This window comes from Onychomys torridus, chromosome 7, assembly GCF_903995425.1.
Source record: "Onychomys torridus chromosome 7, mOncTor1.1, whole genome shotgun sequence".
Classification (NCBI taxonomy): Eukaryota; Metazoa; Chordata; class Mammalia; order Rodentia; family Cricetidae; genus Onychomys; species Onychomys torridus.
In genome coordinates, this window is record NC_050449.1 from 46051163 (window position 1) to 46176974 (window position 125812).

At 40.7% G+C, this 125812-nt stretch overlaps 1 long non-coding RNA gene across 1 annotated transcript; it reads right to left on the reverse strand.

The window, feature by feature from the left end:
• Positions 1 to 41340: 41340 nt before the first annotated feature.
• On the reverse strand, positions 41341 to 117345 carry LOC118587842. The gene is made up of 3 exons (XR_004945477.1): positions 116688 to 117345; positions 115278 to 115380; positions 41341 to 41661 (listed from the first exon to the last, which is right to left on the reverse strand). It is a non-coding gene; the product is annotated as an uncharacterized LOC118587842 (long non-coding RNA).
• Positions 117346 to 125812: the final 8467 nt, after the last annotated feature.

Genomic DNA, 125812 nt, shown 5'->3' on the forward strand with positions numbered 1-125812 from the left:
TTACTTGAAGGAATGAAGTCTTAACAATATACCTAGGACACTGTAAATATTCAGCACAACAAAAACTCAACCCCGTATCTCAACCTTGGCAATGCATCAGTTGCTAGAACTCATCTAAATCTTGAATTGTTTACATTGGGCCACCAGACTCTCAAAGATTTGTGTCACAAGATGGCACAGAGATCTTTTGTGAGGGTCCTCCAACACTCAGCCCCTCTCCAAGATTACAAGAATGCTTAAGTTCCCTCTGATGGCAGTTCATTGATCTTCTGTAGAGAGGGCAGGGCAGTCCATAGAACTTGTGCATATGAAAAGAGAGACATGCTCCCATCATGCCTCTCTTCCAGCTTGGACAGCACTCCAGGCTGAGGACTCCTAACTCCATCTGAATTCCCATTTCTGAGATCTGCCTCCACCACTCCCATTTTAGGGTTACCATGGTACCCTCCCTGTGTGTTGACCTGACATGACTGCCTCATGGATGCAGTAGCTGATTAAGACTTGGGCACCTGACCCTGTCTGTGGACAGCACAGTGTTGGTGATGATATAAGGTTGGCGACATTTCCACTAAACTGACCCATGGCTGCTTTTCCTACTAATTTCAAACTGGAGCTGCCAAAAATGAGATATCCTCTCTCTGGTTGACAAGACTGTAAAATATAAACTCGGTATCCCTTACTTGGGATCCTCAATTACATATTTAACTTACATAGTTATGAACTCAGTAAGAGAGACAAGGAACAGAAACATTAAAGGTTGGTCCAGACTGCCATGGCAACTCCCTTGATCTTTCTGTGGGCTTAGTTCTATGTTGTTACATGAAGCAGGAAAAGAGAATCCTACTCAGTCTCACAAAGCAAGGGATCCTTCCTGAGACTCATCTAAACTTCTGCTTAAATTTTCTTGACTCCTTTCAAGATCTTTAAGATAAATGGCTGAGCCTCTTTTTCTGGTTTTGACCATGGTTGACAACCTGGAGTGAGGCTGGATAATAACCACTCTGCTTCTGGGATCTTCCTCTGTCCATAACAGGAAAGTCACAATGGTCTCAAGAGGAGAGCCACTTTCCAATCCCTTTGTCACATCTGTCAGCACCCTCCCCTGCTCTAGTGATTTATGAGCACTCACTGTGTGTTGAGCATAATGAGTCACATCTGGAAAACATCATCTCGTCATTTCCTTTAATCCTTGCAAATGCCCTCTAAGATGAAATGGCAGAAGACTCATTCCATTCCTGAGAAAAACTAATTTGCTGTAGATGACACGAACGCAGATGAGTAAGACATGACTAAGCTTGGACTTGGCAGTAGGGCAGCGCCACAGCAGGCTCTGGCTGTTCTCTCTCCTCACTCGGTATGGGTATGCAGGAGTACTGAGCATCTCACGGACTCAATTTTCAATTTTCCCAGGATGCCAAGGGACGTTGCAACAACAGTAGTTGGTTTCCATCCATGAATGACCCCTTTCTTCCCCCCTGTTGTGCTGCAGTGGAGAGGAACATGTGACTTTATCTCCTTGAGATGCTGTTCTTCTGATTGGGCTCATCATTTGCCAAACAGGTCTCCTGGGGTCAAGCTGCTCTTCACAGGCATGAATAGCCTCTTGGGATAGTGGTGAAGCCAACTCCAATCCATTCATATCTAACTGTGTTGAACAGCATCTCCCTTTGGCTCCTCACTAGCTTAACTCTGTGCTGCTTTCTACAAGAGAGAGAAAACAACCTGACTCACTAAGATAGAGTTGTTGAGCCAAATATCCACTTTGAATGGGTTTTCACTGAAGTTGAAAACATCCCCATTTAAAAACATAGAAGTAGTTTGATTTTCTGAGTCCAAAGCAACAAATTACTTCAATGCTGTGGCTTCCAGGCACAGGGTTGCTAGCTAGATCCAAAGCTCACATGGCTGATGGAGTCAGAGAGAAACAGCAATCAGTTCACAAAAGGGTGGGATGCAGCTCCACGGCCTGGGCCTTTTTTTCTGGCTCAGTGATTCTACCTATAAGCCTATCTGGAATCACTTGTCTCTGCTGCTGGATGTCTTTCCAGCCCTACAGAATGAGCCCTGGTATCCACTAGCCCTTCACGAAGGCTGGATCTTCTTGACTTTGCTTCATCTATCTGGAGCCTTTCCTTCTCCAAATTACCCAAGGTACCAATTTACCTTCAACTTCCTGGGATCATCCTGATGCATCTAATCAGCCAAATGTTTTGTTCAAATGTCAGTGCCACGCAGGAAAATATTACTAACAGCAACTCCTATAAACTCTTAAACTGTGTCCCACACCCCACATCTGCATTTTGGCATGAAATCCCACAAACATGGTGCAGGCAGTGCCAAATGACACAGGAGATGGGAATCCAGACCTCAATTTCTCGTTGCTTTTACTCCACATCATCTTTTCTACCTGTCTTCAGAGCAATCTGGCTGTTTCATCAATTCTGCTACCTGGTGGAGAATAGAATATAAACTATGAGTCTATCAGTTTCATTGCTACTGAGGCGACTCTGAGAAAAGGTTCAGGCAAAAGATCAAATTATTAAACCAAAGAGCCAAGATTCCAGTTATTGTCCCTGTCCTTATTCCTGTCCTCATGTTTTCATGAAGACTGGCACAGCATGTTCTATTTCATTCTGCCTTACTCCCAATATTGAGCTTTCAGAAATCTGGTTTGCTTATGTCACTTTAGACTTGGGAAATGTTACATGAAAAGGGCAGAGCTGATTATTAAACATGGCCTGCAGAGGTCATCTTCAGGTCTACGGTGAATTGTGAAGTGGACTGATGCCTCTCAGGGTGTGAGCACGCTTCCTGGCTGCTCTAATTAGCTTTCTATTGCTGTGATGAAATATTCTGATCATGGGAAACTTGGGGAAGAAAGAGATTATTTGGCTTACACTTCCATGTTATAGTCCTTCTTTGTGGGAAGTCAGGACAGAAACTAAAGCAGAGACTTTGGAAGAATGCTGTTACTGATTTCCCTGGCTTGCTTGGTTTGCTTTCTTATACAACCCAAGACCACCTGGCCAGGGATGAGACTGCCCACAGTGGGCTAGGTCCTCCCACATCGATCATTAATTAGAAAATGCCCTCACAGACGTGCCCTGAGGCCAATATGATGGAGGCAATTCCTCATATCAGGTCCCCTCCTCCCAGTGACTCTAGTTTGTGTGAAGTTGACAAAAACTAATCAGGACACTAGCATTGGAGTCCTTCAATGGGACTCTTTCGATGGAGAGTTCTCCAAATGAGGAATGGGAGTCACCTGAGGTTCCCCCACACCCCCCAAAAGAGAGAAGGCCAGAATGAAGGAACAAATAAGGAGCTGATTTTGACCAAATTCTCACCTAGTGCTTGAACAGACCGAGACAAGGAGATGTTCTGTGTCTGAGGGCCCTTGCCTCTCATCAGACTTAAGCTTCTACTCTGAGGTTAGAGAGCCCCCCAATTTGGGAGTGAGGTGAGGTCAGAGAACAGGGGTACAATTTAGCTTCAAGTTTTCCTGGCCAAACAGAACAGCTTGAAGAAATATGCTTCTATTTGAAATTTAGACAAGTATGGTTTCTATATTTTTTAATCTTTAAGAAATTATTCATACGTGTTTTACAGGTAGATTGAAAGAATGTGAAACAGGAAAGATGTATCTTATCATATATTTACATATATGGTAATATATATAATATGTATATATATATATATATATATATATGTATGTATGACATGTCCTTCCCTTTGAAGGACATTCAGTTTTTACATATTATATACATTAAAAATAAAGTATTTAAAACCAAGGGAACAGAGAGTGAATTATACAAAAGTATTAGATATTAAAGAATGAAATAACTTGTTCAGCTATATTTTTATATTTTTATTGCTCTAGATACCATTAAAAGGGTCCCATTTCAGGAAGATTCCAGGAACTCAGACAGTTTTTAGTAAAATGTCTTTTCTGTGTCCAGCCTGAAAGCATGGCTTCCACTGGTGATTAAGCGTTTTATCTGGCTCAGAATTGTACTTGTCAACAGTTAAACAAGCACAAAACACACCAAACACAAAAAAACAAAACACAACTCTCCCTTCAAAGAGAATAGAAGATAATTTATTCTGGATCAAGAGATGAGTGACCATGGCCTTGGAATCACAGACTCAGTTTATCCCCAATTCTATGTTCCAGTGTAGTAACAGTTTCATGAAGGTTTTAGTAATGGAGCAGAGAAAGTCATAAATCAAGACATTTTTTTTAATGAATAGGTGCAAATTCCAAGTAAGTAGGGTGTGGAAAAGGCAGGAAATGTCAGCTGTAGGACTCAGGCAGCACCTACCAGCATGTTTGCCTTTTTCCTGAGTGGAGACCAGGCATCTTTTTGCACTTTCCGAAGCATTTAGCTTGTAGTCACAGAGATTCGAGGTCACATACAGGGATGCTGTACTGGTTTGCTTATTAAGTTGCTATAATAAAACACTGGCCAAAAGTAACTTGTGGAGCAAAGGTTCTCTTTGGCTTACAGGTTAAAATCCATCATTGACAGAAACCAAATCAGGAACCTGCATGCAGGAACCAAAACTGGAACCATGGTGGAATTACACCTACTGGCATGCAGCTTATACTTCTTATACTGCCCAGTCTCACCTTACTAAAGATGCTACCATCCAGTGTCCTGGACCTTCCCACATTAATCAAAAATCAAGACTATGTCCCACAGCCATGCCCACAAGCCAATGTGATGGAGATAACTCCTCAATGAATGCTCCCTACCCCTAGCAAGGTCAAGCTGACAAGTAAGATTAGCCATCACAGATGGGCAATAAATGGCTATCAAAATGGTCCAAGATAATTTGGTTCTGGACTTGCAACATTCCAGCCTCTCCATCAGCAATGAAGCTCTAACCAGTAATCAGCCTTGTAGTCACAGCTTCTTTCTAGGAACTCTTCGATGTACTTTAAAAAAATCAGTTAGGATTATTATGGTCTAGCAATATCCATAAGTCTACTTATATTATGATTCTGGTCTCACAAAAACCCCAGCCAGGACCAGGAACCAGAACCCTTTGAAGTGGTTTGTCAAGGTAGTCCAAGTGATCCATAAGACAAAAATATTAAAAACAAAACAAAACAAAAACTCTATCAATTCAAATCTGGTTCTTCTGATACTTTAAGTATAATTTTTAAACTTTTCATGAATATTTTGCCAAGATTTGCACTTCAATTTAAAATGGAAACATAGGCATACATTTTAAAACCCCATACCTCTAATCTGTTTTCTTGGAATGACATCTACATTGGCCATAAAGGACTGACTTGTTCTGAGTAGCCATAGCCCTGGCCTAGCCCTTTAGTCCTCCGGTTCCCATGGTGCAGACACAGCCTGTGCTGAGTCAATGTTCCTCGCTCTAGACTTGTACGTGGAGACATTGCTATCAGCACTTTCTTCAAGGATAAGAGCCAACATTGTTTAATGAAAGCAAAGTGTGTAAAAATTTAAAGGGGTAATTTCTTATCTTCTGCTGTTTAAATGGAGCTATTGGATGTAATGGAAAGAGCTCAGGGCTGGTGATTAAAGACCTGAGTTTTTGTGTTGACGCTGGGCAGGTGGTTTCCCATCTGAATGTCAGTTTGCTTATCATGAAAACTGGAATTAATAATCATGATCTGTTGATAGCCAAAAGGAATGGAAATGTTAAAGTTATAGGAAAACAGACGCCACAGGGAAAGGAAGAGACAAAGTGAGTGTGGGGAGTCAGGTGGAAGGTGGTGCTGGGGGCCTGGACACTTGTATGAAATCCATCACTATGCACAATGAATACACATCAATATTTTTAAATAATAGCCAGAAAAAAGCTTCACTTTGAAAAGTCCATGGTTTGCCTTGCTTCCTGAAGGACTTTTCCACAGGAAGCTGCTGTACATGGGTACCAGTTGATGTGGACCTGGATCCACTGGCACACTGCCTTCACTAGCCACTAGTTCAAGACTTTGGCTGCTTAATTATCATTGCTTTCCACACAGTAGAAAGGGTACATTTACCTTAGCATTATTTCACAAACGTCGTCTGACTTTGTAGATCAGTGAAAGAGTTCCATGGAGTCCGTCTCAGAGATCACTGGCTTCAGTAACTGCCTTAAGATGGGTGAGGGATTGCCAAGCAGGTAAAAGGGGAAATCTAGAAGCCAGGAGCTTTGTAGGTTGTATTGTTAATTGTTGCATTTTGTCTTTTATATTTGTTTTAAAGAGGTCTGGATGGGCAGGCTGTGGTGGCTCATGCCTTAATCCCTGTACTCGGGAGGCAGAGACAGATGAATTTCTGTGAGTTTGAGGCTTGCCTGGTCTATAGAGTGAGTTCCAGAATAGCCAAGGCTACACAAAGAAACCCTGTCTCAAAAAAGGAAAGGAAGGAAGGAAGGAAGGAAGGAAGGAAGGAAGGAAGGAAGGAAGGAAGGAAGAAAGAAAGAAAGAAGGAAGAAAGGAAGAAGGGGGAAAAGGAAGAAAGGAAGGGAAGAGGAGGAGGAGGATGGGTTTGGACATATGACCCAGGCTAGCCTTGACCTTTCAATCCTCTTGTCTCTGCCTCCTGAGTTCTGAAATTATAGGAGTAAAATTATTACCTGGGCATTTGTTAGTCTGAGATTTGGTTTAATTGCTCCAAGAGTCATCGTCATAGAGCTAATCATGATAGCACCTGTTTTATAAACCCAGGTACTGAAGAGGCTGGTGCAGTAGGATCCTGAGTTTGAGGATATCTTAGGCAACTTTAGAAAAACTCCGTCTCAAAATGAAATTTTAAAAAGAGGGACCTGGGGATACAGTTTATTTAGTGGTAAGAGGGTTTGTCTGCCGCCAGTGAGGTCTTGGGTTTTAGGCCTAACACTGAAAAAAAATGTACTTAAAAAATGAAAAGGAGATGAAAGATGGCTAATCTTTCTGGAAGAGAACTTCTGTTGTTTTGATTAGTTATACATTCCAGCTAGAGAAATAAAGAAATAACTGTAGGTAATAATTACAGTGATAAAGGCTGGAATGAAAGTGTCTAGGGTGAACTACCTAGCCTTAATCATGTTATTATTGTCCCATTTTCCAGCAGAGAAAAGTGAAGCATATGGAACATAAAGGAACTTGGTCATGGTTATGCATTGAGTAGAGACAGACCTAAGATTCAAACCAGGGTTTCCTTAGCCCCTCGGGCAGCCTGAACTGTCATGGCATTTACAGTACATACGTGGTGATGACTTAAATTTTTATTGAAGGTATAGAGAGTGATTACTAGTAACTGAGTAAAGATTCTTAAGCTCTAGACAAATAGCAAATTCATGAAAGAGATTAGAGAGAAACATGCACAGTGCTGGACAAACACTGAAGTGCCTTATTGCAGTTTAGGTATTTTCTTTCTTGTATAACATTAAGGTTCTCAGAGCAGATGGGGAGCACTGTGCAAATATACCAGTGTTTGGACCTAAGGCCAAACCTTGAACTGAAACAGCATCAACTTAGATTCCAATTTGCTTTGAAACTCCCAGTAAAGAAATTGGTCGTAATCATGGTGTATTTGTAAAGATTTCTAATTTATCACAGTTGTGTGGCAATTGAATAACCCCTGAGTCATCAGTATTTGGACACCAGATATCAGACCACTTCAGTTTGACAAGTGAAAGACAGGGGATGTGAACTTATACTGTAGCCTATTACAGTTGCTCATATACTCAATGGGTTTCAGACTGGATAATCCTTACCAACTTTTCCTAATTTAGCACCCTTTACATTTTCAGCCTTAAAGGAGATTCTAGTTGTTAGTATAACTAATTTTGACAATTTTCCACATTATTTCCAGGTACTTTACATATCAAGTTGATTCTTGACACACCCTAGGGACTTTAAGAATATTTGTTAAATGAATAACTGAAAGTTAAAACACATTAACCATTAAACTATAGGCAATTTAGTACATGCTAAATACCACCATTTCTTTTTTAATTGAATCCTCTTACATCTCTTAAGGATGGCTGTCTTAGATAGTAGAGCTCTTTGAGATGAATCAGTGCCAACTTTAAACGGTGAAATCATGAGTCAATGTGTGTGTAGAGATAGGTGTTCAATTCTGGACAACCCCTTACTGTGTAAATCTAACTGACTGGAATACGGTGTGGATTCACTGAGCAAGAACAGCACTTTGAGAATAGAACTATCATCCATCATTAGCCTCTTCTCCTTGTGCAGCCATAGTTAAGCTTTTGGACTTAAGCCATTTTTTAAGGCTTAGGAAAAAGTTGATTTTTTGTTGAACTGATAAAGTACATGAGGAAAAGAGAAAACAAAACAAAAATAAAACAATAACAAAAACCACCATCCCAGCAAAACAAAGAAGGAGAGAGTTGACAAATGGTTGGCAATGAGGAGTGTCTGTGAGCAAAGGAAAACACAGAATGTTTAGGAACCAGAGACAAAAGACTCCTTGGGGGTTAGTTTAGATTAGATTAAGATTAAAGTAAAATGATTAAAGCAACAAGACCCAAGATCCATTCTTTTCTACCTCTAGCAGGCCATACATCTGGAAACTTGCTGCTTCCCACCCTACAAGTCTAGAGTTATTCTCTTAGAAAATTTAGTACAGTAAGTCTCTTAATTGGAACTTACTCCAGCTAGAGATGGAAAACGTGCAAATATGGTGATATCTACTGAAATGCTTATTTTGTTTAACCAATTCAATTGCCAAAGTGTGTGAAGGCTATTCTTGGTTGTCAACTTGACTATATCAGTAATTAGCTAAAACCCCCAAATGGAGGGATGTTTGCTTAATTTGAAATAGGATGACCTACTTCTAATCAGGATCTTTGAGGTAGGAAGATATACCTTTAATACAAATCTTTAGATCTGGGAAGAAACTTACCTTTAATCCGGATCTTGATGTGGGAAGACATACCTTTAATCTAGATCATTTGAGCTGGGAAAACCCACCTTTTATCTGGACATGTTGCTGGAAGCCTGTTTAAGGACAGGGAAGAAGAAAACTTTTGCTCTCTGCTTTCTCTTTCCTTGCTAGCAAGTCCATTCCTCCACTGGCCTTAGAGCCTACTGCTTTGGGATTTCAGTATGTACTGAAGACCAGTGGAGACATTCAGCTTCATGGACTGAGCAACTACTGGATTCTTGGACTTTCCATTCATAGGCAGCCATTGTTAGATTAGCTAATAAATTCTATATCTCTATAAGATCTAATCTATAAAATCATTATATAAGATCTATTACTCTAGAGAACCCTGACAAATACAGAAAATAACAGTCACTAGGTAGGATTTGGGGAGCAGCCTACTGTTAATTCAATAAAATTTATATCCAAAATGTATAGTAAAAGAAATCATGCAAATTGGAGTGAGACGAAATAAGCAAATAAGCAATTTAAGAAAATTTTAGAACCGTACATTTTTTAACTTATGTGTTTATTTGTATGAATGTGTGGGGTGGTGGTGGAGCTTGCACTAGTACATACATGTGCACCTCTGCATATGTTCAGGTGCCTATGAAGGCCAGAAAAGGACACTAAGTCCCAAGGTGCTATAGTTACAGGGAATCATGAGCCACCAAATATGAGTACTGGGATTCAGTCTCAGGTCCTCTGCAAGAGTGGCAAATCATTCTTAACTATGAGTCATCTTTCCAGCCCCAGGGCCTTATATTTTCAGATTAGAGGATACTGCTGATTATTCAGCACAAAGGATGAAAATAGACCTACATTTCAAAGAGTTATTGTGAATCTAGGAACTTTGGCAATGAGGAGAGATATTAAAGACAGCTCAGTACTCCAGGATGCTTTGCACTTCTCAATAGCTGGTATTCAAACTGATCCATGTCTTTGTACTTAGGAAGAAGAAGGAATTTTTAATATAGAATTTTATATATGAAGTACTAATTTAAGGTTGAGGAAAGTTACACAAATGAAATAGAAAATCCCATGTATGTACATTCTCACAAAACAGTAATTAGTGATATGGAGATAAGTAGGAAAATTAATAATCAGACCAATCTGAAATTATTGCTTCTGAGAAGTATGAAATGAGCAAAGGCTTGGGCACAGAATGACTATTATGTTTAATTTTATTTTAAATAATAATTCCTATGGCTATTTTCCTCTTGAAATGATATGCATATACACCATTGATAAAAATAGAAAAGCTGAAAGTACTAGAAAAAAATAAGGATTAATCCACAATAAAACTCCAGCAAATTATAATACAGTAGACTACATTTTAGAGCAGCTAACCCATTCAAGGATGGTTTCATAGGCTGTTCCCCAATTCTAGGAGTGCAGGGTAATTACTGCAAGCGTTCTCAATCCCATGAGATGCTAACCCTTAAAACTATAATAGATAGGGCAGACTTGGTCCTGCTTTATCAGGAGTGGAGTCATTCTCTACGCATCATGCCTAGCGTACTTCTGTCTGCTGTTTTTCAGTCCTTTCTCCCTTCTTCCGTCCCTCACATCTGAAGCCGGTGAAGAACATGGTCTGTGGTCATGACCTCGACTATTAACAGGAGCATAAGTAGGGGGCTCTCCCCTTGCCAAAATTTGGATTCTTTCCTGCACTCTATAGTAGAGTCATTAGCCATCTGAATCAGATGAAGTCTAAGATATTGTCAAGTTTGTGTAACATATCTGAGAAAACAGTTAGCATTCTACACTATATGTAGTGAGGAGTCTAATTCCGTGAGCATTTTAGCTAAGAGATGAGAAGGGGTATGGCCAACATTGGCCAGTTTAAGGTGATTTTGGTCATTTATTGGCTTTCTACAGAAAAAGCAAAATGTGACCTTGACCTAGCTAGATTGGGAGGTTCACTGAATGGGACAGCATGTGTTCTGTGATGTCTAAATATTTTTTCTTGAATTCTTATTGGTGAGAACCTATGTACTTAAAATGCCTCTGAGGAATTTCAGGGGTGTATGTATGGGAATAGTGGTAGTGATGTAACAGAGATTCAGAATCTAAGAAACTGAGAACTTAAATTTATTTTCAGTGAAATGTTGCAAATTATGATTCACTCAGGTTAGTCATTTCAAGCATAGTTAAGATTGTCTGATACTGAAATTTCTATGACTAAGTAGTTATTGGTTGGAGTTTGAAGGTAAGTTTGGAATAGAGCAAAGAGAGATATACTTATGTTAATTGTAATAGGCCTAACCTGTAATATTTTAAGTGTTAGTAATCCTCTTTAAACCATGAATAACTAGGTGAATGGATACTAGATCAGAAAACAGATAATATGTCTTTGAAAAAGGGCTCATTCTTTGGTGCCAGCTTCCAGTTTGGGGGCATATATGATTTCAAATAATATCTTAATGTTGGCCATTATGTTAAAACTGTGCACACAGTGGCATTGAATAGGAGTTTTTTTCCCTAGCAGCTAACCCTTCTCAGCATTTTTATTTTTCTCACATTTTGAAAGTAATACACAAACTCGCAGAGGGAATGAGCTGATGTTTTATTCATTGAAATTTGTTATTAACTTCATATTGGATGTCTTTCAATGTACATTACAGATACTTGTGATACAACTATTTTTTCTAAAATTACAGATCAAAAGTAAGTTCAATCTGCCTTTGTTCTTTTCCCACATCATGATGCTAATTCACTGAAGAGGCACGAGATGGGACAAGGAAGAAATTTTCATTGTTAGCAGCAAACGGAGTGGCTTTACTGGGGAGGGGAAAAGGAAGGGGAAATAGTTCGGGAAGTATTCTGCTAAGAAAGACTATCCACGCAGGTAGGTGGCTGTGTAGAAAGGTGCAGATTGTCTTCCAGGGAAACCCAAGTGGAGTTCTGAGAATCCTCCCAGCTTTCCCCTAGAAGTTTGACACAGGCTGTGTGAATCATATTAATCATTCCAACCATTCAGCTTCCTCGGTCCACAAGGCTAGTTTGGCCATCCGAAGCCAGAAGTATAGCAAATGGAAGGAGAAAGCAAGTGAGGACAACAGGTTAGAATTGGTAAGAATGCTATCAGAATTCGTCTATCTGAATTGGTAGGAGTTCTATTAGAATTCATCTGATTCTAAGGATTGATTCTCTGATAACAAGAAAAGCATTTGACTCTAGGCTCTCAGAGTCAGAGGGCAACATGAGCCCTTCAGTTCTTCTCTTCCTCCCTCCTTGCATCCCCTGATGCAGTCTCTTTCACATCACAGCAGACCGAGTTCACTGGGATACTTGGAAGGTCCAAGGTATTTCTAAGCATTTGCATTTGGTTCAGTATTATTCAGAATGGAACAAAAGAATATTTTAACATATTTTTTATTGATTCTTTGGGAATTTCATACCATACAACCCAGTCCCACTCATTTCCCAGTCCCTCTGTATCTGCCCTTCACCATTATAACACCCCCAAAAACAAAATTTAAAAAGAAATAAAAATAAAAAAGTAAAAATAGTAATAGTAATTAAAAACAAGCAAACACACACACACACACACACACACACACACACTCACTCACTCACACAGCAAAGCTGGAGCTTCCTCACAATTTTAACTTTAGAGAAAATAAGGGGAAAGATTAAGAAATGTGGTTAGTGCCTATGTTTGTTTTGTGTGCCTCTCACTCATTCGTGGTGGAGGATAACCTGTTCTCATTCCCACACAGAGCTATTGATCAGGAAGGTTTCCCTTACCACAGTGATAGGCATCTGACTTATGCTGGTCAGTCAGAATGTCTTATCCATGATAGGATAGAATGGTTCGAGGATGGGTACATAATCTAGAACCAGCCTGCATACTTTAAATCAGAGATTCTCAGCCTTCCTAATGCTGTGACCCTTTCATACCATTCCTCAAGTTGAGGTGACCCCAATCATAAAATTATTTTGTTGCTATTTCATAACTGTAATTTATTACTGTGACAAATCTTCTCTTTTTTTGTTTTTTTGTTTTTTTATTTTTCTATATGCATGAATGTTTTGCTTGCATGTATGTCTGTACACCATGTGTGTGCCTGATGCCCTCAGAGGTTAGAAGGTGGCTCTGATCTCCTGGAACTGTAGTTACAGATGGATGTGAGCCATCATGTGGTCATATGGATGCTGGGAATAGAACCAGGGTCCTCTGGAAGAGCAGCCAGTGCTCTTCACTGCTGAGTCATCCCTCCAGCCCCATGTGATGGATCTTAATGTAAATATCTCATATACAGGATATTTGATGTGACCCTCAAAAGGGGTTACAACCCATAGGTTAACACTGCTTTAAACAAATTGTGTCCTACCATGTGCATGCAGTGACTGAAGAGGCCTCAAGGTGTCGTACAATCCCCTAGAACTGGAGTTAAATAAGTTGTGAGCTGGCCAATGTGTGTTGTGGGAATCGAATTGGAGTCTTCTGCAAGAACAGCAAATACTTCTAGCAACTAAGCCATCCCTTCAGTACCTTGTATTTTTTTTTCCGGAGTAGATGCAAATACTGGAAACCAGTGGGGCTCTTGAGGAAGTCTACAGTAGTCAATGTACACCTTTGCTCATGGGTAGTCTGTCAGAGAAGGAAACTGATCAGAGAGAGAAAGAGCCAAGGGAAGGAAGGGAATCCCATGTGAACTGTGGGTTAGACTGTTCTTTCATTAAATATGCCAGTAAGTATAATTCTTTATGAATTCACTATAAGTTCCTTCTCTGGGGAAATGGACTGCCATGTCCAATTGCCTTATAACTCTCTGTATGAAACACCTATCTGGAAAGAATAACAAGAGCCTACAGCACTTGGAACAAATATTATGTGAAAACAGCTGGGGAGGCCTATTATACTTCTAAGTGGGGTTTCAAAGAAAACTATCAGACAGACTAATTCTTACAACTCTTCAAAACTGGACCAGACAGATCACTAAAAAGAAAAGCTACAGGGAACCCTCACCAGCAGGGGGGTCATGGGGTTTAGTGAACCAATCTTTTCAATCTCTGCTTCTGATAATTCCATAATAATTGTCTGAAGCTGTTGGTAATTAGACTCAATTATGGGATTAGTTTGAGTCATATTATGAAGCATTGATTTACAGAACATAACTACTAAAGGTCAAGGTGCTGAACACTGTAAATGGACCACAATCCCGAGTAACAAAATTGCAGTAAGAAACAGAATGGGAAATATTGATCTATTTATAACGAATTTATGTCCAAACTACTTCTTATTCCCAGTTAATAAATGCAATGCAGGTTAGAGCAGAATGCACTGGGAAGTGCTGATCCATTTGTCAAGGAGGGCGCAAGACATGATTGTTTCTTTGACTTCAAGGAGCGATCAGTTTCAGATTTCTAAAAAGGCAGACAGACTAAAGTGGGAATGGCTAGAGAAGATGTAATGCTTTCCATTTCCTCCACTAAGTTGGTATAAAAAGTCCCTATAATCCTGCTTTGAGGAGCTTCTCAAATTGACATACATGATGATGTGCCAGGAGGCATAATAAATTCAGCATAATTAGGAAGGCTAATCAGATTCATTCCAAAGCCATGGTTAGTTCCCAGGGTGTGTCTGTAATAGTCCACATTTGAAGAGCTGAGGGACATTGCTTGCACTTTACCCTTAACCAGGAAGAGATGATGGTTATGTGGTTACTGTGTGCTCAAAAATATGATTATTAACCAACCACATTTTGTAGATGTGAAGACTGACAAAATAAATGTGGCCCATCTGGGCCTTCCATTTGTACTTATTTCATTATAAAGGAAAATGTTCATTAATTTGTCTGCCATTTAAAACAGTTTTACATTTGTGGAGAATTGCATTAAAAGTTCTAATTCCTTATCATTTTTTACAGCTCTCTTTGGCAGTAACTTTGCAATTAGCCTCACTATAAATGTACAGTCCATGCCCTTGCCCTTGACTCTGCATTTGACCATGTGGCTTACTGTAGGCAATGAAGTGTTAGTAGACACAATATGACAAGGCTTGAGAACTAGTCCCATGCCGGCTCCCTGTCTTCCATCCCAGTTGCTGATGCACCTCCTCAATTGTGTCTAGGAGAAGGACAAGAGTCGTATTGACCCCAGCTGAGTCCTTTTGGGAAAAACCAGGTCATATTAGGCAACCTCTATCTACTCTGGGTGTGAGGGAACCCTGCTACATCATCAGAGCCTCCCGCTTGATCCCACTTGATAACAGATAGATGAGTGAATTTATTTATTTATTTTGCAGCATAAAGCAGATTTTTGTGTTGTATGTACAGCACTAGCCGAATAAAGCAGTATTTGTGTGTGCTCTTATGTGCATATATTGTGCGTGCATATAGACCCACCTTTTCTGAAACACTATCTTTCATTGGCCTGGAGCTTAGTAATCAGGGTAGGTCAACTAGCTAACAATCCTTAAACAGCCTTCTGGTCCTACCTCTCCAGTGCTGGAATCATATAACCAGCTTTTTAAAAATAAAAAAGTGGGTTCAAGCTCAAACTCGGGTTATTCCTGTACTGACTAATCTATCATCTCACACCCTAAATGAAGTAATACTTAAACAGAAACTTTGTTTGAATTAAATGCAAGTTATGCTTAACCTTCACTATCAAGTCATTGGAAGTAAAGAGATTTTCTGTTTTGGGTGCGTGATTGCCACCACATGGGAAGATGTATGTCTTCCCAGACCATTTAGGGTTGTTTGGTAGAAAAAATAAGAGGAAGATTAAAGAAAGATTTGAGTGAAGGAAGAAATAATGAATAATTCTAAGGTTTCTGAGTAGTGAAATTGCAGGAAGAAACAAAAGTGGAATATTGATCTATTGACAAAAGAGTTTCAATAGAAATAAAGAATATATAAGATAACTGAGTTTAATGGCGCACGCCTTTAATCCCAGCACATGGGAGGTTGGGACTGGCAAAATTCTGTGATTTCAAGACCAACTTGGTCTAAATAGCAAGTTTTAGGCCAGCCAGGGGTACATAATAAGACCCTGTAGACCCTGTAACAGCAACAACATCAATACACACACAAAAGAATATATAAGACATTAATGGAATATGTCTATTAAATTCCTAAGTGAGGTACCTGGATATATATTATTATTTATTTGTTCTTTTCTCATTTGAGACTGTATCCCATGCTATCCTGGTGCTCCCATTGTAACCTAGGCTGTCTTTGAACTTGCACTGTAATCCTCCCGAACATTAGGGATCAGAGGTGTGAGGCTAGCCAAATATATTTCAAATATAAATTATAATGCTATTAAAAATGATAATGAAATGAAGTACTATACACAGAAACAGTCAGAAATGTAAACCAGAATGTCATAGTAATGTCTGATATAGATGCATTCTATAATTAAAACCTATAAATTATGGGTATGATCCAAAACATAACAAGACACAGAAAGTCCCTCCATAATCTGCCTGCTGCCAACTCCCATGGCCTCATCTCTGCTCTTCTTTTAAATAGACTGTAGTAAGCACAAACACAGTGGTGAGTTTTCCCAAAACTCCAGCTGTCTCTCATTCTCTGAAATACCTTCTCACCCTTTTACCAATTCTCTTACTTGCTGTCTCCCCTGTTCCTCCAAGACTGAGATCAATGGCCATTTCCTCTAGTTCCCTGTTATGAATTATTCCTGCTTTTCCAGACTGACTTAAAGGTCCTCCTGGGTGCGTCTTCTCACATCTCCATCAATGGATTTTCTCTTTTTCATAAATTTTGTCCTAAAACCATGTCTTCTTTATCTGGTCCCAAATTTCTTGAGGGCACAGAATGAAACATGATGTCTTGTGTATGTTTGATTGCTCAGCATTTTTATTTTTGAGTAAATAAATAGTGAATAGAAGGCAGTCATCACAGTGTTGTAGGATTCAAAGTCAGGTACACACTGCACTGTAACTGAAGCTGTTTGTAATACCTAAGGATGCAGCAGATGGTGTGTGTTCAAATACATATGAAAACAACACTTAAAGGAAGAATGGAAGAGGAGGAGCAACAGGGAACACTGAGCAGGGAAGGAGACTATGGATAAAGAGAAGAGGGTTCTGAGGGAGCAGGAGAGAGAGGCAGGGGTTGGGAAACAGTCAAGATGAAAGGCTCCGCCTGGACTAGACAAGGAAGTGGTCAAAGCCACTCCAGAGAGCAGTTTCAGGGGTTTGATAGAGCTTAAAAGTGAAAGTTAGGTGGACTAGGGGAAAAAAACTCAGACATATTCGGTGGGAAATCGGGACACAATAACGAGTAAAATTAGGCCAGACTGAAGATCAGATCTGAAGGAGCAGCTGACACAATGGAAATAGTGGGTTTGTAGAGTGGCGTGTTCTGCCATAGAAGTGGAGGGTGCTGGAAAAGAACAGAATGGAACCGAGGGTTCCTATTGGCCAGTTCATGGGTGTCTCGAGGGTTCTTTATTATTATTATTAATTTTTATTCCAGAGTAAGGAAAAGAGACACAGGGAAACACCATGATGTGAAAGTGAGACCGTTACCTGCGGCAGTGGGTGTTTGGTGACAAAGGCTGAGCTTGGAGACGGCATTTCAACCACAGAGCAAGATGAAGAACAGGTTCAAGTACAAAGCTTGATGTCAGGTATGTGTGAATTCAACTCTTGGCTCCAGGACTTTCTGCATGTCCAACAGTTTAACGAGTGCAGAAGTCAATAGCCATGTGAACCCTCCATCGACTGTTCACGCCTGCTCTTCTGTTTAGCTCACATCCTAAGCTAAACATGATGATGGATTTCCTAGAATGTATGCTCAAACACAATCCACTCCTATGCTTTTTTTCTCCCAAGCTTAGTATATGTTGGTCACTACATGGTCATTCTTTATAACTGTATCCACAGAGAGGGAGAAATTAGAAGAACACTAGCCAGGGGTATTATTTTTCTAGCAAGGAAGCCAGAAGGGAGCAATTGCCTCTGACTTTTGAAACCTGTGTCTCCATTAAACGCTTCCTTTGAATGATAAACTAAACCAGTTAGTCTTACACACACACACACACACACACACACACACACACACACACACACACACACCTGTTGAATATAAAGAAACATGGTTTCTTCCTAAAACTTGCCTCAGCAGCAAAGACACAGAGACATTATTAAAGTCACAAGAAAGCAAATCTTGGGAGGGAACGCTTTCCCTCGGAAGAATAATCATTTTGAAACCAGAAAATATTCTCTAGCTGGAAACAAGAACCACTGGTCCAAGGTTCATCTTCCACATATGGAGAAGCTGGGTCAACACAAGTACCACCAATAACAACTGTTAATTACTGGAAGAGAAATCGGAGATTTGAATGACTGTAGGACAGCCACTGTTCCCAAAATCATGTTTGTACAGGGCAAATACTGATTTGCAGCAACAAGCTGTATTTGCATAATTCAACAGAAACAAGTTATTCTTGACAAGGAAAAGGAACAGATCTCAGACAGTGAGCACCGGTGGCATGTTACAACTTTTCTCTCTTTTGCTCATTTGTAAGCTGCCACTCTTTATAACAATTTACCAAACAGTGCAGGCATTTCGCTTTCTGGAAAGTTGGGTGTCATATGTCATGACTAACATCCATCAAAGATGGATTAAATTGGGAGGTTGGGCTGGTGGAGGCAAGTCTGTTCTCAGCCTAATGATTTGTTTATTTTACTGTTCTTGTTAGAGACAGCCCATCATAAAGGAGATGTTGGTTTTAAAAAATTGATCTTGAGAAGAAAAGAGTAAATACAAAAACAGTTTCTCAGTCATCTCAATTCAGCTCTCCATCAACACTATGTTGTAATACTAACCATAATGAAGACAACAGTCCCTAATTAAATCAACAGGATGCACACTCAGAAAAAGATGAGCTTAATAGACTCAATCTATTAATTTTCTGACTGTTAGATTTAGGAGGACAGCAATAAAATCAGCCTTCTTGTCTTCCATTAGACATCTTTCCATTACACAGGGCTAGACTTAGGAAGTAGCCAGGCAAGTGGTCAATACTTGATATTTATACTTCCTGAATATCAGCTATCTTGAAAACATATCAAGAAACCCCAAATATATTCATAGAATGATTAGCTGCTAATCTTTATAAGATCTTTAGAAGTAAGGGAGCATCCAGGAATTAATATTCCTTTTTGGTTTTCTGTAACACCTTGTTTAAAATGGTCTTACCCAGCGAGGATCAGCTTCTTGGCCCATCCATATTTAAAGGCTCCTGGCCCTAGCCTCACATTCTTCCATTTGGCCATGCACAAGCCATGCAGGCTCACTTTCATCTGTGTCCTAACTCGGTGTCTGTGCTTGGGTTAGGGTGTATCCTGACCCTTTCCACATCAGCTGGTCCCTCAGTTAGAAGACTGCAGAAGAATGAGTGTAAGTAGTCATGGCCTTTTTACAGACACAAGCCACAGTAGATGTTCCAATGATCATGGAGAATTCCATTCCCACAGGTCTGTTAGGCATCAGAGCTTTGATTTTCAAAATGATTGAGGTTAAAAATGGTGAGATAACTTGCGTCAATCTTAATGGGAAAATTGGTAGGGCTAAGAATAGTATCAAAGGCTTTTTCAAAAAGATTTAAGATTTATATTTTTAATTATGTGTATGTGTATATATCTCAGTGTACAATTATGTACCCGAATGAAGATGCCCCTGGAGGTCAGAGATGTGAGGTCTCTTTGGAACTGGAGTTACAGGGTGTTGGGAGTTGCTTGAATGGGTCATGAGAACCAAACTTGGGTTCTCAGAAAGAGCAGTGTGCACTCTTTTCTGCCGAGCTCTCTCTGAAGCCCTGGGAAACAAACTGTTTATATTGTGAAAGCTTAACTTCGTTTCGTTAAAGCCTCTTCAGAGTCTTAAGCCATTTTCAACTCACCATGTGCTTAAGAAATGTATTATTATCTTTGTTGGTTGATTTAAAAGAATATTGAGAGGAAATTATAAAGATTATTTAATTGTTGCAGAAATTAAGATATCAAGATTACACAGCTCCCTTGATAATTTAGCTCTGAGACCCATATGTTGCTATCTCTTCCATGGTACTTCTCTACAGCGTAGAATTACAAACAAATACTAAACAAATATTCCCTTTAAAAAGACTGAGAAGGCAAGTTTGTTTTCTCTCTAAGGTCTGTGTGTGTCATATTAGATTAATATAGTTTCTACTCACAGTGTACCAGACTTTAATTGGTTTACCCTTATTCCATGGGCCACTCAGCCTTGTTCCTGTCATGCTATTTGTTCACGACTATCCAACCCATGAGCTGGTTTCTCAACATCTCACGGGTGCTCCATCAGAACTACGAGGTGTCCGTAGAAATACAGAAATTCATGTTGGTTTTGTGACTATCTGTATGACTGTAACCACTGGCAGCTCATCAGCTTTTGTTTGTACAGCACCTCCTCCTTGCATGGAGGAGCTGGCAATTTTCCTTCTTTTTCTTTTTAATTTATGCTGATAAGGTCTGTGAAATTTAACATTGGGGCAATAAAAGTAACAATTACAATACCTGCCAGCCTCATTAAAAAATGAAAGAAGTAGTTGAGATGGGAGCGTGCCTCTCTCCCCTCATCACAGAGGCTTCTTCTCTTTGCAGCAGTTGGTGACATATATCTACAATGGATCAAGAATAGCTGACCCTTAGGTCCCCAAACCCAACGGATACAACTACAGTGTAACCCCTACACCTAAGGCTCAGGTAAAGTCACATAAGAGCTGGTGGAAAGATTTGAAGAGTCAGTGGACTAGGACACCTACTGAAGGACAGTGTCTTCTAGACACGATAAGGAATCTACACCCATGAAATCTCAACAAGACCTGCTGAATAACAACACCAGTTACATGCCCATGTGGGTAGGTGAAATTTCACAAGATTTTACCCCTAGATGAAGATATTACAATTACATGTAATTGACAGCTACTCAAGAAGGGAGAATCCATTTCTCCAGGGACAAGCCTTCTGGTAGGCCAATCAGTTCCAGTGGTCAGCCATAAATACATGTATATCCACACAATATTAAACTGACTCAAAAAGTTGTATGTGTGTATTTATATAATAGTAATAATTAAAGAAAGTCATGAAGTTGGGAAGGGAAAAATTGGAGGAGTTCAAGGTGGAGATAGAGGGGTGAAAATGGTATAAATACAATACTCATGTATGAAATTCTCAAAAAACAAAACTTTACAAGAAAAATAACTTCAAAGGACATTTACAAATTGAAGTGGACTTTACAAAATCTCTTATTTTGAACCATGGTGGAATGCCTCCCTGGGTTAATTGTAAGACAGAACTGGGCTGTGAGAACCATTCTCTTCACCTACTGCCTCAAGAAGAATACAGCAAAAGAAGCTATAAAGCCATCTTTCTTCTTCCTTCTCCCTCTCACATTTCAACAGCATTGTTAATATGTATGGAGAGAGCTGTCCAAAGAAGTTACTTCAGGAAGGCAGAGAGAGACACAAAAAGCCAGTGCGATCCGCATGGTGACTCATTGTCACTCAAAGAATCAGCTGTTCAATTATAGGAAATGGCAAATTGAGATAAACATGTAGTCACGAAATTTTCCCCAGAAGATATCTATCTGACAGTGTCTCAGAAATCTGTGTCGGTTCCAAAGGCTGTCAATTCTTAGCGTGGGGGAAAATGGAGGATGGAAATCAACATCTGAATCTCCTGGAGAGTCACTGAAATCAAACCCAGTGGGCAAGAAACTGCTTGCATCTGAATCATAACACCAGCCTTTGGAAGGGGGTGTCCTCATTACAGCCAGAGCCCTATGTTTCAGGGTGGCTTATTTATTTATTTTTTGCTAATACATGGCCATATATGGAGTAAATCCCCTCAACATTACTGCTAATGCATTCTCTTTCTTCCCCTGTGTTCAGAAACTATCTGAAGAAAGCCTTCATGTCCCTCAGAGGCACAAAAGGCCCTGGGTGTAGTGATACATAATGCACAGACAGAGAGCTTTGGAGTTGGGGGAAGTAGAAAGATCCCAAATTAGCTGGGCAATGGTGGCACATGCCTTTAATCCCAGCACACGGGAGGCAGAGCCAGGAGGATCTTTGTGAGTTCGAGGCCAGCCTGGGCTACCAAGCAAGATCCAGGAAAGGCGCAAAGCTACACGGAGAAACCCTGTCTCGAAAAAAAAAAAAATTAACTGAATTTATTTGTCCTAGACAATTATTCTCTGTAAGAATGGCCAGGCCTTTTATGGAGCCGAGGACAAAGCATCAATCTAGCCACTGAAAACTCCAATATCCAGTGAGTAGAAAGTTCTGAGGTAGAAGGTCAACTTGCTTTACATAATTTAGCGGTGACTAACCAGGAGGCTTGAAATATTGATTTCTGGGGAGTTTTTTTTTTTTTTTTATAGCATGTATAATAAAGTTCTGTTACAGCCCAGTTATATTTGTTTATTTGCACGTATGTATGTATGTATGCAGGTGCTATTTAGGTAAGAGATTTATTAAAAGTATTATTAACACTACAGATGGGACAGACATCTAGTAGCATGGTGGGGACTTTGAGGAAGGATCAGGCCCATGTGACTGAGTGAGGGTCCCTTCTTAGACATTTTAGAGGAAGGGGTTTCTCTATCAAGTGGTTGATGGGCAGTACATGCTTGTAGTTGGCTATCTGTGATTCCTGGCTGGCAGAGGGGAGGGACAGAGTCTGATAGTCTGGGACCTTAAAGATAGGCAGGGCAAGAATCCAGAATGAGAAGTTCATGGAAGAGATTTGCAAAATGGTGTCATCCTGGCTAACATTATCGACTTTGTTTCTATTTCTTCTTTGTTTGATTGAGACAGGGTGTCACTATGTAGCTCTGGTTATCCTGAAACTCACTATGTAGATCAAGCTAGCTTTGAACTCACAGTGTCTAACTGCCTCTGCCTCCCAAGTGCTGGGATTAAAGGCATGTGCTGGTCATGCCTGGTGACTTTGTTTCTATAAAATAGGTGAAAGGGGCTGTGTGTTGTCATCCTAGGAACTCTTCTGTGGGATATGTGGCTTTTTCATCCATGGGGTTTTGATATCTCTGGCATCAGAAATTTTGAGAAGGAGGACACTGTTATGGAGGGTTCCTTCCTCAGTGGCCTCTAAGCCTGCTAACATCTAACTACCTAATATTCTCTTCTCAAGTTATGTTAATATGGAAATCAATAAGCTTCAGACTAACAGCCTCTGATTTGAGATATAACAAATCTAGTGGCTGGGGTATTGTAATGGATTTATCAGCAACCATACTCATTGTTTGTTTTCTTTGTTAAAGGCATTAGCCTAAAGAGCCTTGACTCCAAGGGGTACAGAATGGATCCCTTTAAAAATTGACATGCTACTCCAGGCAATTGGGATGTGGGTACAAATACTTTGCCACAAGGGGGAAAATGATACCTTCTCTATCAGCTCAGAAGAGCAAGAAATCCTTTCTAGTTACAAGAATGAGGGTGAATTCCACCTCAAAGATAGAATCATCATCCCAGAGGGGAAATGTCACGTGCACTGGAGTCTGTGTGGATTGCATGGCTGTGAATCCTCTCCTTGGAAGACTGCTTCTGATCCAAATAGGGAAGAGATCAGGCAGAATGAAGACCCTGAGCCTTCTGACAAATCTAGATTTTCTGATTTCATGTTCACACCGCTGTCACCTTGTGCTGTCCTGATTTAAAAAAAAAAAAGTGCAATCATACCTTCAAATATTATTAGAAATAAGGTACTACCCAACACTGACAAAGGCTTTTAATCTTTGATCATAAATCTTCACCTCTTAAAACAGAGTATGAATTTAAGAATCCATCATACTATGGCACATTAGATATCAGATATACTAGTTCACCTCTGGTGCCCACAGTCTAACACTGTGGTTTGAAAGTCTGACATTTCTAAATGTGGCTAATATTTTCCACACATGCTCCTTAAAAAATTAAATAGTACTACCATTTTTGTGCATTTAAATGCATTTGCATTTCATTCAAGAGAAACGAGGTTTCTGTTTTAATTTCATCTCAGTCCCGTTTAATTAAAGTCTAGCTCATTTGTCTTTGAACACTTGAAGTGCTAGAGTTTGGCTAAATCACTCAAAATGAGTTTGAAATTTGGACAAGAATTTTTAAGCTATGAATAAATTTACATCTGATGATTCCTAAATTCCTGTATTCCCTCCTCCACCCTCCAGTTAATAGAATGCTTTGTGCTTCTGAAGTGTTCTTTCATACATTATTTCACAAGCTTTTTGGAACAGTCCCAACAGAAGGATAAATCAAGTCCCATTATCTTCATTTTACAAACAGAAACCTGAGTTTCAGAGTGATAGAATGACTTAGCCAAGGTCACACAAGCCCTGAGTCACTGCATTAGAATTAGAACTAGATGCCCTAACTCAAGGAATTGTCAATGCATTGACATGCTTTCTAAGCATGCTTTCTTCACATCCATTTTCTCCCAAGGGAAACTTAATTCTTTTCAAGTCTTCCTAAAGAGAGAGAGAGAGAGAGAGAGAGAGAGAGAGAGAGAGAGAAAGAGAGTAAATTAATGCTGAGTTCTGAAGGTGTGTGTTTCTTGTGGCATAGGCTCTAGGGAATATGTTTACCAACTGCCTCTTTTTGTAGTGCTGAGGCTTGAACCCAGGATCTCTTGCATGCTAAGCGAGTACTCTAACACTGAGCCATACTCCAATCATGCCTACATTATGTTTGATCTTCACAACAACACTTGATGCTTTATGGAAGAGAAGATGAGGCTAACCTGAGGTGAAAAAACTTGCTGAAGTCACGTGTGTTTGAGTTTCTGCTCTCCTCGGCTCTCCCTCAGGCTATATCTGCACTGCTGAGCCCATGTTAATCTAGAATCCACTGAAATACATAGACAAGTCCTATCTTTTTGATATGGGCTCCAAGAACACTGCCATTGCCGTTACTCTCAAGATAATTATGTAATATTTATATGCACATACAACAAGGCTAAAAAGCAAACAAACAAAAAAACCAACCAACCAAATGGAAAAACCCCACGTGTTTTGAGTGCAATGTTTGCCCATCAGAGGTTTACCTCTCTAACGGGATATGCTGGTACATAACAGCACAGAAGTCAAGTAGAAAAACAACAGAAGGTTGCTCTCCCCAGGCACGAAATGGATGCTTCAGATTTTATCCTGTAAATACCACCAGATTCCAAGCAACAGGGAACGCAATGCTCACTAAGAGAATAGACTCTCTCAGAAAGGAGCTAGTGCATAGAATTCATGTAAGTGGAGACAAATGAGAGAAGATTCTGGATTGAAGCAATTCTAACAAGAGCTGCCAGAGGCCATCCTGTCTTCTTATTTCTGATGACTTGTTATGAAACTTGAAATATCCTATGCTCGCTGGATCCCAAGATCAGTCATTCATTTGATTCATGAGCTAAAATTTAACTGCAGGTACTAGAAGTTGAAATTTATAGTGACTCAAGCAAAGGTTTGCTTTTCTTACATACACTGTCCCCAACTTATAGTGGTTGACATAAACAATTTTCTAGTTTTGATGATGGGAAAGTACTGTGCATTCAGTAGAAAATGTACTTTAAATGATCAATTTTAATCTTTTCCTAGGCAGCAATATGCAATATGGTATTTTCTCCCAGTACTGAGCCATGGAATAGTGCTTCTTCCCAAAGCCAGACATATAACTGGCTACAAAGAGTAGGGATCCCACTGTTCTCTGTTGCCGGGTAGTCAATAGCCACATGAACTGTTTAGCAGTTCATTATATAAACAGGCTTTGTGTCAGATAATTTAACCCAACCACAAGATAACACATGTGACATGTTTAATGTAGGCTGGGTTCAACCATAGCATTCCATGAGTCTTAGATACATTAAACACACACTCAGTTTATGATAGTTTTGACCTATTATGTGTATTCATTGGAATATAATCCTGTCTTAATTGAGAAGCAGCTGTATAACAATGCATAAAACCATTATAAAGTGAATGCTGGTGCCGTTTCAGCTGCCTAATGATCCCATGAAGCAGTAAGGCAGCTATTATTTTGGATTTGTTTCATCGTGTTTGCATGATGGCAACTACCATTCATATCAGCTTTTATCTGTGGAAAGAGAATTCTCATTGATAGCAGATCTCTATTTTTTCTCTGTGAAAAGCAAATCTTTCCAAGGAACTATGCCCAGAAAAGCTCCAATGTAGGTCTCATTGTTGAGAATCAGGTCATTCTGCACTCTAGTTCTAAGACAGGCTGTGAAAATGAAAGCAGGTTGCTGCCCTTGGTTCAGAACATAGAGTTATAATACAGCTCCCATAAAACCGGAGTTTTATAGAAAATAAACGGGGAAATGCTGAGGAGGTAAATAGTGGTGGTAGCCCTCCAAGTCTCCTCTGCTGCAGCAATAGGGGTGCTTGTTAGTTGCCTTGGTGCCGGGGTTTATTGCACTAAATGGTGGAGAAGCAGGAAACTTGAGTAGTGCTTTCAACAGTACCTCAACTGATTTCCTAAAGGAGTCCAGCTGAAGAGAGGGAGGAGGGATTATGTGAGCAAAGGGGTCAAGATCATGATGGGGAAACCCACAGAGACAGCTTGACCCAAACTAGTTGGAGCTCACTGACTCTGGACTGACAGCTGGGGAACCTGCATGGCACCAAACTAGACTCTCTGAATGTGGGTGACTGTTGTGGCTTGAGAAGCTTGTAGGGCCACTGGTGGTGGGACCAGGATTTATCCCTAGTGCATGAGCTGGTTTTTTGAAGCCCATTCCTTATGAAGGGATAGCTTGCTCAGCCTAGATACAGCAGGGAGGGGCTTGTCCTGCCTCACCTTGATCTGCCAGACTTCATTGACTCCCCATGGGAGGCCTTACCTTCTCTGAGGAGTGGATGAGGGATGGGGTAGGGAGAAGGTGAGGGGTAAGTGGGATGAGGGGAGGGCGGGGAAACTGTGGTTGATATGTAAAATGGAAAACAAAAACCTTTTAAATTAAAAAAAAAAAAAAAAAAGGAACCAGGATGCTGGGGCTGGAAGGTGGCTCAGTGGTTAAGAGACTTTGTTGCTCTTGTGAGGACCTGGATGATTCCCAGCCCCCACATGGGGCAGTTCACAGCTCCTTTAAACCTCCCTCCAGGATATCCAACTCTCTTTTCTGTGTGGGCACCTGCACTCACATGCACACCCCTTACACACAGAGAGACACAGGCATGCATGCATTTTTAAAGAACTGTGATGCTATTATGGATGCTGTAACATCCTGTAGGCATAGCATTGGCTCTAATGTTTGGGCTGTGTTTATTCTTCTCTAGAAATGGTAGAACATTGTTTCCTATTCTTGAGCTACTTTCTCTTTACCTCTGTGTATCTTTGATTACTTATTTTTCCCTCTTTCTTGCCATATTTTTTATTGAGCTCTGATGTGAATGCAGTCACACACACATACACACACACACACACACACACACACACACACACACACAAAAAAAAAAAAAAAACAGTTGCCCTAGCTAAATTTGAATTTCAGATAAATTGAAAACACATTTTGTATTTTAATGATCCATGTGATATTTGTAAGATACCTATGCTAGAGGATGATTTGTTATTTATGTGAAATTCAAATTCAACTAAGGATGTCTATAGTTTTGTGAAAACTGACAGTCCTAAAAGCCTAAAGTCAGGCTAATCATGAGTAAAGAATCTCGGCTTATAGATACCTTTCTACCTAGTAGACCACTGGCCCACCTGTAGATTGCATCCTTTGACCTAGAAACCTGCCATTCACCCAGAGAGCTGAGATTCCATGTAGTGAGTCACATAGGTCAAATGTAGAAATATATGCTCAAGGAACTAACTGTTGGTACCCTGGCTCATCCTGTGGGGTTTTGAAGAAAGACATTTGCAGAATACTTGGATAGATTCAACATAAAATATTGCCATTCTGTGCCTTTCTTGGTAGAGAGCACACTCAGATTAACTTCTACCTTTTTATCATGTCTGTCTCCCCACCAGTGATTCCATAGCATCTTATTTAGACACAAAATCCACAGACTTGTGGTGGTTGTTGTTTTCAAGACAGGGCCTTTCTGTGTTACCCTGACTAGCCTCATGGCAGCACAGGCTTGCTTTAGATTTACAGTGATGCTCCTGCTTCAACCTCCCAAATGCTGAAGGTAGAGGCAAGTGCCACCAAGCCTAGCTCCACAGGTGTTTTGACTTTCACATGGGTAGCGGGTATGTGCACAGAATAAAAGGTACTATTTTCTAGAATGTGGCCAATTCCTTCTCAGTTTTTCCCCACTTATCATAATCCTGTCCTTTGTGGAAGTTTTGACTCCTTTTGAGAGAGACAACAAATACGTACTATTTTCCACACATAGAGAAGAGCTGGCAGGTGCTATAGGCACAAAGCTAAATAGATCCTAGAATCCTCTGTGCTTCCTGACTTGTCGTCCTATAGCCTTGCCTACTGTCTGTCACCCCTTCTGATTCATTTCTCTTGTCTTTGACCCAAGAACAACGAAATAACACCAATATACTCACTACCTGTAGCTCAGGTAGAGATGTGTAATCAGAGAGTAATGACGAGGTGAATAGGTGTTACTTCATCTAATCCTTTACCCAGTACAGAAGTTCTCTGTCTAGTCTCTCAGAGGATCAGTACATCTCTTCGTCAATACCATAGGATACAGAATACCCTACATTAGAAATATAATATAATACAAGAAACCGTTTCCATCAGTGGCCTAACATTTGTCTCAGCGGTGAGAGTATAGAACACAGGCAATGCTCCTTCCTTATGTCACTTATTACACAGATGCTCCTCACATGCCCCAGTACAACCTCCTCCCCTTTGCTTCCCCATACGTTATAGTGTTCTGATTCTGCCTGCTCCTGGCTACCCTATTTCATAGTGGCAACCTATCCATCCCCTCCTAGCATGGGAGGCTTCAAATACTCCTCTATAGGAATGTCGCCGACCATCTCTTATGGTTCTTATAATGAGGAAGTAAATGAGTTGTTTGTTTTCCCTAACAGAGAACATAAGAGGAAGAAAGAGGTTCTGGGACTAGTTGAATTTGGACTTGTGTACAGATCCTTCTATTGTCCTTTTTATAGATGTCAATACAAGATCTTGTGTAGCTCAGGCTAGCTACAAACTTGTTATATAGCTAGGATGATCCTGGACTCTGTTGCCCCTGCCTCTCAGACATTAGGAATTCAGGTGTGGGCCATCTGACCCAGCTTCTGCTTCTTCTCTTGAATTGATTCCATGCACAAGTGTCCTCATCACTCAGGAGTTCACCTTTTCTTCCTCTGTCAAATGTAAATTACACTCCATGGCTGAGGGAAACGAAGAAGGGTGTGTAAAATGTTTCAAAACCCAAAACGGGTTACTCTGGTATGCATAATTCTTTTCTCTCATTTTCCATCAGTTAGAGAACATGGAATAAAATGAAACATTCACATTTCAAGAGAAAAAACTTTGACCTTTCCTGATCTACATGGAAAAACTGATACCTAATGCTGTTTCCTGCATCCAGCTGATCTTCAGAGCCTTCTGTGGCAAGTATACACATCTAACTAATCTGTTACCCCATGTTCTACTTTGGGGTCAAGAATGCCAAGTGTTCTATTTGATTTCATGTGCAGATGCCCTCCAGAGAGGAGGAATTTCTATTCTATGGCTCAGGGCTCAACCTTTACCAGAGAAGGATTAGTCTCAATAGGAATCAGATACAAGGACAAAAGATGCTTGTCACTTCTCCTGTCACTCAAATAAACAATGTAGAATACTGCTTGAGAAGTGATCATTACAGGTAACAGCACACCAGTAACTAATGATGGGAAGAGCTTCCTGGCTTCGTCAACGATGGTAGGCGCTCATCCACATTACTTTCTTAAAGATGACAGGCTGTAAATATTGCAGGCTTTCCATGCCTATGCTGAACCCAATCTGGTGTAACACTCAGTCCATTTCCTGTTACATTTTTAATGGCTCAAACTCTCATTTTTCCAAGAAATAACATAGCTTTAACAAGTGTGCATTATGCAAAAGCAAACGCTATTCTGTGTATGTCCTACTCATTATGGAGCATGGAAAAAATAACCTCTGAAACTGTGTAAAATAAGCAATATCAAAAATGTTCCCCAAGTCCCCAGTGAGGAAATTTGCAAGCTGAATTTTGATATTAGTGAGATGTATTCACTTGCACTCTGCCACCACATCCTCTAGGGTACAGAACAGAATCTGCCTTCACTGTGCCAGAAAGGAAAGAATGTAGGGCCGTGGTAGCCACATGGTCACTCCAAGGTTTGTGCCAAGGCCTTACCTGGCATTGGGGTTGTGGCAGAACTTTGTCCACTTGGGATTCAGGAAAGAAGAGCGTGGGGATTCATTGACCTTCAGGCTGCCTGTGAGTGACATCAGAACAGTCGGCCAGTCAACCCACCCTACTGCTTGTTTGGCAACAGGTCATTCAAAGTCTGTCATACTGGAACCAAGCTGGGAAGACACTCAAAACCTGCATATGAAGTACTAGACACAGGAGGCAATTTCCTGGCTGAATACACTGAGCAGCAAGAGTGCCACCATTTTGATCAATTTCAATTTATTAAGCACTGCATGTTTATTTCCTCTTGGTCATGGCTTCCTCTGGTCACTAGGCAGCATGAGTTACTGAGAGATTTTTTTTCTTCTGAATCCAAACTCTAATTTGTTATTCACTAGTTAAGAAAGTGTATGCAATGTCTTTAATCTGCCGTAGCATCGTTTCTAATCTGTAACACAGACATATTGATACTCTACTGTAGGTTTGGATGTGTATAGGTTTCCCATGGATATTCATAAATGAACCTATGAGATAATTTTAGTGAGCTCATGGCAGATATGCAGTTGATTTGAGCAAAGTGAGCCATACTGGACATTTGTTTTGTTTTGTTTTGTTTTTGGAGTTTGTTTTGTTTTACCATCTTGATACAAACCAGAATTATCTGGGAAGCAGGATCTCAGGTAGAAAATGCCTCCATCAGATTGCCTGTGGCCAAGTTTGTGGGGTGTTTTCTTGATTAATGACTGACGTAGGAGGGCTCCCACCACTAAGGGTTGTGTTTGTTTTGTTATTATTTAGAGAGAAATAAACAAAAGGAGATGTGCATTTATCTAAGTTGTTATTAAAGTGGCCTTCATTTCTATACATTTATATTTCAGGGTGACATTCCCTCCCTCCCACCCATGGGACTTCACTATTCATTTCTTGTGGCTCATGTCTGTCAGCAATGAGTTATTTCTACTTTTTAAAATCTGAATAGAGCCTCATCTTGCAAGAAGTATTTTATTGGTTACAGAGTTTTTTGCAGCTTCTCATACTGTGCAGGGCTGGCACACGCCTTTGATCCCAGCACTCGGGAGGCAGAGGCAGGAGGATCTCTAGGAGTTCCAGGCCAGCCGGGGCTACAGAGTGAGTTCCAGGACAGCCAAGAATACACAGAGAAACGCTGTCTTGAAAAACAAACAAACAAAACAAAAACAAACACCAAAAATAAGAATTATTTGTATCTCCTCGTTTTTTTTTCAGTTGATTTTTCGTTTTCTTCTCAGCCCTGCTGAAATTCAACTTTGCTGTCTTCTTGTTTGTGTTGTTTCCCAGAAAGAAGTGTGTTGTTATCTGAATCTTTGTTCTTTAGCACAAACCAGGTTTTGTTTTGTTTTTTCCTTCTGCCTTGCTCTAGAGTTTGTGTTTTTCTTATCATTAGCTTTTAGTTTTGATTGCCCTATTTTGAAGGATTTTTCATGTTTCTTATGCTTGGAATTTACTAAGCATTTTATATCTGTGAATTCATAACTTTCTAGAGTTTAGAAAATGTTTGGACTCTCGTTACCCATGTATTAGGCTACCCATGCCTTTCATATGATGTGCTTTGGGGTTTATTTTTTTAAGTATTTTTAAGTATTTTTAAATGTTTACATCTCATTGTATTAATATTAGTCTAACACAAATCCAGAGGATTAGTCTGTTTTCCTCTGCTGTTGCCAAACACACAAGACAGCATTCTTTATAAGAAAAAGGAATTTGTTTAGCTTGCATGTGGGAAGTCCGAAGGTCCAGGTTCAGGCCACACCTTCAGTTTGGCCTTGTGGAAAGGGATGGTTCTGCATCCTTGGCTCTCCATCGTGAAGGATGGCATGCTGGAGGGAACATGTATGAGAAGATGATATGAGCAGACAGTAAACCAGACAGCAAGGAAGGAGTAGTCTGGGTCTTTGTAACAAGCTTCTACGGAAGAACAGTGAGGGTTCAGTGAGACCCACACTAATTCTGAGGCCTCCTTTCAGCCTTCCTCTCCCTCCCCACATCAGCAACTTAAGGACCACGCTTCCAGCACAGGGGGCTTTGGAGGACAAATTATACCCAAGTCCTTCTGGTAGTTTCTATTGCTGTATATTCAGGCCCCTGACTTTCCCTCTGTGTCTACATTTTAATTAATCCTCCCCAGGGCTAAGATGTATAGATGAAAAGTTGATTTGGTCTTAGAATAATCTTCCTTTTTAGCTACTTAATTTATCGAAAAGGTGACATGGTTATGCCATGTTTCTGTGTCTTTGCATGTTAATTCTAGCATGTCAGCATTGAGTCAATTTCCTAGCGACTGTTCTCCTCAGTAAAAGTCTAATTTTAATGCTTCTTTTTGTATTATGGAGACTTCTTATAAGGAATGCCAAGTATTGTGAATTTTTATCACTGAATGTTGAATGATTTTGGATTTTATAGATATTCTTTCTTTGGAGACTTATTAGGCCGGACCGGAGCAGTATCCAAACCAGTGCTAACTGTGCAGAATTGAGAGGGTGTAGTTCACACCATGCCCCAGGAACTCCAAGGCTTTCAAGGCTGGATGTGGTAGTGGACCCTATCACATGGCCAGTCTGAGTAAGCAACGGATGCAGTTATCTTTGTTTCTCTTGGGTAGTTATTTCCTCATTTACAAGCAGGTTCTTTATGTGCGTGCACAAATAATGACTTCAGAAAACACTGGAAGAAGGTCCCTTGCAGATTTCTGGGATTTTCTTTGGGTGCCTACCTAACCTCCACTATATTGTCTGACTAATTCTAATGACCTTTGTCTTCCAGAATTTTCAGCTTTCTCTTCTCACTCAAAAAGTCTTCTGGGTTCTCCTGGGTTTTCCTTTCATGATACTACCTGGAAATTCTCTCAAGGAATTATTTATCTTAGGCAGTTGTAGGTCTCAATGTGTTTCCCCGAATCTCAGGGGTCATTATTTGTCATCATCAAATGTCTAGTATCTTGGACTGGGGAGATGAGGAAGAATAGAGAGAACTCTGGGAAATGGGAAACAAATTGAGACCTGAGTTTGTAATCCATAGCACCCAAATAAAAAAGCCAAGCTTGGTTTCATGGGCCTTGGCAACCCAGCATATAAGGACAGAGACAGGCCATTCTCTAGAGCTCACTGGGCAGCCAGTCTAGCAGAAATAGCAAGCTTCCTGTTTAGTAGGAGACCATGTCTCACAGCAGCAACACACAGGGAGATAGAGGAAGACACTGCACCTCCTGCTCTGGACTCCACATGTGTACACACACACAGGTATGCCCACCAATATACTCATATGAACCATACACGCCCACATAAAACCACAAATGTCCAGGATCTTGAAACCATTATTCCATTTGTATTATCAATGTTTGGAGCTTATTTAATAGGTTGTCCATGCTTCCACCATCTTGGCTGGAAATGGAAGGCTTCCCTTCCAAATTAGATTTCCTGTTCCCACAGTGCCAAATGCACTGTCTAGTAAATGAAAGACTTTATCTTGAAAGTATCATCTGCAGTTCTGATACAGTTAGAAGATGTCTTATTAAGCAAGGACTATTGTAGCACCCATTAGCACTCATTTGCAGAATAAAACCTAAGACCTAAGATCTGCTTCTACCAGTGGGCACAATCTTCCAATCTCATTAGCCAAGAGAACACCACAGAAGCTTGTAAAGAATATTTTTGCATGCTGGATGAAGAGAATGCCTTTGTCTCCTCGGAGGAAAGTTTTTATGAGAAAATGAGGTACATTAGTCTTGCTTTTCCTCTCTGCTTCATGCTCATAGTAGTTATACATCTGGAACAAAAAGGAAACAGAACTGAATGAATTTTCCTAGGATCTTGCACCTGAAAAAATATCAGACACTGCAGAAGGGGAGTTAGGCTTCGTTCCATTTGCATACAACATCCTTCAGGGATAGAAGCACCAGCCTATTAACAGACACTAGCTCTCTTAGTTTCTCACTTCTTTCCAAGTGTGCAAGTAGAATCACATCTAACATGTTAAAATATAAGAGGCATGTGAGAGTCTGTGCAAGCCAGATTACCTGAATTAAAACTATAGTTTAATATAATTTCTGGTCATCATAATCTTAGGCTAGCAAATGTATTTATTTTGACTAAACACAACTTTACATTTCAATAATAATAGATATGCTGTTTATTTAGCTACACTCTGTGGGAGTTTGGGCCTCACGTTGCTAGAGAAATTACTAATGGGAGTGTTGGCAATACAGATTCTGAGCTTTACTTTTCTTTTTGACTGGCTGTGTCTGGCTTCACTCTTCCAGGAAGATATTTTATTGCAAGCCTTTGGTGGTGAATATCTAATGAACGAGAGCACTGAGGATGTGATGGGAGGAGGGGCCTGTCCACAGTGAGGAGGGACACTTGCTACCTCTATTTTTAGGTTACAATTCTGCATGCCACATCAATTCAAAAGCCTTGGGGTTTTACCTCCCTGGGAGGCTTATAGTACCACAGCATGACTGTCCCAGGGAAGTAGTCAGTCCAGCTGTAACTCTCTTAAATTGTCAGTTCCTTTTCTGAGTTAGCTATTATAGACTCAGCTGGAAGCAACTGGCTAGTCTGACTGGAACATCCAGCTTCCAGGGGTTCTTTGGTTATACCTTCCACAGTCATTGTGGACATTGTGAACAGTTGTGTTCAGAATAATTACTGGTAAAATAAAACTATCATTTTAACTCTGGGTCTAATAAGGAAGCATATGCTCATATTCACACACTACATATGCACACTCACACACATATGCACACACTCACATGCTCACTGCACACCGGAAGTGGTAATAACAATGTTAAATAATGAAAAGAGATCACCTCACTATCCTCTGAGTTCGCTTCTTTTCTGGGATTCCAGCAGCCACCATGAAGTCTTCCCCATTCACTAACCATGTAAATAACTGCTGGGTGTCTTTTATGCACAGCAGACACTTGGTGATGGTGACACCAGCACCTGTATATGCCCAACCCCTGCCTTCATCAAGGTGGCTGTCAGATAGAAGTAAGAGGTTTACAAAAAAGGAAAGGAAAGAAAAACTAATTCCTAGCTGCAACATATGTTGTAAAGTTCAAATACAGGTGCTCTGACATAGGAAAAGGAGAATCACACAATCTGGAGAGTAGAGTGGAGAGTAGTCTCATTCTCCTTGAGAAAGTGTTACTTTGGTTGATATTGGGGAAGGAGGAAGAGATGGGGAACACAGAGTCTCACTCTGTGGCCCTGGCTGACTTCTGAAGGCCTGGGGTTACCAGAGTGTGCCACCCACCACACTGAGCCTTGGTGGGGTTTTACATATGAGGTATCAGCTTGGTTAAAATGTGAGGTCTTTCTTTCCCATCTCAGCGGCATGAATATGCACTGCTCTTAGAAAAGGTCACACAACACCAGCAAGGAAATTTTGTGCACGGGAATAGAACAGTCACTGGCTAGCTGATAGCAACTGACCAACTCCATTGGGTGAGTACAAGACAAGGACTGGGCACCATATAAAGTGAAGGAAGAAGGAAACAGGATACATGAATGAGTTGAATGCTTGCTCTCTGGCCAGGGCTAAGGTTGAGTTCAATGTTTTCTCAATAATGACAAGATTGTGAACCAGATAAGAATATATATATTACATATCATATAAGAATATAGGGGGTTGAGGATTTAGCTAAGTGGTAGAGCACTTGCCTAGCAAGTGCAAGGCCCTGGGTTTGGTCCTCAGCTCTGGTAAAGGAAAAAAAAAGATTAAAAAAAAGAATATAGTATATATAATATATATGTAATATTATATATGTGTTCATTCTTTGAATAAAGTAAATAAAACAGAGTATTTGCACCATATCCACAGGTCCTGGGACTTACGGGATTGAAATCTCATGCTGCCTTCCCAAACCACAAGGAAGCAGGATATCACATTAGGTCCTAGGTTGCCCAGTATAATTAAACTACCTAATAGAGAATGATATTCAAGCATATGCTAGATCATTTGGTTTCTCTTGCTAGACTGAGGGTCCTATCAGAGCAGGGAATACATCTGCAATTTTTTCTGCTCTATACCTTGTGCATAGCGCACTGGATGCAGGAAATAGACACCCCATCAATACTTTCCTTGTAACTGGATCTAAGACAAACACAACAGTTTGGAAGTTGAGAAGCACTTGACAACAACTCACAATAACATAAGGAAGACATTTCTGATACTGATGAGAGAAATTCATCTGTATTACTAGGATGACATAAGGTGGCATCTCTCTTAACAGAAGAATCAGTAAATTATACATGGATGAGTCTCAAAATTGAGTAAATTTTAGGTGAGCACATGTAAGACCCAGGGAGTACACAATGTATCAAGAGCACTGGAAAGCACATGGAGACTAAAAATATATGGTCATGCCTAAGAGTAGCAAGGGACTTATATAGACTTAAATGAAGTATGATATGAAAAGACATTCAGAAAATTTAGATTGGAAAAATTCCAAACTGAGGTATTCAGAGTCCAGTTAGAGAGAAAAATAAATGTACCCATGAGTTAAGACAAGAGATAATAGGTGTTTTTCTGGCTGTCTACTGTATTATAATAAGCCTTTAACAAACCACCCCAAATGAGTCAGTTAAATCTAGATGCAATCATCTGCTTAGCTCACAAAGGCACAATTTGGATGGGGCTCAATAAGGGCAGTCTGTTTCACAGGCCATAACTTCCTGGTGCAAAGACGTGAGGAAGGCTCACTCATGCCCAGAGGTTGATGCAAGCTCGCAGTTAGGATCTCAGCTCCTCAACAGGGGCCAATGGAAATACTTCCTGTGGCTTCTCCAGGTGGCTTAGGCTCCCTGGCTAGAGTTCAGTTGAAAGCATCTAAAATAGGAGCAAGTAGAAGCTGTGTTGCCATTTTAGAACTTAGTTTTACAAATCATGTAGTGGCACTTTGATTTTAGTTACAGACTCCCTCAGATTGAAGAGAAGAGAACAAGAACATGTCTCCCAATGTGTCAACATCACACACCGCAAGCAGAGCACGTGGGATAGGATATGTATAGTCACGTTTAGCAAATATAACCTAAAGCTGCATTGTATTTCAAATCTGCTGGATAGCATGAGGTAAACAGAGCTACAAAAGGAATCTGACCTCATCCCAGCTTCTGGTATAATCTATTGGTGCTAAGGAATAGAGCAGGTCCCTATGTTGGGAGTAAATGGAAAGAAAGCCTCAACAGTAATAATTCATAAATTCTAAGTGTGTGTTCAGGATACTGACTGGAGAAAGAATCCATTCTTGCTTATTTGTTGGCTTGCACAAACAAGCTTGAATACTTAAGATGCTCAATTCAAGATTTGGTGAACAATGAAATCTCTTATTGAAACAACACAAAACAGCTTAAATGTGGATCAGTCACATTCTAAAAAATATCTGGGCAATTACTACTTGCTGTTTAGTAGACCAGATCTAATTCAATCGTTTGGTGCGATGTGAAACCCAAGCTCCCAAGCCCACAAGGACTTCTCCACAGCTGTGCAAAGGATGACATGCAGCCCTTCCACTGGGCTCTTCAATATCTGAGCACAGGTACATCTGTCATCTTTCCTGGAACTTCGATGCTGCACCGTTGATGTGGGATTGTTTTCTGCGATAGGGAGTCCAGCTCACAATTTTCCAAAAGTTCTTTCTCTCTTTGAAGTCCTTTCTCACTCCTTCTAGTGTAAGCTGGGCTGACAGCCAGAGAAATCAGAAGAATCCTCACAGGTCTGGTCAGAACCAAACCAACAAAAGAAAGAAATGACAGGGTAAGCATGCATGCCAGCTGTGGACAGAACTGGGGCAGAGGAGCTATGGAGGGGAAAAAGACCAAAGGGAATGGTCTGTCAGGAGAGAGCCATGGGGAAGAGGCTGTGCTTGACAGGAGTGTCCAGACCCCTGGCACCCTGGGTCTTTGTGCACTGTGGCAGACCTGATAACCAGCGCATAAAAATAATCCTGATCCCAAGTTGAAGATGGCTTGGCTCTCTGTAGAGCTTGGGGGTTCCTTTCTGCTCAGGTCTTTTTCTTGATATGCTCCCCAAATATCACCCCATAGCTACAATCTAATACCAGCTGCAAACTACATTGTCTGTCCTTGCTGTGTGGCTATATTCTGTTAGCTACACCAATGGCGCTTTCAGGAGTTCATCTTGTGCCGTGCCTGCATTGAAAGACTCCCTGTGTCTCTCCCCTGAATACAGACTACCCAGTAACTTCTTTCTTCCCCTCACACAGCGTTCCTTCTTTACCATATACCTGGACCTCTGCATTCCGACCACAATGTCTGTCTTAGTAACTTTTCTATTGCTGTGGTAAAAATATCATGACCAAGGCAACTTATAACAGAAAGCATTTACTTTGTCTGACAGTTTCCTAAGTTTAGAGGTCATGATGGTGGAGGGGAGAAATAGCTGAGACCTCACGTCTTGATCCATAAGTATGAGGCAGGGGCAGAGGCAAAGGTAGATAGATGGATGGATGGATGGATGGATGCATGGATGCATGGATGCATGGATGCATGGATGCATGGATGGGTGGTGGATGGATGGATAGATAGATAGATAGATAGATAGATAGATAGATAGATAGATAGATGATAGATAGATAGATAGATAGATACAGATAGACAGAGACAGAGTCAGATAAAAATAGAGACAGAGAGCACTAGAAATGGCGTTAGTCTTTCAAAACTTCAAAGTCCCCCCACACTGGACCTATCACCTCCAACAAGTTCACTCCTCCTAATCCTTCCCAACATGTCCATCTACTGAGGCCAAATATTCAGATATATGATTCTATGGGAACCTTTCTCCCCAAACCACCACAATGTTACCCCTTTCCATGGCCTCTCTTATATTTTCACTGACTCTCCCACTACCATTGTATGCCACCTGAAGCTAGTCTCATGAGAACATAGCAGGAGAGAAAGGGACTGGAGAGGAGAGAGGGTCCTGTCCCCAGCAGCGGTGTAAATGGGGTGTGTCCACAAAGGAGGTTGATGTTTTCCCTCACCTCTCACCTCTGCATGTTCTTGTTCAGATTATAGTTACAGGGCCTTCCAGCAGTAGGAGGAAGCAGTCTTCTAATGGTGAGCGAGAGTATGGCACAAGGGTCTTCCACCCAGCAGTGGCCTCTGGTCTCCTAATTCTAGTCTCTCATTCTAATCTTTCTCTATATTGTTCTAGAATGGCCTTTGAGTAATAGAAATTTTACTTCATTCAGTGAATTCAGACCTTTGAATGGATCTGTTCTGTCTTCAGAATCAATTCCCTATAGCATGAATCTTAAAGGTTCTTATTAATAAAGTCATACCCGAGGCCAGTTATTGGGGTGAATGCTGGAAGATCAGAGAAGCAGAACAGGCCACAGCTACCTCACCTCGCCAGTTCCTCAGCTGGTCTTGTTTCCTCAGACTGGATGCCTCTGAGTCCTCATCCAGAATGGATCTCAGCTGAACTGTGCTGCTCAAAGCCTAAAAGCTTAACCAGCCAAATGCTTAACCAGCCAAATGCTGCTAGTTTCTGGTCTTCACGCCTTATATAATCTTTCTACTTTCTGCGGTCACTCTCTGGGATTAAAGGCTGGATTTCTGGGATTAAAGGCATGTGTCACCTTGCCTGGCTGCTTCTAATGTGGCCTTGAACTCAGAGATCCAGAGGTATTTCTGTCTCTGAAATGCTAGGGTTAAAGGTGTGTGCTACCACTGCCTATCCTTATGATTAATATTGTGGCCGTCCTGTTTTCTGATCCCAAATAAGTTTATTTTGGGGAACACACAATATTTCAGGGAACACAATACCACCACAATTCCCAACTAGTAAATGGAGCTGCAGGGTCCTTTGTAAGATGACCCCAAGGACTATTTCAACCATAATGGAAGATTTACCATGTGCTTGAAGATGGGGACTATAGGAAGTTCTTAGTCCCCAGTGCACTCCAGCATTGAGGACAGCACTCGACACATAGGAGTTTCTCAATGTGTTGCTGTTAAATGGATGGCTGACTTAACTACTGTGAAGCCAGACATCTCACAGTTGTTCTGGGATGAAGTAATTTTCCCATTATGCTTTGCTGTTAAGTGGATGGCTGACTTAACTACTGTGAAGCCAGACATCTCACAGTTGTCTTGGGATGAAGTAACTTTCCCATGAGGCCTTTCATTAAGGACAATCTTAGGATAAAACTAGAATGAAATAGCCTTAGAATGGTTCTCCTACTTGTTCATTTGGGTCACATGGAAACAGATCTTTCCCATCAGAGCACTTCTCTACCCAGCACAATAGCTAACAGTGGGAATGATGGGTAACCATAGACTTAAATACAAAGAACTCCAGGGGTCCATTTCAGATTTTGGTATGCGTCTCAGGCCAGGTCTTTAACTTCTCTGCACTCCAGACTTCTCTAAACATAGAGGTGGTAAGGATTTCTGCCTGATGGGGTTCCAGTGATTATTATATACCAGGTGCATAACCATGACTCAGTATCATTAGTGATATAATTTCCATTCCTGTTTTGTGTGTGCTTCATTTTTTTGTTTATCTTTTTAAAATAAATTTAATTACAACATTTCTCTCCTCTCTTACTTCCCTCCAAACCCTCCCTTCTCTGTTTCAAGTTCATGACCTTTTTTTTATACTAATTGTGATTGTATGCATAGATATATTTGTATATACATTTGTAATCCTGAATATAACCTTATCAGTTGGCAAAATGTAACTCGTATGTATATTTTCAGGGATGACTGTTTGGCATTGGACAACAAATTGGTGTAGTCTACCTTGGGGAAGACCATTTCTCTCACTCCCAGTTTTCCTCAGTTGCCTAAAGTTCTTTGTGTAGGACTGAGGTCTTGTGGCCTTTTTCCTAACCAAAGTGGCTTGTTCTTTGGTTTCATTCTTGTGCAGCTTACATTTGGGTGGTTATATTGGTGGGACTTTATGGGTGTAGCTTCCAATGTTACTAGAAGACATAATCTCATAGCAAACTTCTTGAACCTCTGGCTCTTACAAATTTTTTTGCCCCCTTTTCCACAATGTTCCCTGAGCCTTAAGTGTGGGAGTGTTGGTAGATGTATTCATTGAACTGGGCTCCTCAACAGTGCATTTTTATTGGTTGTGGTTTTCTATAGTAGACTCTATCTGTTGCAAGGAGGTTTCCTTGATGAGGGGTAAAGACTAAACTTATCTGTGGGTACAATGGCCATTGGAAAGGAATCTACAACCATTTTCCTTCTTCTTTGGAGCAAAGTCCATGTCCAGCTTCTGTATTATCCCATCCATCCTATGTCACACAATATCCTTGAGTAGAGAAGACACCCTTTGAGGAAGTGCACAGCATCTCAGGCTCATGTGTCTTCCTTTGCTGGAATCCCCTTCCAGTCTCTTCCTTTTTCACATTGTAACCGATCCTCCTGTAGTGAGGACAGAGGACAGGGATGTCAACATGAGCAGTGGATCATGACAATGTTGAAAACTGGCAAAATTACACTATTTTCTTTTTATAAAATTATTGTAATGAATCGTTATTTAGCAACAATGACATATTTAAGGATTATAAAAAGAAAATTTCTCAGGATTTTCAAATTTTTTGCATGTCACTCTTCTCTTTGAGATTTAGGAATAATAAATCAGTATACTCAGAAATTCTCAGAAATTTAAAAATTATGGTTATTATTTTTTAATTGAAATAGAAAAACACCACTTTCCCTCCTCTCTTTCCTCCCTCCAGCCCCTCCAGCCCCTCCCATGTCCTCCTACCTCAAGTTGATAGCCTTTTTGATTTTATTATTACATTTACATATATTATATTATATATTATATGCACAAATGTATATAAATATAACCTGCCATGTCCACTTTTTTGGTGGTGTGTATATAGTTTCAGGCTGGCCACCCTGCACTGGACAACCAACAAGGACACTCATTCCTGGGAGAAGCTAATTCTCCCTCTCTTAGGAGTCATATCTCCTACTTTGTTGGCCTTAAATATACTCCTAACAAACATCACACTCTGTTATTTGGTTCACTAAAATTTATGTCAAAAGAATAAAATACACTAAGTTTAGTAGTGCTTACAAAGAACTACAGTCTAAGGAAAATTCAAACAATGAAAACCATAGTAAAATTCCTATCTTCTAGTTATTCTCTAAAAAGAGTCTCATATACAGAAAGGAGAGAAACCCCAACATGACAGGATCAGATGCATTCTAGACACAGTGAAAAGCTCTGTGTGAGTTCCGTCCCCTCCCAACCTCATGACCCATCATGTGTCTCTCAGGCACATAGATTCAACAACACTCTGTGGCCAGGCCCAAGAGGATGAGAAGAAAGCCGACCACTATGGTGAGAAGTCAGTGCTTCTGCAAACAGAAAGCACACTCTGACCCCAGAATTTCATGGAAAGCTCCAGAAGCATTTGTGGCAGGATAAATCCCAGGGATATCAGCTTTAGAACAACTGTAAATCCTTCCAATAATAGAAAACACAATTTCCAGGGGATGTTCCACTAAAGAGCAAATGAGAAAAAAATGTTGATGAGAATAATTTATTATGCTCATAGCCCCCAAAGCACCTTTGTGGCTCTACAAGAGAATATAGGGACTGGATCATAATTAAGAACATAGAAATAGAAGCCTCAATTTTAACATAACCACTGCCTGGAGCCAGACAACCCAAATTCTACTTATTCTGATTTCTCAGATACACTAGCAGTCTAATTATAAATTAAACCCCAAACACCTTGCCAACATAATTCAATGAAATTAAACCAATCAGCTCCAGACAGATCAGTTTAAATAGCTCTGTGTAGCTGAAAAGGAATGTTAATGTACAACAGCCAATCAGGAAGAAAGGTCACAATGCTTCCTCCTTCAAGGCTTAGACCACACAGGCCTCCTGGTGCTGGCTCTTGGTTTGCCTTCTTCAGTTCCTCTATAATTCTTTTGTATGTACACTAAGCTTTCAAATTGTCTAATTGGATCCCATTTTACATTTGGCAAGCCTGATCTTGGTCAGATTTACATTCAGGAGCCAAAGCAATTACAGTGTCTGTTAAAAGGCAGGAGCCCCTGTCTTAAGAGCTATGAATTAATTAATTAGGCTCTAGAAGCATATTTCGATAACTTGACTCCTTAGTTTGATAAGGATAGAGACCAGAAGAAAAGAGATGAGAATGGATGAGTGTTATGGTCATTACTATTGACTGTCCATGTTTCACTAGCTAGGGTAAACTAAGAGAGAAGTTTTTGAGCATGCCTGTGAGGGATGCTATCTAGGTGAAGTTAATTAAGGTGAGGAGACTCTAACTGTGCTTAGCATTCTTCCATAGGCTGGAGTCCTTGCCTAGTACAAAGGAGAAATAGAGCCAAACAAAAATATTCATCATTCCCTCCTCCTAAACTATGAACACAACATGACCAGCTACCTTAAGCTCCTGCCATTGTGACCCCCAGCTATGATGGTCTGTATGCATGACCAAATAAGCCCCTCATCCCATGAGTTGCTTTTATCAGGGTATTTTATCACAGCAACAACAACAAAAAGAAATTAATATAAAATGGGCTGGAGAGATGGCTCGGAAGTTAAGAGCACCAACTACTCTTCCAGAGGTCCTGAGTTCAATTCCCAGCAACCACATGGTGGCTCACAACCATCTATAATGAGATCTGACACCCTTTTCTGTATACAAAATAAATAAATAAATCTAAAAAAAAAAAAAGAGGAATTAATATAAAATGGATGGTGGAAATTAGAAGGAAGTAAAGACCCAGAGGAAAGGTCTTTGTGGGGAAGACAGGCAGATCAGCATGTAGAATCTACTGGTTCCTGCCCAAGCCATCATAACTGTACCCTCTAAGGAAGGGGAGAGATTGTAAGAGTAGGAGATAGTAAATGAGGATTTAGCCAGGTACATCAGCTCAGGGAAAACCAAGTCTACCTCTGAACATACTGTCCTCAGTCACTTAAGCTGAACACCTCCCACACAAGGAGACAGACCAGGGAGTGTGAAAAGAACAATGAACCACAGATGACCAGTGAGAATTCTCATCTCAGCTCCCCCAGTTACCAGATGAGTGAGCAAGCTTGACTGAGCCTCGGTTTCCACATCTGACTAGTAAGAGAATCTCATCATACTCTTGGATCCTTGGACAGGTTATGAAACTTTAGTAACAGTAGGCATGGAAGCTCTTTGTAAATGTTAAAGTACTGGAAAGAAGATAACGTTCTGGCCAGGGGGTAGTGGTTTGTGCCTTTAATCCCAGAAGTCAGGAGGCAGAGATAGGGGGATCTCTGAGTTCAAGGCCAGCCTGGTCTACAAAGCAAGTTCCAGGATGGCCAGGGCCACATAGTGAAACCCCGTCTTGAAAAACCAAAAAAGAAAAGACAATATTCATTAACACAAATGACCTTTTGCCCTAGTGCTTCTGAAAAACAACCAGACAAAAAACAAAAATCAACTAACCCCAAAACAAACAAACAAGCAAAAGAAACCACCTCAAATAAACAAACAAAAAATTCACTTCAAACAAACAAACAAACAAACAAACAAAAACACCTCAAATGCAAGCTGGGTGTGAGGTCAACAGATCCCTACTCTCTATAAAAGCAAAATCCAATACTTAACTGCACATACATTTTCCTTTCCTTGATAAAAATGAGAGGAGGGAAAATAGGAAGGGGGCATTTTTCTCTTGAAGGATCTGCTGTCACTCTTAACTAATTTCAAACCCCAGATTTAGAGGCAGTGGGTTCATTTAATCAGCAACAAAGCGTATCCTGCAGAAGGCAGCTCCCTGAAGGAGAAGCTGCTCAAACACCGTTTCCATGGCTGCCTGCTCTAACAATATTTTTTACTGAACTAAGCATTGCTAATTTTAGCCCTGGATTATCTGGAAAGCAAGGAGGAAATAGATGAAAGGCAATTTTTACCTGAGCCACACTGAGCCCCCGGGGACTTTTACTCAGAGCAAGGCACTGCTGGAAAAGGCAGATGTGTAAGTCCAACATGGGAGGGACATTCATCAACTACACTCCACCAGCACTTGGATATAGGAAAGAAGTACCAATCCTCTGATGCAGGAGGAAATTGAAACTCAGAAGCAAAATGGTTTGATTCAAATCATTACAACCTATATATGAAAGCTAGCCATCACCCAGCAACCTTAACTCCCACCCTGGCCTCTTGGCCTATGCCTTTCTATTATTAGAACATTTGCTTTGAGAGTGATGCTATTTTGGATGTTAGTTTCTGGAGGCTGCCTCAGTTCAATGAAAGGGATTTGAAATAAAGATCTGCATGGAGGCAGGAAGAATTGCTATAACAAGGTTATTTTGACTTTGAATGTGACATTAAGGTAAAAAATAGCAGTTAACTATGTTCCATTCATAACTATAGAGATGTTGTATAAATAAATGAACTTAAATTAACTCTAAAAGAGTCCTGAGAGAGAGAGAGAGATGTTCTTGAGGGCCTTAGACATAGACACAGCGCCTTTCACAAGCAACAATTTTCCAGAAAGTCACGGATTAGTCACATTGCTGAGGCAGATCTTATTCTGGCTCTGAGTGAGGGTACTGAGGGCCCCTATGAACAAGCCCTGCCACTTAACCAAGTTAGGACTCTCTGGATATTGTCTGTTTCCTCTGGTCAGTAATAAAAGCAAAAGCATCAAGATCGCCCCCATATAACAGAAATCCTGATGCTGTGCAAGGTCAGAGTCACCGGGCTCCTTTCTCTGGAGCCACTGGCTCCAACCTGAAAAGGGGGCATCTTGTAAGCGTTAGCCTCCAGCAGAACTCAGGGTGCTGTGTTTCTGTGTCCTCTCAACCCTCCTTCCTCGTCTTTCCATATTAACATGTAGAAAACTAGTAAAGAGTGTTACCCTACAGGGAATTTGTATTTCTCAGTAATCTAAAGCAGAAGCCAAAGTTGGTAATCAACGGTATTGGGGAAGGAAATCTTTTTTTTTTTTTTTTTTTTTTTTAAGTTTTCTGAGGCATGGGCTGGCTTAGCAAAGGGGAAGAGGGATAAGGGAAGAAGCAATCCCCAGAAGCTGCCCCTCAAGGATCACTTTTGACCCAGAGAAATTCTGATCTGATTCCTCTGAGACTCCACAAGATTACCTGAGAGTGGAATTAGATCTGGTACAGGGAGGGCCAGAACAGCTAGGATTACTGAGGCATGCTTTGCCCTGATGAGTCCATTCCAAATACCTGATGGTTGTTCAAGCTTCATCCTTGTCCCAAGAATGCCATGTCAACAGAGTTCAGAACGTGGAGGGACTCACACCTTCTGGAGGAAGTAACTCTCAGGCAAAGTCTTAAGAGAAATGAACAGAAAGTAATCTAGAAGACAAGAACGAGGAGGATTCCAGGGCATGAGACCTGTAAGAGCTCAGAGTACCAGAACTAGAGTGGTGAGAATAGAGAGTTTCCAGGTATGAACAGAGTTGGGTCACTTCAGGTCTTGTGGGCCCCAAGGAAGAGCTTGGATAGTCAACAGCAAATAGTAAGTAGAACCACTAAAGACAGAACTCTTCCATATTTGAGGGACCTCTAACTGTGGTATGTGGGGGGGGGGGGGCGGAGAGGACAGAGGGGAGCAAGTCATTCTCATTTACATCTTCTTGTCTCATTAGGCCATTTCTTATCTCTACCGATTTCATTACTGTCGCGTTAACACAGAGTTTTTAAATGACATGGGAAATGGTTACAGTATATCACTAAGAGAAAAAGGGAAACAGGAGAAAAGTAAAACTCTAAGTACAGTTTGACATGTACAATACAAATATGCAAAGAACAAATTCTGGAAGGAAATGCCAAATTTTAATCCGGAAGTTAAGCTTTCTTAAATCTTTCAAAGGAATCTGTGGCTTTTCTTGAGAATGTATCTTAGAGTTGGAGTTAGAGGTGGTGGCTGTCTCCAAGGAAACAGTGTTTCCAGACACCTCAGGGTTGAAGGACATAGGACCTTACAGAGACTGACAGCATGCGCAAGACCTGCACAAATTCAAATCAGACAAAACCTCAGCATGGAAAGGGGACACAGGCACAAAGTCCCACCCCTAACTGAGAAACCATTTGCCATTGATAGCTGTTGGGAGAAAGGAAATCCATTTTATTCAAAGGAGAGATGCCGGGTATATCAACCACACCCAGTATAGGCTGTATGCTCAGGAGTACTTGGACAACACAAAATTGACTCCACACCTTTATTATTTTTCATTTATTTAATTTTGTACTTTTTTATTGTTTTTTTAGAGGGTAAAAAAATATGATGTTGGGTTGTTAGGGAGCAGGCATCTGGTAGGAGTTGAGGGAGGGAAAAATCTAAATTAAATACACTGTATGAAAAATATTTAAATATTATTAAAAATCTATAAACAGGGCTGGAGAGATGGCTCAGAGGTTAAGAGCACTGGCTGTTCTTCCAAAGGTCCTGAGTTCAATTCCCAGCAACCACATGGTGGCTGAAAAAACCATTTGTAAAGAGATCTGGTTCCCTCTTTGGGTCTGTAGGGATACATGCAGGCAGAACACTGTATATATAATAAATAAATAAATCTTTAAAAAAACCTATAAACAAAAAATAGAGTTGAATAGGTAAGATATATTTATGGCTTTTCCACTTTCATTTTCTTTCTAAATGAAAATAGAAGCTAAAGTGTTGATTAATGAAGGAAATTTTAGCAAATTTAAGATAATATCTATATGAACAATATAGAATATAAATTTAAAAGAACTGTCCAGAGAATCGCATAGTGTGCATGTAGAAGTGTTACATATACATTTTCATATTATTGCAATTAAGATCAGAAGCTCAGGGCCTGAGGGACAGCTCAACAGTTAAGAGCACTTGCTGCTCTTGCAAAGGACCTAGGTTTGGTCCCAGTGCCCACATGGCCTCTCACAGTTCCAGGTGATCTGAAGCATACGCTGAACACATGTATTGCTTTTACATACATACTTGCAGGAAAAATACATATGCACATAACATAAAAAAGTAGCTTGAGGACATAAGCTCAGGTCATACACTATAGCTATGTTACATTGGGAAAGTTTATTAACCCTGCTATGTGTCAGTTTCTACATTAATGACATAAGGATAATAGTAGTCCCACTTACAAAACTGTAAGGATTATGTCAATATAGACAAAGTACTTAGACCAGAGTTTAGCAGGTTGATCACACTGGCAATTATTATGTAGCAACAACAATATTAGAAGTACCTACTGAGCCATTTTCAGAAGTTCATCTCCAGGGTTTTGGTTTTGTGTGTTCTATATTATATTATATACTTCTTTAATCTTAGTTTTAAACTGTCTATCAATGGCATGTATTAATTTAAATAATGGGGCGCTATTCTTACTAAAAAAAATAAATGGTCTAAAGAGGTATCTGATCCTCAATCCTAGACAATCTAATAAAAATGCATTTGGATTTTTAGCTGTTTTGCAATGTGCATAGTACCTTTAGACGCTATGAGAACTACCCCACAGCAATGACCAGCATGGCAAGATACACCCAAGGGTACAATAGTGGCACTTATATCTAGGGGTGGCAGTGGGCAACAGCCACCTAAGAGGTCCACCAAAAGGAGGAAATTCTTGCCTGGAACTGTAAACCTAGCCAGCTGCCTGTGACTGCTGAGATCATAGACCCTAGAGGAGAATCTACTGCTGCCATTTTCCTAAACCAGGATATTCCCAGCTGCATTCTAAGTACCTATCCTCATATCCAGACAATTACATTTCTCACCCCTCATCAGCAAAGATTCTTTGTGAAGCAGACAGACCATCACAGAAATCCACAACTGGTCCAAGAAGCAGAGAACAGCTAACTGCACAGTGCTTAACCTCAACTGAAACATCTACAGAACAATCTCTACATTTAGGGCTCATGGAACCTCATGAAGAAGAGGGCAGAAAGTCTGTAAGAACTAGAATACCAGGATGCCTGCTATGAGCCTGTGTCTTCTGTATATGACAGGGAGTTGCCCCCATGAAATCTTAATAGCATGGTTACCTAAACACAACCTGTACAATAATAACACCAGTTGACATGCCAATGTGGATGGGAGAAATCTCCATCCTTAGATGAAGATCTAGAGGGAGTTAATGGCTACCAAGAGAAGGAAAATCCATCTTCACCAGGATAAAGACCCTGACAGGTTATGTAATCTCAAAGGGTCAGCTTTAAGTACATATACAAATAAACAACACCAAATGGATTCAGTTGTGTGTGTGTGTGTGTGTGTGTGTGTGTGTGTGTGTGTAACAATAATAATTGAAGAGGTAATAATGTTGAGAGGGACTGGAGACATGGCAGGGGGTTGAGGAGCTTTGGGGTTGAAATGATGTAAATACAGTACTCATGTATGAAATTCTTAAAATCAATAACCAGTTTTCTGTGTGCATGCATATGTATAGTATATGTTTTCAGACATCTGCACCTGTGTGTCTGTGCCCATGTGTGCACATATGGAAGGCAGAGGTCAAATCAGCATCCTTTTCTATTGCCGATCACTGTATTTCTGTAATAGGACTTCTCATTGAACCAGGTATCCAGGGATCAGTTAGATTGGCTTGCCAGAAAGCTCAGCGGTCTGCTTGTCTCTGCCTCCAACCCTCCAGTGCTGGGGTTACAGCACATGCCACCACAGCATGCTTTCTTGGTGAGTACCAGAGATTCAAGCTCAGGTCTTCATGCTTGCACAGCATGCACTTAATACACTTAGATGTCTCTTCAGCCTCTAGAGATGTGGGTCCTGGTTTGAAGTCGCACTTCCAAGACTTAGGAATATGGTGTTTGAATTTGGGCTATCTGTAGAACATCCATGAACTTGAGATTGTTCATCCATTGATTGGGAATCATTATTCTTTTTCTAATGATCTAACAGTGTTGTTAGCTACTATGAGATAATAAGTGTGAGAGTTCACTTTGAGGTATAAAATTTCATACACATGCAAGAATTTCTCAATAAAGTAATTCCCTCACTGATGTTATTTTTCTCGCTTCTCTGCTTAAAAATTGCAAATCTGCTTAATTTAGGGGATTGTGCTTATTGATCAGGTAATTACTGTGGCATCTGCAGGATTTAGAGAGCAAGAGGCTTTCTAGGATGCACTATACTTTCACAAATCTGCAGCTCATGATTACTTACAGAATGGCTGTGTTGTTTGGGGTTATCTGTGCCATTTGCTTCCCTATTTGCCTTTCTTTTTGTCTGCTTTTGTTTATTTCAATTTTTATTAGCAACTGTGCTGTGAGGTGAGGGGAAAAACATAAAGCAGACTGAAACACAAGGCAGAAAATACTATAAACTTTTAGTAAAAATGGCATAGGTAAGATGATGCTGAAATTTATTGTTAACCTACAACTCCTTTGCTACAATATCTAGCAAAGTACATACCTCTCACACTCTCAGACATGAGGGCCTGAGACTTAAAGCTCACAAAAGTCATTAGTGTTCAGAAAGAGCTTGAATTGCCAAGTCTCATTGTTTTGAGTTGAGAACACCTACTCATAGAAAAATGTAGATCCCCACAATGTGTGCCTTTCTTTATGATACCTGCCATCTTCCAAGTTGCTGAAGACCCAGTCCCTTTTCCACAACAGGAAGCTCCTCTCCATATCTAGCTCCTTTCCTATATCTGAGAGTAGACTGACATTTCAAGTATCAAGCTGGAGATGGAGATTGTCCATTCTCTGTCCCTATTCCTTAAAGGCATCATGGAGTATGGGAAATTTCTCAAGGCTGTCTCAAGCATGTGAAGACTTGGGAGCCTTGGATTTGAGTCTAGTTAATACCCTTCAGTGAAACAAACTTTGCATTCAGAAACATGAGCATTAGAGTTCATTTCTTTGGTTGTTGTTTCTGTAACTTGACTGTCAACTTGAGTAATTATAAAAATTAAAGGTTTGCTCAACTTATGATTAGGAGCCTGGGAGATTCAAGGTTAAATGCTACATCCAGAAATGTTTTGTTGCTGGTGAGGAGTCCCTAAAGACTTCTTAGGCATTACAGGGCATCAGATGACATATATATATATACAAGAGATAAATTCAAATCAAATTAATAATAGCCTCTCACAACTCACTGTGGTGGTATTGTGTTCCCCCAAATATTGTGCATGCTAATAAACTTATCTGGGATCAGAGAACAGGACGGACACAATATTAAACATAGAGGTTAGGCAGTGGTAGCACATGCCTTTAATCCCAGCACTCGGGAGGCAGAGCCAGGTGGATCTCTGTGAGTTCAAGGCCACATTGGAAATAGCCAGGCCTGATGACTCACACCTTTAATCCCAGAAAGTGAGCCTTTAATCTCAGGGAGTGATGGCAGAAAACAGAAAGGTATAGAAGGCGTGAAGACCAGAAACTAGAGACATTTGGCTGGTTAAGCATTCAGGCTTACGAGCAACAGTTCAGCTGAGACCCATTTGGATGAGGACTCACAGGCTTCCAGCCTGAGGAAACAGGATCACCTGAGGAACTAGCAAGGTGAGGTAGCAGTGGCATGTTCTGCTTCTCTGATCTTCCAGCATTCACCCCAATAACTGGCCTCAGGTTTGATTTTATTAATAAGAGTCTTTAAAATTCACGCTATAACTCACTAATTTTTCATTGGGCTATGAATGTGCTGATCCATTCATAAGGGAAGAACCCTCAGGACCCAATCACCTCTTAAAGGTTCTATTTGGCCTCATTGATTAATACCTCCCAGTGGGAATTAATTTCAACAAGAATCTTGTTAAGGACATCCAAACCACACCAATGAGAATGTGACAGCGCAACTATCACAACATGGTACTCAGACTGTGTTATTCAAGTCTCTGGTTCTAGATGTAAAGCTAAGTCAATGCTAAAGAAAATATGGGCTCACCAAAGGAATGATGAAAGATAAGAGGAACTGTGGGACTGGTTTTATTTCAACTTGACATAAGCTAGAGTCATTTTGGAGAAGGAACCTCAACTGGGGAAAAACCCTTAGTAGATTGCTTTATGGGCAAGCCTGCAGTGCGTTTTCTTGATTGATGATTGATATGGGAGGGACCAGCTCACTGTGGGTGATGCCACTTCTGGGCTGGTGATCCTGAATGATATAAGAAAGCAGGATTAACAAGCCACGAGGAGCAAGCCAATAAGTAGCACCCCTCCATGGTTTCTGCTCCAGTTCCTACCTCTAGATTCCTGTCCCACGTTTCTTCCCTAGCTTCAGTGATGGGGTTATAAGCTATAAGGCAAAATAAAATGTCTTCTCTCCAAGTTGCTTATGGTCATGGTGTCTCACCACAGCAACAGAAACCCTAACTAAGACATTAATTGGTATCAGGTCATGGAGTGTTGTTGTGACAGACTTGCCATGCAGTTTGTGAGAGGACTGTGGAAGGGCTTTGAACTTTGGGTTGGAAGAGCCCTTGAGTGTTTAGAACTTAATGAGCAATGTGGAACTTCAAGGCTAATGCTGAGAGCAGTGCAGATGATGGAGGCCTGACATGTGAAGTTTCAGGAGGAAGCAAAGACTATCAGGGCCATTTCCTGGGGGATACCATTCTGTATGCTGTGAATATGTGTTGCTCTGATTGGTTGATAAATAGAATGCTGATTGGCCAGTAGCTAGGCAGGAAGTATAAGTGGGATAAGTAGACAAGGAGAATTCTGAGAAGAGGAAGGTTGAGTCAGGAGTCACCAGCCAGATGCAGAAGAGGCAAGATGACAAGGCAGAACTGAGAAAAGTTACCAAGCCATGTGGCTAAACAGAGATAAGAATTATGGGTTAATTAATCCAGAAGTAAAAAGTATTTAACTTACTTTTGATTTTACAGAAGCCCACAGTTAAGAGACTTTGAATACGTCATAGAGACTTTGGATACTTTATAGAGACTTTGGCTTTTTTAGAGAGATTTTAAAAAGATTGAAATTTTAGAATTTATTTTTTTAGAGACCATGGGACTTTTAACTCGTGGAATATCTTTTATAATGTGATATTGGTAATAATGACAAGAAAGGCAAAGTTACAGTTCAATAGTGATATGTTTGTGTGTCAAGTTGACAAGGAGTCAGTTGTGTTGGTTAGTGTTATGTCAACTTGGCACAAACTAGAGTCATTTGGGAAGAGAGAGCCTCAACTGAGAAAATGAGTCCACTAGACTGACTTTTGGTGCATTTCCTTGGCTGATCATTGATGTAGGAAGGTCAGTTCACTGAAGGTTATACCACCTCTGGGCTGGTGGCCCTGGGTGCTATAAGAAAGCAGGCTGAGCAAGCTATGAGAAGTAATCCAGTAAGCAGCACTCCTCCATGGCCTCTGCATCAGCTCCTGCCTTGAGTTCCTCCCCTGACTTCCTTAAATGATAGACTACAAGCTATAATGTGAAACAAACCTTTCCCCTACAGGATGGTTTGGGTCAGTCTTTTATCCTAGCAATAGAGCACTAACTAAGACTAGAACTTGAGCTTGGAGAGATGATTCTATGGTTAAGAACACTTGATGTTCTTGTAAAAGATGTGGGTATGGTTTCCAGCACCTATATGATGGCTTACAACTGGCTGTAACTCTGGTTCCAGTAAATATGATGCTTTCTTCTGGCCTCTGTGGGCACTGTACACACATGGAACACATACATACATTCAGTTACATACATATAAAATTTAAAAATAAGTAATAAATAAATCTTTAAAAAAACAGAGAAGAGGAATTCTATAGACTTGTGAGCCAGAGACATTTTCTCTCACACACATCTCTGTGGATTCTATTGTCTTAGGTTAGCTGTGCCCACAAGCTAGATCCATGGTGACCAGCTCAGATCCTGCCTCTCTGAAGAGGTCATCCATTTTTGGAGATACATCTGTGGACCAGAGTAGGTGTTGCCTCCAGAGAACTGTGACTTTAACAGGATCCTATAGTGCATGTATAAGACAAATGTGTGAGCCCTATAGAGTAGGTGCATATAAGGATAGGTTTACAAAAAAATTAACAAGGCACCATGAGACAAGTATTTAGCCTCAGCTGTTAGAGAAGACCTGTCAGGGAAGACGTGGAAAATCAGTCCTCCCAATTATCTAGGGACAGAAGAAAGACAGGGAAATCCACAGTCCTCCTGAAGCCACACCTGCTAATTATATTTCCAATGTAACCATTAAAATTTCAATTAACCACTTAGGAAACAATTATTGCATAGCATCAGACCAGGAATCCTTAACCAATTTTGAGTTTGAATTAGAAAGAGCAAAACTAAGAAAACTTCTTCAAGAAAGGAGCCCAATGAGGTGAAGTCATCTAATAGTCACATTTTTTTGTGTGTGCTCATGATGTGTAATTTGAATAATGCCTAGAGCATGCAACTCAGAAGTCTTATGTGTGCTGGGAGTGTGGGAACAAATGTTGTAGAATTTCAGAGTGCCATCCAGTAGCTACTCCTTCTTCTTCCTCCCCGCAGAACTGGTTTGTTCTGGGATATAGTACATGAAGCTAAAATTACATTTCTCCAGCAGCTTGGTGTCTGAGGAAATGTGAAGTGTTGTCACATCGGGAAGGCACTCTCCTCACTCTCTCCTTGCTCCCTGATTCTGTCATGGAGAAGTAATGGCTGGAAAGCCAGCAACTAACCCAGATGAGTAAGACAGCTATGAAGAATGGAAGAGGATTCCAAAGGCTGTGGGATGCACTTACCATATCCATCCTGGACTGCTCCCACCCCCATTTTTGTTTTAAGTTTGAGTGAGGTACGCTTTTTAAATAAAGCATCAACACTTCAGACTTTCTTGGTTTTGTAGCCCATTAGACACCACGCTTCATGGGATGGGTATTAGATAAGCCTGTTACAGTTGAAAGGGTTGTGATACAGATGAGGAAAGCTTCACCGTGCTAAATTCTTTGAGGTTCTATGGTCCACCTCTCAGATCTGAATAATAACCTCCATTTATCAAGAGCTAGAGGTACAGAAAGGCAGAAATAGAACACAGCCATCCTGGACCACCGCTTCCTTATCTCTACATCAAGATTCTCAACCAAGGCCGTCTTTAAACTAGAAAAGTGTGTGTGGTGCCTCCTAGCCACACTGCTGGCTCTGAAATTACAGCAAGAATAAAAAAGCACATTCTGCAGCCATGCTCACATGTATTCACACTTTTGTTCTTCCATGCACAAGCTGTATGGCTTTGGAACATTGTCCATGTCTCAAAAGGAAGATAATAAAGCCTTTTGGCAAGTAGGTGGTAGTCTGAACGAACTAAAACTTGTTGAGTAACAGGATAGCCCATGTGTGTTAGCTAAATTTTAACATCATTGGGATCACAATATCTAACAGAAACAACGTTAAGTAGGGAAGGATTTATTCTGGCTCATGATTCAGGGGGCTCACCTGTCCTGTTCACAGTGAAGCAGAGCAATTAACAGCATGGTGGTGAGTTAGCAGATAGGCAAATAGCATGATTTGGCCTTCCATTTCTTCTTTTATTCTGTCAGGGTTCCCAACCCCTGGATGATGCGAATCCATTTTCAGAGTGGGTCCTCCTCACCTCACTTCATCCTCTGGAAATGGCCTTGAAGACAAATCCAGCCAATCTCACCAATCTCAGAAGTGATTCTAATTCAGTCAAGTTGAGCAAGGGTTGCCCCTCATACTTGTCAACCTCTCAGCTACTGAACACACAGAAAAAGCCCAAATCAGAGAGAGGTCAAAGGCCTAGAATTTTGATGTCAGTTTCCTGAAAAACTGTAAACACATAAATTCAATATAACTGAGTTTGGGAACACTAGGCCAGTGGATAGATGTCAGGGTCTCATCATAAAACAATTAAGCAAAATGTTTCCCCTTGCTGGGCAATCACTAAGAGACAGAAGGACAGTCCCAGGACATCCACAGTACTGAGAATTATAGTGAGTGATGTGTCCCATTGGGCTTTCAGAGGTAGAGTGAGGACCAGAGAGTATAAACAAGTCTATTCCGCATATACTTCAGAAATATAGATACACTAAGAGCAACTTATTCAACTAAAGCAAAGAAAGATGGAAGATCATTGTCTGCCGGGCTCTGCTGTCACTTGACCCGAGGCCACCCAGGCTCTGTACACTCTTATCTCTTCCTCTCACCTCGAGCATTGAGTGGGGGTGAGGGAAATAGCAGAATGTGAAGGCTGAATGTTGGCTGCTTGACAATTCATTTCCTAATCTCCTACATGAATGTTGGTAGTTGAAATGGAAGAAGAAAAAAAAACCCAAGAGAAGTGAGGACCATTGCTAAATTTTAATCATAAGTCATGTATTAGAAAAGCTTCCTGAGAGGAAACGAGAAATACTTGAATGAAATTCTTTACCAAGAACTATTACAATGAAACTTGAAAATGGAACTGATGGCTAGGAACATATTTTGGGTTACAGTGAAAGTCCTAAGACACAAATGTGCCCACTTCAACTATCTTCACATTCTCATCAATCATCACCATGCATTCTTACAGAGTCCCCTGGAACAAACGTTACATTTCAGGCCTGGAGATACAGCAAGTATGTGCTACCCAAGTTACATTCTGAAGTACAGCTAGGATGATTATCAAGATACCATTTTCTCCCAAGATGGGATAGGTCTAAGCATTACAGTTTCAAAATGAGAAGTGTGTGTATGTGTGTGTGTGTGTGTGTGTGTGTGTGTGTACATATATATTTCTCATATATAGATATATAATTTAGAGAGAGAACAAAGTACAATCACATCCCTGAATACATAAACTAGAGCTTTCAAAACACTTGAGTTTGATAAATACCCCCAATCCAAGATGATTTTTATAACTAGTCAGCATGAAACTGCACAGACAGCTTTGGCTGAAAACACCATGGAGAGACTTTGGAATGTAAATAACAGGTATTTGTATTTGTTGCTCACTCTGTGTGTACTTTAGTGGGAGCGAAGGATACATCTAATTTACTTAATATTCCTAAAATACTTTTATTTCCTACCACAAACTAGATATTATGATAAATACTGGAGACATCATAACCTGTCTAGCTCTTTGTCATATATATATATATGGAGGTAGAGAGGGTACTATGTAGGACTTTAAGTACCATAAGCATAAATGGGACAGAATATATGTGGGTCTTACACGTAATCCAAAGAGAAGACTGTTGCTAAGGCTACATACCCAGTGACCACACAGCAACGACAAAGGCCACAACGTCAACCACCAGTAGAAAGTGCTTCTGCCTGGAGCCTGAGACAGGAGGAAACCCGTGGCCCCTCGGGTTCTAGTTCATTTTAAATGTTCAGTAGAGAAGTTTTTTAATATTCTAGCTATGAAATTTGTAATTAAAAGAGAAAAATTATTTTCATCCTACTAAAAGGGTAACTTTTAAATGGTAAGAAGTCCATTGATTTCAGTATTACAAGGTAGTGTTTGTAGTCAGCCTTAATTGTCAACTTGTACAACCTGGTGTCATCTGAGACGGGAATCTCACTTGAGGTGTAATCAAGATCAGACTGACCCTTGGCCATGTTTGTGGGGCATTGTCTTGATTTCTAATTTATATGAGAGGGTCTAGCCCACTGTAGGTGACACCATTCCCTAGGCAGGTAGACAGTCTTGGACTGTATAAAGAAAGATAGCTAAGCATGAGCCTGTAAAGCCAGCTAGTAAGCAGCCTTCCTCCATGGTTCTGTTTCAAGATCCTGGTTGAATCCCTGCCCTGGCCTTTCTCAATGATCGACCGTGACTTGGCAATGAAAGATGAAATAAAACCTTCCCTCCCCTAAGCTGCTACTGGGAAGATTGTTTAATCATAGCAACAAAAAAGGAAAGTAAAATAGTGGTTATATGATGTAACTATGACTGTAGTCATGCCCTTGAGCCTTGTGGGGAGGAAAGTCAGAAGCCTCCAGGATATTGTCTGACTGTAGCTTTCTGAATTTCTTCTTCTCTGTTGTGAGCTCGTCTCTGCATCTCCCTTACTGTCTTTTTCCAAGGCTTTTTCTTTTCTCAAATGCCTTTCTGTCTACTATATACTTAGAACACACATATGCATATTATTTATATAATAAGATTATTCATTTCCCCCCTCTTCAACTTTCTGTGATATATGGTTGAAAATGTTCTGCATTTCTTGAACAGTAATGCTTCTTCAATTTTGTGTTTCTTGAAGCATATTTTTTTTTAAAAATGAAGGAAATTAAAATTGCCCAAATTTCTCAGTAATTAAAAAATGAGGAACTGGAGCTGTCACTGATGCAGAATCCAGTTGTTTCTTTAGTTGTGCCTATATCCATGTGTGTGTTAAAAATATCACTGTAACAGCAGATCACAGGACATTTTCTGCATTATATTAACTTTATTATTATTGTTTTAAAAATTGGTTCTAATGTTTTGGTCAATTTTCCAGAAAGGGAAAAAATTAATCTTCTCTTCAGCTTTTAAAGTCAACACCTAGGAGTTTTCAGAAATACTTAAGAATGGTGTTATGAATGTCCATTTGTGCTTTCTTTAAATATATAATAAAGAAACCTAAAAGGTACTAGAAGGGTGTAAATGGATTATTTGTGAAAATCTTTCCCTCATAGCTATTAGAGATAATTATCATGAAGTCAGTGATACATGGCCTCTGGTGAATGTTAATCAGCCTCTGGTGGTCTCTTTACAGGAAAAGCATCTGCAGGACAATCCAGCTGCATCACCCTCAATAAAGTGCTTTTACAGATTGAGGAGAGAAGCTACCAGCACTCAAAGTTATCAAAGCAACCAAAAGCAAGAGATGTGTTCTCAGGTATGACTGCTCATACCAAGGATCAAGATGAGGGTATCGGAGCTGGGTGTGGTGGTGCATACCTTTTGTCCCAGCACTCCAGAATCAGAGGCAAGTTGGTTTTTGTGAGTTCAGGCCAGTCTGGTCTCCATATTGAGTTTCAGGACAGCCAGAGCTATGTAGTGAGGCCCTGTCTCAAATAAAAAGAGATGAGATTATGTCCCTGTGACATACATAAAGCAAACTGATATAACTCATCACCAGAAATCTGACTGGGGTTGCAAGTAGGCTATCCCAAATCAGGAGTCTAATTCTAGGGGGGTTCTATCCTTATGGGGCACAACTTCTCCAAAACAGTTTCAAAGTTAAATATTTTTTTTTATTATTTTCCCTCTTTTAAACATTTTACATTAATTTATTTATTGTGGGTTGGGGATTTAGCTCAGTGGTAGAGCGCTTGCGTAGCAAGCACAAAGCCCTGGGTTCGATCCTCAGCTCCCCCCCCCCCAAAAGCAAAGAATTTATTTATTGTGTGTGTGTGTGTATCATAGGTGCATGAAACTGCCATGCCACACAAGGAAAGAGGACAAGTTGCCATCTCACCTGCCCAAAGTTAAGAGTTCTTACCTACATGGCCTGGGGCCAACCAGCTTCTCCATCTCCACTCAGCTTCCCCAACATCCTCTAAGTGACTGAGTATGGTATGTCTCTTTCATTCATCTCCTCCTGTTCTATGATGCTAGAAGTAAGCAGGTTCCCCCATTCTCCCCTTTCCTTGTCCTTTTTCTCACCTCTTACCCATTTCCTTGCCCAACCTTCTGGTCCCAGTTTGCATATCACTTCCTCCAGGAAGTCCCCATCCACACCCAAAGTTCTTTTCCTGAGTAGTTTCACAGCATCCATCACCCACCTCTTCAACCAGATGTCTGTGCTCTGTGGGACCTGCCTGCTTCCTTGTTGTCATCTCCACTACAACACTGTAAGTGTGTATGCGTGTGTGCATGCGTGTGTGCATGCGTGTGTGTGTGTGCGTGCGTGCGTGCGTGTGTGTGTGTGTGTGCATTCTTAGATGCAACTATTCATACCAAGTATAAAGTTAAGAATGTGCCCTTTTGACATGCATAAACATATATACATTATGCTTATAATGTATATAATCTATGATATGCTATAACATATAGGTGATGTTCTATGATTTGAACACTGATTCCAATGTGCTTATGACTGTATTCAAATGAACACTTTTAGAATGAATAAATTTCATATAGTGTTGTCATGAGGGAATTAGAAAACAAATATACAGGTATACTATTAAAAGAAGGTCAGAGGATTCTGGCCCCAAAGTTAGTATACCTGAGATAAATATGTTATTAATGCCAGTGAGGTACTGCAGATGTCCTCAAGACACAAGAAACCTATATTGAGGGACTAGCACTAGACTTCCAGTAGCAACTATGAGATTTGCATTTGCCTTTGAGTTCTTGTCTATAGATAGGAAGTGTAATACAGGGGCTAATTCTAGTCCTCTAAGAACTTCTTGGATAAATATTTAATGTGGAGATTTTCTGGAAGGAGTGTCTACTAGCCTCCAGGATGTGATGATAACACTGTTGTTATGTTTGAGGACCAGACCAGAGTAGGGTCAGAGCAAAGTCAATGACAGAGAACCCAGAAAGTCTCAGACTTCACCAAAGTTAGAAAAGAGTCTCAAGCATGGAGCAGCTTGATGATGATGAAGGATTTGAGGACAAGCCCCAAGGAAGTCATTATCCCATCAGACAATCCAATCATTAAGAAGGTCAGGCTGATCTGACTATTCTGGATGGTTAATTTGCCTGGTCTACCATATGGACAATTTACAAGAGGCAGGCAAGGCAAGAATAGATTCTCAAGTCTGGTGAGGACATTGACAATTCTATAGGCGACATCCTACTTTCCCTGGGACAAAGTCCAGAGCTTGAATATTGGTCTCTTGCTTCATAATGTTATTTAAGATATGATGGATATCTGGTTTAGACACAGCACATGTTATTAATGCCAGTGAGGTAACACAGATAGACATCCTCAAGACAGGAGAAACCTATATCAAAGGACTGGCACTGGCCCACTGCAACCTAAGGATCTCAGCAGGGTAAATCTTGTTTATAGTTCTTCACTAGGTGCCATTACGGTGGTGCCTCTCATTTCTGCCAGATGGACAGGTCATAGTCTCCATCAGAAACTCTCTTGGATAAGCTAGGAGGGAATCATTTTTATAAAGTGATTATATAATTTCCCGGTCCAACTGGAAAAGATCTTAGCTTTCAATCTAAACAGACCACGTGACAAAACCATAGTGAAAGCCATAAGAGAATTAGGAAATTCATCATCACAGTGACCTCATAGGAAATTCATCACAGTGACCTCATAGAGACTCATGTCCAGAAACCATTGATTTAAGTCCTGGCATCCACTCAGGCACACTCAATTTTCCTTTATACTCGCCTATTTTTCTTTCAACAGAAAAATGAAAGAAGGGCCCAGCAATATTTTGAGAGACTAGGAAAGTGAAGTTCACACTTGATTGACAAGTTCCTAAAGGAATTTCTGCTAGATGTTCAATATTTTGAATCTAAGCCACACTTTTGGCTTTGAACCAGCAGCTGCGAGGAGAGGCAGATGTGTCTTAGAAAGGAGGCAGGAAAGGCTATTTAGAGAAAGGGTCATTTGTTGTTTTCACTTCGCCTGCACATAGCTTTCATGACTCTGAAGCCAACCATTAAAATAGTTCTCCATTTTATTAAACCATGAGCTTTCTCCCAGTGGGATCTGCACCTCACTCACCTACCTATCTTCCTCTATCTTAGACAACAGGCAGCCAATAGATATTTGTTAACTGAATGAATGATGAATCCGTATATAAATGTCAATTTCCCTAAAAGCACTGTGTCAGAAAACCATTTACCTTTCCTCAATGCAGAGGAAACTACAAAGCAGCCTGGATTTATCACTAGCAGATTAAAGCAAGTGTATGCAGAAAGATGGTTCCAAGAGGTTCTTGGGTCAGAGCAGATTGCAGAGCAACTAACAGACCACAGTGGAAGAATGTTCTCCATGAAATGTCCTCATGTGTGTTGGGTCTTCTTTTGCCTGGAGAAGACTCCCCTGAGCTATCACAGCCTTCCCTGATGTGAGCAATTAGACACTGAGTCCTAATGGAAATGAGGGCAGAGAGACATAACATCGTGTAGATTGAAAACACACTCAGTACTCAACATAGTGCTTCATGAACATCATCTCTGCTGGGGTCTGGTCCTCTCCAAAAATCAGCTCTTGCCAACAGGATCTAATACTATGATGTGGGGCCCGAGAGCTTCTCCTTTGTGAATAGATTGATGTATTTACAAGAGGGTTTGTGCCTTTGTGTCCTTGTGTCTTCTGCCAGGTAAAGACAGTGTTGCTCCTTTCTGAAAGAAGCAGCATCCAAAACATCACACTGGATATAGAGACTGGACCTTCTCCAGACACTGAACTTGCTGGCACCTTGCTCTGGGACTTACAGACTCACCACTAAAATACAATTTGTCTGAACTATTCCATAGTAGCAATACCAAGAGGCTGCAGCAACCTTATCAGTCCTCAAAAAATCCCCACCCCCAAAAAGGGAACTCGTGTTATTTCTACTGAGCATCAAGAGGGGAAGTCACACTGCTATACACAGATTATCCATGGGGATTCTGACTCTAGGGTCCCATCTTCAGTCAAACTGAATTCTCCTTGGTTTTGACTTATCTCAATAGAGCCATTACCACATTGCACTGTCCCCAGAAAGGAACAAAAATATTTTTATGACTGAATGGCATTTTAGTAAGCAAGCAAACTTTGACTGTTCCCCTGAATCCTCTGGTTATTTTGAAGATATATAATGTCAAGAGCATGGGCAGAGGAGGGGCAGATGGGAGCTAGGTAGTGACTACCAAGCATTTTCAAATCTGCCAGGGACGAGTTAACAGGGCACGTGGACACACGGGCAATCCAATCACAAGGAAATTGGAGCACCTGTCTGTGAGGACCACTGTCCCTCACCATCCCCGTTTTTCATTGTCATAGACCTCCTTGCAGAGAGTCATTTCTAAGTGTGTCCTCCCTCCCCCCACTTGTCACAAGGTCTCTATCTGCCTGACCATAATGAGCAATTTGCTCTAATCCATGAATAGAAATTGGAATTTAATTCACTTTCGTGGCATTTTGAGAAGGGAGATGTTTAAACAAGCTATTTGGTGTCCTCTGCCTCACTATTGAAGGTTAATCACTATCCAATATTCATACGTTAGCTCCAAACTAGGTTCTTGAGAAAATGGAATAATTAAACCACAAGTGGCAATTATTTGTATTTTAGTAGGCTTCTTGCTAGAGAAACATTATTAAGTACTATCTTTTCTAAGTTGGTGTCCCATTCTCAAATTTCACTTTTCAAATATGTATGCCATCTATTAACTTCTGTTAATTCTGCTCGGTATCAAAAGCAGAAAGAAGTCATTACCACAGTGAAGGGTCAGTATTTTGCAATACACAATACAGATGATTCTACCTAAAATTTTTCTTTTGCTTCAGGAATTTGTCTCAACTTGTATGTATTCTAAACGTATAAACATTGCTTTATTAGAAATAATCCTAACTTTTTATTTAGAAACATATCTCTGGACTATCCAAATAAAGTTAATACCTTATATTCACTTAAAATTCTCTTTCCGAAGAAATTTATTGATGTTGGAAGATGTTTTTAATATAATATGGGTGGGAAATAGGTCCAATTTGACAGAGAGTAGGCATATAACTTGTACATTTACCGATAGACACATAAGAAAAATGATGACAAAGAAACATACCACCTATCTGAGTGTAGTGACTTTAGAAAGATTTTAATTGGCTTTCAACATTTTCTATTTTTGTAATAAATACATATCAATTTAAAACCTTTATTGCTGCCTCATGACCACCAATAATTTGTATCAGCGAAAGTTCTTCTCTAAACCTCAAGCACTATAAGCGGAAATGAATACTCCTCACAAATCCTCCTATTTTGGAACCTTCGTCAGAGATCAGCATGGTTCCTAATTTTGGTGTGGATCCAGTGTTCTCAGCAAGGTCACAGTGGACAATTCAAGCAGGTTAGCTATTTGGGGTGGTAATGATATTTTCACACATTGTGAGATGTTTCATAATGTCCTTGGTGTCTATCCCTGAATGCCAATAGCACCCACCTCTTCATCATGACATCTCAAAGCATCTCCAGATATATTTAAATGTCCTTGGACAAGACAATTCACCTCCTAACTAGAATTATTAATGTCCAGTTTCCTAGTCCCTTTACTCTATTTCAGCACACAAGCAGAATTGTAAGCCATATATGATAAAAATAAATGAGGTAACTATGAATACTTCTACAACATGATTTTCTTTCTTCAAAGTCATTCCCTATTATCTTCTATAAGTTAATGCATGTATATCTTATATAATGCACTAACAACCCAAAACAAAAGAAATTCAATAAAAACTTACAAAGGAGAAACTTATTTGATTGTAACCCAAAGACCATCAGGAATCCATCTGGGCACATCCCACCCTTTGGTAATAGACAAAACACCTTGAAATCTGCTGTAACTGAAAGCCATTAAAAAAAAAAAAAAAAAGACTGAAATGGTGAGATGACCATTCATGCAGAAGGTAGGAGAGAAACAAAGAGAGAGACTCTCACATTCCACAGCAGCTACCAGCCAACATGAAGCTAGCCCATGATTTTAAGTATTAATGTTTCCTCAATGGTGGCTGAGCTTTGACACCAGCCAGCTTTTATCCACCTTTCTCCATCTGAACTCACCACTACAAACTTCTTGTTTTAATGGATGTGGAGATTCTGAACCTCAGCTAAGTCCACTTTAACCTCTGAATTCAGAGTCTACGTCTAGAGCTGGGAACGTAGCCTAGTTAATAGCATTTACCAAGCACGTATGAGGCCCTTGGTTTCATTCCCAGCATCACAAAAATAAAAACAGACAAACCAATGAATCGTGGTTTAAAAATAGAACTTCATTCCTCTCCACCACAATGTGTCAGTCAACTTCACCCAAAAGAAACAGTGCAGAGACCTGTCCAAGAAGCTCCCAGTCCTGCTGTAACTCTTCTGCCTCAACTACACCCCGCCCCTCCAGAAGTGACAAATTCTCTGACCTTTTTGGTTAATTCTATTTTTGCTTGCTTTTCTTTAGGATCTATAATCTGTGTGTGCATCCCTAAACAGATGTCTGCCTTGGCAATTGTGACCTGATTACAGAAGGGTGACATTCAGTGTTCCTGCTCATCTTGCTTCTTCCACTTCCCATGTGTATGAGAACTGTCTACAGTGTTGACTGTAGTTACGATATGGTCATGTCTGTTACTGTAGATACAATGTTTAAACATTCTTCCTTTTCTAATACTTGGATATCTCAAGCTTTAAAAATGACAAGGAATTTTGTAATACACATTTTCATTCATAGATTTGGGGACATAATGTGCATAATATTCCCTAGGGTATAAGGATTTACCATATAGACATGGCATGGATTAACCATGCCTGCACATGATCTGCATATGGTTCAAGGTCATGTGAGCATGATGAAGCAGTTCACACCTTCACCATCATGTGGCTTTCCAGAGCATGCAGCCCCTACCTTTTAACACTATGTAATGATATGTGAACACCCTTGATTTCTTTAATATATATATATATATGTTTTAATATTTTTAATAAATTTATTTATTATTTTACCAGCAAGCATTTCCCCTCATTCCCCATTCCCCCCCACTTCTGCTCTGCCCCCATCCTCACCTCCTCCATTTCTATTCAGAAAAGGGCAGGCCTACCATGGATATCAACAAAACATGGTATATCGACTTGCAGTAAGACTAAGAACTTCCCCTTGTATTAAAGCTGGGCAAGACAACACAGTATGAGGAATAGGGCCCTGAAGCCAGTAAAAGAGTCAGTAACAGCCCTTGTTACCACTGTTAGGAGTCCCATAAGAAGACCAAGTTACACAATTGTCACATATATGCAGTACCTAGGTCAGTCCCATGCAGGCTCTCTGGTTATCTGTTCAGTCTCTGTGAGCCCCTATGAGCCCAGGTTAGTTGATTCTGTGAGTTTCTTGTGTCCTTGACCCCTCTGGCTCCTACAGTCCTTTCTCCCCTCTTTTGCAGGATTCCATATGTAGCCAGAACTGGCTATCTCCTGTGTCCAGATTGGTGCCTAGCCCAATTGTCATCCAAGAGGCTTCATCCAGAAACTAATGGAAACAGATGCAGAGACCCACAGCCAAATATTAGAAACACCCTTGATTTATACAATTGTGTAAAGGTCTCTGAACAGAATCAGTACAAGGTGATGTCATCTAAGTGAATGTCTGTTGTAGAATATTAGTTTAAGATGTGTTACATTTATTTATGCTATGGAATACTTGTTTAATGATGCAAATATGTGTTACATTCTTTTATGTTACATTTGTTTAACTGTGTAAATCTGTGTTACTTTACCTACCTAAAACACCTGATGGTCTAATAAAGAGTTGAATGTCCAGCAGCTAGGCAAGGGAGGGATAGGCAGGGCTGCCAGGCAGAGAGAATAAACAGGAGAAGAAATCTAGACTCCAGAGGAAGGAGAAGAGGGAGAAAAGGGGCCAGCCACCTAGCCACACAGCCAGCCATGGAGTAAGAAGAAAAGAAAGCTACATAGAATAAAGGTAAATAACACAGAGACAAAATGTAGTTAAAGAGAAACAAGATAATTTAACTTAGAAAAGCTGGCTAGAAACAACCCAAGCTAAGGTTGGGGATTCATAAGTAAGAATAAGTTTCTATGTATTTATTTGGGAGCTGGGTGGTGGGCCTCCAAAGAGAAAACAAACAAACAAAAACCAACTACAAACTTCTCCTCACTCCTGGGGGAAAGGAGGGACTTCATCCTTGACAGTCTGAAGAGAAGAGATGAGAACTGGAATTACTAAGCCATATTAGCCCTGGGTTGCAGGACAGAGGATACTTCAAATGCCTCACCATTATAACCATATATTTGCTTTAAAAAGAATTCTCCAAAAAGTTACACAAAATGATTATCAAATACAGCTGACTAAAACAAATAGAAAAGAAGGGCCAGTGGTGTTCTACACTGGGCAAAAGGAAACTGAGCTTCTTGCCTGCCCTCATCTGATCCTTCAAGTGACGCCTACATCAGCAGTGTTAGAGAGTATTTTCATGGAGTACTCTCTACCCTTCATCACACACACTCTCAGTCATGTTCAATGGCTCCCACTAAGCTGGGAATCACAATAGCCTCCTTGTTGCTCTCTCTGAATCCACTGTATTTTATTCTCCAAAGTCAGGAAACTTGTCTATTCCCATCTCTTCATGAACCTTTTTACATAGTGAGCAAACCACACCTAAATGCGTGAATGAATATATTCACTCTTGTTTCCCTCTGGATCCCTCACCAGGATGATGTTCTCAAACAATAAATGTACTATATTGCTTCCTCATTTAAAGTGTTCTGATGGCTCCTTCTGCCTGTTAGATAAAATTCCAAGTTACTGGCTATAGTTTACAGGGATTGTGGGTACGCCTCCCATGGCTTAGCTTTCTGCTGTGTCTTTCACAAGATCTCCCCTTAGAACACCTGGCTGTAGTGATTCTGAGTATCCAGAGCCTAAAACACTCTGCTCTCTGGTCTCAAGGATGGTACACACACCATTCTCTTTCTCTCATAGCAGAACAGAGGTTCTGTACCAATAATGTACCTCTTCCTCTGCCAAGGCACAGCAGGTGGATCACATGTAGACATAGAATCTCCTCTTGGATAATGGAATTTCAGCAGAAATGACTGTGGCACTTCTGGGATTAGAGAACCAGAGTGTAGTGTGAATTCTAATCGGTCTTAATAATAAAAACCTGGAGTTAGATATCAGGATGGAAGCTGAAAGATCAGAGAAACAAAACAGCTAGCCACCAGAAAGACTTCTTACCTCTAGTGATCCTCAGACTCCTGTCTCCACAGTGCTTTATCACTTCCTCTCTCCACCCAGCCATATCACTTCCTGTTTCCTCCTCCCAAGCGCTAGGCTTAAAGGCGTGTGTCTCCCAAGTACTGAGATCAAAGGCATGAGATCCCAAGTGCTGAGATTAAAGGAGTATACCACCACTGCCTGGCCTCTAGTGGCTCTGAGCTCTGATCTCCAGGCAAGCTTTATTTGTTAGAACACAAACAAAATATCACCACACCAGTGTACAAATCATCCATTCTCAATCATATATGCTATCTCTCTCTCTTTCTCTCCCACTATTTCTCTCTCTCTCCTTCTATTCCTCCTTCCTCCTCCTTTTGTCCCTCTCTCTCCCCTGCTATCATCTCTAATATTTCTCCTTCCATTCTTCCTATCCTCCCCTTCTAGATCCAAATTCCTTTATATGTGTGTCTGGAATCAAGGAACCTTTCTGATAAATTTTAAAAATGTCTTTTCTTCTCAGTCCTACAGTTCACTTTTGGAATAAATGTTTATAAATCACATACTTCATTTGTAAATTAAAAAAAATAATAAAACAACCGATCATTGGCTATTAAAATTACTGCAAAAAAAAAAAAAAAAAAAAAACCCAAGCTTGTAGTTCACCAGTGACACGCAGAGTATGTGATCATGTGTCTGGTTTGGCTGGCAGCAGACTGAAGCCTTCTGGCTAGTTCTGAATTGGTTCTGGATCATGCCATGACCATTATCACAGCAGGGTGGCCTTTTGGAGTGTTGTTTAAAGTGTGGGATAAAATAGCCACTGAAAACATCCACCAGGAAAGACAGGAAGGGATATCAATGGTGATTATCCAGTTGGCAGTCTTTCCCTATCTGTCTCCCTGCCTCTGTCCCTCCCTCTCACTTGCAATCATACCCTCTTTCCTTCTTTGGTGACATCCTATTTTTGGTGACAAATGCTGAAAAAAAAAAAAAAGGCAAATTAGGAAGCATTCACTTTAGTAGCAAGTAACAAAGAAACCCAGAACCCTCTCTCCTACCTATCCTTCCTGCTCATCTTCCGACCCCTTTCTCCTCCTCTTCTATCCTTTTGGGGGCTAACTTTAAATACTATAAAATGAAACAGTACATCATGAAATTATGATAATCTTTTTACAAATGAGAATTGCTTACGTGCGTGGCTTGTAGGACATGCGCTATTTGCTTTCTCCTTTGGAAGTCACTGGCCTTTTAAACAGGTAGAGTTGGACTAGAGATCACAGAGGCCATCTCAATGACATCTTTCAGACTCCTTTCCCATGAGCCTCTCTTTCCTGCTTTATCTTCTATTTCCACTGCTCCCACCCTTTACCTGTATTTCTCCACTGGAACTCACAGTTATTGTCACCTACAGGGCTTTTTTGATGAAGACAAAATTTTCTAAGCACTCTTTAGAATTAGTTCATATAAAAACATATGCATTGAACAGAAATATTTTATGGAACAGTTCAAACCACACAATCAAAATGCTATTTAGATGTAACAGCTAGGAGCATGTAAGAGAACAGGGAATGCTTTCCAACATGTCATTAGAAGGAAGAAAGGATGCTTATATTGTTTCCCTCACTTTCCTCAACCTGCTAACTCAATATGTAACACATTTATGAAACTGGATTTGATAGAGTTGGCACCATTCAAGCCCTGCTTCCTTATGGTATTGTAACATATTGACTTTTGAAAAGAAATCTCCAAAGCTACCTGTGTATTTTCAAGCATATTCAACATAGGAACCAAAGTGTGTGTTGGCCTCAAGTCTGTGAGCAAAAAGAATTTTAGTGTCTGAATTTTGAACTCTTTTCCCACAGCACTGTTTTCCTCTAAACTCTTTGGACAGTTTCTTAATGACCCAGACAAAACAAAGACTAGTTCAAAGAAAACAGGGAAGCAATTGTTAGTGTCCCCAATCTTCTTTTCTGCAGGATGATGTTTAGAGCCTATTAGGGAGTTTATCCTAGCAGTGGAAACTATCACATCCAAATGTATTAACTTTCCAAAATACAGTGCATTTTTACAAATGAAGAATTAATGATTAAATGAAACAGTCACACAAGGTCAACTATGCCTACATTGTAAAGAATGTTCAAAAATTAGCCAATTGAAACAAAGCAATGTTGTAATTTCTGATACTTATATAATCATTGAATAGCCACGTTTACTGGAAGGTTACTCTGTGCCAACCCCCATGCTGAAGAAGCCTGACATAACATCTAATGTTAAACTTGGTTTCTATGCAAAGTTTTGTTGGCATCCTACTTGGCAAATAAATATGGCTCACAAAGCTTTAGAAACATAAGGAGGGATAAGGCTTAACTCGAGTTTAACTAACTGCGGCCATTTTCAAAAATGAAATAGAATATGTGTTACCTAATAAAACCCAAAAATCTATACTTAGTAAATTCTAAGTGAATGTGATCTACTGTTGTTGTTTGCTATCTATCATCGGGCCAGGTGATAGGTCCTTCTGTTGAGGAGGGCTCTGGGTATTGTCAGAGCTCAGAAGAGGGATGCAAAGGACAGAGCCTGAGAAGGGCTGAGGACAGGGGAACAGATAAAGAACCAAGGCTGGCTGAGAAACTGCCTCCTTTGATTTTAATGATAATATCCACCTCCTTCCTTTCCTTCCACCCCAACTCCCTTTCCTCACACTGTTTCTTTCTCCTTCCTTCCTTTCCCTCCTTCCCCCTTTATATTGCTTGAGTCTCTGCTTCTATTTGTCTCTATGTTGCTATGAGGAAAAATCAAGTTTTTAAAGGTCAATACTTTTATCAAGATCATATGGTACATCTATGATTACTTTTATCATGATGATTGGGACATAAAACATGATGGCTGGATATCCATATGCATACTGAAATGGTTCCTATAGTGAGCAAATGAGCATTCCTCCTCTCACATAGTTTGTTCCTAACCACTTGCTTTGTGTCAAGAGCTCCCAGAGTCTATTCTTTTAGAAAAAAAAAAAAAAACCAAAAACTTAAATGTAGTATTGTTGTCTGTGGTCCTAGTAGTTTGTGAGTTAGATAATTTACAACGAGTTCTTTTTAGTTCATATCCCATTGCTTTCTCTGCTCTATTCCTCTCACTTGAAGAGGATAAGAATCTAGAGCAGGATAAGAGGAGGCATCTACCCAGGCTGGGAGCAAATGTGCCTCATGGATCACCCAAAGGACCAGCCAGCATCCTTTGGGTCACATTTCCATTTGCCTGCTCTGGAAGCATCTTTTTTTAGCTTCTACCTCAAAAGAAAACACCTTATTGAGTATCAAAAGGGCTACTCTCTACTGACCCCTCCAGCTACCAATTGAAAACAGTCTCTGCTCTGTCTTTCCCAGTACTTTGACATTTGAGTTTCAGATAGTAATACACTCTCCTCCGCCTCTTTGAGCCCTGGGATATTCCCCCTTGTTGCTAAACTGTACAGCTTGCTGCACTTTGCTGGCTTTGCAAATTGTAAAGATAGGAATGACCTCCTTTGGGACTGATTATATTTTTCAAAAATCTGCATTTTTCTTCGTATTAATTTTCAAGGAGGCCATTTTTTCTTCAACTAAATGCTGTTCTGAGCTTCGTAGATCAAACTAAGTGCATAGAATAATAAAATCCCTTAGGTACTTTGGTCAAGAAGGAATACAAACATTAATTAAAACAAGTGTCTTTTCTGTGAGAGAACTTTCCTAATGTCTTGCATTGAGCACAAGGTACATTTGCTTCTTATTTTGCTTAAAGACACCAATTATTGGTTATTGCCACTGAGTGCCCATACCTCAGTGCTGGTTACTTCATCATTAATTGTTTTTCATAGATAGCACTTGTGTGATTTGAGATGTAAAATATGTTTATAATCTGAGAAAATGTTAGCAAATAGCTTATGTGTGTATCTAAGAGGAGATTGAGTGGGGTAATTAATAAGGATTGATCAGTGGTCTGTACAAAACAGAACTTGAAGTAGGCCTTGGTGGTCTATCAGATGGTCACTTGGAGGCAGTAGCTGGAACTGGGCACCTGGGATGCTAAGTTTTCCTGTGGTATTCTCAGGTTTTAATAGCCTTTCTAAACACCCATAGATGAAGCATATTTTAGTTATGGCACCTAATCAATGATTTAAATCAGTGAGTTGTTTCTGATTTTAAAAAAAGCAAAAAAACAAAACAAAAACACCTAACCAATTTGTCAGCACAATGCTGGGAAGAAGAAAGTTTCTCATTTGATTTCATTGACTTAATACATCCTGGGAATAACAAGTATCCTGCTAGTCCCCAAACACAAAGAAGGAAGATGCATGCAAAATATCTGCTTAATAGAGCAACTGTCACTTGTTAAAAGAAATGTCTGTTTCCATTTCCTTGGGCTCTTTAGGAATGGGACCAAGCCAGGCATAACATCATTTGTTTCTGTAAGCACAGTTACGGCGCCATAAACAATCAAGAAGTAAATACACTTCTGCTTTTCAGCAAAGATGCATTCCTGTTCACAGATACAGTCTCCCCAGTTTCCTCAAGCACATGGTTATCTTTTTCCACAGTCAGGAAGGAAAGGACCATACATGATTCCCATGAGTCGAGAGTGTCCATAGCACTGACCTTGCCTGACAAGTAGCTGGCTGCTTGACTTAATTCATGTGGAGTGATCATGAATATTCATCTCTTTCCATTTTTTTTTCCTAGGGGTCTGAGGACATGCTTCGCTTACTGAGCTTCTTAGGATATCTTTTAGGACCCTGCAGTGATCAGTAAAAGAAGCCAAGTTCAGGTGTGAAACGAGAATGGAAGAGATGTAGAGTGGGAGGGCATTTCGAGAGGCTAGCACTTCTGATCCTTGGAAGCAACTTAGAGGGGAAATTTATAACATGTACTCTGCAGGAATTAAACTATAATTTGGAGAGGGTGGGGTTATCATATGTTCTTCTGCAACTCCTCTCGTAAGATGAATATATCACTAGATTGACGTGTCTGGATGACTTGGCTCCCATATAAGTGATACCCAATAAGTGGTTTTGTAGGAGAAGGGGACTGAAGAACCAGTTCACAGGAGGAGCAAAGACAACCAATCAGTAATTTAAAATATGTTTGAAACCTCAACAGTAACTGATGCTTTCAAAGTAAAACAATAACAGAAATGGGATACCATCTCTGTCTAATGTGTTGCAAAGTCTTGGAAGTGGCAGGATTGAAGAGGGTATGAAGGGCACAGTTGTTTTGTCAACCACAGTTGTGTTCCTTTGTTGAAGCAACAGCTTGATACTCTGCTTCTGGGTCTGTGAACCTGCTAATTCCCACCAAGGCTAACACCTGAATCCTGTTGTCTAGTGGTCCTGACCTGAAACTAATGCAGGAAAAGACTCTCCAACCACATGGGCAATAGACCTCTTCCTGGTTACACCAGCTGGGGTCTTGGTTTCCTAACTATTTGCATAACCAAAAGAATGTAAAACTACTCCATCTAGTAAATCTGCAATGCCCATTTGTACTGACAAACTAGTTGTTGACAATACAAACCGGAAACATGCTTTCCAGAGAGCAATTAGCAGCATATACCAGGAATATTTTTCTTTAAATATCATATTTTTCTTTTACTCTGTGTTCCCACTTTGAATATTTATTCTGAGGGGATAACCATAGGTAATCAAAGATGCATGTAAATGAATATTCATAGCAGCTATCTTAATAGCTATAAATTATAAATAGCCAAAAACAATCAACTTAATAGTCTTATATAACTGAGATTGGCCACATTTGAATGAAGCACTCATTAAAGTTGTGCCTTTAATAATATTTAGCAATGACCATGAATGAAAAAAAAAAAGAAATGCAATCCAATATAAAATAATTATTATGACTAGTGGGATTACAGGCAGTTTTTACTTCCCTCTATGGACCTGTGTTTTCCAAATTCTTTACAATGAACACACATTAGTTTCATAATGAAAAGTCATTTCTAGTACATGTGATAGTCATATCCTCTCTCACACAACCCTTTATCATCTCTATCTTCCCAGGGGGCACACCTTTTTTCAAGAAGCTCTCCTCTAGGGCCCCGTGAAACACTGGCAGGGACTAGTCAACTCAGAAAGCATTCCCCTCCCATAGATTTCTACCCTTCTCCATCTGAGCCATATGGGCACTATTCTCAGCAGCCCACTGTAGCAGGAATCTTAAAAGGTCTTATTAATAAAAACAATCCCAGGGCTTGGTATTAGGGTGAATGCCAGAAGATCAGAGAAGAAGAACAAGCCACAGCTTCCTCATCTCGACATTTCCTCAGCTGATCCTGTTTCCTCAGACTGGAAGCTTCTGTGTCCTCATCCCAATGGCTCTCAGCTGAACTGCTGCTCAAAAGCCTGAATGCTTAACCAGCCAAAAGCTTCTAGTTTCTGGTCTTCACACCTTATATATCTTTCTACTTTCTGCCATCACTCCCTGGGATTAAAGGCTCGATTCTTGGGATTAAAGACGTGTGTCACCATGTCTTGCTGTTTCCAATGTGGCCCTGAACTCAGAGAAATCCAGAGGGATTTCTGCCTCTGGAATGCTAGGATTAAAGGTGTGAGTGCCACCATTTTCTAGCCTCTGTATCTAGTGGCTGTTCTGTTCTCTGACCCCAGATAAGTTCATTAGGATGCACAATATTTTTGGGAACACAATACCACCACAGCTCACCTTTACTCTTCCAGGTGTTTGTAAACCAGTAGTTTGAGCTCAACCTCCTTTCTGGAAACCAAGGCAGAAGGAAAAGTGATCAGTGGAGTTTAGGGATCCCCCTGCTCTGCTGATCACTGACAGTACTTCCATATCACAGATATTCATAAAGATTCCAGTGTTGTCTGTCATAAGTGATTATTCAACCCAGAGCTGCTTGGCCAACTCAGTACAGCATAAAGGATATGCCAGACAATTGCTCAAAAGCTCTCTTTTGCCAAAGTTAAAGACCTAGTACCCTCCCATCATTACCATAAAGGAATGAGTCCTCCTTTTCTTTGCTCTTAAGAAAATAAATTTTTAAAAAGCCAACAAATTGAAGGAGGTCTTTACAGGTGCAACACAGCTAACATCTTCAATGTGTCTCCTGAGAAGATGGACAGGTGTTGTCCATGTAGACATGTTATACTCAAGTGGAGGGGGAGTATGAGAATCAATCCAGTAAAGAAAATGAAGCATACTTTATGTTTGGAGACACAAAGGATTTGCCAATCTGAGGCCCTAACTTCTATCTGGGGTGAGAGAAGTGACTCCCCTGAAGGCCGGAGTCTTCCTTGTGTCAGACCAAGTGATGTGGAGTAAAGCTGGGACACAGCGCAGGCAAATAGCTCCGAGGTGAGATTGCTCACTGGGATCAGACACTGGCTCTTGGGGGAACAAGATCAACATGGAGTATTAACAGAGAAGTTAAGGTGATCTGCATCTACTGCGGTTCATGCCTTCCATCAGTGCTGCTATAACTTTGGCGTGAATAGAGATGACCTGGAGAGACGGGACATGAAGACGACTCAGCAGTTAAGAGCACTTTTAGAGGACCTGGGTTCCATTCCCAGCTTCTACATGGTGACTCACCACCACCATTCCAATTTTAGGGGGTCTTATGCACGCTTCTGGTCTTTGTGGGCTCCTGAATGCGTGTGGTGCACATAAACACACACAAGTACATACATACACACATAAAGTAAATAGATACATGTTTTTCAAAATGTAAAAAAAAAAATAGTTTTTTAAAGTGCTAGCTTAGAAAGGATCTTTATCCTTGAAAGGCCAAGGACCTAACAGCCTTATCATTTGCTTCACTGCTCAAAGACTTTTTTAAAACGAGTACTTTTTGTCTGCTGCAAAAGAGCTCTGAGTTTACTAGATCATATTCTTGAAAACATAGCTGAAGGAGAGGGTCTCAGCTAGGGAGACAAAAGAGAAAGAGGTAGTTAAAGGAGGGGCCGGGTGGTGGTGGCACACGCCTTTAATCCCAGCACTTGGGAGGAGGAGCCAGGCGGATCTCTGTGAGTTCAAGGCCAGCCTGGTCTACAGAGAGAGATCCAGGACAGGCACCAAAACTACACAGAGAAACCCTGTCTCAAAAAACCCAAAAAGAAAAAAAAAAAGTGACAAGGAGGGATGGTGGGCATCTGCGCCAGTCCCTTTCCTCATCAACATGTGTGAATACCTGACAAAAACCAATTTGATAGAAGAAGGATTTATTTTGTCTGGAAATTCAGAGGAACAGAATCCCACCACAGGAGAGAAAGTATGGCTGCAGCACCAGCTTGGACCCTGGCACGGACCAGGCAGCAGATGAATGGAATGCCTAGTGCTCAGCTTTCCAACTTTTCATATAGTCCAGGAGCCCAGCCTATGAGATGGTGCCACTCACATGCTGGTTATGCCTTCTCTGTTTTCTCTCCAGAAACATCCCCACAGATATACCCAAAGGCATGCCTCATTAAAGCCCCATGTGTTTCTTCATCCAATCAGGTTGACAATTGAAACACACAGTCACAGGTTAGAGCAGTGTTAGCCATCGTCAACAGATTCTCATATGGGAAAGTGGTACCTACATTAAATCAAAGGAAGAAAATCGGACTGTCTGCAAACCTAAGTCTCTCAGGAGTTCTCCTAACCACTATGCTGACACTTTGGGAACCATCCCTAGAGTAACTCTGGCCTTGGAATTCTAGAACTCATTCATAATTCTAGTCATCTTAAACCTGGAATAACATCATTAACTCTAAGTAGGTCAAGTGGGTCCCCAAAATGGAGATTTGTAATTGCTATGAAAGGAGACTGAGACAGACTCCATCATCTTTAGTTGGGTTGGGAGCAGTTATATTGGGCCCATATTATGGCAACAGCCAAAAAATTGCTGATCTAGAGAGAGAGGGAGAGAGAGAGAGAGAGAGAGAGAGAGAGAGAGAGAGAGAGAGATAGATACAGAGATAATTATTGAGAAATACTAAATGAGAGACTTCATGAATCATCCAGGTAGTGGTGCATGCCTGTAACCCCAGCAAAAACAGAAAAGACTAAGAATTTGAAGCCAACTTCAGCTATATAGTAGGTTCAAGGCCAATCTGGACTATATGAGACTTTGTTTCAAAAAGAAAAAAGGGTGGGGATGGGAAGTGGGGAACAAATAAACCCAAGGATGTAGTGTCATGCTGATGGTCAAATGGGTTGCCCTGGCCCCCATCTGCTGCCCACTTGCTAATTCCATGCCCTTTTAAGACTAGCCGGTTACACTCCTGCTTTGGACACCATCGTTTCCATTAGCAATGCCTACCTATGATGTTTATGCAGCAATGAATGGGTCTTAGGTAAGTAGCTCCACAGCAGTCCCACTTGGCCAACTGCAGCACATTCTTTCTGCTTGCTGGCTTTGTTTTTCATACAGGGAAAAAAATCTCCTTGTTCAAAGCCACACACATGATTCTGGCCAGCCATTGTTCATCCGGGGATAGTTTCCAGCCCATGGGTGTTTTATCACAATGTTCCATTGCTCCAAAAGGCTGTCACACTTAGCTGGTCAATTTTAATCAAATCCTTTGCCCACAAAGTAGCAAAAGGTGCAGACTCATCATTGTCCCATAAAGTTGCTCCCAGCTAATAAAAGGCATGTTATTTCAATTGTTGCCTGTATACTTAGTGCAAATCTATTTCAATTACAAGAAGAATTTGTAAGGAAATATTGGAAGGAGAAGCCCCACCATCAAACCCCTCTACAGTAACTTCAACCCATTAAATCAGAACAATTTACTTGTCTTTCATTTTAAGTGGGAAACAGCAAAGGACACTAGAGAGAAAAGCAAGGCAGAATTTTAATTAAATCTTTTCAAATACCTAGTATAATAATTTACCTTGGGCTTGTGCAGGGGATGTTTTAAATGAAATCTCTGTGCAAGATAATCAAATGACTTGGAACTCCATGCAACATCTCAATATGTTAAAGACAGTCCTTCTGATCACTTCCTTCTGTTACTTCCATGGAGCAGCTGTGGCTTGGGACCATTGGTATCACCAAGTCTAATCACCCTGTATTCCAAGTTCAACACATGGACAGTGTTCACAAGCATATTTCATTAAGAATGGGCCCACCTGTTCCATTTTGGTGCTGATGCTCATTCACAACCATTTTGAAAGTCTATGTAACTCAGAGCTCCTCGAGTCTCACAGTGGCAGTATTTTCGAGCTAAGTGCTAACCTAGGTACTCCAGGACCTATAGTTTCTTCTCCAAGGATGAGAGTTGGGAATTCATTCACGTAGCCTCAGAGGTATAAGTGGACGTTACAGCTTCTAGATCACCCAGTAACAGATCTAGACTCCCAAAGCCAACTGAAGTGACTAAGTACTCCTGCTTATTCCTAGTCAGTCCATAGTACTTTCCAGTGAACTCAGATGTGTAAGGGTGCACACAAGAATGATGATCTCCAGGTGTGTCACTCAAGACCTTTTGGGAGATCGGGATATGATTGGTGGAAGAATGTTGGTTTGGCATACATGATATGGGTTCCGTACTCAACAGTGTAATATAGATAGATAGACAGACGATAGATAGGGCACACTCATATATATTATTGCTTTTATTTTTCTCAGGAGCTCTAAAGGTAGAATTGATCATTCTGCCCACTTTAAACTGAATAGCTGAAGTCCTAGGCCTGAGTCTCCTAGCCTGACTATGTTTGAATCTGTTCTCCTCTATGTTTATTAAAACCTAACTTTGGGAGCTAAAGAGATAGATCAGTTAGTGGTTAAGGGTGCTTGCTGCTTTGACAGAGGACTCAGGTTCCCAACACACACACATACACACACACACACACACACACACACACACACACACACACACACAGAGTATACCTACATACATGCAAGCAAACACTCATACACATAAAATAAAAATAAATCTTTTCTAAAAATTGTAACTCCCAAGTGACATAGCAAGACTATCAATTACCACACACTCTAGAGTGACCACCACTAACTTCTTAAACATTGTCCAGGAAGTATTGGAGCATCATGGTTTGTTTCCTATGCCATAGCAACCCACCTGAGAAGTTATCAGGCCTCCCTACTTCCTTCTCTCATTACCTGTACTCCCCTGACAGCAGAGGATAGCATCCCTCCCCTGGGATACTGAATAAAGACGCACCCAAGGTCACAAGTAGCTTTTGTGTGCTCTATAAGGATTCTATCTTACTCTTTCCCTCTGTCTCTCAAAACTGGTTTCCCATCTTCAAGAATCCCATACTTGACCTTATAAGGAGAGGGCCAGGCTCTGGTTTCTTTTGGATGGGCACACAAAGAACACAGTTTTACATTCAGTGAGCTCTCTCTTGTAATAGTCAAAGCTTGATCTGAACTCAGAATCTGTATTTCCTGCAATATCTTGGTGTTTAGCTAGTAACTTGGGTTAAAAAAAGAACCACCCGCTCCCTCCACATATCTCATCCATCAGCAAATGCTGCTTACTCCACCTTTCCATTATATCCACATTCCGATCTCATTACTACCTACTATTGCTACAATTCTGGGCCAGGCCACTTCTTTTCAGACTTGGATCATTGGAAAACATGCCGTCACTGTTGTCCCAGATTCTATACTTGCTTCTCCAGATAACACGCTCCATACAGCACCATCTCACTGACCCGTGAGATGATCATGCTTCCAAGTGCTGGTATTTCCCCATCTGAATTAATGTAAACTCCAACTTGCTTACAGAAATGCATACGCTCAACACAGCCTGCTCCCTAGTTAACCTATTGACCTCTTTGTCCCCAATTTTATTCCATTCTAGCCACATTGGCCTCAATGCTGTACCTTAACAGGAAGATAACTTCCACCTCTGGGCATTTGCACAAGCTGTCTACTCAGCCTGTGATTCTCTTCTCCCAGATGGCTTCATTGCCTAAGTGTCTTTTTCACAAGTTGAATTGATTCCCTTTCCCTAAGGGATGCCTTTTCTAGCCATCCTATTTTAAAATGCAAGTTTCTTACCTAGTAGCCAATATTCCTGACTAGTCTGTCTCCATTTATTTTTCTTGCTTGCATCTCCATTTTCTAGTGCACTGTAGGAGTCCTGGTTATGGACATCCTTCCACTGGAAGGTATTTTCAGAAGGCTTCGGTACACATGTTCATTGCTCAGCAAATATGTGTTGAACAAAAGATTGATTCTCCATAGAAGTGCACAAGTTGCCCTATCGATCCATCATGTTTCTGGAAGTCTCTGTTTCCAGCATGGGCTCTTTTGAACCCGGCACAGCAGCAGAGGAGAGGCTCCAGTTTTGAAAAAGCAGGTCATGATGATCTGAACACAATTCCAGGTCATTTCACTGCAACTTTTCCAAATAGTAGGTCATTTGTTTCTTTCAATTAGATCATGCCATTACCTCCTACTCTGATCATGGAAGGTCAAAGTCTCCAGATATGTTTTAGCCCTGGGTATTTCCACTCTTGGTCCTGTCGGACCTTAGAGCATTTTGCTTTCAACAGCAATAAGACAGAACAAGCTAGCTCCACTGATCTGCTTCTTCTCTGAAGCCTTGCTTGAAGACATGTCTTGTTCCATAGATAACATGGAAATCTTTCCCTCATTTTTGATAGTCCCACCTTAGGATCTGAAATGTGTTATTAAACATCCTTGTTTTTAAGTCTATTTTCTCCCATTAAAATGTAAGTCCCAGAGTGAAGGTCATCTTTTTCTTCATAATCCTGCTGTCTGTCGAGGACCCAGAATATAGCAGAGTGTCAGCAAATACCAAAGGAACATAAATGAATAGATAGAGGGTGGTGACTAGCTGATCCAGTGTTATTTTCTTGGGTCACAGCCATGAAGAAAGCAGCAGTGAAGTCATAGTGCAATCATTATCACCAGCATCGAGTAACTACGCACCTGTTTGAAGCAGGTATTGGAGGCCATTGGACAACAGTCTGAAGTAGGCGAGTGTAATCATATGACAATTACTAGCATTAAAAATATCATAAGATAAATGCATAGTAGAGGGAGAGAAAACTATAGCCGTTCAGATTAGCATCGTCCAAGTCTTTAGGGGAAATATGACACGGAATTAGGTTTGGAAGGACGAGATAAAATAACTGAGTTGTAGTACAAAGAAGGGAGTGAGTCATTGGCACACTTGACCAGAGCAGATTCTGAGAAGCCACACAAGTCCATGCTACAGCAAAACACAGATGAAATAAAGTCACTAAGAATGGGGCAATTGCTGTTGGACCCAGACTTCTCACTATCAAGGAGATGAGTTCTTGATTTAGACAAGTAAGTGGGATGAGATGAAAAGATGTGGAATAAGAACTAGGCTTATATCCTGAGACATGGAGAATGCATTATAGCAAAATACATGTGGCACAGCATTTAAAATGGCAAGTGCCAAACTTAGCCCTCTGTGTAAATATGTGTGTGTGTGTGTATGTGTATGAATGTGTGTGTGCATGATACAAGTGGACAGTGTATTGCAAGTAATTCATAATGAATGCTGGGAGGAGAGACAACCATTAGCAGTAACAGGAAGAGTCAGATTTTAGCAACAGAAGCACTCGATAAGCTGACAGAGTGAGGAAAAGTCAGAAGTGAAATATGACTCTGGTGTGTGGTTTGAATAAATAATGATACTATTTAACAAAATAATGGATATAGGAATGGGAGATAACTAGGGGGTTTGACAATGACTCTAATGTGCTATATGTTAAGAAGAACAGCTAAAAGGATATTGCTAGTAGATTAAATCAAAGGGTCTTAAGCTGTACCACGTGGACATTAAACTTGAAAGCAGTTAAGACTAAAAACTCTATTAACAATATCAGCCAGATTCCCTGTCTTTAGTAGCCACATGTGACAAGTGCCTACTTTATTACACAATGAAAAGAAAACATTTCCAACTTAGCAGAAGGTTCTATTCAATACTATGCAGCAAGAGTTCTCATATGCATCTAAGGATTACTTGGGCATTTGGGAAATGATAAATTTATGATAAGTGAGGATGAAGAGTTTTAGGGAAAAAATGTGAATGAAAGAAGAAAGGAAAGTCCAGAGTAGAAATAGAGAAATAGAAATCCACAGGAGAGGAGTCAGAAGCAAGCAACCAGAGAGTAAGAAGGACAGAGGTCACCTGGTCCTGAGGAACATGCCGGAAAAGGAACCAGGAGGCTTACAAGTTTAGGTAGAAGGGAGCTGAGAAGCGGCCGGTGAACTTGGCTCAGCAGAGATTATTTACCGCTTCCTCTAGGTATTTTCAACAGTAAAGTGAGGCTTGGAGTCAAACCTCATTGACTAGAGAAACATCTAAGTGTTTCAGTTTCTTTGAAAAGTTTTCTAAGACATAATATGGGGGATGGGCATGGACACCTGTTATTGGCACTTGAGAGGCTGAGACAGTGAAAGTAACACATTCAGACAGGCAAAGGTTATATTATTATCTTCAGGCTAGCTGGGGCTACTTACCAAAAACCTGAACAAATAAAGTACAGCAAAAAAATAAAAGAAAGAAAGAAAGGAAGGAAGGAAGGAAGGAAGGAAGGAAAGAAGGAAGGAAGAAACCTACATGGTCAAGTGGGGAAAAAATGTTCTTAGGAGGGAAGATCCATATTTATAAATTGGAGAGAAGCTGTCATGAAGGTAATGAAGTTAAAAATACAAAGGTAGAGGACAGGTGGATAGAGAGGAGGTGAAAGGAATTGGGTCACAGTTAAGGCTGGAGATGCTGCCTTGGGAAGGAAGTTGAGCAGTGTGACCGGGGCTGAATGAGTGAAAAGTCAGAGGGGAGGAAGTTCATGACAGGGACAGTTTGAATTGTTGCTCCATTTACTGACTATCCAACGCTGAAGAACAAAACTTATGCAGGGCAAGAAAACAGTTTTCATTGTCCATTCAAACAAAGTCTGATAGTCCAGCAGGGAGCCATCAGTGGTCTAACGTTGGATGTGAATTTTAAGGCCATCTCATTAACCCCTAAAGCCCGTTGATGTTGTCTTCTAGCAGAGTTGGACTGTAGCACGAATCGTAATAGGTCTTATTAATAAAATCAAACTTGAAGCTGGGTATTGGGGTTAAAGCTGGAAGACCAGAGAAGCAGAACAAGCCAAAGCCAGCCTCACCTTGCCAATTCCTCAGCTTATCCTGTTTCCTCAGACTGGAAGCCTCTGGGTCCTCATCCAGAATGAATCTCAGCTGAATTGTTGCTAAAAGCTTACAAGCTTAACCTGCCCTAGTTCCTGGTCCTCATACATTATATATCTTTTTGCTTTCTGCCATCACTTCCTGGGATAAAGGCTTTTTTACCACAGCTGCCTGTTTCTAGTGTGGCCTTGAACTCACAGAGATCCAGGCAGATCTCTGCCTCTGGAATGCTAGGATTAAAGGCGTGTGTGCCACCATTTTCTGGCCTCTATATCTAGGGGATGTTCTGTTCTCTGACCCCAGATAAGTTTATTAGGGTGCACAATATTTTGGGGAACACAATATCACCACATTGGACCACATTAATATTCCACAGCTTCTGTTCTCAAGGATTCAGGGAACACCAACCAGGGCAATAGTTTTGTTCCCATATCCCCCAAATAGAGAATTTAGGAAAAAAAAAATGTGTAGCAAAAATACTCAATTAGAGATGCTGTGAGCATGTGGGTTGTGGCCGCAAAGAGAGCCACAGATGTAACAGCTGCTTGATTACAAATGATGAGCATAACTAGGTCTTCTTAATGTGTAGAGAAGTTAAATAAGGAAGCTGAATCACAAAATTGCCCATGAGAAATTAGTTAGGCAGGAAGCTCTGACCTCCTTACCCTTAATGCTAAGCCCATTCTGGAAATCCACATCATTATCTCCTTTGCTGCCTGAGGTTTGCTTTCCATCCTTGTCATTCAACTGACACTATGGTCCCAAAGGTCACCAGTGACTTCCTAATGGTCACACTTGGCACACTTTTCCTGTTTCTTTTTTCTATCTCCATTTCTTTGAAACTAAACACCACTAAGTGACTACGGTTTTTGGAGATGCATAAACTGGTTTCTATTAGGCGATACTGATTTCCTAAGTTTTGACTATTCTGCTTTTCAACTCTTCATGCATTGAGGATACTCTCCAAAGAAAGGGCCAGCCTCCGTCTTCAAGTGGACCCAAAGCAAAGGGCGGAGGGAGGCAGGTAGTAAAAAGCAGCTGGACACTGATAGCACGTAGATCCTGGACAGACGATGTAACAGCGAATCTAAGGACCAGTTGGTCTCCTCACCCAAAGGGTTATCTGTGAAGCCCATTAGGCCTTGCAAAATAGCCTGTGCTGCAACTATTTAGGCCTGTCATTGTATCATAAAAGCAGTTCCATGCATCTATAAATAAATGACTATGGCTCTAACCCATAAAATTTTTAGTTATAAAAATGACAGTAGCCTATGCACTTATCCTTGTTGTCTCCTGAATCTAATGGGGGCTAAATGATTAAACTTAGAGCACAATCCTGCAGGCGGATGCCACAGATATATCTTGACTGAAACAGTGACTAGTGTGCAGAACGGGGGAGACTTTCTGATCTGCCAAATTACCAGGGCTGGAACTCCTTTTAAAGGTGGACTAGGAGTGAAGTGGGGTTCCTAGTTGTTTAAAAACATCTGTAGAATTGTAGCTATCCCAACACTTTAGCTTTGATAATAGAGAGCCTGTGTCCCATAGTGCAATGGCCAGAGTTTTGCATAGGGAGCCATTATAGAAGGCTCCATGGCCCACATGTCACCCCTGTGACTATGTAGCAGCTAATTCACTTTCGTAAGTGAATTAAAAATTTACTTGCCTTTCTGAATCTGGCTTACCTCACTCAGAATGATTTTTTCTAGTTTTACCCACTTGCCTGCAAATTTCATGAAGTCATTGTTTGGTTGTTTTTGTTTTTGTTTTTGTTTTTTAACAGCTGAGTAATACTCCATTGTGTAAGTGTACCACATTTTCTTTACCCTTTCTTTGGTTGGGGGCATCTAGGTTGTTTTTAGATTCTGGCTGTTATGAATAATGCTGCTACGAACATAGTTGAGCAAGTGTCCTTGTGGTATGATTGAACATCCTTTGGGTATATACCCAAGGTTGGTATAACTAGGTCTTGAGGTAGATTGATTCCCATTTTCCTGAAAAACCGCCATATTGATTTCCAAAGTGACTGTACAAGTTTGCACTCTTGCTCCACATCCTCTCCAACGTAAGCTGTCTTCAGTGTTTTTGATCTTAACCATTTTGACAGGTGTAAGATGGTATCTCAGAGTTGTTTTGATTTGCATTTCCCTGATGACTAAGGATGTTGAACAATTCTTAACATGGTATGTACTCACTCATAAGTGGATATTAGGAGTAAAGTACAGGATAACCAACCTACAATTCTCAGCCCCAGAGAGGCTTGATAACACAAAGGGTCCAAAGAGGGATGCATGTATATCCCTGGGAATGGGAAATAAAAGAGATCTTCTGGGTAACCTGGGGGTAGGGGTAGAAGGATAGGAGCATGGAAACTTGAGGGAGTGGGTTGGGCGGACTGGGTGGGTTAGGGGTGGGACTAAGAAGGGGAGTAACAAAAGAGACATCTTTGCTGGGGGATGTCTTTCTGTATGTTGTGAGTATGTGTGTGGCTCCCATTGGATAATAAATAAAGCTGCACTGGTCTATGGCAGGGCCGATAAGGTTAGGTGGTACATTCAAACTGAAGAAGAGACAAAGAAGGAGGGTGGAGTCAGGGGAGACTCCAGTCCCGTCCAGTCTGTGTCGTCTAAATGTATAGAAATGGGTTAATTTGAGATAAAAGAGCTAGCTAGCAAGAAGTTGAAGTCATAGGTCACACAGTTTGTAACTAATATAAGCCTCTGAGTAATTATTTTATAAGCAGCTAGGGGACTGCAGGTGGGAGAGATTCATTCAGACAAGACTGGATAAATTTCTGTGAGGACTCAGAAGCTTCCAGCCTGAGGAAAAAGGATCACCTGAGGAACTAGCAAGGTGAGATAGCTGTGGCTTGTTCTGCTTCTTCTCTGATCTTCCAGCATTCACCCCAATAACTGGCCTCGGGTTTGATTTCATTAACAAGTACCTTTTAAGATTCATGCTACAACTGGCGCCCAACGTTCGTGGTACGAATTCATGAAAAAGCCTCTTGCCTTTGGCCTTATGAGCCCTAGCTCAGGCCGGAGCTACACGCAGCCGGCTATGGTGGCACATGCCAGTAGGATTTACTGAAGAAGGCAGAGGCAGGAGCATCCCGAGTTGAGGCCGGCCTAGGAGAAGCTTCGACCCGGGGCAGAGACACAAACAGTGTCGGTGGAACCTTGGAGGCAGTGGCTGCTGCTTTGAGTTGCCGGCTGCTTCTCATCGTGTTGGTGACTTTGGTGATGCTGCTACCTGGAACAAAGAATTTACTGCTGCTTGTTCAGAGAAGAATTGCCAGGACTATCGTGTTACGAGAAAGTATCGGCAAAGGTCAGTTTGGAAAAGTTTGGCAAGACAAATGGTGGGGAGAAATTGCTGTGAAGATATTCTCTTCTAGGGAAGAACGTTCATGGTTCCAAGAGACATACAGACATGAGACTGTGATTGCTCCAAACCACAGAGGAGGCAAAAAAAAAAAAAAAAAAAGGTCTTCAGAGAACCATGATCATGCCTAACAGTGACTTTGAAATCTTCAAAAGGATGATGGGACTCCACAATGATGATTTCACATGGACTAAGGTAAAGCCATTAAGCTGATTAACACCACAGAAAGATCGATTTTGGACTGCAAACCACTTAGGACAATTTCGAGATGACTGGCTGAGATGATACAGCCTGACAGACTACCTGAACAAGGACTTGAAACAAGCCCTGCACTTTCTCATTATGCAGCGGCAGGACAAATGATACAGGACTTGACAATTAACCCAAAAATTTTCTTTTCAGGATCCCCTAAAGATGAAAGTAATTTTAAGAAAACGACGCCCACACCCCCAAAAGGTAGGATGGGAAGTTTTTGGTCGTTTAATGAGCTTTGGATATTGTCATGGTTTACGATGATTGTTTACAAGTTGTTAATTGTTAATGGTCAGGAAAAAAGCTGAACATAAAGATTAGATTCAGAGGTTTTGTTTAAAAAAGAAAAGGAAAAAGGAGAATATAGATATGAGGTAGATCACTGAATCTACTCTGAGAAAAAAGATGAAGAAATAATAGGATAAATGGGTAGATCACTGAATCTACTCTAAAACGAAAAAGAAGATATAAAAATGACAAAAGGTAGATTACTGAATCTGTTATGAAAAGAAAAATACTTTTAAAAAGGAACTACTTGTTTTAAACAGGATAAATAATGAAAATTTTTGTCTGAGTTTATCAAATGTTACTGGACTGGACATTGTTATATATAATGGAGTTTTTCGCCTGAATCTGTCAAATGTTAATGGACTAGACATCATTAATGTAATCTTGATTGTGTACATTGTATATACTTATTGGATATGATTTTTCTTGTATTAGTTATAAGCTTTTTTAAATTTTAGACAAAAACAGGGGAAATGTGGTGGGTATTGTGTTCCCTGAAATATTGTGTGTTCCCCGAAATATACATATCTGGGGTCAGAGAACAGACAGCCACTAGAACAAAGCCAAAAATGGTGGCTAGAAAATAGGAAGAGTAAGCCCTAACAGAATTTGGGCGGTGGTGGTACACACCTTTAATCCCAGCACTTGGGAGGCAGAGCCTGGTGGATCTCTGAGTTCAAGGCCACTTTAAAAACAGCTAAGCATGGTGACCACGCCTTTAATCCCAGAAACCCAACCTTTAATCCCAAGGAGTGGGAGCAGAAAGAGAAAGGTATATAAGGCGTGAGGACTAGGAACTAGGAGTAAAGCATGTAGTTAGGCATAACTGGAGAAGTATTCAGGCTTTGGAGCAGCACAGTTCAGCTGAGAGCCATTGGGATGAGGACTCAGAAGCTTCCAGCCTGAGGAAAAAGGATCACCTGAGGAACTAGCAAGGTGAGATAGCCGTGGCTTGTTCTGCTTCTTCTCTGATCTTCCAGCATTCACCCCAATAACTGGCCTCGGGTTTGATTTCATTAACAAGTACCTTTTAAGATTCATGCTACATTTCTGGCTACACATGTTGATGGAGGGGTCATTTCAGGGATAGGGAGAAACCTGGTGCCAGGGAAACTTCCAAGAATCTACAAGGATGACCCCAGCTAAGACTCCTAGCAGTAGTGGAGAGGGTGCCTGAACTGGCCATCTACTGTAATCAGATTGGTGACTACCCTAATTGTCATCAGAGAGCCTTTACCCAATTAGTGATGGAAGCAGATGCAGAGATCCACAGCTAAGCACTGGGATGAGCTCTGAAGAAAGGGAGGAGGGATTGTATGAGCCAGGGGTTTCAAGTTCATGATGGAAGAACCCACAGAGATAGCTGACCCGTGTTCATGGGAACATGTGGACTCTGGACCAACAGCTAGGAAGCCTGCGTGGGGACAGCCTAGGCCCTCTGCATGTGTGTGATAGTTGTGTAGCTTGGCCTGTTTGTAAGGCTTCTAGCAGTGAGATCAGGTCCTGTCCCTACTGCTTAGCTGGCTTTCAGGAATCTGTTCCCCATGCTGGATTATCTCATCCAGGCTTTATGCAGGGAGAGGAGCTGGGTTCTACCTCAACTTGATGTGCCATGCTTTTTTTCAAACCCATGGGAAGCCTATCCCTTTCTGAATGGATACAGAAGAGGAGTGGATGGGGAGGGAGTAGGTAGAAATTGGGAGAGAGGAGGGGATGGGAGAAGAGGAGAAAGTAGAAACTGTGGTCAGTATGTAAAATAATTGAAAAAACGTTAATTAAAAAATTTTAAAAAATGTACTTGCAAATTCTGTAGCTACCGTCTAGGCCTTCAAGAATTGAGGCCTTGTTTTATGTGAAACTGCAGTTCCTAAGTTTTATTAAGCAACCTGTTTGTCATCTTAACTCAGAGATTTCTTTCCTCTACCCTAATACCATCCCATGGGATCCCTAATTGTTTTCAACAGGAATAGATTTTTTTTTTTTTTTTTTTTTAGGTTTTTCAAGACAGGGTTTCTCTGTGTAGCTTTGCGCCTTTCCTGGAACTCACTTTGTAGATCAGGCTGGCCTCGAACTCACAGAGATCCACCTGCCTCTGCCTCCCAAGTGCTGGGATTAAAGGCATGCGCCACCACTCATCTTAATTCAGAGATCTTTTTCCTCTACCCTAATACCATCCCATGGGATCCCTAATTGTTTTCAAGAGGAATAGATTTCTAAAGGGAATGTAACCGTGCAGCCATGCAGATATTTCCCTCCTGTGTACTGGGAGCTCCTGGAGTCCTGGATCAAGCTCTGCGGTAAGTTAGCTGATGTGAAATCCAGATCAGCCACGAGCATTTCCTTTGCCTTTCTATACCCCCATCCCTTCATCTGATAAATGACTATAAATAGCAACAAGCTTATTAGGAAAATGAAATGAGATCATTTGTGAAAAGTGCTTAGAAACATATCTCATGCATAGTAAATATCTACAGGCCAGCTATTGCATGGAATCTAATTAGCTTCGTATTCTGATTTCTTCCATTGTTTCAAAAAGAGTGGGGAAAAAATTAAAAGAAAATCCTATGGGGATTGAGAGTGTATTAAAAATTCAAAGTTATCCATAATATTGTGAGCCAGAAACCTTTAAACAATAATTTAAAAAAAAAAACAAAAAACAAAAAACAAAAACCACTACAGGTCAGGCGGCGGCGGTGGTGGGGCATGCCTTTAATCCCAGCACTCGGGAGGCAGAGCCAGGCGATCTCTGTGAGTTCGAGGCCAGCCTGGGCTACCAAGTGAGTTCCAGGAAAGGCACAAAGCTACACAGAGAAACCCTGTCTCGAAAACAAAAAACAAAACAATAATAAAAAAAAATCCACACCTTTTGATGTTTTCTTCCAGATTTTCTCAGTGTGTATGCATATGTATATGCATACCTTTTGGATCATACATAATTGAATAACTCCTTTTTAACTTGTTCTTGTGTTATTCTTTCTCAGTTAGAAGGCATCCCACAGAATTGATCATAATGGCATATCCCTCTTTAGGGTCCAAGAAAATGCTGAAGTAAGACCACAGACTCAAATAGGACGCAAAGACAAAGAGTGTTTATTCCAGCATGCATGCAGGGTTGATACCTGTACAAAATGGCGACCGAGCATGCAGGCTCCTTTTAAGCACAGCTAGAGGAATTTCAGGAACAGTTAGGTCATCTCAAACATAACTGGTTAAGCAAACAGCGGTTACACTAGTGTACTTTTAATTAGCTGAGGTTTTGTCTTTGGACACACCTGGGTAAGTTTCAAGGGGGTACAGGGACTGTCCTTATTTTTGGTTATTGTTATGAGATACTGAGGGGCTGACTGTGACCTTGTAAGTGTTCTCTTCCCCATGTCCTGTTGTCAGGAGTGTTTTGATGAACAGTCCTTTGTTTAAAAACCTGAAATTTAGACCCAGATTGTGAAATGGATGCCAGGGTTCAGGGATCATTGTGGAAAACAGGGAGGAAAAAGTGTAAGAACCAGGGGTGGTGGATGGACAACTCCAGGGAAACTTTGTCTTATGGGAACAGCCTGGAAGCTGTACATATGAACTCACAGTTTTTGAAACAAGCTTGTGAAAACGCCCAGGCCAGACGACATCCCAACAAGAAGAGGAGAGTTGCCACACAATCCCACTAGTTATGGAGAATGGGGCTAGATCTGGGAAGAAATGAGGGGTGAATAGTATCAAAACATGTTGTATGAAACTCTTAAATAATTTAAAAATTAACTAGAATGTATTTCTACCATTCCATCAAAATCCAATTTGAGTTTTTAATTGTAGTTCCATGAGTATCCTAATCATAAACCACGATTTATTTAAAAAAATAATCAATTTTAAAATCCACTACTTTTGTTTTTCTTTAAGTTGTAAAATTTTTGCCATCGCAATTATTTTTGAGACTTGTGGTCAATACTGAGACAGTAAAGGGAAAAATTGCCTTTGTGTATCTTACTTTCTCCCTCACTGTTTCCTCATACTTTGAAGTTTCAGCCTTTCCCCTTCCTCTGACAGGCATTATGCAAGCAACATTAAGCTCCAAGTCTGGCGCCATGCATGGAATGAGCTCTAGAAAGAAAAATGTCACATCTTTGAGGCATGTCTTTGTTATCCACAGAGCAATGAAAAATCCATGGAGAGTGAATTCCTTACAAACATTTGGTTAACCTCAAATATCCTTGTCACAGCTTCAAGACAACACAGACCTTTAATCTTAACCTTGTTAATGATCTAAAAAAACACAGACTGGGCCTGGGATGGTTAATTTTCATTGTCAACTTGACTGGAATTTAGAATTGCCTAATACCTAAAAACACCTCTGGGCATATCTGTGAGGGTTCTTCCAGAGAAGGTAATTAAGGGAAAAAGTCTCTAGGATCCCTAGACTGAGTAGAATAGAAAAACAGGCTGACTTCCTGACAAGATGCAATAAGCCCCACCTCCCGTCTTCCTACCATGACAGACTGTATTCCTCTTAAACTGTGAACCGAAATAAATGGATTTTCCCTTCGATTTCTTCTGTTAGGTGTTTTGTCATAGCAGTGAGTCAAGCAAGTCATGCAGGGACCATTCTGCCTTTCACTTGTCCCCTTTCCAAATACTCTTTTGAGGTTCTTGAAATAGGCAAGTCCATTTAATCTGCAAAGCCTGTTTTGTTCATGTCAGTCTATTTTAATAAACATTCTTGAGGACCCCCTACTTGCAAGGCACTCACTAAGTGCTCTGAAGAGGAAAAAGAAAGCATCAAAGGGAAATGAGAAGGTTTCTCTGCCCTTGATGGGTTTAAAATCTTATAGAAAGCAATAAGACTTATGAACAAATAACTCCAACGTGGGGCAAAATGAAATGAAGCTTAATAAATGAACACACACTGCACTGAGTGACTGAAGAAGAAAAAAGAAAAATATTTCACCCAAGAGAGGTCAGATTGGAACTAAGCCTGGAAGGGTTTTAATAAGGGAAATGAAAGAAAAAGGCAGCGAAACCGTTACTAAGTTCCTGCTAGGCATTTTAACTCTGAATCTGGGAAAACGTCAAAGGCATTTGTGTACGTTATTGTATTTAATCCTGAAATAACACACTTTGACTAGGTATCGTTACGTGTGAGTATTGGAGAACAAGAGGCATGCAATTATGGTGCATGCCTCTAAACAACAGTGCTGGATTGACCTAAGACTGTGTGGTTGCAAGTCGACCTCAAGATTTTCTAGACCGAGCGAACAACACAAGAAGGATCGTGAAAGTAAAGGATGCGTGGAAGGCTCAGAAAACTGCTTTTGCTGTTTGGTAATTGCTCAACAAATCTTATATCATATGCTTGTTATATAAGATACAATATGTACCATAATACAAACTACATAATCAATGTAGTTAAGTTAATAAGGAAATAAATGAGAAGCAGAGGAAAGTTGAAAGGGTTTATTTCCTACAGTTTCTATTTCTTCTATAGCTCTTCAGAAGTATTCTTCATAATTTCAGTGAATATCCCCACTTGGAATAATAACATTTTAAATTTACAACAGTGGTGGGCAGTAATGTTTAAATAGTTATTGATTGAAAAATGCAGGGTGTCTGTCTAAGGACAAAAAATAGAAAATTGATTACCAAGGACATGGAGGATGTTAATTTAAGATTGTGTATGAAATAACTTTCTAGTTTCATGTACTTCTCTCCACTTTCACTCAGGAGACAGAAGAGAGCAAGTGTTTTGAGAGAACTGATATATTAGCCAAGGGTCTTTGAAGAAACAGAGCTGATAGAACATCTTAAGAGGAGATTTTGTCAGGCTGGCTCACAGAATGTGGTCCAGATAGTTCAACAATGGCTGCCTCACACTGGAGTGATCAACAGCTCTCCAGGAGTCCTCCAGGCCTTCAGTAGCAAGTTAGGGCTGCTGAGCTGACCAAAAATAAGCAGAGACAGAAAGGCAAACACCATGGGGAGAAGCCAGCTCCTCCACTTTTTCCCTTGCTGTGACTGTCTCTCACAATGACAAGCCAATGATGACAAGCCTAGTAGACAGGGCAAGTTATAGTTCACAGGACAAAGGTTAGCAGTCCTCTTACCAGTGATGGCTGAAGGCTGGGCTGAGCAATGCCCACAGGCTGCCACTGGCCAGCTCATGGCATCAGAAATGCTAACAGGGAAGAGAATAAGGAATTCAGTAGAGGTGACAGGGGTTGGGAGTGGTGAGAGGGCCACTAACAGAAAACTCTTTTAAACTCTTTCCAAGCACACCAGGCCCATGGCCCGTGGCCCGTCCTAGTGGAACTACATTTTACCGTACAAACACACCATACTTTTTCACACTTAGAGAATAGGCTAAGTCTGACAAAGTATTTCTATAAAAACAAAGTTGGTGAGGAGGCACAAAGAAAAAAAAATTGTAAGCCCTCCCACTTACATAGCTGCTGGTATAGCTGGGCAGTGTGTTCACTGCATAAGTCAGGCTGTGTAGACCAGAGCCTGAGACAGAGAGTCTGATGCAAATGATCTACTGAGCCTCAGGGAAACCCATTAACAAGTGAGGGAAGCCTAGATGATCTGGATGAAGAGCCAATATTATTGGCCAATAACCCCAGGGAAAGTCTGGCTTTGGTGATGGGGGATGGAACGCTGGGACACTGTATACCATAGACTGCATCTTCCTAAAGACAAGAAACTCCATATCAGTTACATATTGTTTATACAGTGTCCTTAAGGTTCTTAGCCTCCCAAGCCAGGTGGCACCCATGCATGGAGAGCAATCTTTCAGAGAAAAGGCAATTGTTGTAATCCTTAATGGCACTGGTAGTTGCAAACTTAGCTAAGATGGAGGCCCCAGCTACTCAACCAAACTCTGAATGCTGCTTCTCAGGCAGTTTGTAGAACTATGCTCACACACTACTGTCACTCTGCTCTACGCGTGCGAGGTTCACCCGGATGATCCAGGAGGTCTGGTGCATTAGTTGCAAGGCATCAAGAGCAGGCCTGAGGCCTTCCTAAAGGCAGGTCCTGCCCACATTCAGAGTCACCACCCTCTCTGATGGCCTGTCCTATGGACTTCAACCTCTCCAGACAGCATTATCATCAATTAAGCCACCTCACTGGAGTAGGACCTCTGTCTTGGGTCTGCTTATCTGATGGATGGTGGAACCCTGACACAGCTAGCATTCAAAGCTGCCTAACTGTGCCGCCCAGTGTAGGGACTCTACTCCAGGATCTAGTAAGCCATCTGATGGAGTGGGGATGAAAGCTGATCTCGCCCAGTTCCTATCTGCTGCGTCGTGGGCCACCAAGAGGAAGGAGTGAATTTGCTATTGAGCCATGTGCTCCTGTGAGGAAGAGAGGGGCCGTTTTGTTCTTGCTTTTGACTAGTCTGCCTAAAGGCAGCCAAAAACATAAGGACATCTTTCTGTTGAAATCTAGCACAATGATTGCTCATTTGTCAGCAACTTACTTTATATGCTTCCAGAAAAAAAGTCAGTGACTTCTCGGTTTCTTTAAACATTTGGATAAAACAGGGATGCCGTTGAGGTTCTTGACGTTTCCTTTGCGTTCTGTACTTGTATTTAAACAGACAGCATGGCAAACGGTGCAAAGCTACATGGCTGTTTCTGCTCGGGACCTAGTTATTGTCAACCTTCATTGTTAACCTGATTGGTTAGAATCCCAGGGAGACACGCCTGTGAGCGAGCATGCTAGGGTGTGTCCTGGGTGGACTGAGGGTGGAAGACCCATTTTTCAGTGTCGGTGACATTCCCATGTACCGGGATCTTAGACTGAAAGAAAGCGGACACAAAAAAAGGAAACATGGCCAGCACCAGCATTCCTCTCTCTCTGTGTCTTGCCCACAGAGGCAATGCCATCTCCCTTATGCGTTCACTGCCATCCATGCCTTTCCCAGCGCAATGGACTGTGGGTCAAACCGAAGGTCAGATAGTCTTCCCTTTTTTCAGTTACCTTTGTCAGGTAATTCGTCACAGCAACAAGAAGAATAATTAATACACTTGGCGTGGAGAATGTGAAGATGAGCAGCTCAGTGTGTCATCTGGAAATACTATAAAAAGAACAGGATTTCCAGTGGCATCATTGTTGAACCATAAAATATAAGGATTTCACATGATATTGGACACAGTGTAAAGCAATCACAATGAATATTATATATTTCTGCCGCCTGAACTATGGGCACTGTCTGAAAACTCAAGTTCAGACAATGGGAACCTCAGGGAAGATGGGGCGCAGGAGAGAGGTGGGCTGGGGAGATGATGGCTCAGCAGTTAAGATTCCTACTCCTTAAGTTGGGTTCCCAGCACCCAGGCAGGACACTTCCCAACCTCCTATAACTCCACTTCTAGGGGATCTGACACCCTTTTCTGGTGTCCTTGGACTCTCACATACATAACATATGCATGCTCACACAAACATACACAGATACGCATAAAAGATAAAAGCTAAAGGCAGGGAAGGTCTTCATGTTCCTGTAAAGACAGCTAAAATAGAAAGAAACCGCCTCATCATCTCTGACAACAGAAGTACATTAAAAGAGGGAATTTTAGACAAAAGGAAAATCAGTTTCAGTTTCTGAAGTGGAATAAAGCAGAATAGTATAGGAACAAAGAGCTTCAAAGCCAGAATAGATAAAAAAAACACATTGCATGAAACCCAAACTTTCAAATGCTTACTATTTTTTTTGTTTATGTATGTGTGCGTGTGTGGGGTTTTGTGTGTGCATGTGTGTGTGAAGGCCAGAGGTCAACCACAGTGTCATTCACCTGTTTTTTAAGACAAGATTTCTCTCTGGGACATGAGGCTCACTGATTCAGTGAGGCTGACTGACCTCAGGTTCAGGGAGGCACCTGTCTCCACCTGTCCAAAGTTGGGATTGCAAGCACATGCCACCACACCAACTCACCATGGGCACAGAAGCTAGAGCTCAGGTCTTTATGATTACATTTATCTTATGTAATTACATTTTACTTTATTTTATATTACATTTATGATTACTTTACTGACTGATCTACCTCCCTAGCCCTCAAAAGCTTAGTATTTTAATCAAGCCAAATACTATGAACGTATGTTCTTGTGTATTTATACAGTTATATACAACGATATAGCTAATTCTTTAATGTGAAAACTACATCAGCAGAAATAACTTGAAAGTGGTGTGTCTAAATTTGCATTTCCTGCATAGAATCAATTAACTGTAATTGCATTGTTATTAAGCTTTTAAAAATGATTTCATTTATTTTTTGAGATTGTTCTATAATTACATCATTTTTCCCTTCCCTTTTCTCCCTCTAAACTCTTCCATATACTCCTTTTGATATCTCTCAAATGCCTGGCCTCCTTTCTCACTAATTGTTATTATATACATATGTGTGTATGTGTAAACACATGTATTCCTAAATATACCTTTGCAGGGCTGACTGTTTGGCACTGGATAACCAATCGGTGTGCTCTTCTCTGAGGAAGGCTGCTTAGCCTCTCTTAGCATTCCTTAGCTGCCTGTAATTCTTTCAGCAGGCTGAGGTTTCGTGAGCATCCCTCCATCCACTTTGGCATACCTATTGGCATCTGTCCTTCTTTGGCTGGTGTTCAGACAGTCATGTTGGTGAGACTTTATGGGTATATCTTCTGACATTACTAGGAGACCGTGTCTCCTAGCAAACCCCCTGATTTTAGTTCTCACAGTCTTTCTGCCCACCCCTTCTGCAATATTCCATGAACCTCAGATGCAGGAGCTGGGTTGTAGACATTTTGTTGCTTGTGGTTTGCTATAATGTTCTCTGTCTGATGCAAAACAAAACAAAAAAAAATATATGTATATAAATAAAAATAAGAAAAAACGAAAAAAAAACAGTTTTCTTGATAAGGAGTAAGGATTACACTTTTCTGTGAACATAAGGACATATTTAAAATGTAGTTAGGTATTATGCTGGGCTAGCAAAGTGGCAGTTATGAAACCACAAGGACATTAGAAGTTCAATTTCCTGTTTTCCATTTGTCAAGTATGTGTGTGTTATTTGTGTGTGCCATCCTGGAGTAGGAGGAGAGATGATGCCATTGGCCAGAGGGTTTAGTTCAGTCCCAGCAATGACTATCCAGAAAACCACCTTCACTGGCTACATGAATGTCACCCCTTTTGCTTAGGTGCTCTCTTACACAATGCCTTCCCTTGTCAAAACTGTACATTTTGGCAGAACAGTCAGTAGCCTATTCAATGCACCCACTATGTTCTCTGAGTAATTACTAAACAGAGAGTGAGGACGTCTCCTGATTTCAGTTCAGAAGAGAAATGGCATCTTTGCATGCATAAGGGCATGTCATCTCCAGGGGACAACAGCCAGCTCGTTCTATACTCTATCTACTTTCATATCGCTCAGTCATTCTTCTCCAACAGCCTCCGCCTCCTTAGCTTTCTTTCACTTGTGCAGTCTGGGAAGTTAAATGCACAGGGTGTAGTTAACCCCTTCCAAAGACTGGATATCCCAGGATACTCACTGACAAGTTTAGCTATCAGTGAAAATCCTTCAGTAAAGGAATAAATTAGAAGTTAGACAACCCACCAAAACCCACTGGAAATACCAGACGTGTGTTTCAGAGTAGGCCTGAATGCTCTCTGGTTATTCCTATTTATCCTTTGTAGTTCTGAGACATGAACCATTCCACATCATTTCCATTAACATCCTAGCACCACCTAAAATTTTCTTTTGGGGGTATGTGTGTATGTGTGCGTGTGCGCGCACGTGTGTGTGTGTGTGTGTGTGTGTGTGTGTGTATGCATGTGTGTGTGTGTGTGTGTGTGTATTTACTGGTGGAGAAATTAATATTGATGAGATTCTACTTGCAAGTACCCTTAAGGTAAAAATGTATGGCAGAAAAAAGGCAGACCATCAGAAGGGCAGCTAGGACTAGCAGATAAGAAAGTGAATACGCAGCAGGACGATGGCCAGAACATGTATGAAAATATAACTCCACTTCCCAGTCTGGGGCAGCACACTAGAGTTGACCCTATTGTTGGCACTGGTGAGCCAACCCTGTGAGTGTGAAATCAACAGAACTGACTCTGCCCCCTCTCCTCTGCCATATGGTGGCATGCATGAGGGAAAGATGCCCTTGCCCCTCTGCCGCTTACTACCTGTGGCAGGGGTCAGAGCTGGCCCCAGAGTCACAAGAATGAGAGAATCAGATGTGTCCTATACCAGCTACAGCACACAGAAGAGGGGGCTCTGTACCCTGCCTGGGCAGCACACCAGAACTGACCCTGTGGTCTGGGTCATAGGAGAGCCAGCCCTGACGGCATGGAGAGTAGAAGAGCTGATCCTCAACCCACCCCCACCCTCACCTCCACCCCTGCCTTGCATTCCCCCTGCAGCAATCAGGAGAGAGGACCCTGCACCTTGCCTGGGCAAAACAGTTCAGCTGGCCCTGGTGATATGAATGAGGGGGACTTGGATCTGAGGGCCCAAGGATAGGAAAACTGGCCCCACTCCTTGCTGTAGGTTGCATTAGGTGAGCTATCTGAGGCAGTGCTGGAGAGCTCATCTGGGTAGTGACAATGAGGGAAAGCTAGAGAGTTTAATAACCCAGCTACCACCCAGGCCCAGAACCAGGGCTGTGAGCTGGCCCTTCCCAACATCCACTGAACCTATGAACTGTTGGAGCATGTGAAGAGGATGAACCTACAGATCCAAAACAGCAGGATCTCCAGGACACAGGACAACAACAGGATATCCAAGAGGAGTCCCAATGAGGGCCCATTACTAGTGGTGTAGCAGGAACCAGAGGCCTCCAGCCAGACTCATGGAAATGAACATGTGCAAGGAAAGATGAATGAACTAAAGGCTGAACTGTGTGTCTCAAGGGGCCACACTGCATTTCCACAACAAGTCTTCTTTTTTTGTTGTTTTTTGGTTTGGTTTGGTTTGGTTTTTCTTTTAAATTTGGTTTTGTTTGAGGTGGGAAGGTTGCAAGGGCAGTGGGCAGATGTGAGGGGACAGGGGATGGGTAGGATCAGAATGCATGATATGAAATCCACAAAAAATCAATAAAAGTTTTAAAAAAAGAAAGGAAAACATAAAATATATGAATATATATTTAGTATAAAACATAATTTTATATGTTTCTATAAAATGTGAATATTTAAAATACATAGATAGTATCATTAAAGAAAGAAAGAAAATATAACTCTGGCCTGCAATCTACAGCAACCTGCCTAGTAAATCAACCCATGATCCAATATAAGCAGCTCAAGATGAAAGTCTGCAATAACCGTAATTGTAAAAAGTCAGACTGCTATCTTTAGCAATAGCCTAGGAAGCCAAGTAGTGACTTTTATAATGGCTAGACATAGCAGCTAGGGCCTGATTAATAACCATTTCCCTAATTAGTCTCCCTGCTTCTTACTTAGGTAACACTAGAGAAAGCTAAGCATTGCTGGGCATGGTGACTCGTGTTTACATCCCAACACATAGAAGGCTACAGAGCGAGGACTGACAGGAATCAAGGACAGTCTATATGCTGTAGACTGAGTTCCAAGCCAGCTTTGGCTACAGTTCAGAAACAAACAAATAAATAAATAATCCAACCATATACCTTTAATCATCCCTAGGGGATTTCTTGTTTCCAGTTACCTAACCAATTGCTTCTCCACGCCAACACCTTCCCATCACTGCACATCTGAAACCTCCTTCTTTCTTCCACAGTGTCTTACGACTGCCTACCTGCCTTGGAGTCTTGGCCCAAAATACAAGTGACAGCGGCTGGCTCCCTTGCTAGGATGAACAGGGACTACATGGCCTGTGAAAGTTCTCACTTGGTTGCTGTTTATGTCCTCAGGGATGTTGCACAAGTATGTACTGAATAAGTAATGGAAAATATCCAACAACAGTCTACAGTAAAGGTGTTACTTAGAGTTGAACGTATGTATGAACAGTTTACCATGCATGAACATATATGACAAGTCCAAGCTGGTTCATCCTTTTTTTCATGGAAGCAGAGTGGAGAAGTAAGCAGAGGACCAGAGTGGATATGGTAAGTTGCTTTTCTTATAGAGCAGGCAATATCTGGCCATACCTTTCACAGAAATATGAGAGAGGTAGCATGCCACTATGCGCCAGTAGATGCCTGCTTGGGCTCTCAGCTCCAATAGACTAAATGCTTGTTTGCGTCAAAATCTCTGCACTGACAGCCTAACTTTCAGTGGTGTGGTATTAAGAGGTGGGACCTTTCGGGGGTCATTAGGTCATTAGAGTGAAATCCTATAGAACAGATCCATCACAGAGAGGCTTGCTCTCTCTCTTTCTGTGGTCCACTCTGTGAAAGACACAGTAAGGAGGTGCCTATCTGCCGGCATAAAGTGTGTTGCCATCCAATATCAGACTTTTGGGCACTTTATTCTTAGATTTCTAAGCCTCTAAATCTGTGAGAAATATTTGTTGTTGAGGAAATTTGTCTATAAGACACCCATCCCTTTTGTCTTAAACCAGTTGTTTTCTCATGCCCAGCTCCATAGTTCTAACATTGTTACATCCTTACTCCAGTCAATATCTGCCCATCCCAGAGGCCAAGTTCTCCAGGAGACTGAGCTGCCTTCTCCACCTGTGCTGACACTAGAGCCATGCATGGGTCTGTTTCTCCTGTCTGTGGTTGACCTTGTTTCCCAACTGAGTTGGTGCTTTCTGCCTAAGGCCTTAACTACATTGTGGCAATTTAAGTAACATTGTAATCATTTAATTTTTAATATTCCAGGTCTTAATTCTCCAAAAATAACAATTTCCTTATGCAAGAGATCACAAACACAAAATGAGTCCCTAAGCAACTTAGCAATTCATTTAAACTATGCCGTGGATGAGCTAGAAACTATGCAGCACCAAAGAGGCTGCCTTATTTAAAAGGGTCAATTAGTCACTTCTGGCCATTTTGCTGAGTAACAGCATTGATCCTTATATAATAGAGCTGATGTATGCCCATTTGCAGGAATAAACCGCGTGTATCTCTTTTCAACTCCACTTGACCAGTATTCTATTAGCATCTTGAAACCAGTTGCCAGAATAGAGTTTACACTGGAGAAGCAGAAATGCTACAAGTCATGACTCAAAACAAAAACCCAGAGTGTTCAGCATCTATTAGCATACAAGCAAACGGAGAAGAACACGGATATGCTTAGATACACTGATATTTCAGGAAAGGAGAAAGTCAGATGCCTTTGTGACTCCATCTTAAAACCCTGGCAAATCAAACAATGCTTTATCAAACAATACAAATCAAACACCACATTGACATAACGAGACATCCCTTGGGGCCACATGCTCACAACTTCTGCCTTATGGCAATGTATCATAGCCTTGTTTATGCCTTCAGATCTTTAGTTTATACCAATAAAATTTGAGCAGTGGAGTCTCAAAGGAGCCTGAGTATATTGAATACATTGGTTAAATTCCTAATGATCAACATTTCTCAGGGACTGTTTTTCTTAGCATTCTTGGATGTGTGCAAACATTTATTATCATATGTTAAGAAGTTAGTGTGTATATTAAAAGCAGTTTTAAGGCTGAATAAGGCCATTTGTTAAACTAAAATCATTCATAGATACTGGTGGCATTTCTTGCTTTAATAGCATATATTGCAAATTAATTAAAATATACAGCTTACTGTAGATATCTCTGTAACTATACATGCAAATACAAAAAGAAATAAAAATCAATTCCAGCACATGAAACCACCCTTATATTAACAGTAAGGCAAGGCAGAAATTGAAACATAGTAGTATCTAACTCAGACACCATCATTGACTACTCTCCTGATATGAAAACAAGGACACAGTTGACCTAGTTGATGTTAGAGAATTTTGCCCCAGAGAAGGTAAGCATCCTCTCTTGCAAAGGTCACTTGATATGCCCATTGAAACATGTGTTTAATTTTCATGCCTATTCTTTGCACATACACTGAAAATCTCTGGACCACTCATTAGAGTAATATTATGGCTACTCTAGTTTTAGCACTAATTGTGTATTTCCAGTTTTAACTTTATGCCAACATTAATGAGTATAATTCATCTTACATGGGCTTTAGAATAATTGCCAGGCTTTGTTTTATGGTGTAAGAGGGTTATAAAGCTGAGAAAGTCTCTTCACATTAATCACTGCCACAGTGAAATACTCGAGTGACATTTAGTTCAGAATCCATAAATGTACCTGGGATCAACAATCTCTTGATTGTTGCTCTTCAGTGACTCATTCTCCCAATGAGATAGGAGTTTTATAAGTTAAAAAAAATTAAAAGTAGAAGTAAGAAATCATAGACAGAAGTGTCCTTAGATGGGGTGACATGTGAAAGATTGAAATTTAATTGCTCTCTCTTCCTACTCCAGTTGCTCTTCATGGACAGTTCTTTGAAATGCAGAACAAATGTTTCTTGTCCTTCTTTGTTTATGATGCAGATGAAAAATTCAACAGCTAGGTCACAGTGTAATCTGCCTTGCATACCCTTATAAATTTTCTATCTTTCCTGCCAGCAGAACAGTGTCCTCATCAACTTTGAAATGGAAAGCAGTCCAGGATAGCAGTTCTCATCCTTTTACATTAGTTACCCTGTTAAAATGATTTGAGAATCACCTTGACTTGTGTCTTCTTTATTAGTGCCAAAATCTCCAAAACAAAGGTAACATTGAATTTCTGAATTTTAACACATCCTTCTAAATTAATAGATGGGCATGCAGGTTCTTATTATCATTCCTGATCCAATTTCTTCAATAAGTACTGAAAGGTACTGCTGAAGCAGATAGAAGGGGGCAGGGGTCGCAGTATGTTGAGTACTTTGAGATGTATCTAGAACACAGACTTTTTTACATAGGCATTCCAGGGACAGCTGGAAAATATTCACAGTCAAAGCTCCTTCATGAAGGCCAAACACAACTGGGATTCTCATGACAATCTGTACTTAGATAAGCAAATGAACAAAAAATACCCTTCTATTTCCTAAAGTTGGAACAGCAAAGCAATGGCCAGAAGCTAACACCCAACAAAGAACAAAGAATTAAGTTGGATAAGAGGAAAAGTAAAGTTCTGAAGGGATTGTATAAAAGCTCTGCTATCAGTGGGTAGTGGAGTATGGAAATTAAAAGAAACTGAGATGTGGAGCAACTCAAGAAGTGAACTAAACCTGCGGGGTCCTTGAGATGGAACTGATGGAGAAGTTGAAGTTAGTAGTCATGAGACAAGAGGAAGAACTCCTGAGTGGGTCACATGAATGGGGTGGGCACAAGATAATTATTCCAAAGAAGTGAGCCAGCTAACTAGCATTCCAGGATGTGAGGAAGGTTATCTTTACGAACAGTGATGTTCCCCAAGCACTATATTAAGAGAAGTATTGGAGGACTGGAGAGGTGGCTTAGTGGGCAAGAGTGTTTACTGTGGAAGCATAAGGACCCGGTTTCAGACCCCAGTACCCCATGCTTGTGCAGCGAGTCCCTTAGCCACTGCACCGTTTTCCCTGGCCCTGTCACTCCTAACTTTTATGTCAGCTTGGACTTCTTTACTGAGCTACAATTTATTTCCATGGTGCCTTCACTTGGTTATTTGGGCATCTCAAATGTAAAGCGTTGAAATCTAAATGTCCTATTTATCCTCTCTCCTCTACCCTCGGGTTTTTAATGCCACCTGGTCAGTTACAGCAAGAGCTCAAGTCAAACAAAAACCCTGAGAAAGTACAATCAGACAACAGGTTCTGTTTTTAATCTGAATTGAAAATCCAACTACGTCTCACCACTAACACTATAACATTAGGGATTCAACTGAAGGTGATATGAGCCTTCCTTTCCTCCTCTGTGTGCATGCATGTGTGTGGATGTGTGTGCATGTGCGTGTGTGTGTGTGTGTGTGTGTGTGTGTGTGTGTGTGTGTGTGTGTGATCTACTGAAAGCATCTAAGAGGGGACTTGTTAACAGGTCTTAGTAATGCTGTTGTCTGCAATCTGTTGCAATAAAATATAGGCCATGACAGGAAAGGGATGTATACCTAAAGAGGAGAAGCCTGAGGAAATACATAAGGTTGAACTAGAACCCATGTCTATCCCTACTACCTCCCCTGGGTAGTTGTGTTGCGATAGAAGAAGTTGATGCTCTTTGTACACATCTGGCCCACAAGTCAGACAACTTGAAGGAAAATTTAGGGGGGAAAGGTCATGCAGTGACAGGTTTTAGTGTTATCTCATACCAAACTGATGGCTTAGCAGATAATCAATACATGCAAGCTGCAGAAGCATCTGCCTCAGGTGACTGAGCATTAAATAGCAACATGACTGTGCCATCACTTTTAAATCCCAAACTAATAAAATATATCCATGGTTCAGAACTAACCAGAAACATACAGGGAAGAGGATTCTGGGAAATTGTCATTCCAGGCAAGTTGGCTCATTACAGATATTACAGTGTAACACCTTGCCAGCTTGATGCTTATGTGTAGCTCCTGAAATCACCACTGTGTTAATTTCCCAATAAAGACAACAACAGAATCACATTTCCTCTCAAACATGAAAGTTATTCCACCCACCAACGAAAATATGCCAACTCTTGTCTCCTTAAGAGACAAAACGTTTCATTTGTGTGTTGTTCCTTCTTCTAGCCAGCTCTACTTCTTACATCTTGAGTATATAGTTAATTATTATTAATATATCTTATATTAGATGGTGGCAGATTGGGAGAGAGAAGGAAAACAAAAATATTTGCCTAATATATATATAAACATATCAAACTAGAAAAAATAGTCATAAATATTACACTCTCACTTTCTGTATTTGGTCACAGTGTTGTAGCTGGTATTTAAAACTACCTCTACACGTTATTAATTCCATATTTCATCAGCAAGCACCTCAGCTCATCCTGGTAGTTTGTCTAAATTGAATATCTACTGCAGCACAACCAAATATTCCAAAATTGACATAAATATTTATTGTTTCACAAGTTTTGTGAGCCAACTAAGAGTGAGTCAGCTGGGTGACTCTAGGTCAGGATTTTATGAACCCTCAGCCAGGATTGTAGTAATCTAGGGGATTGATCCCAAGACAGTTGATTCACAAGCCTTCAATAGAAGCCTCAGTCCTTTGCATGATGTCAGGCAGAGCTTCTGTTCCTCAGTCCATGGAGTCTCCCAGAATCTTGAGGTTCTTTACACATAACGTTATTGTTTGTTTGAATATGAAATGTCTCCCACAGGCTTCTGTGTCAGACCTAACTGCCAGCTGTGATTGGAGACTGAGGGATCTCACCAAATCAACAGATCAAACCCTAGATGGGTTTATAATACGATACCATTATGTTGGAGGTGATAAGGGGGAGATGAGGAGCCTAGTTGGAGGAAGTTGATCACTTAAGGGCATTACCTGGAAAGATTTATCATGTCTCCTCCCACATCTTCTGCTTCTAGTCACCATAAGGTAAGAAGCCCCTGGCCCATGCTCCCATCACCATAGCATTCTGCCTCCTTCCAGGTCCAAAGCAATGAGTCCAGATAGCCTCGAACCTCTGAAACCATGAGCCAAAATACGTCCTTCCTCCCTAAAGATTTTTGTCTCAATGACAGAAAAGATAACATGAGTGCCTTCTGTCTCTTGCCAAAGACTGAGCAAAAGGAGAAACGTTGTCCTTTTACAAATCACTCTCAGAACTCACATTGTTACTTCCATTGTATTATATTAATGAGACTCAAGTTACTAGATCTGGCTAATCAAAGAAGGGAAATTATACCCCCCTGTCCCCAAAATCTTGAAAGACATTTCAAAACATTTGAGGAAATATTTTTAAAACACTATGGTCATTATGATAAATTATATGGGTTACTCTAATAGTTACATTATTGTTGTTTCTTCTTATTCTTGGGGAAGCAACTAGAGTTCATTTTATATCCAACAGCCAGGAATTAACATGTAAATAAGATCCATTTAGCTTTCTTAACTGAAACTTTCTGGTTGCCTCTCCACTACATGTGGAATAAAGTCCAAGTGGTTACCAGTGTCAAGGGGCTATCTGCCCCTGGACTCTGTCAATCATCCCTGCAACTTCAATCCCTAGCAAATCCACTCTCATCCTCCAAGTTTCAGCACAGGGCCTCTTGAGCCCCGCACTTCTGATACCTTGGATCAAACAACTATGTACTAGGAGTCTGTCCTACACACAGTAGAATGATTGGCAGCATCCCAGACTTGGCTTCTAACTACTTGCCTGAAGTGCCTCCATGAGAGTTGCCATCAGTGATGTGCCCATAGTCTAAACTCAGCCACAGTTGAAAGCCACCATCTCAGCTACATGGACAACCTCTATGTTCCTAGAAGAGACAATATTCATCCTATTTCTTACTATTTAATTTGGTTTGATTCTGCACTTCATAACACTTTGGTTATGATTATTATCTATCTCCTTCCCCGAATACAAATACAAGGTAATAGGGGTTTCTCTCACTGGTGTATTCAGGAACCTACCACAGTGCCAGTCACACACCAAAAGCTCAAAGAACCTATATCACATGATCTACAAATGCTTCTGCAACAAGGAACCCATCAGTGTTCCCCACTTCCCTTCATCTATTCATATTTTTTTATCAGAAAAAAAAACACCCACATAATTTAAATGCTACAAGGTCTGACTTCACCCTAGGATAATATTGCTTATAGTGATGTATACCATGTTGTCTTAGTTAGTTTTATATTGCTGTGATAACGCACCATGGCCAAAAGCAGCCTGGGGAGGAAAGGGTTTGTTCCTGCTTATATCATGTTACCCTTCTTCCAGAGAAGTCAATGCAGGAACTTAAGGCAGGAATCTGGAAGCCGAAACTGAAGCAGAAGCCATGGACAATGCTGTTTAATGGCTTGCTCCTCATGGCTTGCTCAACCTGCTTTCTTAACACCCCAGGACCACCTGCCCTGCAGTGACACCACCTACAGGGCCCTCCTCATCAATCCTTAGTTAAGAAAGTACACCACAGGCTGGCCTCCAGGTCAGTCTGGTGGGAGTAGTTTCTCAGTTGAGGGTCCCTCTTCCCAAATGCCTGGCTGATGTCAACTTGACGTAAAGCTAGCCAGCACATATGAGCTTTATTTCCCCTTCAGTATACATATGTCTTCCTTTCTGGAAACAACACATATCTCTAGCATATTGCCTGGGGTTCTGCTTTTTTCTTCAAAGAATGAAATGATTTATACTAGTCTACACACACCCACATATGTGTGTAATTTAGGCTTAACAAGTCATTACAGTTTGAAATCAAAGCCACAAAGGAAGAGGAGGTAAATATGTTACCTACAAAGTTGGTGTACATATATTGCTAGGCAGCAAATTAGATTGTGAGATTCCTGAAAAAAAAGATGTACATAAATTATCAAAAAGTTTAATTATTATTTAAGAGAATTGTTTCCCAAGATGACATTTGAAACTGTCTTCTTAATTATATAAGAATATATTTGTGAACACATTATCCTCAAATTAGAGTTTATTAAAAATATAGAGAAAACTTTCTAAAAGGCTCTGTGGCAGGCTAAAAATTGCCCTGAAGGTGTAGGAGGCACAGCTCTGGGCATGCCTGGGAGGCTCTTTCCAGAGAGGTTTAACTGAAAGGCGAAGCTCTGCCCTGAACATGAATAGTGTCATCCCATAGGCTGGAGCTCACAGCTGGACTCAAAGCAGGGAATGGGCTTAAGCATTCATCTCTACGTGCTCACAATGTGAACAGCTGCCTCTTGCTCCAACCACTCCTCCCAGTGACAGACCGTCCTCTGAAACTCTAGTCCAAAATAAAATCGTCCCTCCTTCAGTCACCGTAATTTGTTACTGCGGTGAGGAAAGCAGCCAACATGGTGATGATTGCCTTAGGAGGTCAAATATTACTTTACAGCCAAAGACATCGGAACAGTAAGGGTCTCGGAATGCAGAGACAATCGTGGATTGTACAGACAAGCTCTGAAGGCAACCTCAAGGGTAGCTCACAGAGACTTGCTGTAGAGGGAAAAAGGAGAGAAAGGGAGGGAGAGAACTGTGAGGGTTCAACACTGCTGGCTTTGGAGAAGCCAGAAGTGGCCATAAACCAAACTCATGGGGGAATGCAATCCTAGACGGTGACGATGTGCCTGCCGCAGGGGGCTCATAGCCCAGTTTATACTGTGACTCTTACCTGATGATAGTGACTTTTGACTTTGGAAACTTAAGAGAAGCTTCTGTGTTCTCTTAAACACTTAGGTCTGTGGTAATTTGCCATATCAACTGCAGGAAACTAAGGTAAGCTCTTTTTTTTTTTTTTATTCTTATAAAGGAAAACATTTAATTGGGGCTCACTTACAGTTTCAAAGGTTTAGTCCATTATCATCACGGCAAGAAGCAAGACAGCATGCAGGCAGACATGGTGCTGCAGAAGGAACTGAGAGTTCTATAGCTGAATCCACAGGCAACAGGAAGTGAACTGTGTGCCACACTGGGTTAGCTTGAACATAGGAAACCTCTAAGGCCACCCCCACAGTGACACACTTCTCCAACAAGGCCACACCTCCTCCAACAAAGCCAGACCTCTTAATAGTGCTACTCCCTATGGGCATTCATTTGAGTCTATGGGGGCCATTCCCATTCAGACCGCCACAGTGGTGAAACTCAGTTTTCTCTGCACCATTTGTTAAACATGCTGTGTTTTCTCCAATGTATTATTTTGGCCTTTGTCAAAAAAAAAAACAAAAAAAAAAAAAAAAAACAACAAAAAACAAAAAAAAAAAAAAACAAGTAACCATAGTTGTGTGAGTTTATATCTGGGTCCTCAGTTCTATTCCATTTACTTATGTGCTGCTTTTTGTGGCAGTACCACAGTTTATATTACCATGACTCTGTAGTATAATTTTAAATCAGGTATGGTGATACTTCTTACAATATCCTGTTTGTTCTGTATTGCTTTGACCATCCTTGGTTCTTTACACCTCTTTATAATCATTTGTATTTTTTTCTGTCTGTGAAGAGTCGCTTTGGAATTTTGAGTAGAGTTATATTAATTTTTAGAATACTTTTGGTAGAATGGCATTTTCATAAGATCACAAGATTATTTCCTCTGACCCATGAGCATATGTGGTTTTTCCATCTTCTGCTGTGTACTGTGTGGAGGGCTTTCACTCCCTTGGTTGGATTTATTCTGTGTTTGTGTGTGTGTGTGTGTGTGTGTGTGTGTGTGTGTGTGTGTGTGTGTCTTAGTGAGGGTTTCTTTCTTTCTTTCTTATTATTATTAAGAGAGTTTCTATTCATTGGTTTTCTATTCATTGACATGCCAACCATCAGATTCCCCTCAAGATGGGGTGATCCTTGTAGATTCCTGGGAACTTCCCTAGCACTCTGTTTCTCCCTATTCCCATGAGGTCTTCATTTATCATGGTATCTCTTTCCTAAGGTAGGCTCTTTATCTTAATGATCTGGAACAATAATGCTATCAGAGGGCAGTTTTAAAGTGAACATCATTTTGCAGAAGGTTAAGTAATATTGCCAAATTACAAAAGGAATTCAAACATAGACTTTGTGATCTAGAAAGGAGACTGAATCTGTGACCCATGATGGAAAGGGGCTATTTCTTCAAGTAGAAGTGAAGGAAGAAGAGAAAGTCTTGTTAGGAGACGAGGAGTGGAAGCTGCAGTATAATACTGGAGTTCACGAGGCTGTCACACACCTGAGGGGAGATCCTATCAGGATACACAGGGGAGTCTCTGCCTTCAAGCGTAACTGGATTCAGCCATTGTCCACCATTTCTCTGGGACTCTTAATCCTTCAATCTGTCTTCCCTGACCAAGACCTATAATAAAATGTCCAGGACTGAAGACCAATAACAGATCTGCAGAAATGCAGCCAATGAGACAGTTATTCTGCCATTGGTGGAGGCTAATAAAGCAGTCCTGATTATTGATCTTTTTGCTCTGTTAAGCAAAAATGCCTTCAAGGACAAATCGAGAGCAAAGAGGATCAAGCATGGAAGTAAATTAGGCACATGTAAATAAAACTTGTTGTTCCAGCATCTGAACACAACAATTAAACATCTTGGGATTGGGGGGTTCAGACTGTACTGGTATTAGCTAGACAAAGGTATTTTTTGAAACAAAGGTATTTCTTTTTGCTTATCACCTAACTCAGAGATGCTGGGTTTTGATATCAAGAAGAAAATTGGATTTGGGTGATATATTATTGTATTAAAATAGGAGTTTCTGAGAGTGAAAATCTAATAATAATAATATACTGGACACTGGAAAAGCTGTCATGGGATGTTGGACAATAAGGATTCTGGACTCTGGTAAACATGTATTTGAATCTAAGAGCTAGCATTCACTGACTGTACTACCTTAGGTATGTCACTGGACCTCTTTATGATCTGGGTTATTTTTACTAACTAATCAATTAATTAATTTTTTCTCAGCCCAATCACAGTTTCTCCTCCCTCCCCCCTTCTCCTAGTCCCTCCATGTAACCTCTCCCATGCCCTCCATCCACTCCCTCTCCCTTCCCTTCAAAAAAATGCTGGTTTCCATGTATATCTACTAGCCATGGGGTACCAAGTTACAAGTAGACTGGACACCTCCTCTCCTATTAAAGCTGGACAAGGCAACCCAGCAGAAGGAAAGGGTCCCAGGAGAAGTAATAGAGTCAGAGACAGACCCTGCTCCCTCAGCCAGGAGTCTCACAAGAAGACCAAGATATACAACTGCAACACATGTGCAGAGGGCCCAGGTCAGTTCCATGTAAGTTCTCTGGTTGGGTTCAGTCTCTGTGAGCCCCCATGAGCCCAGTTCAGTTGACTCTATATGTTTTCCCATTGTGAACTTGGCCCTTTGGCTCCCATAATCCTTTCTCCCCCTCTTCTGCAGGATTCCCTGAGCTCTGCCTAATATTTGGCTGTGGGTCTCTGCATCTGTATCCATCAGTTGCTGGGTGAAGCCTCTCTGATGATGATTGGGCTAAGCAACGAAGAACTAAGTTTTTAAGAGGGAAAATACTTGTAAAAATAATGATAATTTATCTAAAGGATTTCATGGAAAAACAGACAAGTTGCTTAGTCCCCTTCCTGGAACATGTCACATGTTCACCAAGTGGTCACTATTCACGGTGAACTTATCAGTGGATTACAATATTTATAATCTTCTAATCTCTTAAAAATTAAAAATTGTACTGTGCATGGAATCAGAAACTTCTCCTAACACTGTGTCTTGGAACTCATGATGGAATTGAGTCACCCATGGCTGCATTAGTGGGCAATGCTTGATGGGCATTCTGAGATGGTGAGAGACAATGCTTCCTTGCCTCAGGTCCACCAGAAGGTAGTTGATGTCCCTGTGTGAATCTCTTGTGCTAAGTCTCTGCCTCTAGTAGTTGACTCTGGCATTAGTTCCTTCCCTTAATAAATTTTCTATTATTTATTTCTTCTGTGTACAGGGAAGTCATTTGAGGCTGGGTTGCTGCCATGTTACTGTTTCTAGCCAATCGGTTGTAAGCAGAAGTAATGTGCATCCATTTTAAATCAGAGTATATTTTTCACTCTGATACAAATTGCACGATAATGTTGGTCCAGAAAGACCTGATCCCAGCGTATAAGAACTCATTCCAAAGTGCTAGGAAACTGGGGAGGGTAGGAGCAGGCCTATACATTGTAAGTGTGCAGTTTATTGCAGACTACCTGGTAGCAAGTTGGACCTGAATGGCGGCAATACCAGGTAGAGATCTACACTCTGGGTCAGCTAAAGGGGTTTATAAAACAGTCAGGCAAAAGTAACTCCATGGCTGGTAAGATGGTTCAGTGAGTAAAATACCTGCCACATAAGTGTGAGGGACCTGAGTTTGAATCCCCAGAACCAGACTAAGCCAGATGCAGAAGTACACACACTGGTTATCTCATAGCTGTTACCACAAGATGAGAGGCAAACAGAGAATTCCCAGAAGTTTGTGGGCCAGATGGTCTAGCATTATGTAGTGGTAACCAAGAGACTGTGCATGAAATGAGGTAGAAGATGAGGCTGAGTAGCCAAAGATGTCATCTGATCTCCACACACATGTGACAGCATGCCCATGCCCATATTTATACAAATAAACATAAGATCCCTCTCCCTTGATAGCCTCATACCTATATGCTGCCCGAGATACATATAGTCATTCTTTTGTGACAGTTGCATCACATGCCTGCCTCTCAGTGGATGTCTCCCAGTCCTTGCATCTTTAACATGCTTGGGTCTCTACTGCAACCCAGGCTTCACTGTCACAGCTTCACACAATGGCCCACCAGAGTTTCCTTGAAGGGAATCAAATCCTGGTGTATTACTTGCCCTCATCAGCTGTCTGGGCCCTTTGATTCCTTAATTCCGGTATTTTTGCATGCTTGCAGACCCAGCACAATGAAGACCATGCTGCCAAGTTCTACTGCCAGTTGGAAATGCAGTCTGCCAATCTCTAGCCCTGTTGTAATCATTTCTCTGCACCATGGAAGAACCCAGGGCAAACTCTTCTCCGGATGGTTTGTTTTTGAACAAGGAACCCCTCCTATGGGATTTTCAGCTTCGTCTCTCACCCTTTGGACAAATCTGAATTTTTTCGAGTTTGAGCCTTTGATGAGTGAATTCTTGCCCTCACAATCCCTTTCCTATTGTCCCAGGGTTTCTCTTTAATGACACAATTACAGGTGCATTCTCCTTACCTACCTTGTCTACAACTTTATACTCACTCATAAGTCGTTCCTCTCTTAAGTGCACATTTCTCATATCTTCCCACTTCAAATTTGGTATAAACCTCAGTAATTTCTGTGAGTAATAACCATGCCACAGCACAAATGTTAGGCTATCTAGAATACATTTCACCTAACAAAAACTCAGCTTCATTTAAATTTCCAAGACATAAGCAGAATGCACCCAGATTTTCTTTTTACCAGAGTGTAGCAAGAATGGCTTGTAGCCTAGTTTCCAACAGAGTTCTTATTTCCCTTTGAAACCTCTTGAGTCAGGTTTTCGCTGTCTGTATGTTTCTCAGCATCCTGCTCTGCTGACATCCCCTCAGAATGGCTTTAGGCCCAGGATTTCTCTAACCTATCTATAGCTCTAAACGTTTTCACATTCCCCTGAAAACTAGTCCCAAAGGCTGGAATCACATGGTCATATTTATCCCAGAAAGGGACCTAGTCCTTAGTATCACTTATCAGCATTAGTGACTGCTTCACTGTGCCCAGACACCTGACAAAAGAAGTTTAGGGGAGCAGAATGATCATAGTTGCTTTCTAGCTTCAAACACTGAATGATGAAACTAAAAAAGGCTTTGAGTAATAAAATTTCAAATTCAAATTTATATCAAAACTCAGGTCGAGCATGTGCCGATGACACAGGCTCTTTAAGAACCTCCACAAGGGGACAGTGAGATGGTTTAGTGGGTAGAGGCACTTTGTCATCAAGCTCGACAACTTGTGTTTGATCCCCAGGACCCTAACGGAAGGAGAAACCAGACTCCTGAGAACTGTCCTCTGACCTCCAGGTACACACACTGGTATACACATGCATATACACATATATGCACATATGAAAATGAGTAAGTAAACAAATAGGATAAAACTCTTAAACCTGCAGATGGAGGCAGTGCCCCACAAATCCTCTTAATTAGAAAACTACTCAGGGGCTAGAAAAGAACAAATAACATGACTGAGTCTCCCACCAAACCTGCATTGGCTCAAACACTTCTCACTAAATGGAGAGTCAAAAACACAGAGGAAGGAAAGAAAGGCACCAGACCTGAGAACCGCTCTTGAAAAGAACTTCTAACTTGATTATCAAAAGCGGTGGAAGCAAATACAGATAGGTAACTTTCCAAGCCCTTTTTACTTTAATTTTTCCTTTTCCAGAGCTGAGGACTGAACCCAGGACCTTGTGCTTGTTAGGCAAGTGCTCTACCACTGAGCTAAATCCCCAACCCACTTTCTAAGCTCTTAAGTGTGACCCTTGCCAAAAGAATCTTGACCTAAAATAAAGGAAACTATGATTACTGAAGATTTAAAATAATATGAGGCTCCTCAGCTTTCCATGCTAAAGAAGCTGACCAAAGAATCTACTCATTCCCTGTGGAAGACATATCCTCACTGTCCCCTTAAACTTCATCAAAGAGCATAATAAAAAAAATGAATCAGCCGGGCAGTGGTGGCACACTCCTTTAATCCCAGCACTCGGGAGGCAGAGCCAGGCAGATCTCTGTGAGTTTGAGACCAGCCTGGGCTACCAAGTGAGTTCCAGGAAAGGTGCAAAGCTACACAGAGAAACCCTGTCTCAAAAAAAAAAAAAAAAGAATCTTATCATATAATGTAGAGAAAAGGTCTCATACAGGAAATAGATAGGTTAGCCATTCATGGGCACTGAACCAGAATCCTATGGTGTCCAGTTCCTTGTAGATGTTCTTTAAGGTGTCTGCACAGTAAGATGTGAGGCTTGCCACTGGTCACCATTGCTTTGTATACCTTATTTCCAGTTCCAAATAAGGATATCTATTGCAGTTACCCAATTTGTGTCCAGCCATTTTCTACCATGTGCATAGGACAAAAGGGATGGGCAACCCAATTCCATGACCTAAGGGGACTTGCATGTGGCCTTCTTTAAGGAGAGAAGTGAGTGTATTTTTACACATGAGGAGAGAAAACCAAGTGCTTGGTGACCAGAATGACTATTGCCAGCCAATGAGATAGAATAAGTGATATGTGTTATTTTTAGGCAGGAGAATTTGGTTATTTGTTTCTCATCCTCCAAACTTGTTTCTTTCTGCACAAATATTGCCAACTTTCTATCAGTGTAGTTTCTGCCCACTTGAAATTTAAGAACAATGTCTCTGTTATTGTTCCTATGCTACTGATATACAGAAGTTGAATGTCCCACCCATGCTTCCCTGGCATCCACGACCATGACCATGAAAGATGCCGACAGCTTCTACTTCATGTGCCTGCTCCATTCTGACTTCCTTTTTACAATTTTCCCCTCATGTGTCAGGTCCATACAAGACAGGGTTATCAGTCAGTTGAGTCCCCAAGGAGAATGTGGCCAATAAAAATGATGGTTGGATGAGAAGTGCATAAGCTTCCTTATACCTTCTACACCCCTGTGAAATGCATTCTAATCAACTTCCCAGAGATTCCCAGCAGGACCTGAGCCCAGGTGCCCACAGACTTACTTTGCCAATTAGTGTATCCGGATTGGCTTCATTCTCCTCCCCAACTTAATGCTTCACTGACTACTTCAATTCAGAATGTTGGCTCCAGCTTTCTTTCAGAAACCTGCAATATAAGACAGAGGAGTCAACTGAGGTCTCAGATGGCAGAGTATGATTTTAACTGGTGCATATCAATGCATATGAAAATGGCTTTCATTGTGGCAGTTCATATATACATATAACTTTTTATCTTACTGATCTCCCATTTCCCTTTATTATCTTCCCCTTGCCCCTTACCCCTGTCCTCTATTCTCATAGTCTAATGTTCTCTTCCCCCTACATTTTACTCCTTAGAGAAAACATGTAATACATCTTTTTGAGTCTAGCTTATTTTGCTTAACATGATGCTCTCTTGTTTCACCTATTTTTCAGAAAAGGATATGATCTTGCTTTTGTTTGTTGTTGAATGATACTCTGTTGTATGTGTATGTATAGCACATCTTCTTTATTCATTCATTTGTTTGTGAACACACAAATTGATTCCACTCTTAACTATTCTGCATGGTGCCTCAATAGATCTGGCATGCAGGAATTTGCATTTTGTGTTGACTCTGACTCATTTGGTTAAATATCTAGTAGTGGGTATAGCTGGATCATGTAGTAGTTAAAAAGAGTAATTTCATATACAAATAAGATAACAGAGGATATTTGTAAAGTTTACCTGCTTCTTGGAACAATCAAGTAAACTCAAAGGTATATTTTACATTTTCAATAAAGGAAGTAATATGTAAGTTAACCCTTTTATTTTATTTATTTTTTCTTATTCTGGCTTCCCAATGAGTTGACTCTATGCAACCATAGATTTTTCTTATCAAATTCCTTGCAGTGGACTACATGGGATTTCAGGGCTGGTTCTGAAGGATAATAAGACCAAGTCAGATCTACACAAAGTGTGTTAAATATGAACAATAAAAACTGGAAAACCTTAAGGATTGTGTAGACTGTGTTAGTTTGAATCTTAGAGCTGCCACTTCTCAATGATACATTCTCAGGCAATTCTATGTTTAATTATTTGTAATTCAGTTTTATTAGCTATAAAATATAGATAATAAGATGGATTAGTCTCTTCCCATAAGTTATAATGTATATTAAATAACCTACAAGTTTTAGTGGCTCCAGATAGCAATTGCTTACATGAATTGTTTCATACATGGCTCTGGCTCTGCATCACATGGAATCTCTCTATCTCTGTCTCTAACTCTCTCTATCTCTATCTCTATCTATTCCTTTAAGACAATTCCATACATACAGATAATGCACTCTGTTACTCTCCCTCCTTTCTTGTCTTTGTCTTGTGACCCACTGAGTTTGACCAGTTTTGTCTGTGTGACCATGAATTTTGAGCAGTCTACTGCATCCTGGTGGGCTCACCTGTGAATACACAAATGAAGAAACTAGATGTTTTTCCTCCAGAATCCATCAGTAGCCAATAATTCAGTGGGGGGGGGGGTGGGGGTGAGGATGTGTGTGGTCACATCAGTCTCTCTGTGATTCATGCTTGACTGATCGCAGGCCCAGTCTTCAGCTGTGAGATCATGTCTACGATGGCTGTGTAATGCCCAGAACACGGGTTTTCTCAGTCCTCCTCCCTGGCTTCTGGCTCTTACATTCTTTCAGCTCCATCCTCGGCGATAGTCCCTGAGCCTTAGAGAGGGTGGTATAGGTGTACTATTTAGAGACAAGCACTCAACCATCACCTTCTCAAACAGCCATGAGTCTGCATTTAGCATAGTTCATTGCAAAGGGAGGCTTCCTGATTAAGGCTGGATATAGCATGTGCCCACTGGGTATAAACACAAATGTTTAGAAGGCAGTGTGGTATCACATATCTTTAGATGAACAACTCACAGAGATTTGTATTCCCGTGAACCAGGCTAAAGGAGCAGCTTATCGCTGGAAAATGTCATTTCCATAGCACAGAGATAAACCGTGGAAGATGCCAACAGCCATGGTTGGTGTTGGTGGTTGTTTGCCTTATGGGAGAAAGACAAATCACTGGGGACAATTAATCAGCATCATCTACAACATAAGCAAACACACCTTACGGAATTATTTCAAGGATAAAAATGAATTATAATGGAATTCCAAAGCTAGCATGTTCCTAGCAACAATGCACCTCATGTAGACATAAGCTAGCTAGAGTTATGTGGGTTTTTCCTGGTTCCCTGTCCTTTGTGCAGCTGTACACATTGCCAGCAGGGAACAGATGCCAGGGGAGTCCTGGGCAGTGGTGTGTGGAGTTGCATGCTGTGACCTGTCACCTTTGAGAGATGTGTAACTGGTGACATCAAAGTAGAACTTTTTGTCAACACTGCGGAGTTGGTGGTTTGTTTGTTCATTTATTTTTCACAAACCAAAAATACAGAAGACAGCATGACATGCTGACTGAGAAGAGACGAGGCCCTAAAGGTTTGCTTCATTCGGCCTTTCCTACCTACATGGTTTAGAACTCTGCAGAGCCATGAAGTATTCTCCTCGGGGAAAGAGTCTGACCTTATTTTGGGCTTCCGGATTTTTGTGATCTCCCCCCTTGTTCCTGTCATGGCTTGCTACAGTCTGATGTGCCTTCCCACCTGCCTTCTCATAACTTCTATCTGTGTTCCCTTGTGTCTCAATTAGCATTCCCCTTTCATTTTCTAAAAATTTCCCTTAGGATATTTGCTAGCAGTATGCCCTGCTTAGTTTAAACACACTTAGGTCTCCTCCTCAGGCTTGACTATTCAGAGTTATAATTATGAATGTATTTCTCCTATTGCTTAGGTAGAGACTGGAGATCAATTTCTCAGCAGCTGGAAGATTAAATTACAGGTCTAGTGGTGTAGCAGAGAAGGGGAAAACATCTGCTTTGGGATAACCAAATGGTTAAGTGAATTGTGTAGATCTTCACACCCAGAGGTTTATACTCTCTGTGCCAAAGATCTTCTCACGGTTGTGACCAAATAGTTGACAAGCAGCAACTTAAGGGAGAAAAGATTCATTTTGGCTCACAGTTCAGAAGACACAGTTCATCATGGGTGGAAAGGCAGTGGGACCAACTCCTGCCCCAGTAGCTTTGGACAAGGTGGTATGTATCCACCACTCCCTTCTTTCTGACCCAGCCATCTTGACCAGCTCTACACATTCTGTATCCATTTCAACTGTCTGTGGTTATGAGACATAACTCCACACAAACACATAATTTGAGTTTTATGAGAAGAAAACAGTATTTGAGAGTAGAGTCATGAAAAATTTCAACATTTAAGAGGCAACAAAGACAGAAAGATCTGTGATTGATCTAAAATAAGACATTTTAAAGACTCTGTTATAAAAAGAGTTTCAAGAATTAGGAAGTAAAGGAGCACCTAGCTGTGACTAGATGAAGCTCCATCATAATGTAAGTAGTTACAATGCTAGTGCTCTGGTGATCAACAAAAATGGTCAACTCAGAAGCATTTGTTTGTGAAAAAACAGTTTTTCTGCTTCAAAGAAGAATAGTGAAAATCTGGGGCCTTGGCTGGCCACTCCTGACTCACTCCCATTCTCCCATGCTCCAGCACAATCAAAAAGAGTATTTTCACCCAGAAGTAAGTGGCTGTCTTTCCTCAGCAAGCAACCATTTGACTGAAGGATAGAATAGAAGACAAATGAGTTTGATTGGGGGGGTTGGGGTGGAAGAAAATCTTTCTCTTTATTATTGTAAGTTTTGGATTCAGGATTGGGGGGGAGATTGGAAATTTAACAGTGAGGCATTGTGAACGAAAAGCCCACAGAGTAGCCCTAAGAAGAAATTAAGAGAAAACAGCCAAATAGGAAAAAAAGCATTGAAGAAACAATGGCTGGAAACTTTCCAAATTTGACTTTAAGAATGTTAGCCTGGAGCCGGAGAGATTGCTCAGAGGTTAGGAGTGCTTGCTGTTCTTGCAAAGGATCAAGGTTCAGTTCCCAGCACCTGTAATTACAGTTCCAGAGGATGCAGCACCCTCTCCTGGCTTCCCCAGGCACCAGGTACACATGTGGTACACATATACACGTGTAAGTCCACACACATACACACATTCACCAAAAATAATAATAAATCTCTTTTGAAAACTGATAAAATAAAAAGCAGTTTATCTACTAATCCATGAATCTAACCAAACTCCAAGTAAGACAAATGTCATAAGAACCCCAACTAGAAACACAATTAAACTCAGGTTGACAAATGATTCATCGTGTAAAGAAAAAGAACACAATCGATGGCGATGCTCTTCTTTTCGGAAACAGTGAAAGGGAGAATGTGCGTACATTCCAAGTCTTCGGGTGTGGAGCTGGAATGAGTGTGCAAAGATCTATAACTAGTAAAACCCCCTCAGAAAACACAAGCCAAAGGCATGGGCAGATGAAATGGAGAATGGGGAATGAGAATCGGGGGGAGCAAAGGGAGGGAGGGGGAGAGGGAGGGAAGGGAGGGAGGGAGGGAGGGAGAAAGGGAGGGAGGGCTTGTTGGTGGCCTTTTGGATTCAAATGACCCTTTCACAGGGGTCACTTAGAGACCACCAGAAAACACAGATATTTACATTACAATTCATAATAGTAGCAAAATTACAGTTATGAAGTATGAAAATAATTTTATGGTTGGGGTCAGCACAAGATGAAGAAATGTAATAATGGGTTGCAGAATTAGGAGCCTATTATTAGACTTAGCAGTTGAGAACCACTGCTCTAGAATAAAAGGAAGACCTTCAGAAGAAAGGGGTATGTGGCAGATAGGAACACCAGTCTACATAAAGAAATAAAGATTAACAGAGATTGAGTGAGATACATAAATCAGAATCCATAGTTTCTACAGTGCTTCATCTAAAGTGTTAGATTTTCAAGAATAAAATATTGAGTCACACAAACAGGAAAGTTACCAAAGTTATCACTGGGTTTGGTAACATACACAATAGGATTTGCAGAAAACAGGGGAAGCAACAGAATTATGTCAGAGGAACATTACAATATCTTACTAGAAGCAATTCAGCTTTACCAGAAATACATTTGAAGTAGGTTAACCATGTGCTCTACCAATTGCTGGAACATGGTCAGAAAATAAATTTTAAAAAATATTTCTAAAAAATAAAAATAAAAATGTACTGGAACACTAAGAAAATATAAAATGTTAATAACTAGCTCTGTGTTTTAGATGGATGCACTGGACATTACATCATGGGGGGGGGGGGAGTTGGACATTATCTTTGACATTAGCCACAAATGAATTCTCATTTCTGTTTAAATGTCTCTTATAGAAACTTCATGGATTGTTTTAACACCATATTAACATCTCTTAACATCGCTACCTATGGGGATCAGCAGACATTGTGGCTCAGGGTGCACTGTATAAAATATAGACCTGTTAAATTCCCAGTTCTCATAATTTGTTGTATTCTTTGCTTTTTCTTGTTTTTTTAATCATGGTTTCATGTCATCCTAGCTGGCTGTGAACTTTTACGTCTCTAAAGACCATCCATCTTTAACCACTGATTTTACTGGCTCCACCTCCTGGGATTACAGGTGTGATGGCCATGTCCAGCATGAATTGTACTCTTGCTGACCTTCTGTTCAGTTTCAGCCTCTGCTTATTCACCAACAACACACTATGCCTTGCTCCTTTTGGAAACTCAAAATGCTTTCTTCCTAGAAACTCATGATTCCTAGAGGGAAAGATAGCTCCGCTGGGATGGGATAGTTGTACTATACCAGCTGGGAGGAGATAATGGCTATGCATTAGAATGGTCAACTGAATGCCCCATACTTGACTGTTAGCTGCAAAAGAAGAGAAATTCTTGATTCTTGTTTACTAACATTCAACACTGCCCAGGGAAAGGAGGCACTAAACAAATGTTTTTGAATAAACAAATAAATGGTTATATATATATATATATATATATATATAGATATAGATATAGATATAGATATAGATATAGATATAGATATAGATATCTATCTATATATATATATCTATATAGATATAGATATATATATAGATATAGATATAGTAAGCAAATGGTTCCAATAATGCAGGTGTTAATGAGGTACTCACTGCACTAAAAGCATGCATTTCATTACCAATAACCAACACCTAAGGTATACCATCCTATTATGGTAAAGGAGATAGGCTTCACCACAAGGAAACAGTGTCATTTGAGGTTTTGGGGATGCAGCTTTAACGTGATGCTCTTTATAAGAATAAGAAGCAAATAGGTGATTTCCTGGTGGCTCTGCTGTTAGGTGGCCTTCAGGCTACCAAGGCAAAGTATCCTACTAATTACCCCATTAATAACTATGCCACTTATTTAGATAGTGTTTTAATGTGCCCTTTTCATGGTAAGTTAATGCTCCCTTGGGAAGGGCTGAAAATAATGAGTGTTTGCCAGAGTCCCTTTCCATTGGAGGCCTAGAATGAGGAGGTGAGGGAGCTAAACCACTCATTGTAGAAATCTAAATGCTAAATCCCCGAGGAATGGAAGCCAATCTCCACAACAGAGTAAGTTGTGTATGAAGAAGGTGTGATCTGCTGTTCCATTGGTATCAGGTAACAGAATTTGAGTCCCTGTGGTGAGCATCTCTGGGGACAAGAGAAAACCTACAAGGCCTCACCTGAAACAGTTCAGCTAGGGCTATCTGAAATTTTTATAAATTTGTTTAGCTCAATGGATTTAAAGAATAACAAGGGGACTAACAAATGTAATCAGAAAGTTTGGCTAATCGTTAATATTGAACATGTGCATTTACCTTTCTTTTCCTCCTAAACCTTCACCAAAATGTCTATAAAAAGTGTGCACATGTGTGTATGTGCATGTTATATGCACACAGATGTGAGCACATGCAGAGGTAAGAGGAAGGTGCTGGGTGTTGTTCTTCCTTAATCCCTTAAGACAGAGTCTCTCACTTAACCAGAAAGCAAGTTCACTACTATAACTGGGCTGGCTATCAGGATTTATCTGCTTCCACCACTCACTGCTGGTGTTAGAGGCAGGCACAGCCATGCCCGGCTTTTTTGAGTGGGTGCTGGAGATTTGAACCCAGATCTTCATGTTTGCACAATAAGCAGTCCTATCTACTGAGCTCTCTCCTCTACCTGCTGTGGATATTGCTCTGTATAAATAAAACACTGATTGGCCAGTAGCCAGGCAGGAAGTATAGGTGAGACAAGCAGAGAAGAGAATGCTGGGAGGTGGAAGGCTGAGTCAGGGGTGCTGCCAGCTGCTGCCATGACAAGCGAGATGTAAGGTGCCGGTAAGCCATGAGCCACGTGGCAACTTATAGACTAATAGATATGGGTTAAGATATAAGAACTAGATAACAAGAAGCCTGCTGCAGCCATACAGTTTGTAAACAATATAAGTCTCTGTGTGCTTACTTGGTTGGGTCTGAGCGGCTGCAGGACTGGCAGGTGAGAGAGATTTGTCCTGATCGTGGGCCAGGCAGGACTGGAGAAAACTTCAGCTACACCTACCAATGTGTTTTAGGTTAAAAAGAGAAAGCTAAAGCAAACTGAAAAAGCTGGCAGATGAGAAGGGCACAGCATCAGGGAGGCTTCCTGTCCAGCCTGCAAGAAACACCTCAAAACTTCGCTCCCCAGAAGACTGTTAGTCTCCTTTATACTAACATGACATAGTTTAGGAATTTATTGTCTCTTTCCTTCAACCATAACTTAAGCTTCAAATACACAGGAACTCTCTGCTGTGTGCTCAGCTCCTAAAATATCACTTGATGTATGAATGGAATATGTATGCCATAAATATGTGCCAAACAAAACGTCAATCCTTATTGGGTATGTAGAAATCAGAGAGGACAGTGGGAGCTAAGTCACCTCAGGAAGGGATTAAAACCTAAGTGTGCTGTGTACAGAGACTCTGCTAGAAGTCCAGCCACTTCCTACAGGTGAATGGCAGAAAAATCTCCAAGAGTTTTTGGAAGGACAGATATGCAAGATCGAAACATGACTCTGAAAAAATGAAATCCTAGGTAAGGAGAAAGCAGACTGCAGGTTCTTCCCTTTCGTGTCAAATGTACCAGTAATTACATTGAATGTTAACAGACCACACACTGTAATTAGGGGGAGGAGTCTGATAAACGAGATTAGAATAAACGAGTTGCAATTAGATACTGTCTACAAAAGATACACTGAGTATAAAGATGTGGGCTGAAGGCAAGAGGATAGAAAAATAACAAAATACCAACCCTAAGCTTACTGGCATAAGATGAGACAAAATAGGTTTCCAGCAAAGGAATGAACATTTATAATAAAAAAAAAAGAGAGAGAGAGAGATTGGAAGAAACATTTTAGGGCATGGTTAAGAGCACGTACTGCTGTTCTTATAAAGGACTTGAGTTTGGTTCCCAGCACCCATGCTGGGCAGCTCACAACTGACTGTAACTCCAGCTTGAGAGCAATCCAACACCCTCTTCTGGATTCACCAAGCCCCTGCATTCACATGTACACACACACACACACACACACACACACACACACACACACACACATACACACACACACTTTAAAAAATGAATCTTCAGAAGAAATATTTTCTAGTGGAAAGGTGTGTGACAACATGGACATGTATGTGTCTAACAAAAGAGCATCAAGATTAAAATAAAAACAGATTCTTGAAGATGAAAATGAGCAATTGAGTTTTTGCTCGTTATTTGCAGTTTTTGAAATTTGACTTTGATGTGTGTAGGTTTATTAGTTACTTCTATTACTTAGGGTTAACTGAGCTTCTTGAATCTATAAAATTATGTTTCAGCAAATGAGCTATTTGCAGCCACTTTTTTCCAAACATTTTTCTGCCCTATTAGCTCTTTCTTCAAGGTCTCTACTTAACTGTTTGCCTTGCCCATAGTATTTTAAGAGTCTCTTGCCTCAGTTAGGTTCTATTTTGTTGTTATTTTATATTGTTTTGCTTTATGTACTTTCTGCTGTATTCAGATAGTATCATTTTTTTATCAGTCTGTTCTCTAGTTGACTAATCCTTCCATCAAGTCTCTCCATTAAGGAAGTAAATTCTATTTTTGGATGTTTTCCTTTTGATTCAAAATGCTCTAGCTGTCTTTTATGGTTTCTGCAATCTATGAGAATGCATCTTTACCTCATCGAGTGGAGCTATAATGGCTACTGCAAAGTCCTTCTCTGCTGTTTTCTGCCTTCAAACCACCTCCAGTGACTTCTTGGTTATAATTTCAGAGAGGAGTGAGTCAGACTCCTGAGTTCTTAAAATGCTGTTACGGTTTGAATATAAAATGTCCCCATAAACTCATGTGTTGAAAGCAATGCACCTGACTAGTGGCCTTCTTAGATGAGGATCATTGAAGCCAATCCATGGATGACCTCAGAACTGGATGAACTTCTTGGAAGTGGAGCCTAGTTAAAGGAATTGAGTCACGGAGGGTGTGTCCTTGAAGGGTTTGTCTTGTTCCAGGGCTCTCTCTTTCTGTCTGTCTCTTGGCTATCATGAGGCAAACGGCTCTTTATGGTCACAGCCTTCTGCTACAACATTTCTGCCTCTATACCGCCACTTAAAAGCAATGGCAACAAATTGGTAGAACCTTGAGTTCAGACAAACCTCCCTCCCTCAAGCTGCTGCGACAGAAAGCTGACACAAGTGTCCTGTTATTTTGCATGGCATTCTGTTTACTGTGAACATTACATTTCAAAGACTCCAGGTTCTCTTGTTTCTCCCAAAGGCTTTAGCGTTTGTCTTAGAAGACAGTTAATGTAAAACTGAAAGCCCTGTCTCTGGGGTGGCAGCTAAGTCTGTTTATTATAGTGCTACGAATTTGCTTTGTGCGTGAGTGCTTTAGGCATCAGTCTGAGGTTTAGGGAAAATGACACGGTTGATCAAGGACCAGTGACACCCCTCCCCACCGCCCAAATCCAGAATGTACTTGCTTTGTACATTCTCTAGAGTCTTTGGGTTATTAACTTTGTGGTTTGTTTCCGGAATTTGCAGTTTCAAAGTGAAGGTCAGGCTACCAAGAGAATATTAAATTCTGCTGAAGAATAGAACTCTTCTTCCATCATTTTTGTAAATATGAAAACATGCTTTGCCTTTATGTATGTTTATGTGCCACATGCATGCAGTAGCCACAGGGACCAGAAGAGGGCATCAGATTACCTGAACTGGACTTACAGTCATTGTGGGGGCCATGTGGGTGCTGGGACTTAAACCCAGGTCCTTTGGAAGAACAACCAGTGCTCTTAGCTGCTGGACCATCTCTGTAGTCACTTCCATCATTTTCTAATGTCAGATCATGCTAAGTACTATGAGTGAAGCAGGTAATGAAGGATAAAGGAACAGGAGTCATACTACCAGCTATACATCAGCGCTGGGTGTAGGAAAAGTACTAACAAGGTCAGAAAGTATGTCTATGAAAAATCTTTTTAAATTTAATTTTTATTGGTCGAGAATTTCATACTGTGATTAAAACATTTAGCCAGGTGATTCTTAGAAATCCAGGAAGCTGCTGTGATTTTTCTCAGCTAAGGAAGGCTA